The 144,179-nt window shown below is 41.6% G+C and overlaps 1 long non-coding RNA gene across 1 annotated transcript; it reads right to left on the bottom strand.

Moving 5' to 3' along the window:
* Positions 1-33,706: 33,706 nt before the first annotated feature.
* Positions 33,707-100,926, bottom strand: LOC110468399 (uncharacterized). The gene is made up of 4 exons (XR_013340363.1): positions 100,853-100,926; positions 41,633-41,688; positions 34,701-34,761; positions 33,707-34,148 (listed from the first exon to the last, which is right to left on the bottom strand). It is a non-coding gene; the product is annotated as an uncharacterized LOC110468399 (long non-coding RNA).
* Positions 100,927-144,179: the final 43,253 nt, after the last annotated feature.

Genomic DNA, 144,179 nt, shown 5'->3' on the forward strand with positions numbered 1-144,179 from the left:
AAATTGCTGCTGGAGCCATTGAAGCCTTCTCTTCAAACCAGATGCTCTTCTTTTCTGCATGAGTAGCAGAACACATGCCCTGACCGTCTCCATCTATTTTTAAAATATGGATTTCTTCATAGCTTGTTTATAGCTTTATGTGCTGGGGAAAAAAAAAAAAGCAGAATTAACTTAAAAGAGGAAAAAAATGTCTGTGAGTCAACATGCATCCTCTGGAGGCACTGGAGAGATCTGGAGAGTTAAAAAATCTATCTGGTTTGTTGCATGAAACCATAAGGCCAAACTAAAGAGTTAAAAAAAAATCCTAAGAAAGTTTTAGAGTTAAAAGTAAAGAAGAATGTTAACAGAAAATAATCTACCCCAGTAAAACATTTCAAGCCATTATCCTGCAGCTGCAGTTTTCCCAACAACAATCATATCACGTGTTCATCAGCTATGAGGGACCTCAGTCCTTGCCAGGTCACCCAAGGATAACAGCCTGAGTCTTTGGACTCCATTTTAAGAAACCATTTTGCAGGCACCATCCCTTCCACCGCAGACTCATTCCTCCGGCTTGCTTGTGAAGGCGCCCCAAGTTTTGCATCTGTAAGGAAGCAAATGAAAACCAGAGGAAGCCCCCACTGATGGCATGTCACGAATCTGGGAGCTCTGATACAAACAGCAGCTCCCCAATGAAAGAATGACAAAAATATGGTTCTCAGAGCTGGAGAACTTCCTGTTGCTTTTTAGCTCTACCACTGAAGAGGGAGGAAATATGTGACACTGCAATATAATTATTATTTTCCACTGTCAGGGACCCAGGACAACCACATTACTCATGTGGAGCCATGAGCAAGCTGAACAGGTCCTCCCAAACAAGTGGTAATAAAACTTCGCTCCTGACGGTGCCATCTCCAGAGCAGATGACACATCTTTGTTTGCTTTCATTCAGATTTATGTGGGTTTCCTAGGCCTCCCTTTCCTTTCTTTGATGTTGATCACAGACAAAATGATGTCACTCTTGCCCAGAAGCTGGCACCAGGCACAAGTGCAATAGCAAATGAATTTTATCAGTAATTCATGACATGCTGGCAGTGGATGGCTGGCCCTGGGAATCTCTTTGCCCAGGCCTGTAGCCAGGCTGGAGAAAGCAAGAATTTACATCTAGTGCAAATGTGCTTCAGTCCCATGTTGCCACCTGTCTTCCTGATCATTCCTGTACAGCCTGAACCCCTTATGTAAGAGCACAGAGCCCTCTACATACCCACTGCTCCACAACACTGGTGGTCTATAGCCTCATGCCTACCTGCCCTGATAGGATAGACAAAATAGGTTGTTTTAGAATTTGCCAGAATGTGGAAATACTTTGTATTTTCAGATCAATCAAGTGCAACTGTCAGTATAAAACTGCTGACCTCCTGTATTAACGCCCATTATTTCAATATTTATTAAGACAGCTATTATAGTATCTAATATAACCCTTTTAAAAACTCTGAGCTTTGTACAACTGTTGGTATAGAAAAGATCTCAGCATTACTGTATCACAAACAAACTTTAATTTTTTATTACTTCTGCACCCAGCTTTGTATTCCTGGGCATTTGCCCAGAAGTTTGTGCTTTAAAAATAAAAAGAAACAGTACTGGGCACTTCCTTGTCCCACCGGGGTGCTCAGTGCCTCAGTGGGCTGGCCCCAAGGCTGTGTGTGTGAAATGCTCATGTTCTGCAGGCAAAGGGTCCCCCCACCTCCTGCAGTCACTGCAGCAGGTCTCGGTCGGCACCAAACAGCTCAGTTCAGCGTCAGGCCTGAGTCTCAGTTGCTTCAGCTTGCTGGATGGGATCCAAGTGCTTGTCACACTGCCACAGCTCTGCTAGGGAAGTTGCATGTCTTTCCCTGTGCCAGCTTTATCTCAAAGCTTTTTTCTGTATATAGTTCAGTGATTTAAGTGGATGACGTGGAGGCACAGGAGTTGGAGTCCTCGCATGTTGTGTGCGGCACCAGTGGATAAGGAGAGCGTGAAGGAAGTGAGCTATCCACCCACACACAATCAACACAAGGATTTGATCTCACTGGAGATTTTTTCTCTTTTATTTGCCATCATAATTAAACATTTCTGCACTACCTTGATCTTCAAACCCTTCTTGATCTCCAAGTCCCTCTACCTCACTCTCTGTGTGTGTCCGTGTGGCTGGGTCCCTTGAATGTTTATTCTGCTGCAAAGTGCAGTGATTTCTGGGCAGGATGTCCAAAGATAAATCTGGCTTGTGGCAAGAGTTAAAAAGATTACAGTAAAGCCTTGTTTACAAAAGAGAAAGATCAGCTGCTGTTCTTGGAGTTTGTTTAAAAATTCTTTTTTTAACCATCCTTCTTTGTGTTTAGGTTTGTTTCCCTTGTTAAATAAATAACCGGTAAGGTCTCCATTGATCACCTCCGTCCTGTGCGTGTGCCTGAGGAGAGAAGAGGATTTCATGCCTTTCTGGAAAGGCCAGAAAATTTCTAGGAAAACTTTGTTAAGCATCAGGGAGTGGCAGAGTTAAATGCAGCCCAAAACCAACCAACAAGCTGGAACAGGTGAGAGAGGGGTCACTTATGATAAGTCATATATTCATGAACATATTCACACAGAAATCTTTCATCTTTCTGCCTTGCCTTCTTCCACAAGGTGGCCTGAGCAGTGATAGCTACTGACTTGACCTGCCTGTGGATCCATCTGCCTCCTTTTCACAACAGGAACCCCAGGACTGAACAATCAGAAGAGCATCAAGGTCTCTGGTAGATAAAACAGCCTGGCCAAACTTGAAGGTTTTCCCAGCCTTTTCAGCTTTTTTACCATAAAGGGCTGATGAAGAGAAAGCAGGGATGAAGAGGAAGCTAATGCTGACCTCTGTTGACAAACCAATGGAAGAAAAATTCAAAGACAACTTCTGGCTCAATCAGTCCTTCAATCACTTCCCAGTGTGACTTTCCACTCTCCTACATTGTTTGTCCTTCCCTAGGTTCACACTTTGCAGGGGCTAACAGCAATGCCTGGTGTTTCTTCAGCTCACAGAGTGCTCAGCAGTGTTGCCTCCACAGGGACATGAGCACAGCCCTCCCCTTATTGCCCTGGCTCTATGGTGAAGACAGACACATGTTATGGGGCTCAGTACGATTCTTTGGGACCACTTTGAAATACAGCACATAGGACCATATGTCCCTTCCCAATGGTGGAAGCCATTTTCTTATACAAAGAAACTGTTCAGGAAGCTAGACCTATGATTTTACATAGATGAGAACAAAGTTAATCTCAGTACAACTTAGGGAATAAAAGCAGTGCTTTGCTTAGTTTGGATTTCCTTAATATAAATATTATTTTTCCTTATATAAAATAAAAGCAAGGTATGAGGGAGTAGGTGAATAGAATTCATTTTAGGAGCACAGCATGAGTGCATTTGAAGGCGAAGTAGATGTTGTTTTTCAAGAAAGCAGTGATGCATTTCAGAACCTTGAAGGGCTGTTAGGGCCATAATTAACTGCAGAGAGGTGAATGCATTCATCAACATAGATGACCTCTTTACCAATGCTTACCAGGAAATAATAAGCAACATTTAGGTGTAGCTCCTCAGTGAAACAGAAGCTGCCAGGATTGAAATTCCTCTGTGGAACGAGAGCTCCACCTTCAAAGCAGAACTTCATTCTGCAGTGTCTCTTTCCTAAAAAAAGAACATTGCAAAATAGAGACCAACCTACCTGGTCTGGACATGCACTACATTTTTTTCAAGCTAAGGAAAACATATGACAAGACTGGGAAGTCTTCTATAAAATCATCTGGTCACATAACAAGACAAGATCTTTAAGGCTAACAGTTTAAACCATGAGAGTTAATGTGCCTTGGTCAAGACCCTCTTTAATTCTAAGTTAATAATTTGTTTGATCAATTATTCAATCATTCAGGGCCTGCAATAGTTATATACATTTTAAATTTATACATATAATTGTAGCAGCTTCAAGTTGAGGAGTAGAAGAATGTCCAAATATGCTGTTATCCATTCCTCATGTAACCAATTTTTTTATCCTCTTCTAAAATGTCCATGTAACGGCAAAGTGGTCAAAGCAAGACATACCTGCAGTGCTACTTTAAAGTCATGGCACTTCAGACCAAATTTTGCAATAACAGAAAAAAATTTTCTCAGAAAGCCTTATTCCCCCTTTCCATGCCACCAGACCTGAATCCTTGCAAAGGCTTTAAAAGTACTGAAGCAATGTTTGCCTCATGCCAGCCCTTCACCTGGGGTTAACATCAATGCCTAGATTTCCTCAGTCAGTGCCAGAATGAGCAATTAGTCCCCTACTTGTGAACTCCTTTCAAAATACTGCCAACAATTTTTTGCACAACTACTCATGATGTCCATTACAAATATGGCAGCCCAAGTTTTCCAGCTCCTGTCCACCCTTTTACCCTGTGGTTTAGGACAAGCATGGCAGGGAGGCTGATGCTCACAGCACTTTCTAGTTTCTATCTCTAATGGCACCATAATGAGGCTGACAGAAGCGTTAGGATTAGTTTAGTAGAGGAATTAAGCATCTGGACAAAAATTGGATATGATGGATTTTCCCCATTAGGATTTTTGGTCTGAGCCCAAGATAAATGATTATCGGTGTAATTACAGGGTGATTATGCTAAGTTAATTAATGGCATGTAGCTTTATTTACAACATATTCTGTTTCCCCAAAGATTCAGAGAGTGCCTTCCCCTCCCAGCCTTCCCCTCCTTTAGCAGAACAGTTCCACACAGACTTGGCATGCTCCAGAGGATTTAACCAGTTGCTTACTTACAGAAGCTATAAGCAGATGCATGGGCTTGAGGACTCACTTATTTGGGCTCTGACCAGGAAACCACTGGGGTTGTGTCTGCTCACAGCACCTGAGCATGTGGCCCTGGGGTATTTATCATGGTTCAGAGGTGATCAGCATACAGAGCTCAATGCAGGTGCACTGCTGAGGACAAAGACATGTTATGACCTGAGGAACTCTTTCCCTTTCACAAGAGATAACAGGGATAGTCCCAGGCTGACAGGGAAGACCTGAAGGCTGTGTGTCATGATGATACCCCATTCCCCAGTAAATCTGTTATTCGTATAAATATGAAGAGGGAATAAATTAGACACAAATAAGGCAAAGTGCTCAAGAGGGAAGAAAAAGAAAACCAAACAAGTTTCCCAATAATTTGGGAAAACCAAATAAGAAATCAACCACAAAAGCCCTGCTGCAGTCACATTTGAAAACTCCCTGGGAATTCAGGCCAACAATGTAATGAAAATTAAGTCTGGAAGATAGCTGCTTGCTTTTCTCACTACTGCCTCTTCCCAGCAAAGTACATGATACCACCAGGGAATCTCATACAAAATGAGGGTTGAGAAGGCAGCAGGGGTAAAGGCACCTCCTATACAAACACACCTCTGTTCAGAGGAGGAACTAAGAACTCCATGTGTCCTGCATCACTGCAGAGTGAATTCAGGGTGCATTTTGCCACTGTGCTTCACACCTGGGAAGGAAGTCAGAGACTGGGATGTGCAGGTAACCTCTAAATCATGCAGTCTTCAGACTATTGCTTTCAGGACAGGCAATGCAGAGGGATGAGAAAGGGCCTCTCTTGTTAAGCACTCTTCTTCCCTCTTTCTTCAATGGCTCATACCACAGATGTGAGTACCCAGACAATACTTACAGGCTCTGACACATAACAGGAGCTCTCAGTTTGACCTTTTTGAGGCACTGACTTCACCCTCCTGCAGGTCTTAGTGGATGTCTTACTTCTTTTCAGATCCTAATGACTAAAAGCAGTCAAATACATACATAAATATTTACCTCCATTTGCTAAGGAGACAAGACTTACACAATTGAGTGGTGTCCCCTTGAGTCAATTACTAGAGAAACTGAGCAACTGAAACTGGTTAGCAGAGGTCTCAAAACACTCTAAGCTGAAGACAAATAGGTGACCCATTAGAGAAGAGGTACTTAGTCAATGCTAAGATATGTAAGTGCAACACTGTATTCAGCATCAGAAAAGTCACTTTCACAAACACCATTCAAGTTTGCGAAAGAGATTATATCATGAGTCATGACTTCACCATGTGTATTTCCTGGTATCTAGCAAGGGGGTTGGCAGTCTGTGATTTCTTAGCTGTTATGGAAAAACAAGTATCAGATAAAAAGTATTAGAAAATAAACCTTGCCAGAGGTTCATCAAAGGACCCTCTATCTTTAAAGGCCACTGAGATGGTTTCAAGCCATCTGTCATGCTACTCCATCATACTTCCCCAGCAAAAGTGTGAAGCTTTTATTTAGAAAGTCTTTTCATACCTTGTTGCCCTTGGACTTCTTTGCAAATCCTTTCTGTCATCTGTCCCCAAAGAAAGCCAGCTCCCATTTTAAATGGGTGGGGACATTGCCATTTTGAGCTATTTTCCTTCCTCCTTCATTAGTTGCTTTTGAAAGTCTTGGCCTAGGTGATTCGATTTGTGGCAAAGCTTGAAGAGAGTTCCAAGTGTACCAATCAAATGCCTGCCATGTAGAATACTCCTTCTTCTATGTAGGTCAGAAAATCACTTTCCTGGATGCCAGAAAAGATGGGGTATTCCATCAGCCCTTGCATTGCCCAGAAGCCTGGCTTCATTAGGAAAAAATGCTTATTAAAATTATAATCCTGAATCTAGTTCAGACCTGAAGCCACAGGCCTTCATCAGCTGCTCAGTCAGCTTTCCCATGAGTGTGTGATCTGACATCCCTGTTCGGACACTGCTCACTCTCTAGCCTGCAGACATTCACCCATGCCTCATTTCTCCTGTCCTTGGGAAAATTCCAGATTTCCCATGTAGAGTGAAGAGAAAACACAGCCCAAAGGCAAGGGAGAAATGAGTTGTTGGATGCAAAGATCTTGCAGGTCTCCAGCTGCTGGGAACTTGCAGGGGAATTATACTTCTTGTCACCTTGGATTTGGGTCAGAAGAACAACACGCATGTGATTCTTCCAGAAATTACTGGAAATTGTGTCCAGTGGAGTTGAACACAAGGAAGGAGCACAAGTCTCTGAGACAGGAATTGTGACATTGAAGCTGGAAGATTTTGTGTGGGAAGAAAGGAGCAGACAGACTTCACAGACATATCCCAGACAGTGCCAAGCCTATATCTAAAGTGTCCCTAACCCAGGGCAGGAGAAAAGAAGCAGCTCTCTGTGTCCTTTAGATGAACTAACCATTTCTATTGCATGAGTTTGGGTTTGTCTATTCAGTTCAGAGTCCTGGAATTGGGTCTGTAATGCTCCTGTCTCTCAGGGAACATCCAGAAACCATTACAGCCAGGTGACCAAGGGGCACAACACAAAGATAGAGGGCAGGCAGAGCAGGTATGGGCAGGTGAATTGGAACCACCAGGGCTTTGGAGAGCCATGCTTCATGCGATATTGATTTGCACATGGCAGGTTCCCTGAGGGTGGATGATGGGGAGATTGGCAATAAAAAAAAAAAAGCAGTATCTATCAACAGACTGTGAGCTGTACCACTTCTTAGGATAACCAGATATCCAGTACTGAGCATGCCTCTGATGATATCATTGACCCAGCTCTGGAGCAAATAGCAAGGTCCCTCTCAGGTTCTTTTGGAGTCAGAAACTGTAAAAACTGGACTTGTTACTCTGTGGGTGTGAATTAGGTCCCAAGAAGGCCAAACACATCTTAATTATATTTGGCAAGTCTTTCTATAGAGAAACTATGACAGTTTGAATGGTACATAATATTTGGATTTTTATTCTCCTCGGTGTTCATGCAAATCAGGAGAAGTACTACATCACACCTTAAAACCCTCGAAGAACTTGGCTAGATATGTGAATAAGCAAACACAAAAGACAAGTATGCCAATTTTATTTGTGTCTTTTTCAATTTTCAGTCAAGGCCTCTGCAAGTAATTTCTGATGATTTTTCAGGTATCTCCCTTGTTCATGGGCAGAAATGGCACACCTGTCTGGAGGCAGGAAAGGCAGGCTACCTGATTTCAAATGAAGATGTAGCTTAAGGTCTGAACCAATGGACTTCCTAACAGGAGGCTGACCAAGGGCCATGGTTTTTCAAGTTATCTGTCCTGTTTCCAGGCTGTCAATCTCACCAATGAACAGTCCTTTCTCTCCCAGGGCTCAGGAGCATAATTATTACCAAAGCTCAAATTATCATGCGTCAATAGAGCCATGGTGATGAATCACGAATGCTGCTACGAGCAGAGGAATTAGGACTGGAATGGACCTCAGGAGGTCACTATGGCCAGCATTCTTCAGTCTGTGGTCCATGGTCTGGTAGGCATCAGGCAGTAGCCAGGAAACTTTGGAACAACTTAATTTTCCAGTATATACACTCATTTCCACATGTGGGAGCAAGCAAGGAAGTGGAGGTGGGGGCCCGAGGGGGCAGGGATGACGACAGTAACACGGTTTAATGTTTGAAAAGGGCTGGAAGTGCAATCTATTGTAGAAACATTGCACTAGGTGAACTGTAGTTCCTCCCGGATCAGAAAGGTGAAGTCATCCTTGGATGAATTGGTAGAGGAGAAGCAAGGGCTAAAGAACACCAGTTGAGTCCAATCCTCTGTCCTAAGGCAGAATTCAGCTATATTAAAACATTTCTGCCAAATATTTTCTAACTTCTTCTTAAAAATTTCTATTAACACAGATTCCACCCCTTCCCTAGGCAATGTATTCCAGCATTTAACTGTTCTGACTGTGAAAAAGTGTTTCCTGATGTCTAAGCTGAATCTTTCTCAGAGCAATTTAATCCCATTATGCCTTGTCCAATCCATAGGAGACCCAGAAAGCAATTTATTCCTTTTCACAGCCCCAGGCAGCACAAGGTAGAACATGTTAGCATAAACCTCACTCAAAAGCATACAGTATGCAATCTAGAGAAGCTCAGAGTACTTAACTCAAGGAAATTTGTGTTGTTTGGAACATAAAACAATATCCTTCTCCTCCTCAGCAAAAACAAGGTAATTGGTTCATGGTAAAAAGGGGTAAACTGCAAGTCCCAAGACATCCTTGAGCTATTCCCTGAAGTCCTCCTCCAGGGAAAAAAGTCCACTGATTTGCCCCCAAAATGTCTTACATTAAAAAAAAAAAGAGGTACTGAAAGCAAGGTGTCTCTTAAAGGTTCCTACTGTCTCTAGAGCTCTCTTATTCCTCTGCTGTGCCAAGAAATCAGAAGGACCAATAAAATGGTGGGGGAAAAAGAGCTTTGTGGGCAGCTGTTAAAAGAAGGTTGAATGCTTATTTATTTATTTTTCTATGGGGGAGCATTGATGCAAAGAGAGAAAAACAAAGAATTGCTTTTGGAGAAGTCCAAAAGCTCCCTGCTGACAGGTTGGCCCCACCCTCCCCTCTCCAGTGCACAAGGACTCTTTTCAAAGAGAATCACCTGGCCCATAAATTCCAATTTATGGTAATTTAAGGAAATAGTCTACAAACTCCAGTCTCCAACAGTGTTACGAAAAAGCAGGATTAAGCACAGCGATTAAAAAAGAAAAGCATTTCCTTGACACTTGACTTTGCAGGTGGGATTTGCTCCAATCCTCCTAGGTTTGTGGCTTCACTATGCAGAGCCTTCAAGGGGTTAAACTGGCACAGATGGGGTGGGGGTTACAAACACTGTGAAGGCTGGAGGAAGGGCAAAAGGAAATTAAGTGGCTTCTTTCTTTTCACCTTCCTTTTTCTAGTTATCTGTAGCAAGGCCTCAGAGTACCTATATTTAGACTAGGATATATAAAGAAGCACAGATGGACACTTGACACAGGAACATTTCCCATTTTCTATTAAGTTGACTAATTTTTAGCTTCTGCACTGCTTTCTTCAGTGATCTGGGATTTGGCCAAGGACAGAAAAAAAGCTTTTTATGGCCACTTACTGAATAACGATCTTACCCGAGACTTAATTACAAATGTGGTGTTCCAAATTAGATAGGCAATGATGTTTGATTCAGTAGGGAGACACTTCAGAAACCAGGGCCAAATACTTCAACTTTGTGGGGAGAAGAACAGAAAACATGGGCATGTCATATCCCTTTCAGTCCTTCTGGGACCACATGTCTTCTTCTAATAAGCATGTTTTCCTCTTCTCATACAGGGGAAAGCTCCACCAGAGGGCAAGTTGGATTCTTCATCTCTACTCCTCTTTTGGGGAGGCCAGAAGTTTACTCCACAAATGGTCAGAAATTCTCTCCTTTCCAGTTTTAGTTTATTCCTGGACACATTTATCTTTTTGCCTTCTGGTATGAAACATTTTTACTTCAGCTTAAATAGCTCTTCCCCCTCTGGCATCTTACTTTCTCCAACCTCAGCATAGCCACAGAAACTTTCTTGACCCTTGTTTTCCTGAAAAAAAAATAATGTAAGCAAAGTTCCCTTTCTTCTCTTAAGAAAGAGGGTCTCCAATGCTCTTTTTCTTCCCAAACTCGTATTGTACTCCTGCGCTAACATCAGTGTTCTGTGTGTAAAGAAACAGGCTGCAAGTCTGGTCATGAAACAGAAACTGGCTACAGGATCCTACTAAAGACCACAGCACCAAGGCTGAGGTACCATGGATGATCTGGCAGAAAGTCCAGGGGGAAAAGCTCAGAAGGAAATTCAGTCTGTACCCAGTGTTTCATGGTCTCCACCAAAGAATGACTGTCAACACATGCCTTCCTGGGATAACATTTCTTCCAAAGCTCCATGGTGCATGCCAGGAGTCCACACCTCACCAAGCCACGTCAGCATGTCTTCTGTCTTCCCTCACAAGGAAGTCCACGGGAGACCCTCTCTACAGACACACAGAGTGTGGGTCAGAAGTCAGACTGCTTTCACCTCGTGCAGGGATGACAAAAGCTCCCCACACCAGCCAGTGTGATTTTGACATCCACATCTTCCTACCCCTACCACCATCCTGGACACCTGCTCCTATGCTGCCACCCAAAACCTGACAGCGCCTCAAAGCCAGGAGTTTGTTCCTCTGCTGCATTTGTGTCCTCACCACTCCTGACCCAATTGCAATCTAATTCCTACCAGTCCAGCCTGCCTGGTTTTCAGATCATGCAGTCTCTGCATCCCAGACAGAAGGAGCAGGTTCACAGGAAGCACCTGGGGAGCAGCAGAGTGCCAGGGTTAGAGCAACAGGGCAGGATGCAGTTAATGCTCCCTGGTGCTGCTGTGACTACAGTGGTGAAGGAAAGGTGTGGGTTCCTCTGAACGCAGAAGGACCAGTGATGGAAAGGCTGAGCTTGGCCGTAACATTACCCTGACATCAAGTTTCCATTATGTTTTTTTTGCCATTTCCAAGTACAATTGTCTTTTTCCTGGGAGAGAGGAAGTGTTGAAACTGTAATATTTTCATTTCCCACCTAGAATTTCTGTGGGTTTTTCTAAAAATTGAAGGTGAGGATGGTGGGGGGAGGGGGGGAAGAGATATCTGCTTGCTTGCTTCCTTGACTTTCTTTCTCTTTTTTCTTTTCCTTCTCATTCTTTCAAATAAAATTAGCTTTTTTCACTGACACAACTCTCTCCCTGCCCCTTTCACTTCCTATCCAGATTTGACCTGTATTTTCTTAAGCATAAATTAATAATTTAAGATGCCAAATTTAGCATGCTAGACTGAGCCTATTTTCCAGAAGACAAATGTACCGCATTCTATTAAAACCTAGTTCCTGGATTCTCTCCCTCAAGATGTCCAACAGTTATTCCATCAATGCTATTCCTCCAATATACAAAGAGTCAAAATCTCCAATAATTTCAGAAAGCATTATCTTTTTATAGTCAAGACAGTAATCTGAACTCTAAAACAAATGAAATTTATTCCTTAAAACAACCCCAAAAACTCAAGAGATGTCAGCATATTTATTCATAAACAAAACTTCTCTAGCACAACCCTGAACTTCCCAACAAGCAGTTTTGTGAGTGAACTTTATAGTATGACATCAGTGAACAGATGGCAGGCATAGCTGTTGGCAGAGTGATGAGAAAGCTGGCCATTTATAATGGAAAATGTCCTGATAAAATGGAATGTGCTTATTTTATTCCACGGTAATGTTTATAAAATTCCTTTCCTGAGGCTTCTTCGAAGATCTTTTCATCATTATTGCATTATTATTAATAATAAAACATATAAAGGAAAAAATGTGCATAACAAATGACATTTTAAATACCCCAGAGAGAAAAGGAAAGGTTTTCAGCACTGTCAGGGTTGATTGCATTGTGATGATTTGTTATAACCTTTACAGTTACAATCCATGATGGCACGGACATTTCTCCCAACAGGGTTAATTGTAGAATAACACTCAATAATGGGCAGGCCTTCCCCCTTCAAGGGACAACACTGGAGTGTGAAGGCATGCACAGATGCTGCCAAATCTCTACCTTGAGACTCTCTGAATGCTGATGTGCCTCAAGTCATTCAAAGGCAGACTTTCAGCTGGATTTAATTCAGGATAGGTCCAATATGAAAGCAGTGGGGAACAAAGCTGGGCCTTCAAAAAATTGTACTGTTGAGAAATAGTTTTTGCCTTGAAAAGTCAAATCCAGGTAGTGCAATCTATTAAATTCAATCAATTTGAATAGTATTTTCTGGAAATTTCCAATGATGGCACATGACACAAAGCTGGGAAGGAAAAAATTCCTCTCACAGATAACCCCTGGAAATTCTGCACTAGTGCCTGACAGGAGGAGACACAGGATGAATTGAGGGTGGGATTCCTTGACCAACCACAGTGCTGAGTCACAGCACTGAGAAAGGAGACCTCTTCTCACTCCTCCACATTCTACCCTATTTGCCTTAATTTCAGGACCTCAAAACCAAATCGGTTTTGCTAAACTTAAAATGTCTTACAAAGCGATTTCACTTTGATAAGACAGGATGAAGACGTGTGGTTTGACTTAATTACAACACATTTCCTTTGTACACAGCCCCAACAAACCAAGAGAGATATCCGTGACAAGGTTTAAGATAGCATAAAAGCAAATAAGCAGGGGAGCAATTCATAATAATAATTGAAGGATTATCATCAGGTAGTTCTTATCAGTCCTTATCTTCCAGTTTTTTATAAAAGCAGTTGATATCATTATTGTCATTGTACAGACATTGAAGCTGGGGTCAAGAAAGGTCAAATAACTGACGAATGCTTGCCCTGCCAGACAATGATAGAGCTACAAAGCTGCTCCTTCTATACCTGTTACATTCTGATACACTGCATCCACCAGAACAGAAATCTGACAAAATAGACTTTGTCCCAGTACAAAAAGATGGGAGCCAAAAAGCTTGTAATCTTTCAGAGAAAAACCACCTCAGTAGACAGACTCTCTTTCCAATGTATTTAGCAATACAAAACAGAGAGGGCAGCTATGATCCCATGCTATCCACTTACAACCAACAGGCAGTGACCTTCTGGTGTGTTACAGCAACATGGTTAAACAAACAACGTGCTGTTCCAGCCCCCCGTGGGTCAGATTCCTTGGTGGGGACAATCTATTTCCAGCATTTCCATATCCGGATCTGGAAGTCATTATATCCACCTATTCCTACAGTGAGCCACCCTGAGTATATCTGAAGTCTCTATCTCATCCTGAACAACATGCCAGAGACCAGCTGTGCTGGAGGAAACTTGTTTTCTAGTAGATTCTCAGACTCAAATCTTCTTAGGCACGGAACACCCGCTAGTCTGGGTGAACTGGATGCTGAATTCACAAGTTCCAGGGTCATGCATGAAATCCAGCATGTCACAATTTTATGCTGCTTCCTGCTTCCCTCTTTCACAATTCTGAGATGTCCTCAATTTACCTGCAAATATATTAAGAAAGTTCTTATCTTTTGGACAAAACCTCAACTTGGAAAAGCCACAGGAACTATAAACTATACTTCAGCAAATTGCCTTAAGCTCTCCAGCTCACTGTGGTTTGATACTCTGCCTAGTGGACCATTCCTAGTCCTCAAATTAATCCACAAAAAATTTTTTTTAATTTCCTTCCATCTGCAGCATTTTTTGTTCCACCTCCTCTATACAGCTCTGGTTCCCTGAGACAATAATTGCAACAACAACAATCAAATCAAACAGCAACACAGCAACAGCAATGTGCCTAATATCAGGCTCCACTGTGGTCACTTCTCTGCTTAACATGGTAGAGAGACATGGACATGGGCACCAGGTTCCATCTCTCTCCTGCCAAGGATCCAATATCCTGTTCTCAGTTCACACATTTTGGATCTGCCACTGTTTCTGCCAAAGGAAAAAAAAAAAGCTTCATTTTACAGGAGAGGAATGAGAAAAAAATAAGAAAGGGAGAAGATGAGGAAGAAAGATTTTTAAAGAACAGCCAAGATAATTCCTCCTGGATATTTTGATCTTTTAAAATAATTTGTTCTTGAATAAACTATATTCTGGTGGCCCCCTGCAGGAGAGTGCCTAGTGGAACATAATCCTTTCACCTGGGAAGAAAAAAGGTGCAAGATAATATTATTCTTTTACAATTCTAAGAAAAAAATAACTTTTGGATGAGAAAACTCTACTGGGAACAAGAGGAGATTAACCCTCTCTCAGATCTATTGCAGAGCTTCCTCTCAGATATGGACAGACATGCAGAGATACAAACTAATTTCAGAAATGGGTTCAGGTGAAACAAATCCCACCAAGATCCAGAACCAGTGACTGAAAACCATTTCCCAGAAATTGCTTTTTGCTTTTATCCCCACTGCCAGAAATCATGTCACAATTTAGGGCACTGCAATGGCTCCACCTCTGTCCTCTGTTTGCTCAGATCTACTTCCTTTAGGTGTTCATACCTAAAAGCTCCTTTGTGCATCATCCAAAATCAGATACCTGTCCCCTAGAGGCATGGTCCTCTCCTGTCTCCTTTTTGGCTGGGATGGGCATGAAGCTCTAGAGCTCAATAAATAAAGCTTACAACTTCAAGATGAAAACCAGTCAAGACTACTCCTTCCACTTTGTTTGCCAGGGTATTCCTGGTCTGAACCATCCTAACTTGTGTGAGTGTCAGAGACCTGCTCTGGTACACAAGGAAGTAGCACTGAGATGCATCATCCTGAAGGTCCAAGTGAAAGTCATAAAGGCTCTTTGACTCCACAGCTTTCATGGAATAACTCCAGGTTGACACCAGGTTTGGCAAGAGCAAGTAGAGTGACTCTTTTATTTTATTTCCTGAATTTAGTACTGCTTCCAATTCATGTCTGTTCCCTACTAAAACTCCAGACCTTTAAGTACTGTTTTCTGTAGAGCTGTATTATTTACTCCATGCTAGCTGGGACAGTCCTGTATATGTCTGACTTGGTTAGTTTCAGTTTCTTTTGGAAGTAGGTCTCAAATAGTGAAATTCATTCAGGGTCATAGAAAGCTCAAAAAAAAATCATTTTTATAATGTTAGATTTTTAGAATAGATACAGGCCTTATACCTAGTTTTCCAGCTGAAGTGATTCAATTCATGGTTTAGGTCCTACAGCTGGCTTGAATTTGACCTCCATTGCAATGACAACCTAGAAGAAGAATGAAATGAAATAACAATTATGAAACACCCTGATTTTTTTATCTTTGCTGAACAATCCAAGCAAAGTTCTGTTTAACAGATTGCAGTGAGATTCTGCAGCAGCCTCAGTATCCATAGGCACTTGCCCCCTGTTCCCAGGTACTTATGTTTAGAAGATCCCATCTGGTCTTGTAATATGGTATCAGAGTACATTCAATACATATTCTGATCACTCTGAGACTGCTTTATTTATTGGCAAGAAATTTTAAAATGTTCATTAAGGAAAACAAAATCATTTTAAAAGACCATCCTTACTGAAGCAGCAGCTGAAGAGCTTGTAGTCTGAAGAGCATCTCCTGAAGCTCAAAAAGCAGGAGAGCTGTGATTTTGGTCACATTACTATGACAGCTGAGCCAGTAACCAAAAATTCAGAAATTAGTGTGAAATGATGCCACTAGACTATGAAATTCAACTATTGTGCTGTTGACATTTTCTTGCCATTGTGAGCTCAAAAGAATCCAAATGCCTTTAGTCATTTAGACTTTACTTCAGACACAGCCTTATTTTCATTTCAATGTTGTTGATGTATGAAGTTGTAATATTGTCCACGCATGTTTCTTGTCAATAACATTAAGAAAAAAACTATTTATAGATCTCCCCTGTTAAAAAATGCTCCATAAAAACTGAGTCGTTTGTTTACAATGATAATACAAATGGCTCCACTCTCCAGCTCAGTTCTAGCCCTTTAAATTCAGAAGCCTAACTCTGCTAAGTTCAGTTTCCTAGCAATAATATTCTGCTCTATGTTTCTGAGCATACAGCCAGCACTGGCAATGCCTGACATAGCCTTATTTAGGCAGAGCACAGGAACAGCCCAGAGTCACTCATGCCCCCAGGGCTCAGACCAGATTAAAGGTTCTGTTATGGGACTTTGCAAGGAGCCCAAGTAACACAGCAGTGGGAGCACTTGGGGAGGATGGTGCCTTGCAGGACAGATTAACCTTCTGTCTCTTTCACACAGGTATCTCCACACTATTGTGCTATTCCTTGCTAAGCAAATGAGCTGTACACCAGGATTTTATATACACAGTCTTTGACCACTGGTCCAGAGAGTGATTGTTATTTGTGAGCAGTCATGCAGAAGCTTCTCAACAAGATTTAGCACAAGACCTGGTGCTCTGGGTCTATGATTTGTTGGAGCAGAGAGTGGCTCATCCACCAAATCATACAAAAAATAATTTGTTTTGCATCTTGTGGAGGTGTCACAAAACCATAATTGTTTTTCTAATAGTGATTGCCTCCTTCTCTATTGAAAAAGGAATAAAGAAGGCAAAATGCCTTACCACAGATAAAAGCACAATCTATCATATCTCCTTTCCTTCAAAGTTCCTTGTACCACTTCTACATAGTGCTATATTTTCCCTGCCCTGGCTCCAGTGATGACTTCATTAGATTCACAGTCAGGCCTTATATGATTCAGCCAGGTGTTGCCTGTATGCCTACATCAGAGCTACACAGGAAAGGAGAGAAATCCCTACTTCTTCAGAGTGTTTTCATGCCCCTTCCACCAAATTAGCACTGACAGAAAGCGGAAGGGGAAGGCAGTGACATATTTGACCATACTGCTCTCTGAAGTGAACACATCTAAATTCCCATTACAGGATTTTGCCCTGTAATTAAAGCATGGCTCAATCCAGCATTAGAAAGCTAATGTGGCTGAAATTAAGACAGGAACTTTTTCAACCCTCCCTCGGTGCTTATTCTAGCAAAGACAGTCCAGAAGGATTTTATCAGTCCACAGGTTTTCTTAGGTCTTTCTTAGGGAGGTGAAGAACAAAGAAACAAATCCATAACTGGAACTGAATATTCATCTCAGCTGCATGCCACAGAAACTGCTTCTGTACCCCATCATTCCCCTATCACCTTCTGTGTCTTATAATAATATATTCAGGTAATACAGCCTTCATTTCCTTAAGTTCCAAGGGACTATTCTTTGCATATTTTTCTCTCTAATTTCAATATTTCTGATTTCACACCAGACTGTGTAGGTGTGGTAGATCATTTATTTTGGATCCCATTGAGTTTGAGAGCTCCCTGAAATCTCCAAGAAATGTTTTTAGCCTTGCATTCCCCTTTTTAAGATATTAGTATAACCTAGCAGAGATGGGTAATTTGGGACTCCCATAACGCTGTCTTGTCTTTTTCTGTTATCAGTGCTCAAGGTGAAACTTGGACAATCTCCAGCCTTCTCCCCTTTAAATTAATTGGAATAAAATGGGTAGTCTGCTCCATTGTTCTTGCTAATACTTCAAGTGTTCCTCCTTCCCTCAAACAGCTTTGATGTCATCTAGTTCCACTTGAAGGGGAAAGAATGTGTTTGGGAATAATTAACAGGCTAAAAATTACTTTGTCAGAACATTTGTGTTATTGAATTACTTGCAGCTACCAGCTTTAGAGAGCTGAGACAGTGGTTGGGCACAACTAGAGCCCTTTAAAGGCAAAAAAAGTATGCTCTTTTGGTGCAGCACAAAGTTGTCCTGAAGAGGGGCATGCTAATCTCCTGATTCTGCCTCAAAACTCTCATGTTACCTCAGGAGCATTAAATAGTCTACCTACACTTCAGCCCCTCACACAAAATCCCCCTTGTGACTCTGGACTCATTATAGCATAAGCAAATATTAACATTACAACAGAGCTGTCTCTTAACCTGCATTCCTGCCTCATCCAGCATAAGAGTCCTGGATTTTGTCAATGCCTCTGGGCACTGCTTTAATACAAATAATTCTCAAGTCAGAAGTCTTTCTTTCTTCCCTCTTATATAGAGCATTGTTATTTTGAGGAGATGCAATAATAAATCTGCCAGCCTTTATAACAAGGACTGTGAGCAATCAATACAAAAAAAGTCAACTAACATATGGCTCTTTCTTTTGCCACTACAAAGCAGAAATAAAGACACTTCTGTTGCCCCTCTACAGCTGATTTAGAAACTCAGATCACTTAGTCTCTTGTTTCATTGTGAGAACAAGCATATATATAGAGGATTGCTTTAAAAGTACACTTTGGTATGGGATAATTTTACAGAAAAGAAAAAGTTCTGCCCTGAATAAATTGCATTTCATGCCTGGATTTTCAAGCATTTGAGCTATCTCACCCCTGCAACTAAGATAGCTGTTCCATCAGCTGTGCCAGGATCTAGCCCGAGGCTCTTGGAGATTTAACCTTTTCAAGACAGGGAGAAGAACCTAAGATCAAATTTAGAAACCAAATTTACCTTCTTCACTCCTTTAAACTTATGCTGTGGTGGATCAGATGAGCTGTTCTGTGCCTGAGCAATTGCACAGACAGGAACGTGCACATACAACACATTTACTCAATAGGAAACCAGACTTGATAGCAAAAGAGGAGAGCTTAGATAAACACACACAAAAAAAAATCTTTTAGCACAGCCCCATTTTCAAGAGGCCCCATTTTCTCTTCAACCCCAAAAGCTCCCTACCTCCTCCTTCATTCCTTCTAAATCAAAGCTGGACCTGGCAATACCTGGCAATACCTATATTCCAGTGCCTGTGCTTATTGTTCCTTTATATATATATATATATATATATATATACACCTTCAGCTTAGGCCAGTTTGTAGCCTGTGAGAGTTAGTTGGAGAAGGATTAGTAGTACTTTTGAGGAAGGGGCAGTGCTTTATTTCATTCAAGAAGAAAATAAAGAAAAGTAAGAATGTCTTTTCTTTCCACAGAGCTGTATTAATGGTCTGTTGTAGCAAAAGGAAGTGTTTCTGTAAGGAAGCAAAAGAAAATCTGGTCTGTCCTAGATGTCTGAAAGCCTGGTAGGCTAATTTTGTCTGCTGCTGTTTTATTGCTAAGTTAGTCTCTGCTGTATGACTCCTGAGAGGGGCTTGCATTTATTAGTCAGAATGCTCTCTTAGGCTAGTTCTTATTTCTTCACTAATATGTTTTGTTATAAAAGCTTTATTGTATCTGTTCATCTTATGCCTGTTTCCTATCTCTATACCTTCAGTTGAAGGGAAGGGCAGAGTACTCAATGTGAAGGAGCAGCAAAGATGAAAAATCCACAAGTAGTGAGCAAAAGAGATTTTGGCTGCTGTGGGTGGGGAAGGATAGGTTGTCCTTGACAACTAACACAGCCAAGCCTGGTATGTGTGAAAGCTACTTGCTTGTCTTTGACATCCACAAAGGAAATATCTGGTGTTTGAACTGAAAGGCACCCAAAGCCATGCACCATGATTCAGCACCCTTTTTTTCTGCCTCTGAAGAGAACTGTAAGCTCTGAACACAGATCATGCTGCTAAATGAGTTTGCTGTATGTGTCTTATATCCGGTAGTGAACACACTATTAAGCTCAGCTGTGTTGTATTTATTCTGTTGAAAAACAAAGGAATGCTGTGCCTTCCTAAGGAGTTAATCCCCTGCCTGTGACCCTGTGGTCTGCCTCAGAAGCTATAGTTAAAACTCTGCTTTTAACCACATCCTCTGCATGTTATGTGGTGAGTTTGTGCTGTTTTGTGTTTCCCTCTCTCCTGATTGTTAGGAGAATAAAAGGTGAGAAGGAAGCCATTGGGAAGTGTGGCTAAGGAAGGAAAAATATAACATATCAGCCAGACCACCCAGTTGTCATTAACTTGGAAGGTGTCAAAATGTAAACTAGGGTTGCCATCACAGCAGACTAAAAAAATTGGAAATTCAACTCAGCATGTAGGGGGAAAACAATCTTAATGGTTAAAGTGAGTGATGGGATTGGAAAACTTTGAGGGTCAGGCATCATAGCAGGATACATAAACATGAATTTCTAAATAATGTCTGTCAAGTGCTGATGTCCTGATTTGAACCCTTAATGGTAGCTAAGAGGCAGCACAAAGTGTTTGCTGTGAACCCCCCAGCATACAGGCACCCCCAGTGCCCCAATGGCCTGAGTATAGTTGTTCTCTCTTTCTACTTTGGTTTGGAATTCTTCTTTGAACTTTAGTTCTCATTATTTTTGGACTTGTCACTTTGTTTGGAAAGATTTATTTCCACTGCTCCTTCTCTGTTCTTTCCTTGCCTCTTCTCCTCTGGATGCTTTTTTGGCAAAGCCTATTGCTATTTTTTATGACTTTGTGTACTGTTTCAAAACAGTAAAATGTTTTTGAAGCAAGATGATCCTGTGTTGCTATGCTCATGCAGTAGCTCCTCCACCTCTGCTCCTTTTTGAAAGACTTGTGCTATACTTCTGGTTTTCAGTGCTCATTAAGAAAACAAGATACTCCAAATTGTAAAACTAAAAAAAAAAAAAAAAAATCCCCTCTTCCATGCATCATGATGTTACTGAGTTTTTTACTTCCCTGCATGACAGTGAGCCAGATGTCATTTTGTGATCACATGCTTTTACTCACAGATATGAGATATGAGTAAAAAGGAGCCGTCCTGATACTTCTGCCAGGTGAAGTTGAATTCAGCTGAAATTGGTGGTGTAAGAGGGACAGCTGGCCCGTGTGATTTCTGAATTGCCACTTCCTTTGGACACCAGAACTAAGAATAAAATGTTTGTGTATTTTAAATTATGTTGTACCATCCTAGAAACAAATGAACCAATTTCACTTGGAAGTTGGAGGCAAAGATCTAAATCTAATTTTAGTAGCTCAAAATCCATGCCAATTTATAAAAACACATGTAAATAGATTTGATTGGCTGAAATGGTTTTCCTTTAGTACACTGCTATGAGGCTTGTCCTGTGTCTTCAGGGTCCTACAGAAAGCTCTTGAAAACTCTTCATTTTATTCAGTACACTAAATGATAGCAATAGACATTTATATTGAGATTATTTGAAGTGTTTCTGTGTACTTAACCAGTATAGTTTGAATATTAATTTTATATGAAGATGGGCCACAAAGCTGAGTTTGGTGCTTATAATGGCAATAAAAGCAACTATTTTAGTTGTGTTTCTAGGGCTAATACTTGTAGTTCTCAATTCTTTTTTTTTTTTCTGAAATTGATATATTTTTAGAAATAGTCTATTTCTCTTTTCTGCCAGTCAATTTTTTTGTTTGTTTGAAGAAATGCTTTTTGAGGTGCTGAGGTTGCTATACAATACTGGTCTGTCTTAAGGGCTTAATTGTTTGGATGGCTACAGAAAAACCCTTGTAAGTAGATGTAGGTGCAGTCTGGCTGGCTGATGGAGTGACAAGATGCTGGAAATACATATTCACAGCTTTCCAGAGATGTGGAATGGAAGGGCCACTGTGACACTTTGAGGAGAATTGCAACAACATGGTGCAGAAGGAGAGTAGCTTCCTGATTTGGACTTGTAATGAATATCACAATGAATGTCACTGAAGGACAGCTGAATGTCAAATTTCAGACTAAGAGAGATGTTAGGTCATAACATGTAGCTATCTACAGAAAGCATCATACAATTCAGTCTGGGAAGATCTAATGCTGCTTTCAAAGTTAACAATTTCTTACATCTTTTCAGATTGAAAGTTTTAAAGTAACTTTATTCCTCTCATTTAGACTTTCTCCACTGACTTTCCACCTGACATTCTCTTGTGACACTTTATCCTTATACCTTTCTCTGACTCTATGCTGGCTGAAATACCTCTTTTTCCCTCCTGATGAATGACTTAAATCTATTACTAAATAAAAGCTTAATTCCACTTTTATTAGGCTATCTCCTGCACCTGCTTCCTCTTTCTTGAAGAGCACAAGCCAGAACACAGTACACTCAGGTGTGACAAGTATACAGTGTAAGAAAAGAGGATTGTGGACAACTCAGGAGAAAATAATGAATTTGTCCCCTTTTGGTGGAAAGGGACATCCCAAAATGAAAGAAACTCTGTCAACAATTGCAGTGCTGTAGCAATTTGAACGAGGCCCATGTACACCTGCAAAAATAATTTGTGCAGCAGCCGCTGGAGGGGTAATAAAGGGTTTTTTTTTTTTAATCCAGTCATTGGTAGAATGAATGGATATTGTCAAAAGAATCCCTTTCCTGTATTAAAAATAAGCATGTCTTGCTTCAGCTTCTGCAAGACACAAATACCCCAATCATTTTTCCTTCCTTTCTGGAATTCAAAACAGTCTTTCAAGGGCAAAACAAAGAAGTTAAAATTCTAGTGAGACCTGTGGAATGCAGCTCACAGTGAGTATGATATGGAGGGTCCTCAGGCAACCAGGAATTTCCTCTGGAAAGTGAAAAACAACTCTCATCTGAAGAAATAAATTTAAATAAGCTGAAGGTGAAAATGTTGGAGTTTGGAATGGGCTTTCTTAATGGTCTACAGGGACAGAAGCTGTGAAAGAGGAACTGTGTCCATCCCAGCTCTTAAGGAATTCTCCCATTATTTTGCCTTGTGGTGGGGAGTTTGTGGCTTAACCGGTTTCAAACCCAAGGAAATGTCTCTGTTCCCTGCATCAAATTGGACTACTTTCTTTTTTTTTTTTTTTTTTTTTTTTTTGGAGAACATTTGTAGGCCTCAGACTGTAAATGGCGTGGCTGCCTGAAGTGAGAGCAGGTAGAGGCACAGTCTACTATGGCATGTGCTTTCCAGAGGGAATGATGGATGTTTCTTGGGCACAAAGGACCCACAGGCAGAAGGGAATGTGTGTGGTTTTAATGTCTCCACTGTATCAGCTAAAACCTTGAGGCTAAATGCCCTCTTTAAGAACTTTAGAGATCAGGTTCGTGGTGTTGTCCAAGGTTTCTGTTGCAGAAGATGTGTACCTGGTCCTGAAGAAAGCTTGCACTTGTATGTACGTGGTGGTTTGCCTCTGAACATCATACAGATTGTCCTGATAGAATTGGCTTTCACCTGTCTGTGTATCCTACGAGGAAGGAAGAGGATGGCACTGTTTGGGATTCAACATCATCAGTTTCAAGTATTCAAACATTCTCATGTACCTGCAGCATGGAAAGCTGGCATATTAACACTCTTAATTTAATAAGCCCCAGAATAGCAAGATGGTGGGTGATTAGTGCAAATAGGTTGCTGTTTTATCAAAGATGCTTTGGAGAAGGTCTCCTGGGAAGAATATTTTCTTGATCATCAAATGCAAGTTATTCCCTGTTGTACTGTTTTGAGCTCTGTAAATTATGTGAGTGTTTGCCCTTTGCCCGAACAACCTTCAGCTGCCTTTGCCCCCCATGCCCACCCTCTCCTCTACTGTCCAGCACAGCATCTGCCACCCAGTCACTGATCCTGCTTTAGACACCCTGCTTTTGGTTTATTTCTAATCAGTTGCAGGGATGAGGGAATCCTGTGTTTGGCAGTACTTGTTTCAATTCTGTTTGATTTTGCTTAGCTCTCATAAAATTGATCCCGAAGGGCCCAGTCCATTGCATCAGCTTGCTGCTTGCTTTCAGCTTCCATGCCTTTGCTTGCTTGCAGGCAGTCACCCAAGAGCAAAGTCAAACAAACTAGGCTACCAGGAGGCCAGCCAGAGGCTGTTCTTGCAAAAGAAATTTCACCCATCTTACCCAGAAAAGGGTGGGGAATGAGACAAATTCTCTATTAAACTACTGGCTAAAGGACATCCTGAATACTCCTGTCTCCCTTTTGAAACAAATATAAATAATTTATTTTTGTTATGGGGGTGGAGGGACCTGTTATGGACACAAAAATTTTACTGCTCGTAGTTTCAATCTAAACTTCAGCTGCCAGCATTTCAGGGCTATGTAACAGCCAAAACAGAGAGAAAATAAATAAATAAATAAAATAACCACAAATTTAACAGTAAAGCTGCAAATCTGAAACATTCTTAAAGAAAGCCAGATGTAAAGGTGTTATGGTCAAGCTATGTCTTCTCTTTTTTTGGTTTGTTTGGGGATTTTGGGGTGGTTTTTTTTGTTTTTTTGTGGTTTTTTTTTTTTTTTTCTGCTGTTGCTTTTTCTGCTATTGTCTTCACTTGATGAAATAAGGCATACTACCTCATTTGTATTCCTTTAAGTTGTGGAGTCTGCTCCTCTACCAGTCTGGGTAGATATTAACAAGGGAAGAAATGGGAGAAGAGAAGATGCTGTCTACCTGCATAAATGCAGTGCCACAATGTTCTCCAGGAGCTGATGCCACCAAGCCCCGCTCAGCCCTTGGCACACAAAGCAATAGCACAGTGCACGCATAAGAGCAGGGAGGGGACTGGAGCAGGCTCCTTGCATGTTGAAGCTGCTTGAGAATTTAGTTGCCAAACACTGGCAAATTTTCTATTAAGCCTGTGTGATTTTTTTTTTAACTTTACAACTTGACCATATTTATATATATTTTTGTTTTTCACATTGATGGTATAAGTGCCATCTGTGAGACCACAGCCGTTCTTCTGTCAAATTTTACATTCCTATTCTAAGCAAAGGCGTTACAGTTTTTCAATGGAACAGTTGTTTATTTCTTTTTTCACTTGGACAAAAAGATGTCTTCAATTTTCCTTGGGAGTGGAACTGTTTTAGCTGAAACTTCAAATAAAATAATTCTGAAGCAGTATCATGGAAAACTTCAGGTTAAGCCATTTCAGTGTGATAGTTTTAAAAGCAATGATAAAACAGAGACCTTTCTTCAAGAAAAAAAATGTTAAATTCTATCTTTTTTGCCTACATTTACAGAACATGGGGTGATAGGGCTTTTTAGCCCTATCAAACATTCTCTCTGTGGGAAAAACACCAATTTCACCTCAAATCCTGCCACTTATTCATATGGAGGGTGAAGAGCTCTACAGCCCTCAACTTAGTCGGGGGTATTGAGTGCATTGCCTGATGCCAAGTGCAGGAAAGACTAAGGTCTATATTCATCCCTCAGTTCCCAGGTGACACCAAAGGATGGGATCAATCAAGTGCTCTCTACTGACCTCAGCTGTAGCTTGGTGACCTTCATCAAGTCCTGTGAAAGCACTGAGCCTGAGCAATTCCTGTCAGCAGCCCACAGCTCTACACAGTCCTGCCATCTCTGCTTGGAAAATTCCCTTGGCTTTGCTTCCTCAGAAACTTTTATAAGCTCCACAGAGACTGTAATTCCAATGGCTCAAGTCAGCAAACCCAGGCTGTTCATCCATCCCCAAACACATTGCTCATTTTGAGCAAGAAAATGGAATTAAGAACTTCCTTTAATATATGAATATAGTTTTTAAAAAGCAAAAATAAGGAAACAAGCATTGGAGGCAAGCTGAAAATATTTTTTGAGTTTTATTGCCTCTGCTTGAATCAAGCCATTTAGACTAATATTACTCTTTCCAATATATTTATGAGTATGTTCCTGCCATGGCCCATTTATGACATGGGAAGTGTGTGAGGCACATGGGCCTTAGAGCCCATTGCCTGTGGGGTCTCTGCTGTTTGGCCCAAAGAACAGGCTAAAAGCCATATTTTCTCTGTCTTCATTCTTATGGAAGCAGAAATTGGATTTGAGGTCAAACATCTGACTTGTTTTGGATAAAAGTTATTTATCTCTTCTTTCCCATCGGTTTTTGAATTTTTTTCCTTTAGTTTCCTAAACTATTTCCCCTTTTTAGAGAATGGGCCTTATTTGAAGTCACTTGGATTTTTCTATCTTCTTCAACAAGACCTTGGACAAGGCTCTAGATACCAATATGGATTTATTTCCACACTTCTATGTGACTGCTCTTTAGTGATCCCTAGTTGTTGTCGTGAGATTTCATGGTTTACCCTGAACCCTGGTTTTCTCCCCTGAAGTTGTGTCAATGACTCCTCCTTTCCCCTCCCTGACCCCTGCCAGCACTGTCAGTCACTCCTGGCATTCCAGAAGTTGAGTGATTGGGCAGGTTCAAAAGATGCCCTCCACCCCCAGGGGCCATTGGGCCATCCAGGTGTCCTTTGTCCCCTGAGACCTCCTCTGCCATACCTGGTTGCTGGCTCCCTGTCCCTTCCCCTGTCCCCTCCCCAGGTAAAAGAGAGAGGAACCATGCGGTCCGAGAGATCTGATGGAGCAGTGGTTGGATTCAGAGGCCTGCAGGGAAGTTCTGCTTGAACCTGCTGCTACATTCAGGGGCCTGCAGGCCAGAATAAAAACTCTGAGTTGAACCCTCCATCAGAACTGGCTCCTTTCCTTCACCATAGCCTTAAAGGCTCCTCTGACAGTGGAAACCTGAGGAGAGGAGCCCCTGTGAGGGAAGCTCCATCCCACCACCACCTGAGCTCCAGCATGTCTGAGCTTGTCCATGTGTCCAGCTGCAACATCCAGCCAGCCAAAAGTGTCTCTGGGCTGAAACACCACAGTTGCCACCATTTGATCCAGCAGCAGGGGCCAGACAAGCCAGGGCATGTCCAGTTTCCAAAATTGGTAACTCCAATACCTAGTGAAAACGCCTTGTGCATTTCCTGAAGCATTATAGCCCTTCCTACTGTATGTGAACATGTATTTCCTTCAAGAGTCTTCCATTCATGCCAGCAGCATCCTAGATAATATACAAACATTTTTGGGAGTTTGGATTTCCCCAGGAGACAAAGATCGTAGTGGACTGAGGAAAAGGGGCTGTGATGCTGATTTTAATGCCTTGCAGTACTGCCAGAGATATGTCAGTTGTATACAGAAATACAAAGCAGCCTGCATTCTATTAAAGCCTCTAGCAGATCATTAAGAGCTCAAAATATGCAAGAAATTATGTCTTCCAAACCTGCATGTGATCTACTGCTTGAACAAGTTCCTCGAGGATATGCTCATGGCCCAGGTGACCAGGACAGCAGCATTACAGACTGAACTCTTTCCCTCCTAAACAGCAAGCTTTGGACAGAAATTTACCATTTAATACCATCACTACTGGCTGACAGTCTCTGGTATGCAATGTGCCTACAAACCTGGGGCTGAGGAAATTTTTTTTTTGCTTCAAACAATGGCATCCTCTACATATTTGCAAAACTAAATTTTGCATGTCTGGTATTCCGAATGGCTTTCTACATCCAGTGTTTCTACTGGAAGGCATTGATTCTACTTAAACACCAACCTCCATCCAAATTTTATTTAAATTTTACTTGGCATCCAGTCAATATTAAGGTGGATGGACACACTCTTAGGCATGTATTGCTCTGACCATACAAGGATTCCTTTCTTTGGGGGGGGAAAGAGCGCCAGAAAGCCTTGAAATATAGGTATTTTACTGAATATATTTGAAACCCAGTGTTGCTGAACCCATTTTGCATCTTGCTCAAGTTTCATGTGTACACACACTCTAACAACTCACGTATTGTGGCAGCTTTGAGAATGGTTCAGCTGCAGGGCCCTTCACCTTTGCCCATCTGCCCTCCCTTCTTTATTTATGAACCTGCAAAGTCGTCAATGTTATTTTAAAAAATGTTGCTACTTGACTTTGTTTATACTAGTTCTCTCACTATCTCAGAATTGAGCTTAGGGTATAACCCTGCATTTATACAGTTATTCTGCTTTTGCTTCATCTGTGCACATTTTCACTTCTGTAATCTTACCCATTAGTCACGTCCTCCTTGTCTCCTCCCCCTGAACACCAAAATGTCAATATGGTTTCTGGTTTCTCCCTACCTTCAAGGTAAGGACAATTTGGTCTAAATTAGTAGAACTACCAGTCAAAATCAGACTTGGTTTCTAAATTAGTTGTTAAAATTCTCTTCCAGGAGGCTTTGCTCTTTGTGCCAGGTTCTCTCACAATCCTTTTCTACCTACTAAGAGTATCTCTGAAGCCTTGAACCCCAGTCCTCCAGCTTTTAGCCTTTTTCCTGTATTCCTCTCCCTCCTGCTGAGCCAGTGGATACTTGTCTGATGTTATAAATCCATGTAGGGTCTCCACTCATCTGAACATGAAGCCTCCCTTCTTATTCCTCTTTATGTAGTTAAGGAACCATTTCCTACCTGTGCTAGCCTTATTCAGGGTGTAGTTTACATGACTTCTCTGGAGGTTTAAAGAGCCAGAATAATCCTTTGTAATCTGTAAAGATTTACTCCTATAACAGACACATTCCCGAAAGCTACACTGGAACAAATAGCCAGTAGGAATATCTGCAGGTTTTGCAACTGTTCTGTATTGCCAGGCTACCAATGTACAAAGAAAAGAAAATCATTATGCCCTTCAAAGTGAGCCAATTCAGTGGGAGTAAATGTTTGAAGAATATTCTGTCCCTTCTTCCTTGCCTGTCAGCATAACTAAAGCCTGGAGGAAATTTCTAAAGCATGTGGAAATCTAGAAATCAGTTCTATGTGGAAGCATCAGTTACATTTTCACATAAGCCTTTGATTTATTCACTGAGTTTTTTGTGCAGACTGTAGAATTTCCCTGTCTTTTCTGGTTTTGACCCAGGTGTACCAGGTGGCAAAAATTCAACCCTAGGTTGTGGAAATTCATACGTTTGTTTAGAAGGAGCTATCAGCAGAAAGCAATGGCTGGAGCTGCCTTGCCAGCCACTGTGATAGGAAAGCCCTTTCTCTGCACAATGCTATTTGTTTTCCTAGAGTAAGGCACTGAGGTAGGGCATCCTCAGGAGGGCTCATGATCATCTGGTTTTAGGAAAATAGCAATTTCCTTCTTATTTCTCCCAATTAAGACATTTGTTTTTTAAATAACTTCCCTCTTTCTTGGATTTGAGTCCATCTGGTTTTGTTTCCTATGTTCAGAGGATCTTATAGGAGGAAGTGGGTGGTCATCCAGCTAGAAATAACACCATGCTGTCACACCATCTGACTGTTTTCTGAGATCCTCCCAAGCATATTGCCCAAAAGTGACCTCCAGACTACTTATGTGCTAGTGGGGATTAAATGTTCAGACAAAATGTGTGAGCAACAGATGAAGCTGTATTGTAAGAAGTTGTTCTCCAAGGACATTCTTCCACTTGCCTCTTGAACAAGATCTGAAACAACATCTGGACTAGGATTTTTGTCACATGACTTTAAACATGCTGACATTTGACTTCAGTTAACCAGTGACACATTCTGATAGCTCCTACAGGCTAAGGATTTTATTTATATTTTAGATTGTATTTATTGTCCATTAATAAAGTACTGCATAATAACTCAAGCCACATTTATTGAGGCTGTTGCAATTATGTAACAGCTATTATGCTTCTAATACGTAACTGGAACCACTCAATTACATATGAATTAAAGAAGTTTTCTAGTTTACTAAGAAGTCAGCAGTTGTCAGCATGGATTTGTTGTTGGTAACCAGAACAAAACTCATGCTCTGGAAATTATGTTTTTCCTACGTGACATCTGCCCACAATTTTGGTTTCCCTTCTCCTTCTTGACTCGTGCAGATCACCTGAAAAAGGAAAATGAGAGAAGGTAGAGAGTAGAGACTGGGACAGGAGGCTGAAGAGACTGGCCCAAGACAACACAGCAGGAGGTCTGAGGTGGATCAAGGTGTGAACATGGATCTCCTGAAGTCATACTCTCATTTCACATTGCCTGGCAGTGAAGGTGGAAATCCTGCCCCTGCTGCTATTCCACACCCCAGGGGAATCTCTTAACCACCTGGCAAGTGCTCCCCTGTCATAAGTGGGTTTGCTTGTACAAAAAAAGTCAAAAACTTTGAAAGGTCTTCTTTTTTTTTTTTTTCCCACCTTAATGTGGAAAGGTAACATTTATGAAATCTGTTTCATGGGCTGAAAAATTGCTTCTCTCTCTACTCTAGAGCAGATTGATAAAAGACTCATGAGAGCAAATGAATGCTGGGGGGGGTGGTGGTGGTGGTGCTGGTGATCTGCGCAGCTGTGCATAATACTTATTATTTTTACAAGTCACTGGAGGTATTTGGTAGGGTCAATATGGTAAGAAATCTGGACCTGAAAGTGAAACACAGTGTCTGTCAGAGGGGCCAGATTTTAATTGGAAACTAAATTTCATTTTGGAGGAAGAGGAAAATACCACACTTCTAATGAGATCCAGGGCACTCCAAAGAACAGCCTGCAAGGAATATTTAAATTAAAAAGTTCTGTTTAGAAAGACCTTTTGTAAATGACTCCTTGATACTGTATGTAGATAAATGCACTTAAGTTCGTTCCTCACGAATGAGAAACCACATATAAAACATGCTGATGACTTAAAGTAAGATTCTGAGAGTTATTTTAACTTTAACCAAGAAAAGTTGATTATTTTTCAAACTGCTCAGAGAAGCTAAAGTTTTCTTTTCTTAAATATTCAGAAGGGAATTATTTTTATATGAAAGTGGAAAGCAAGGGACAAATTAATTGTACATGAAAAAAACTGAGTTTTCATTAGATGCTTTTAATTAAGAGACTAATTGAGGAGATGCTTTTCTGTTTGGATTTATTTTTTCTTTTTTAAGTTTAGATTTATGCACCTTGAAGTAATTCAGACTCTTCAAAACATAGTACAAATGTTGGTACTTATAAATGAGCTCTTAGAAGTGGTAGTGAGGATTTCATTTAGGTATTTTGCTCAAACCAGGTGAAACTGCGAGCTCAGGTTTTGATCCTTAAATAGTCATTTGGTGGGAACAGAGATTTTGTGCATTGTGCATTGCAACAGCCAGGGGATGAGGGCCTAGGAAAACAGGATGGTGGGTTCCTGCCCCTTCCAGCATGCAAGTACCCTTGGTACAACCTGGGAAAAGGAGAAGGATGCAGTGATCCTAAGAGGACCAAAGCCAGAGTTCACTATCTAAATGACAAAGAGGCAGAGATGAGATTTTGCTTTTCTATTTCACCAAGCATACTTAAATATTTTAAGCAAGTTGAAACTTATTTTGGTTGAAAGATGAGGATGAGTTTCCTTCCTTTTTCTCTATTATTCCTAACCTGTGGCCTTAGCTCAATGGCAGAGCCTTGAAGTCAGAGATCTCAGAAGAGAAATGATGGTATGTGAAAGGATTGCAGGCACCCCTGTGGTGTCCTCATGTGGTAATTAAAACTAAGTCAGGGCTAAAGTGATTAGCAACCAAGTCCAAGAGGAAAATTGGGTGAGGAAGAGTTAAAAATGTCTCTTTCTTTCTCTTGTGTGAAAGTGCAAGGCTGATAAAATAAACAAATCTGTTGAAATCAGGCATTTCAAGCCAGAGACTGGTCATTCCAAGCTCTATAGGGAATAGGGGCAATACCTGTCTGCATAGCACACATCAAATCCCACTTGGCTGTTTTTCAATTGGACTGCCCCTGAGTCCAATTTGAGTGGGTTATCATGGCACAACCCCAAGCCCCCTGAACTAACAGGTCCACAGTAACTTCTTTTGCAGCTGGGTTGACTTTTTCTGCATTCTGGGTGTGGGGGCAGAAGGTTAAATAGCAGAGAGGAGAGGAGAGAAAAATAAAATGAAGGATGAAGGAACTATATATTTGCCTTCCCTCTAGCATGTATCAGTGGATAATGAAATTTTTCAACTGATTAGATGCCCCATTGGTTGGAAAATTTGGAAGCAATCATGCAATTATATCGCAAAACCTCAGAGTCATGTACATTCAGCCAAGTAGAGAAACCAACTATTAGCAAAAATAGAGAGAGAGAGAAGAAAAGAAAAAAAGACTATTTATATTGCAATACTGGTCCTAAAAACTGGAAAAGAAAACACAATGGAAAATTTTCTGCAAACAATTAAAGGAGGGGGAGAAGGCTCAGGATGGGTCTGGTGTTTCAGGATAAATATAGAATTTATAACATAGTAAGAGCTGTTTTTAGTGGGCCTTAATTGAAACTACATTGCTTGCCCCTCTACTGCTGCAAACCGGTGCTGCAGTCCGTGAGAAAAAGAGGGACTGGGTGACTTTCCTAGTAAGGGACTGATACATCTCAGCAGAGAAAACAATGACTGGCAATGCTCATTGCAAGCACTTGGGGCACTTTTCTAAACAGGGGCATGGACTTGTGCTCTGCTCCACGCCACAATGTCTCTGTTTGTGACAGGCACTGTTCAGCCCCCATCCAGGAGCTATCTGACACACAGAGTTTTGCTAAATGAAGACAATTGCCTGAACTAATGCATTTTTCCTTTTCTTTTACTAAGAGGGTTTCTTGCTCCTCTTGTGCACTCCACCTAGACACGGACTTATAAACACAATGTTTTCATTGGTAGGAAGATGGAGTAATCTGGGGGATGAAATCTGACCCCACTGAAGTCTCAATAACATTGTTTTGGTCTTGGGGATTAGAAACTGACTTCAGCATTTGCAGCCTCTGTCAACAGCGTCCTTCCTTTCCAGCTGCCCACCCTCTCTCTGGGGCTGACCTTGAAGAGAAGGCTGAGGAGACATCTACAAGAGTTCTGTGCACCAGTGCTGGAATGATGTGAGTGGCAAGTGGTCAGAGCAGGATCTGCGGCAGCTGAAGAAGGGGCAGGTGTCTCCAGCACATTCTGCAGCAAACTGAGGACCACATCAACTTCTCAGAGTCCAGGGTCCTGCCTTAGCTTATTAGCTAATGAGGGACCCAGTCACTTTTTAGTCTTCCTTCTTCTCTTTGAATGGACTTCAAATCAATTTTAAGTCATTTTCCACTGAGGGACAAAAAGGAAGAGATAGGCCAGGATGGAGTGGTAGAGGAATTTAAAGAAATATTAGCATATTGTTGGCATATATGAATGGGGGGAAATTGTTGAAACCATAAACTGAACCTGAACAAGTTACTTATCTGATTTCTTTACCTTGTCCCCATCCTGAATGTGGCAATTGGTTTCTTCCCACAGAAGAATTTTATCCCACACTCCCTGCTGGGATTGGAAATGCTCCACTAGGTTTGATGTGTTGGTATTATTCTATTAATGGAAAAAAAATGTCCCTTCCCCTTGGCATTACAGATATGTGACATTCATGAAAAACTAGAAGTGTTTTTATTATTTAATACTATTATTTTCCAAGATAAAAAGAAAATACTTGGCATTTCCCTGCTTGTTGGTGCTGTGGTTTGATCTGTTTCCCCAGAAAAGTGGGAGCTGTTCTTTGGATTCTGCAAAGTCTCCTAGGGTGAGGGGAAATTGGTGGCTCTTTGGAGCTTCCTGGAATGTGAAATGCTATTTAGCACTGGCTTTATGTCCTCAGAGGCTTGGGAACTCCAATGTCTCAAAAGCCTAGGGAATGCCGGGGAAGGATGGACAATTAGATGGGTTAAAAGGGGGGATTCATTAGGAGCATATTCAAATCAGAAACTGCAAGAGAACAGTTACATTCTTTGCCTTATTCTTTACATGAATGTTGAGAGCCAGTGGAAAAAACAGACCATCTTAGAGCTGGATCCAAGCCTAACAGAGTCAGGGTTATGTTTTTGTTTTGTTTCCCACCAAATACTCAACACCCCTATTTTCTCTTCTTCTCTTGCAGGGAAAGAAATTGAACTCAACAAAGAGCTCTTCACCCACCAGCCCTTACTGTCCCACTGAGTCTTTTACAAAGTCTAGGTGCCAGCAGGAGCAGGGTTAATTTTACAAGAATTATTTGCCTGGTCTCTGGACGGTTGTACATCAAATCTGTCTCACAACATGGGAAATGAATGCTGATCTCTAATCTGCTCACAATGTAGAAAAAAAGACCCTACCCTAGGCAATCAATCTGTAGCAGAGCAAGGCTTATGCTGGGAACAGTTGTGAGAAATCTCAGGTTCTTCTATGCAGGGTGCAGGGATGGTTGTAGCCATCAAGACTGAACAAGGCTTGAAGCAAGATCAAAATGACAGTGCTTTTTCCATATGTCAGATTGAAGGACCTGACATTGTCCTCTGCAACTCTGTGAGGCTGATTTTAAAATAACCTGTTGAAAAAGAAAGGGAGAATATATTTATTTGAGGCTTTTACCCACATGTATTTCTTTAGTAAAAAGTGGACATCTGTCTTGAATCTGTCCAATTTATGATGAAAGCATCAACAAGAATGCTTCCTGGTTTGAGAAGAACTAATGTTTTTTTTTATACAAAAACCCATCTTTTTTTTCAGAAAGGAGAAGAAAGTTTATATTCTCTCCACTTTTCTCATGTGGATGATCTCCTGTGTTTGGTGTAGGCTGGTCATTGCTTTTGTTGCCACTAAGACATAAAGCATCAACTTGAACCAGATTCTTTCTAGGGACCTCATGAAAATCACTGAATTGTGTTCTCTCTTTATAGCATGAACTGAGAATAAACTTTTGCCTCCACTTTCTAGGTCTAGAAATTTCACCCCTGTGCAGACAACTTCATGACATCTTAAACACATTATAATCTTGTGATTGCCTTTTCATCCAAAAGAATCCTCATGTCTTTTCATCTGGATAGGTTTTTGGAGTTTTTTTTCTTTTCCCATTCTGCTCAGTACAGTGACTACTCACAGTATCCCAACAGCAGCTGTGAGGAGGAATCCTTGCATAATCCTTAAGTCCAGATGAAGGTCTGTAAAATAATTGATTGTGGGTCAGTGCCTCTACTCAACTGTCTCACCATTTTGCCCTTAGTGTCTTCTAAACTCTGATTGTTATCATACCAAAAAATCAGACTAGTAAAATGAGATGCCTGGGAGAGAACAGAGAACTTTATTATCTTACTAATTTCTCAATCATTTAATTCTGTTTGCAGTATTTAAATTGTTGATTGGAACTGGAAGGCAGATAGGCTACTACATCTCCAAAAGTCCTTTAACTCCCCTTGTAGAAAAGGAAAAACCCATAAGTAGATCACCTTCTATCATGAAATTTGTGTCCATTGCTGCATTTCTGAAGGTCTTCTTCTATCCAGAGGGCTGATCTGAAATCAAGGTTATTTCACATAAAACAAAATCTGCAGGTGAGGTCCTATTAAGCAAAATGGGAATCACTTTCCAAGGCTTTTTGAACTCTCTGGAGTCTTTTTGGTGATCAAGGGGCTTACATTTGCCATATGGAAACAGATCTGTTGAGGGGAAAGTAAAACAATGCTTTCAAAAGAGAGCAAAAGGCCTACAACACTGCACACACAAAATGTTCTTTATATATTAAAAATTTAGTCATGAAACTAGTTTGAACTGACAATTTTACATGAGGAGCCAGTGCCACTAATCACTTGCAGCATAAAATTAAAAAAATTGTAGAGGAGTTCAAATTCTGTTCCGTTAGAGTTTGGTGGTTCTTTTGTCCACTTATATTGCTTTTTGTGGGATCACTTCAGCATAATTAAGAACATTTCCTTTGACCTCTGCAATTTATATCAAAAAATTTTTTTCTCATAAAACCAAACTGAGCACAATTCCACTTTTAAGAATTAATCCTTCAAGTACCCATGTACAAATCCTCAGTAAAGGTTTTGGCTTTACTGCTAAAGCCTTTATAACCCACAGAGGAGAGCCTGCACATAAAAACCCATGAAAATTAATGAACATGGACTTGCAGCAGTGAGAAATTTGGAATTCCTGTTCCTTGGGAACTTCCAGCGTGTCAAAACTTATTATTCTAAGATGAAGCAAGTAGTTTCAACATAATAAATCTGCACAAAAAAAAAAAAATTCTTATAATTTCTGTAAAGAATTGCCAACACTTCAATTGTTCTTGAATAGAAACTATAATGAGAACTACCTTTTATTTGCTAGATTTGACACACACGCTCCATTTGCCTGAAATTCTATTAATACTGGACTTCACATTTTGTGAGGGTCTCTATTTTGACTTTGTAGTTAAAAGGCCAGAACTCCCAGGCTTCCCTACACACTAAACCTTTCTGTCCAAATTACATTTCTCATGCAGCACTAGAGTCACATGAGTACCAAACACAGAACATAATTCCAGCCAAGCCAAGTGTGTGTTATTTCTTGCGAGGCAACTCCTCCAAAGGACTATGGGTCCATAGTAGAAAGAACAAAGTTGCCAATTAAAACTTCCACAAGGCAATGCTCAAATAATGAAACTAAGCTGTATGCCATGGTGAACCAAGACTTAAAAAGCTATGAATTATTTTGTATAAATAAAAAGAAAAAAATATTCTTTTATGAACCTGAGTTGTGTTTCATTTGGATTGCAACACTTTATTTTGCATCATTCCTACTGTGATTTTTTAAATTCTTCACTTTGGAAAATCAGTCTGGTGAAAATTGCCATTCCTGTTGGAGCCTTGCACCATCTCTGCTGTTGGTAGATACATCCTCCTCTCCGACAAGGACAAGCACAGTCCAGCGTTTGGTGAATCAACATAGGCAGGAACAAAGAAGCCAGAGGAAGTTAGGTGATATAGCCGAATGTCACCCGTAAAAGTATGTAGGGCTTTAGTCACCTAAATTACTTCTCTTTTTCACCCTTTCCCTGTGAGCCCTATGTCTTTTCTGCTGACAGATAAGTGCTAAATGTTGTGTTACTCCACAGCACATTAGCAGGAGTTCCGCTGATGTGAGGAGATGACTCTCTCATGTAAAGAAAGAGAAGACTGAAACCAAAGACATTTCTGAGAAAGAACTGCTCTTCACAGTGTAGTTGCTCTGTTACAGAGCAAGAGACTGCAGTTGCAGTAGACATATGTTCCTATTTCAGCCAGAATTGAATTTGGGCTTCCTGTTGCAGTTCAGTGATCGTCTTGGGGCCAGGTGCCCAGTGGGTACAAAACAAAGTAGTACCTGCTGCTTAAACAGCTTGAAATGAGCAAGAGTCCCCTCTCCTGTGGTATTCATTGCGCTTGTTCCTCTTACACATTATACCCACAGTGCCTTCAGCATTGCCCTAAACACCACCCATAACGCTCCTTGTCCTAATCCAGGCCACAGAGTCAAGAGCTTGGGAATTGAATAAAAGCCGACTGTGCAAATGCAGTTTGTAAGTCACAGGAAAGGAAAAAAAAAAAAAAAAAAGAGTACATAGACACATTTCAGTTTTCATTGGTACTTCTGGCAACCTTCTTCCCCTACACATCATCATGGAAGAGACAAAACCCAGGCTCCCCACTGAGTACACAAGAAAGGGAGACTTCCCTTGTGCTTCCCTGTGCTGCAAGCTGTAAATTTCTAAAGAGCTCTGCTATAATCTTTTACAGTCTGCAATCCCACCCTTCAGCTTAATGAAATGGAATGGTACAAATGCTCTCTGGACATTTCACTGCTGACAGTTACCCAAGGTTTGTTTCAGCTGTTACAATATGGTTATTTTATTGTCTTTTTTTTTTTCTTGTACAATTTCATGACTAACTATGTGTAAAATGGAAGGAATTTGACTATCCTTTCTTCATCCAGTTGGACACAAACTGGACTGCTTCCTTTAACTCACTTTTCAGCTAGCAGGGCTTGCTTTCTGTTTTCTTTTAAATGTCAGAAAAGGTTAAATAGGCTCTTCAAATCTGCAATAGATTTGGAAGATCTCTAGGGGTAAAACCTTCACAAGAGAAACAGTTTATATTAGTTCAAACAACAAACTCAGGTTCTGAACCTGGAAGGCAGGTAAAACAAACCTTATGCACATCTCACATTAAAAAATCACAGTATTTGTTTTTGCCCAATATAATAATATAATGAAATATTTTGAATGGTTTTAATCTATTTAACTGTCTTGTTGTTTAGGGCTTTTTTACTGTTTTTGCTTTATTTTGTTTGATTTATATTACACTTTTATTTTGCAGTTGGAAATACTCATGCAGATCGAGGATCTGGACATGAGAAAGTGACTCCCACCATTTTCCTGTGTTTGCCTGGTATCCTGCTTGGCCACAGGGATTACAAAGGGGTCAAGGCCCCAGCTATTCTGCCTCATCTCTTCCTCACTTGAAACAGAAAACAAACAAAAACACTGTGTCTAAAAACTTGAAGGAAAGTTGGCGAGGACTTCAGCTTTCACAACTCGCTGAAAAATTCAGCATTCCCCATACCACTGAAACACTACCATCCCAGCTCAGCATTTGCCTGGCAGATACAGTCTTTACCTCAGGTAGAGGGCAAGGAGAGAAGACAGTAAAATGGTGCCTGGATCCATAGAGCTGTCTATCAGACATACCATCTCAATATACTTTAATTTTGAGGTAAGATGGGACAGAAAAACAATATGCAGAGATTTTAGAGAGTGGAATTGTGCATTGGGTGACTAATGCTTTATGCTTTCTACATCCAAACACAATCCACACTGGAGGACAGATACACTTATATCAAATTCCTGCTGATTCAAAAATAGCTTGTCTTTTACTGCCAGATACGTGCAAGGACCTTACAAATTCAGGCTGACCATTGTTTTAAGATTCTTTGGATGCGTCTTTTCTTATTTCTCACTGCCAATATTGTTCATGAGGAAAGAGAGAGAATTTGGCCAGTGAGTAGAAGTTCTTGTGCAGAACGACAAGTCTGGATTTGTTGCACATGCCCTGTGGTACTTGGAGTCAGAGACTTAGAACATGACAAGCATCTCATGAGGAAATGCTTCCTTGATAACTGGACCAACTGCAAGTGTACCCCAAAACAGAAGGGCCTTTGCTTCTGCTTCAGGTTTCCCACTGCAAATGGAAAAGTTCACGTGGGACATGGAAACTAGATAATCTCTTGATGCCATCATTAGTAGCTGAGGTTACTGATAGCTGGTAATCCCTGCCTGCTCTGTCCTCACCTTGCTATGGAGAAGCCAACCCTGTGTCCAGACACCAGACAGGAGCTTGGGCAGGATGCAGTGGAGAGAGCACAGGCATGTCTGAGGAGAGAGATCACGTTACTGTGGTGCTAAGCCCCTCACCTCAGCACTCTTGCCACTGGCAGGATCTCTTCCCAGCACTCTCTTGCTTTGAGAAAAATGTGAAAAGTGGTTTAATTGGCCTCAGGCTTGTTATCACTTATGACAGCAATGATCAGAAACAGAGGCCATTAACAGTCCTGGTATTTAACTTGTACATTCACTTACATACATAGAGGTCCCTGTCTGTATGATTAATGTCATCTCAACATATTCCATTAACAAAAATATGAAGTGCTTTGACTTTTTCCCCCACGTGACTGACAACATAAACACATTGTCGAAAGCACTGAACAGATGGTAAGGCACTTAGGAAAGTTTGCTACCTTTAAAGAAGTCACTGGCCTTCAGCGAGCACTTAAACCACCGTGGGTAGTAACTGAAAGAAGGCTGTCCTTCAACTCCAGAGTGAAATGGAGCAGAACACGGTCACTGCATCCTTCATCCAACAGTAACTCAGCATTCCCATAATGGTTTCTAATGGGAAGCCACCCTCTTATCTGAAGCTGGTGGTCTATCATTAGAGAATGGCACAAGGAGCAGAGGATGGGCAGAATGTGGGACAGCAGCAGGCAGGGAGCAGAACTCCAGTACATGCAGGAAGCAAGCTTGCCACAGTGTCAGCTTTCACCCTTGGACCACTTACAGCTGCCTTCTGCGTCCTTCTTTGCAGGGAAGTATGCTCAATTTACATTTTCTACACAGTAAGCCTTACATTCTCACCTGACAGTATCCTTGGGTCTGGCTGTCCTGGCAATCAGACTACTCTTTCTCATAATTTCCTAGAAATCATTACAAGTTTCATCCTCCCCAGTGTCTATTTTCACTTTTGGGTCTTTCAACAGCTTGAGTAATGAGCACTGATCAACATCAACTTAACTCCCACAATATGAACTAATTATTTCTGCAGAGACGTCTTACCATGAAGAAAAATCTGGAGGGGACTTTGTCTTCCCTGTTCCTACCTGAGGGAGTTTTAGATTTTGTTGTTCTCATCTTCCTGTGACATGGATTGCCTTGAGCAGCTTCTTGTTCTAGCAGCTGGTACAGCTTGCAGCACATCCAGGACTAAAAGCTGGAAGGGAAAAGCCTGAAACACCCCTTTTCCCACTACTGTTTTAGTGTGTAAGCTAAGTTATCCTCATTCCTCAGGCTTTGCAATCACTTTATGAAGCCATGCATCCAGAAGTGACTTCGTTCAATTTCCTCTGAATTATTTCCCACAAATATTCTTGTCATTGTCTAATTCTACTACTACAAAGTCTTTAAATACAAGGATTTTTAAAATTCCGAATAACATTTGCTTGAGAGCTTTCTAATGCTAATAGTGCTATTACTATTATTTGTCTTACTAAGCCTTTTTTTAAAGGTAGATCCTTCATTCCCAGTGGAGATATGGTGACCTTTCATAGAGTAACTGGAATACTCTAGCATTTTTTCATGTACAGGCACTGTCCTAATAGCTTTCTTCCTTGGATCCTACTAGTGATGAACTGCCTGAACCGGTTTCAACTCTTCTGTTTGCCCTTAGATGGCTATTAACTCACTAAATAAATATTGATCAGAAAAACAAATAAAGAGATGTTATATAAAAAGTAGCCTGATTAAAGAAATGTGGAAGAAATATCATGAAAGCAAACCTTGGATGCACTTCAGACAATAGGTCTTGTCAAACAAATTTGATGCCATTCTGTAAGGTAAGCTATTGTTCAAGTCTGATTCTAAGGCACAAGTTAAGTAACGCTAGCAGAAAAATATTAATATTCCCACCCACCTAACCTCTCATTGCCATCCTACACCCTTTTTTAGAACATGGTGGCAAAGATTTATGATTTGGTATTTAACACAACTAAGAGCCAGGCATGGTCATGGAGGCTAGGCTGTGGTTCCTCCAAAATATAGGTATTGATGCAACACGCTTCTCCATCCTAAGAAAGGAGCCATGTTTCCACTGAGGGCACAGAAATGATTCAAAAATTTACCTGGGCTTCTAAGTTAGTATGGCTTCCAAAAACAGCAATCACTATACAGTTACTGCTTTGCAACATTAAGTAAACATTGCTCATTAAAAAGATCATTAGAAATGTTGTATATTTGGATTACTATCATTAGTTTCACTGAAATTGCTAGGGCCCTATATTTTGATTTAAAGCAAATGATCACTGAACATTATATAAAGCAGGAATTAATTAAAAACTGACAGACATCTCAAACTTTCAATAAGAGGAAAAGCCTGAATGACTGTATTTTCAGTGCTGCTGTTCTACGATGAGGGTCATTTTGGATCCGCACTTTCCTCACAAATTTAGTAATGGGTACAAAATCCCTGCTGATAAAAGTTACTCTGTGAAACAAGCATTGCTGGAGCAATGATCTATAATCAAAACATTCAACTGGTAAGTTCAAATGAAATATTTCATTAAAACTTTCTAAGAGAATGGCAGTTCCTCATACCTACAGAAGGACAGATCCTCACCACAGATGTCTTAAGATAGAGTTTAGCAAAAAGGCCATTCATTCTGGTTATGAATACATACTAAATGAGGCTGATGAATTCATAGGATATGTTGAAATAGAAATAATAACCTAACAGATGACATTATTACCTCTGTAGATGACATTTATTGATGCCAGCTGGTTGCATCCTGTTCTGAATCCACACCTAAAAAAGGATACAAAACCACAATATTTAGCATAACAGAACCACATGGTTGTTTTGGGTCTGTAGAAATCCTCTCACCATGGGAGAGTTAAAGAAGTCAATCTGTTTAACAAATCATAAAAGCAACTGGGGAGACAAGAGGTGACTTGATCACTCTATAATTACCTTCCCAAGGAAAAAATAGCAGTTACTAAAGACATCCTTAATGCAGCAGAGAAATGCAGAAAAAGAACCAGTAGCTTGGAGTTGACTTAAAACTTGGCACATTATTTAACTGGGAAGGGATAAGAATCAGCTAATTAGAGTAATCTGCTTGTAGAAACAAAGAACATGCCTTCTTCTCTTGTTCTCATGTTCCCATGACTTTTCTTCTCCAAATAAGACCTGAGCATTTCTCTAGAAAGCACAATTTCACTGAGAATTGTTAATGGATTTTATTAGGTGGTGACCAGGAGAAAAACTGTGCCTAGTATTCATAAACCAGTCAGATCAGATAACTCCAATGGTCTGACCTAGATTCAGATACTTTAGAGCTAAGAACTGCCTGGTACTGACCAGGGCTGTGTGAGATGCTTCACAGTACAGAACCATTTCAAAGAAATTGTATTTGGCTTCTATTGCAGATAATCCTCTTGGGAAAAAATTATTTCAAAGGCATTCATTGAAAGTTTGGTTGCCACTATATTGATTGGACTACTGGTAACAGGCTGAGACAAATCTTGCAAAGTTGTCTAGTACAACTAATACTTACTTATATGTTCTTTTTACTTTTTTCTAGATGAAAAAAAAGTCTGAAATGACACCAAGTCAGGTTCTTCTGTAACAGAATTCATGTGGCCACTGACACACTGGACTGCAGTCATAAATCAAGCCAAACTGAACCGTTAATGACATTAATTTTTATCTGATGCTAGCAATGCAAATCTCTCATAGAAATTACTATTTTTTCTCTGTTTTGATTTCTTTTGGGTTGATGAAAGCCAATAAATCAGCAATTTCAGTGGCAATTATCTAGACAATATTCGTTTGTCTGTCTTCTTTTCTTAGCTTAATGTTTGCATATATATCCTGACAGTAACCTCTGGCAATGGAGGAATATGACATGTTGGATTTATCTCATGTAAGAAAAGCTGTAGACAGTGAATGGCCTTCTTAATTCTCTGATTAAAATGAGCATGTTTTCTTGGCCCATGTCCACAGACACCCCTCTTTTCCAATACACTAATCTTTATGGACAAGCCACATTAGATGGACTTATCTTTACCATTGAAAATTTTCTTTGTATTCTCTAGAGTTTCTTTAACTTTCATACCAAGATACATGCACACGCCTCATCCCTAATATCCTCAAAGTGTTATTCATGACCTACTAATTTCCAAGGCATATGAGAGAAATAAAATGACTGATTTCACTGATGTTGTTCCTTCCTAATCCATTCAGAACATTTTGAATTTGAGAGAGGAGTTGTTTTCTTGAGCAATTTAGTTTTTTCTGGTTGTTTTCCAAAAACTAGGCAATGTTGGATAATCATTCATTTTCCAAGTACACCAGTGCATGGTCAGACTGTGACCTGTCTGTCTGGACTAGTTTGCAGGATGCATTTTGCTATTTTATCCTGCAGATGTGACATTAAGACACATCTTCAGGATAAAATAGCAACATTTTCCATTAGCACTTGTTTACTTGTTATCTTCCACTAGCACTTGTTTATGCACTGTGATACACAGATAAAACTGTATTTTAATCATCCACAGCAGTCAGCTATGGACAAGAAGACTTTGGGATATCTGGAGATAAGAATACTTCTAATACACAAAAATCCCAAGTTGTGATTTCAGAAACTCATAGCTTACAGCCAGTGAACATACTTTGAAACACTGGAGCCTTTTTATGAATGTCAGAGCTTCTGATTCAGAGATGGACAAGATTTGTCCACCCAGATTAAGTCTAATGATCTCTTCCTGTATAATATGCATCCTGCCAATGTCAAAGTTGTTTGAAAATGCAGTATATTTTATACATACTAGAAGGATATTCAATGCATACATCTTCTGCTATTAATACTAGTATCTTCACCCACATGTTAAAATTACATTTTCTTTCAGCCAAATATGTTAGATCTTGACATTCTCTTAAAAGGAACATACCAATTTTTTTGCAAACTTCTTGCAATTATCATTGGCTCTTTTGTTGTTGGTTTGGTACTTTAGAGTGCTAGAGGAGAATGTTCCAAAGTGACACAGTGAAATTCTTTTGCTTTATTTCTCTGGAAAGGTCAATAATACAAGGTAAAATCTGCACAGTTGTTTTGTGAAGAAACTATGAGATTTTGGCTCTGAACAACATTTAACAGGACTAAAAACACCAAAGAAGCCTGTAGCCTCAGGTTTGAAAAATATGAGCAGTCAGTTGTGCTAGAAAATAATTCAGTGCCATGCTTTAAAAGGTAAAATCAAAGAATTCTGTGTGCCATATAAAGCTGAAAGGAAAGCAGAATCCAAAAGGGTTGGGTGACCAGTTTTGAAACACAGTTTGAATAAGATGGATGGATTGGAGCTTGCCGTACTTGATTTGCAGCCAGGAATAATCTTTTCAAAGCTAGAAGTGCTTTTGATCTCTGCCTACTCCTCCTCATCACTTTGAATCTCCAGGGATACAACCCTACCATGCAATACAAGGGAAAGAAAATGTGCTTCAGAAGAGGGAGAGGAAAAAGGACAAGGAAGCCAATGAAATAGTATCTGAGAACAACACCACTGCCTGTAATGACACTGACCTGCTGGTGCCAGTGGAAGAGTTTTGTAATATTTTTCCAGGTTTGCTCTTGTTTTTGATACTAGGCTGTCAAGCTGGTTCTGTGACTCTATACCACCCTCAGCACGCTTCCAGGGGTATTGGGAATGGTTCTTATGAACCTGTGACTTGGGAAGAGTCCTGAAATATTTACAGGCCAAAAGTCCCATCAGGCAAAATTGAGCCAAATTGATGTGACATCCGTGGGAGCAGATACACCGATGAGCAGGGGTCTCTGCATCACTATCTCTATGTAGCTAGGAGCTGGTTGTGTTAGAGGTCAATGCAATATGTTTGCAGTATGCGGCAAACCCAGGAAGCATTTTAGGAAGAAATAAAAGGATATAATCCATCAAATGAGTGCAGCAGAGAGCTCAAAGGGCACATGGTGTTGTTTATAATGGAATGCACACAGCTCAGCCGGAATGAAGTTGCAGCTCTAGTTAGAAAAATGGAAGTGTCTTGTCTTTCAAGGACCATCAGACCTCTTAGTTACACAGTACCACCAAAACCACCTTGGCATTAATTTTGGTTTAGACTGTACTTGCTAAGAAGGATGTTTCCACAGAATTACTGAGGCTGCAGACCTCTCTGGAGGTCTCTTGTAGTATCCTGTAAACAGTAGAAAAACAGAATGTCTTGCTGGGAGCGTAACAATCCAGTTGTTTTGGGATGCCTCTTCTCTACAACACAGATGCTGCAAAGACTGAAACAAAATCACCATCTCCTGTTGGGTGGCATATCTTATGATGCATGGGAGATTTTAATAAGTTTTTCTATGAGTAATATAATCTCCCGAGACTGTGGATACAGGCTTGAGCCATGGAATAAATGTGGCTTTTTGGGCTTGCACTCGTCCTGAGCAACATTCTCCACTCCAAACCGCACCCTGCACTTGCTGGCGGGAGAGTATAAACAGTCAGCTGGAATCTTCCTCTGGTTTCTTCCCACTTGACTTGGAAATCCCGGGTATGGAGGTACCCAATGGCACCACCAGCAGTGACCACCATGCAAACCATTTCTGAAAGCCATCATAGTCATGGCTCCAAGAGAAGCCTGCAAACTGCTGGCTTCCCTGAAGCTGCACCAGGGAGCCAGGTCCTCCAGGGCTGTGGGGCTGGGCAAACCCAGGACAAACACAGACCATGCATCATGTCAGCAGAGATGGATGTCTGCCTGTTGGGTGGTTGAAGGACTGCCCAGGCCCCACTCAGAGTCCACATTCTGATCAGTTCCTTTACAAAATTGCTCTCTTGTTCACCACCCTGCCTCACATGCATACTCACTCATGTACTTCTTCGAGCATACAAGACAAATGTGTATTGCTTGGTGTTCCCCTTGCTTGTCTTTGCATCACCCAGCCCCACAATTCCTGTCAATTCCCCTTCACTTGCTCTTTGCCAGAACATTATTAATTTTCCAGAAACAGTATCCCCTAGTGTTTGCCATCCTGTTGTGCACAGGAAAAACAAAAAATGTAACCTTTTCTGAAAAAAGAAATAAAGAAAGAAAAACAGAAAAATGGAAAGATGGGAGGAAGGGAGGGAGAGAGAAGAAAAGATGAAAAAAAATTTCTTTGCCCTCAAAGGCTTTTCTTTTAAAGGTTTTATGAGTTTGCTGACAATGTTAATTTACTGGCATCTCCTTCAACACCCTACCTACTCCATGGAAACTTTAGCCAACTTTTAAAGCCAAACTGAATTCTAGGGAAAACTCACAAGATGCACAGAGAAGAAATTTTATCTTGTCAAGTGTTACACTGATTAGTGGTGGAGTAAAACAAAATCTCAAACAACCTACCCTCTCACTTCTTGTCAAAACCCACATCCTCCTGTTTTTCTCTCTCACTACCACCCTCACCTTAAAAATAAAAGCAATAAAAGGAAAGTAAAATAGCCCCCTTTCTAACCACGTTGGAGAATGAAAGCTTTGAAAGCAAAACAATTCCATAAAATGATCCAACTGCAATTCAAAATAAACTGGTCTCACAGAATAAATTTGGTTATAATATTTGGAAAAACCACTGCATACGTTCCTCCCCGAGGTCTGGTAAAGGGCAGCCACAAATTGTCTGATCACAAAGAAGGAATTTCCCCCTCACTGGTTTGTGGCAAGAGTACATGAGGCTGAGAACCTTGTCAAAGAAGACAAGATGAGCACAACTTCTGCCAAGTGACTGACCCCTTCTCAGTCTCCACATTAAGTAACAGTAAAAAGGGAGTAAGGAGAGAGGAGGAGACACAGCTCCGTACATCAGCTGTGGGGGGAGCCAGCACAGACACAAGATGCTTAAATCAGCAGTGAACAGCAGGGAATCGTTAAAAGATATTTTCAATATATGACTGATATAAACAGAAAACCTGGACATTAGCATGAAGAAGTTTCTCACCCCCTGCATCTCTGAATAATTAACTCAGCAGAAAAATTCACAATATGAGGCCCCTTTTGTGTGGTCTCAGGTAGAGAAGACACTGGATATCTTCCATTCCACTAACAATTCACTGTGTCAAGGGCAGCTCAGTACCAAATAAGAGACCATCATTTTCTTACTGAAATAGTTGGTGCTGTCAACATTTACTATCTTTCATATTCATTCAGCACATGGAAAAAGGAAAAAAAAAGGAAAAAAAATAAAATAAGTTGACCACCATCCTGCCTCACAGATCTCTGCACAACCCCAGAAGCCTTCTCCTTGAGCTTGTATAGGATCAATCGATAAAACAGAAATGGAACAAAATGAAGTGAAACAAAAGCTGAGGAGAAGCATCATATGCATCGCATTTGGAATCCTCCACTGTTTTGACTGCTAAATGGGAGGTGCTGTGATTAATCTGTGATTATGTGACTCACCATAATTATGTCTTGTTGAAATTGAATTTATTGAAGCATGAATCATTCTACCCAAAGTAGAACCTAATTGCACGATTGCTGTGGCAGCCATTTAGGGTTTAGAGGAGAGGTTGCTATGTTGGGTGAAGACTTCCGCTCAATTCAAGCAAAGAAAAATTCCATCTTGTGACTTGCAAAAGGGTGAAACTTGTCTGTAAAATGAGAGGAGAAGGAACAATCCCATGAAGTTCCATTTGAAATGCTGGAAAATGATCAGCCAACCTGATTGTGAAAAGCTTCCTTAGACTGAGAAGGTACATAAAATATCACTTTGGGTTTGTAAGCCTGTTGTATTTGAATGTTGTATCACTCAAGACCTCCCACTGTTTCACTGTTATTTCTGGGCACATGCTCACCAGGACTAGTATATATTCACAATAAACCTGTAATTTCATCAGTAAGACCAGACTAGAGAGAGATGAGCCTGGCACTCCTGCTTTGGATGACACATGCAGGAGGTTGAAGTATGTGGTGTGTCTGTGGGGTGTCTCCCAACCAGCAGCTCTGTATAACAGAGAAAACTAAGGTCAACTTGGATTTTTTCCCCCATTTTAAGGAAGAGATCCACATTTTCTATTTGGTTGTTTGAATTTTTGGATGGAAAAGACTTTATTTAAATGGGAATTTTTATGGGTAGACTTTTTGTTCCATTTTTTACCAAAAAGCCACATTTAATGAAACAGTCTTTGTATTCAGTTTAGAAGGGAAAAAAAAAAATTTACATTTTCTCCTCTGATGTAAAATCGACCCTTTTTCCTAACAGAGTTAAATATAATTATTGCTAGCATTTATGAAGGAGTATAAACAATGACTCTCCAGAGTAAGGAGTTTTGTACAGTTGTTAAATTTCCTGCTCTATTTTTAAAATTCTTATTGCTGCTGCTTTCTCTAATACAACAGTAGCAAAGGCCCACAACAGCAGTTAAGGTTGAAAGGGGGATGAAAATTGCATTTAAAAACAAAACCAAAGTTAGGAAATACTTTGTAGTGCATAATGCCCAACCAGGCAGAAGAATCAGACAGGGGGAAAGGGTGAAATTTACACTTTTATTTCTCATTTAATGACTAAGTTCTAGGAAAAAGGAAAAAATCCTGCCTCATATCACCCAACCTCAGTGTTCTGTGTACTATTGTTTCCCCCCAATTATATTTAGCCAATGGGAAAGCGGTGCAGGAGTCCCATCTGGTACAACAGAAGATGCCTCTTTGTTGGGATCACATCTGTTTTATGTTCACACTGAATCTTGGAAAGGAGATGTGGAGCCAGGGTATTGGCTTGTCTAGTACAAATTTGTTACTTATTTCTAGCAATGCACCATTGAAAGCAAATATTCAGTGTAAAATAGCTGGGCTTTATGGATGGGGAAAAGGAAATAAATATGACATTTTTTAAGAGATACTAGATGAGTGTGTTTTTGATAGGTGTTGCCTTAGTCATCAGGAAGTTCTGCCCTTCAAGAGGAGGAGCTGCATAAGGTGTCAGCTTTTCTTTCTATATCTGCCTCTCCAGAGAAGGCTTTCACTGACCCTGTCAAAAAGCTTTCCAATTTTCAGTCTGATACTAGAAACACTGGTTCTTGTGTAGGTCACCCATGGTTCCTTTTTTTTTTTTTTTTTTCCCAAAGGCTAGACTTGTTTACCTATATGGCAGTAATTTTATTCTCAGGCTCCTTCAATCTGGTCCATAAGAGATTCCTTCTCATCATGTTTTTTTTGCAGAGACTGCTTTTGCTTGCTGTTTGGTTGGGTTTTTTTTGTTTTTTGTTTTGGTTTGGTTTTTTGGGGGTTTTTTTTGGTTGGTTTGTTGTTTTTTTTTTTTTTTTTTAATGGAGAGATAGAGTCACTTCTTGTTGTTACATTGTTACATTGCCAAATACATATTTTTCAAAAAAGTGAATTGCAGTAGTTGTTCTTTTTGCATGCAAAGGTTACAAGAGGAAAACTTTTGCCTAGAACTGAAGTTGCACTCAAGCCTTAGTCAATAATTCTATACATTTTCTGAGGTCCATTCATTCATGGCACAAAAAACTTTTGAAACTAATCTTGAGTATATTGGTAGGTATAGTGGTAGACTAGTCCTGTTGCCACCTTCATGTGTCAATTTCTGGCTTCACATTGCTGAATGCTTAATATTTAAAGGAAGGCATGCAAAAAACCTTTCTCCAGGGTGACTTCTCTTCTGGGGCTTGGAAACCAGTCCCTGCAGTCCCCATGCATGGAATGGCACACAGCCATTCCAAAAAAAAAAAAAAATGGACAGGTGAGACTTGCACGAGGGGAATCAACAGAAATACGTTCTCAAGGCCAGGAAGAACACACATTCTTTGCCTCAAAGAGACCCTGATCTTCTTTTTGGTTCTCTGCATCTGCCAAGTGGAGTTAGAGCTGCAGAGAGGGATGCATGAACATGTGTATGGACACAAAGCAGTATTGCAGGCCACCGAGTCAGAGAGGCAAAGATGGTAATAAAGCAGAACTTTTAAAGTCATTCTGCTGCTTCATCCCTGAGCAGATTGGTGGATATCTGCCTTTTTCAGAGCGAGAGGAATGGGGAAAAAAAATGATACTTCAAGATCAAAGCTTTAACCATTTTGCCACAGTATTCAGTGATGGCTCTGACACCTTAGCTAAGAATACTAGGGTAAGGGTCTTGCTGTTTTACTAGTACTCTGTTCCTGATCCACACCAAAAGGTCTGAACAGCATCAGAGTCATCTTCTCATAGGGCATGGGGCCACTCTTGATTCGATGGGTAAATGTCATCTGAGCAAGAGCTGTCCACTGTTTCCACCTCCACAAGAGTCAATCTGCTGTTCGGCCAAGCAGGTTCCAGTTATTGGCATAACTTTCATCCTTTCTCTCTCTATGATAAAATTTTATCTCTCCTGTGTCCAGAAATAAACTGCTGGGTTTATAGTTCTCAAGTTTCATGCTAGGCAAATAACACCATTGGTCCCACAGAACAGTTGTCTGTTTGCTGGAATCAGCAAATATTACTTACATATTTCTATCTATCTATCTATCTATCTATCTATCTATCTATCTATCTATCTATCTATCTCTATCTATCTATCATCTATCTATCTATCTATCTATCTATCTATCTATCTATCTATCTCTCTATCTTTCTATCTTTCTATCTTTCTATCTTTCTATTTTTCTATCTATATGTATTTTCTGAGAAATTTATAACCAGACATTTTGATTAGTGTTTTGCTGATTTTATCTGCTTTGCCTTCTTTTCCAGTATATTTTTTAAAGGAAGAAAAACTCCCTTCAGAAGATGTTTACAAACAGAAAAAAGCAACTTTATTTTCTCCTCAAGCCCCTATTGTTACTCATCTGAAAGTTGCTACCTTCCTCCCCACCATCTCTGCAGATGTCTTCACCAAATCAAAACTTGCACTCTAGAGTGCCTTTCCTGGGAAACAGAGTTTAATGTGATCATGCTGTTTATGCGTCAGCCCGTACAACTTCCAGCTAACAGCTTTGTAACCTGACAGGCAGGAAAGAATGCCTAAAAATATTGTGACTATCATATTTCATCAAAATAAACAAGTGGAGAAAGGAGAAAGACTTTCTTACTCAGGGATCACACCTTTTATTGAGCACTAGAGAATCCACATAAGTGAGGGTCTTTGGAATGAGTTTTTGTTTCTTCCTCTACTTATGGAATCACTTTGTCTGTGAGTTGTCACTGCTCCCCCTAATTATAGCCCCCTCCCCTGGGTTGTATCACTTTTTCAACAAGTGTGAAATATTGCCTTGGAACCTATCATCCCACAATTCACCTTGGGTCTGGCCTGGAGGATTGTGCAATTTCTGCAGTCTGCTCCAGTGCAAACAGGAAAGAGAACCTGAGCCCCAGTTTTTACAATGTGCAGCTTGCGTGCAGGAAACGGACCTGCTCGGCAGCATCTCTGGGATGTTTATTGCTCTGCGCTCCCGCCAGAGAGGCCGGGGCCGTTCGCTCTGCTGGCGGAGGGCTCGGAGCCGTCGGCGCTCATCAGGCCTCTGGTGGCTCCTCATCCCGCTGGAGATCAGCTGGAGCAGGCCAGGAGAGGTTCTCAGGCACTGCCTGAGGAACAGGCAAAAGGTTTCTTCTTTTTCCAGAGAGGTGATGTGAACAATTGCAATGCTCCAAAAAGAATGAGCTCCAAGTTAAAAGCCAATTTTTTTCCCTTGTTTTCAATAGCGACCCTGTGTCAAGTGCTAGTGGCACAGTCATCTGCAGTACAGCTGAGACCGTAGGTGAATCCATCTCTGTTCAAGGCATCTCCTTTCTTCACCCACCTAAATTTTCTACTTAGCTCAAGTTACTTTGGTTTTGGCACCTTCTGGGAATGAAGTTTCTCTCTCCAGAATACAGATTCAGACTTGGGGAGCTGGGTTGAAATCTTCAGCCTTTTCATTAAATTCATCCAACTTATATCCACACAGGATGGAGCCTCAACCTCCATGCAGTGGTGTTTCTACAGTCATTAGTACTGCACAAATCAATCCTACAGATCACTAGTGAGTAGCTCATGCCAGCTAAAACAGACAAGCTCTAAAAAAGCCTTTCTCCCACACTTTTTATGTTACCCAAATCCATCAAGGAATGAGTTATTTTTTGAATTAATTTTTATATCCATTGACATGTTTCTGTCACAGTTAACATTACTCAAAGGAGGAAATGCCCTAGTGCCTGTATTTTACTGCAGACAAAGAATTTGCATTCTCTCCTCTAATCTTTCACACCATGAAAACAGATACGTAGATGTAGCATGATATTTTGGGACTCCCTCTTCCAGGTTTCCAAACTCTGTGCCCTGTCACTAGATTGCTGAACTGGGTCACTCCCTTTGCTAAGTCACTTTCTCCCTCTGTAGATCTTGGTTTCTCTACCTTTTATAAACTGCATTTGTGTTCCTGGGTGAGAAGAAGCATCAGAGAACACAATACTAATAGCAGCAGTAAGACCAGGTGTACATTAAAATTCAGGAGATTCTTAACTTTGTCTTGGTTAATCTTGTCTTTGTGGTTTGTGGTTTCCACCTTGGTGTTCTTTTGGCCCCTCTAGCAGTGCTGGGAGATCTACATGTGCTGGGACAGAAAACTGCCCTCTGCATTCCTTGAGCATCTAATCCAGTCCTGGAGAGCAGAGGGAGGCACCACACATGTTTGTGAAAAGCAACTGGTCCTATGTGCAGCTGCAGATGAGCTCCTGCATGGGGGCAAGACCTGAAGTCCAGACATCACTGTCCCAGGGCTTTAGGCCACACAGCAAAACTGCATGTCAGCCAGACATGAGAAGCAATGAGCCCCCAAGAGGGGTTAGGAAGTGAGGACATTTGAAACACACAGACCCTCTCCTCAAATGGGCACCGGAGAAGCTAGAGCAGAACATGCAATCTCTGAAGTGTTGAGCTGTATCAATCCTGAACTCCCAGGAATATGGAGGTATTAGAGCAATTGGTAGAAAATCAGCATGATCTGCTGAAGGGCAATAGAGAGGCAAGATTTAGTATGTGACTGCAAGCTGCTTCATGTCACTGTTTCACTATTACTGAAATCACAGTGTTTACTCAAGGAATGAACTCAAAAAATCTTCTTCACTTCCCCTCTCCTGCCCCCAGTTTATGTAGTGGATGACCAGAAGCAGCTGAAGAGTAGCCCTGCTTTACTAGCACAAGGTATGACATGCTGCAGCAAAAGCTTACCTGTGCTGGGGTAAGATGATTTTCCACTGGTATACAGGAATATCAAAACTTTCTGCAGAAAAATGTCATTTTAGAACAGGGGGAAAATCTCATTGGATTGCCTAAACTCCAGCCCAAATGTGTTTTTCCTTACAAGATTCCAAAGTGTTTTATTTCTAAATCTGTATCATTGTGTGTATCTTTTTGGTACTCTGCAAAGATCAGGTGCTCACTCTCCCTCTTAGGACTGCAGATTTCCTAGAAAACTACATATCCCCCAAGGCAAGCAAAAGTTGGAAGTTTTTTGACACTCGATGCCACTCCTGTTTGGGTAGTTTAATGGGAGATGTAGTCAATCTGACTACTAGCTTATAGAAGACAACACAGGCTTGGACAACAATTCCCAGGAGGCAACATAATGGTTGGTGAAGCTGAAACTAAGTGCTAAAACTACCTCAGAGGAAGGGATCCTCTGCAGGCTGTCTCAGATATGAAGTGCTTCCATTATTTACATTTTAAATGTCAAAACAAGATGTTTTGACATTTGCTACTAATAAAAAACACTTTTGACATTTTCTGCAGATTAGAAATTCTGGAATTTTTTTCCTTTTTTTTCTTTAACCTCATGTTTGGAACCTAAAACAAATTTTCAAATGTCAGCTTTTCCCTTGGGATGGAGATTCGTAATTTCTTCTCAGCTGTAGTTGTGATGCTTGGAATTACCTCTGAGACCTAAGGGACCTACAGTCCAAACAGTGAAACCATCTGCAAGCTTAGGCAGAGGAGAATTTTCTCCCTTTGTTCTATATTTTGAAATAGTAGTTTTTCTTAATTCTATGCCTCCTTTACCTGATATAGTTTAGCAAAGTAGACATTTCTATCTAATAACTTTCTTCTTTACTATAGAGCAATCCCCTTGATATTTAACCCTGCCTAGATCATGTGTGTAAATTTCCTAGGAAAGAGAAAAGTGCTGCAGTTGGGACCTGTGGATGATATTTCTCTTTCTACAGTTCAGACTGAGGTTCTGTACACCCCATGGCCATTTCCTGGACAGCCAACAAAGGTCTAAATTCTTAAGATTGCCAACATCTTGTCTGGAAATCCCACATCCAATCTCAGTAAAAGACTAGGAGTTGACCCTTACTATCTGCCCTGTCAGCAGGAAGTGCATTACACCTGGGAAAAACTGAAAAGCAATGAAAATCTGCTGACTATTGTACAGTAACCAAGACATGAGAAACACACATCTTTTTCTAAAGATTCTGCTAATATAGTCAGGTGTCAAGTCCCTGTTAAACAAGGTTTGGATGTGATACTGGAAGCCCAAAGGAGCTTTTATCTTGACCAAACTTCGTGCTTTTAAATAAGAGGAGGGTAGATGAGGGGAGCAGAGCATGCTGCTGGGGTAATATAAAAAGAAAGTCTATGAATAGAAAGTGGAAAGTGTGTTCCCTTGTGCTAGCCTTGTGCTAGCAACCAAGGCACTGAGTTGATTGCCTTTGGACTTGGCAATGCAAGGAAGGCATGTCTGAGCCTGTGAGCAGACCCTTGAGGGACTGCTCAAGTTCATTCATGTGCCTTTGCAAACAGACCATTCATCCAAGATGTGCCACATAAAGTGCTAGAGCACAAAATTAAAGTGTTAGCATTGAACATGAAATAACACAGGCCACTCACCCACAACAAAAAGCTGCTGATACGGAGGACAGCTCTGTCTGATGATGCTAACCAGTGGCAGCTGCTCTAGGATAAGTGCAAGAAACCTCATGACAAAAGTTATAGGTTATGTAAAGACTTTTGATAGTCAGAATAGCTTTTATCCTACAGTTGTAGGATGCCTTTTGTTTAGAATTAACTGTTGTAATCCCAGATGCTCATGCTCCTACTGAACATGTCAAATCTTTGATTAACTATATTAGTGTTCATGTTCTTGAATCATGTTCTCTAGAATATATATCCTAAATAGATACCCTAAATAAATCTGGCAAGGCATATATATCCTAAAGAAAAAGTGATGAAAGGTAAAGCAGGTCTGATGGCATGCCAAGAAGTGAGCAAGGAATCATCAGAAAGGGTGAGTAAAGAGAGAAGTGTTGGCACCATCTTCCCTTTAGAGAAGAACTCTGACTTCAAAAAGAATATGAAGTGATCTTGATGACTACTTGAAAATTTACTAGTGCTGGCTCCAGAGCACATTCCTCACAGGGTGTTAGCATCAAAGGATGCTTTTTGGACTTCCATAGACTGTCAGAAGCTCCTGTCACAGCTTTGCCTACACAGGGGCATGCAGCATTGTTCAATGCAATTAATTGTGGGGCTGAATATAAAGCTGATGTTTAAACTAAACTGGACCCCAGGTTAGATTATCTCATTTGGTTTTAATGTGGTTTCAGTCTGATTTACCTTAATTCACTCTGGGAGTGAAGATGATGACTTAAATCTTAGGAAAAGAAGTGAATTCAAGATAGAATTTCAATGATCATAGGGACAAATGAACTTGTCCAAGTTATTTTGAGTTAAAGAATCTGCTTGGAAAAAAGCTAATTCAGATTCCTTTTTCTTTCCTTAAATGTTTCTTTGCAAATAAATCTGTGCAGATAATGGTTTTCTCATCCTGTGAAGCTCCCTGAGACTTCAGAATTTTTTCATGTCCCACCACAGGATAAACCCCAACTCTTTTGTAGTGGTTTTGGTTCATTTAGTTGGGATTTTTGGGGCTTTTGCTCTCTCTTCCCTTCCTCTCACTGAACAAACAAACAAAAACTATCTCTCTCTGGAAAAGAATCAGCTGACTAAAATAGCAGAGATTGGCTGGGAAGGAGCCATTGCTCTCATGAAGTCAACACAAGCCTAAGACAATCTTTCAAATTTTTATGCATATGAATGAGTCCCCAATACATCCTCGTAGTTGAGGCCAGGTCATACCTATTCTAAGACATATATTCCATATATTAGCAACTATTCTGGGCTGAAACAATCTACATTTGATCAGAAATTTCACCATCAAGCTTGGAAACCCTTTATTGAATGTTTGAATTTAGTTTATTTTATAATGATGATTTCTTGCAAAATGATATGTGGTGAGAAAGTTGGAACAGAAACATTTTCTATTGAAAACCCTTGCAGCCTACAGTCCTGTCTGTCTTCAAGCTGTTTTTCCTTGGTCTGTGACCTTTGTGTGCTGCTACTGTGTCTCATGGGCTGTGCTTGCATATTTGATTTTTATGTCCTTTCTTGTTGGACAGCCTAAACAATGGCATACTGAGGGGTTTAGAAGATACCATATCCAAGGGGGCTCTACTGTCACACTCTTCAACTGACCCAGACCTAAATGAAGAATGTAGCAAAAGTCTGAGGAAAATCAAGATAAGGAAGTAAGTAATGATGAGTGAGTCTAGACAAAGGTCATCTAAATCCTTAGGCTTTCTTAAGATTATTGGGTTTAAGACTCGAGTCTCATTCCTACATTGCCACTAATTTCTCCAGGACTGATGCCCACAAAAGCATTTGGGAATATATTTCTGATAGCAAAGTTCCTGTCAATGTCTATGTAGCTAAAAGAATTAATGCCTAGGATTTACAAGAGTTTTATGCCATGAATGAAAAGAAGTAATATGGAGTCTAGTAATCAAAGTTATTTTTTTAACTACAGTGATGAAGGAAAATAACTTTAGAGCATTTTCATTCAAAACTGGAATCTGCAAGTAACAGTAGCAAAAAAGAATATATCCAATATAATTAATGACAACTTATGACAAGTTGTTGATATACCTTGGTAAATGAGGTTGTAGAAACTCCATTTCTCTCCTAAATGTGTGTAAGGAAGCAAAGATGCAAACACACGTGTCTAAGAAGTGATTTCTTAATAAGGATGACCAGGGAGAGCAGCCTGCCAAAGCCATTTCACTTGCCAAAGCCAATAGCTTGAAGTCAGATGAGAACAGTCAGCAAGACAGCTCCTTGGGTTTTTGATTTTGGGTTGTTTAGATTTTTATCTAGAGGAATTAGTATTACTTCAGCCTCACTACTTTGAAATTGTGGATCTTTGTCAACAGGATTGAGAAATAACTAATCATTACTCTGAAACTACTTTAGTGAAAGAGTTACAATTGGTCCCAGTAAAAGAAATCTGTCAGAAATTTGATCATTTAATACTTCATTGGTTTTGAAGAAGATAGCAATGTCTTTTATCCAGCAACATCTGAACAATGTTGATCAGAGCTCTGAATTTTTATGGAGAGGAGGAACTTGTGGAACAATGTCATTTTAACAAGGCATCTTAATGCTGTAGTCCTGATCAGGTCCAGCTCCAGATTTCTGATGGAGTAACACCTGTGTGGTGTATCTTTACATATTATCCCTTGGTAGTCCAGATTAAAGTCCCCTCTCTGCCCTAAACTTTAGGAAGATGGCTTTACTAGGATGGCTAAAGCAAAAACACCAACATCCCCAGTGATAAGCTCACTTGGCCAAGAAATTTTCAGGGATACAAATACATTTTACTTTATATCACATTGCACCATGTCCTCATTCAGTAATCCTCTAAATTAGCCTATGACTACATCCAGCTGTCTGGTTTTCTCTGATTTTTCACTGGAAGAGACTTTGGGTCACTGAAAATTCAACCAGAATAGAGCACAAGAGTGCCTGTACTCAGGGGGCAAACCCAAAGGCTCCCAGCACAGGCTGGGAAAGGGGCAGCTTGTTTGGATAGCTGGGACAGTTGCTTATTCAATGTATTTCCCTCTGTCCATGGTCAGTTTGCAGTGTGCTATAAGACCCTTAGTAAACTTGATGAGGAAGCAGGAATAGAAACAAGACTGCAATTCCCAAGTAGGTCAGGGAGGGTAAAATTTCAATCTGCCTACTTTATTGGAAAACACATGAAGGGACAATATGATATTCATGACACAGACTTGGAAATTCAGAGCCGAATTAAAAATATTAACAACATAAAGGACAGAAAGAAAAATGAAACAGGATTATTCTGCTCTTCCCCATAAAACTTGAGCATTCACACTGAAAGTAACTGCAGACAGCCCTGGGACCTGTACAAAAGACTAGCAACTGGCTGTAAGCACCATAACTTAGAGCACATTCCACACTAAAATGAGGAGAACTTAGGAAAAACAGAAAGAGAATAATAGAAAGTGCCTCATCAAGCAAATTCCCAGCACCCAGCTCAGAGAGAGGTGAAAAGTAAAGGAGAGAATGGATTGAGATTTCTGTGGCCAAATGAAGAGAAAACATAAGGGAAGAATAGGAGTGTATAAAAACAGTTGATGCCTTCCATTAAATCTTGAAATGTTTGCTTGTCAGGAGCAGTTCTGTTCAGCACTGCTGATGTCTGTAATCTTCCCCTTTCTCTTGATACTTCCTGCTAGGGATGCTCACTGAATGACCTCTTTTGTTTTCCAATGGCTTATACTTAGGGAGGAAAGCAAACATATCTTCTTAAATTCAGTTATTGTGGTGGGGGGATGAAAAAAAACAATATTTTGAGCTTTAAGGCAAAAGTAACATATTTAGTGTCCTATTCTGGAAGTGATCCAGATGAAAACTGTCGTGGGTGTAAAATATTTGCCCAGATTTACTTACATCTCACCTCAGGTGTTTGCCTGTTCCATATCCAACTGATCTGTGGTGTGCAATCATGAATCTTAACTCTGCAATTTCAGCTTGTGGAAACTGAAATCTATCATCTGAAAATCTGATACTTTCAGATCAGCTGAAGCTTCTTGGAAGCCCATACAGGACACAGCTTTAGGGCATCATATCCAAACTTGTCTGAATTTCTTAAAAGAAGGTCTGGATTCAAGGCTGTGGAAGATTGACTGTGCCTCATAAGGAGCATGTACTTAAAGATCTCAGAGGCAGTGAATATTCACTTCCCCACATGATACTGAGCTTGAAGAATAAAGATTATTCCCAGATTCTGTGGAAATTCTGTTATGAATCTGGGAAAAAATTCTCAGATCCTGCCTAATCACATAACAAATCTTCCAAAATTGTGAACACAGTTTTTGTAACTGTTCAACAAAATCTGCTTATCTCTTTGGTTTTTGCTCTTCTGTGAGTGTGTATTAATCTGAAGAGCCTAAATACAATAACCCCTGCTAGGTGATCCCTCTAATAATTACAGTCCTACAAAGGAGACTATCCATTCCTGCTGAATGTGTTCCCAAAAGTGTTTTCCCAGCATTATTTGTAGGTCATTTTCTTTACAAAGAAAATCACTGCTGCTTGTTTAACAGGAGAAGGAATGACAGCTCCTTCTTGAAATCCTTTATTTACAAAAGAGCAATTAAGGATATGTCCATATAGCCTACTTGTGCCCTCTCCCTTTACAAGTAAAAGTCACATTCTATAAGGAAGTTGCAGTGCAGACTTTTGGACCCTGCAGTCAGACACCATACACACAAATAAGAGTTCTCAGCTATCATCACCTCCAGCTAAAATTGTAACAACTGAATTATTTCCAATTTACTCAAAGGCAATGTTAGTCGGAAAGATGAAAAAGTGTTTATTTTTGTCTTTTGCTTTTTTTATTTAAGTTTTTTCAAAGAATAAATCTTCATTTGCAGGGATGGAAATTCCTTCTAGCACTTGGTTTAGTAGACACAACAAAAAAATGCACATTTTGTCTATTTTTATTTTTTAATAATTAATGTGGTTTGATTGGTCACTTCTCAGAAATGCTTCAGTCTGTTTGATGCTGATGAAATTGTGGTGAAGTTAAAGAAAAGAAGAGGTTCAGCACTTACACAAACTGTCCAGTTTCTAAGGCATCTGGTGTTGGTATGAAAATTAAATATGGCTATCATACACCACACATAATGGAACCCACTTCTACTGTTGTGAATCCAGATGCCATAAACCAGACACATCCTGGAAGCTGATTAAGCACCATTTGGTGAGCCTAAATCCAATGAAGAAAAGCATGATATTGTCAGAGTTGGAGCCAGGCACGACTGCTATGGTCATTTTTCAGTTTCTTTTGAGAAAGGAATGATGTTGGGGGTTTTATTGGGCAAAAAAGGACACATCATTGCATAAACATGTGAAAATGCATCTTTTTGTGTCATCTATAGCTGGAGAGTGAGTCAAGAAGTCATTGAATAGTGAAAACTTGAGAAAGGTGTATCTAGCAGCATCAGGCTGCAAGGTGGTGGGTCTGAAAAACTGGTGTCCAGATGTGAGACATGAGCCCTGTTCCCATGGGGGTGTGATGCAGCTGTGCACCATTAGCCTTGCCTGGGAATGAGTGCCCAAAGCCAGGAACACTTATATTCCAGAAGCAAAGTCTGGTGGTTGAACACCTCCAGATGGATCATTTGAGTAAATTTCTTCCAGTTGAGACTTGACCTGGGCCAGGTTTTAAGCACATTCTTGCGTAAGCACAGTTTGCAAGCACAAATATGTGGGTTTGGGCACTGTGTGCTCTGCACATGGGTCTTTTCAGGGTAAGGTCTTTTAATTGCTGCATTTCCTTTTAGTGGGTCTGCTGCTTCCCAAGAAGCATTTGCATCTATGCTACGATCTCTCAGCTACAGTCCTCTCCTGAAATATTGTGCTTGCTGCAGGGCCAGAGTGTCATCTCAGACAAGAAGCCAACAAGTCCTGAGTGGGTTTTAGACCAAACACCAATGTATACCAAAAAGGTTTCTGATGCCATCACAGCCCACAAGGTGATTTAGTGAGCTGGAAGGCAGAAATAGGTACAATCTGCAGTGTGCCCACAAGGAAGCCATGTGAGTGAAAGGAATAACATTGTCCTGGTTGCTCTCTGGACTCTGATGTGAAAACAGTGCAGATATAGCCAAAACAGTATCGGGGAAAAGCTGAAAGCTGCCCATCAGCCAAGGGGCAATGAAAAGCTCTCTAAGGTACCAAGATGAGTATCTGCAGCCCCAGCAGCACCAAGAGAAGCTGAACCAGACCTCAATCCATCATCTGTCTATCTTAATGAAGGCCCGAGGGAATGAGCATTTAGCATGTCATTTCAGGTTGCTACTCATTATCTCAAAATCTTTTTCTTGAGTTCATCATTTTCCTTAAAAGATACTCTATAAGAACCAAGTAGTGGCAGTATCCTTTTGTCCAGTTAAGATATCTGTAAAATCTTCTGTAGTTAAAGTAGGTAGTAAATTTCTGCGATATTCAAAGGTAATTTTTCATCAGTAATGTCTTTTTACCTCATCTGTATGTCTCATTTTTTCACCCAGCTGTAATCATATCAGACTCATTTATATTCTTCATTCTCGGGTAGATGTGGCACATTTACCGTGAAAAACTTCCTGATTTTCAGACAAGTCTAGGAGTGTCCATCAGATTTCACAAAGGTGCTTTTGGCTTGCCAGGTAAAATCTGTTCTTCCACAGCTTTCTAATTCCCTAGATTGTTTGTTTCAGTGCAGAAGGGACAATAAAATAAAGAACCAAGCCAACAAACAAAAATAAATGTACTCCCCAACAATCTTTCCAGCAATATTCCTGGACACGAAGAACATCCAGCCCTCTGCTCCTCTAGCGCCTCTCTAAAGCATCCATAGGCTCAAACACAGTTGTCAGCTTTACTCTGCTGTGGTGACAGCTCAGGGATTTCATGGGCTTCATATTTCTGGTAGTAGTTTCCTGGAGAGTAGGCCTGAGCTCCTGAGAGAAACGACTGCATTGTGCACTTGCTGTGCTGCAGAGGGGGCTCTGCCTGGGGGTGACCAGGAGCCCATCTGCATTCCGTCTCCCTGCACCACAGCCAGTTGTCTCCCTGGTTTCAGGAGTTGAAAGATCAGTGTATCCATGAAGAACACACTGTGTACCTACAAGGTAATCAACTTCTGCCTCATTTTACAGACAGGTGTTACTGACCCTTCTGCATGGCTCACACACAGAAGCCCACGTGGCTCCTGCTTCCCAAACATCCAACATGAGCCGTATGGGATGTCCAACACTGGCCTCACCCACAGCGAGCCCAGCCAGCCACCTGTGTAAGGGTAAGCCTCTCTTCTCATCATTCTCAAGGCAATGGACCCTTGCCACAAAGGCGCTCAAAATATAACTTGGTGTGTGTTCATCTCTCAAGGGACAGGAAGGTAAACAAGCACACTGGTTTAGCTGACAAGGAGCAGCTCTGTTACATTAATACAGCACCATTCTGCAGAACAGGAGCTTCCACACATGGATCCTTTCAGGACCACATTGGAGTTAGGCCGGTGTTATGTGTCTGCTACAAACGAAACCCATCCCTGTTCCAAAACCAGCCTGCTTTCATGCTGCCATGGTAAAAAAAGGATTGTTTTCTTCCTGCAGCCTGATTCAATTTTAAACCAAATTTTTATAGCTCATATCTGTATAGGCTTCCAGTAAGACTATTCTCATCTGAGCAAAAACTGTTTTGAGGAAGTTTTACCACAAACTCTTAAATACTTTGATATGATAGCATCCATTGCACTGACAAACTCAAGGCTAAAAATAGAGTTTACGGGCTTAAGTTTGGCATACAAGCTGACTGCAGTATTGCAAAGCATTTAAAGTCAGCAAAATAATGTTTAACGTGTCCCAGATCCCAGATCTCCTTGGAGAAGCAAGTTAAAAAAAAAAAAAAAAAAAGGAAAAAAAGCTAAACAACCACAACATCAGGTCAGATGGTAATATGCTGCTGCCAAAACTCATCCATACAAAGTCATTGCAGATGCTTCCTGGTCAGTGACAGTCTAAACAAGCAGTGAAACACTTACAGCTGTAAGCCTGCATGCCTATCCAAAACAGCCTTCTGGAAGGGAAGGTGCATGGTTTCAGAGAACACTGATGTAAGTTAGGATCCTGTGGCAGTATCAGGGCAAACCTGGGGTTAAGAGTAAGAGTTGGATGAGGACATGCACGGGTCTTCCTGCAAGGGATGATGAGAGCAGTTCATTGACTCCTTGCTGGTCCTATTTGCATTGCTGCTTACAGAGTTTGTAGAAGATTCACATCAACCTAGATAGAGGGAAAGGCAGGATTTTATTTCCTGTGATTGAGAGGCCCACTTCTGTTCCTTTTTATTCATTTTTCTCCTAGTGCTTTGCAGCTGAGTTGTAACTAGAGACAGGGTGTGGGACAAGCATACTGGTGGTGCCAGAAGTAGTGAGAATTTCCCCTGGAGCCCAGCAGGTGTGAGGTTCTCATGCCATCCGGATAAATCCTATTGCCAGGGTTGGCTTTTTGAAGGATATTTTTTCCCATTGCTCAGATCTGGCATGGATTATTTTAGAGATATTTTGCTTTTCCCTATGACATAGGGATATAATCTGTTCTTCAGGACTCTCATCATAATAAAGTTCTCTCTGAAAGGGAAGGTGCCAGGAGTACATTTTATGCTCTCACCCTGAGTGTGTGATGGTCCTCACATTCCCTCAGATTCTACAACACAATCTTAAACTTCAAAAGCACACATGTAGATTGTGCTGGGAGAAAAGCACCAATTCTAAAGATGCTTTTTGACTAGATTTCTGCATGGTGGCTTTAAACTATCAAGATGGGGAGTATTTTCCATCCAATCTGCTTTTTTCTATCCACAGTTTGTTGTAGTGGCATCATACTATCACTGGAAAGCCACAGCAAAAATCAGGCTGATGATGTGCAGGAAACTCAGTGACTTTTTTAGAGATTGACTTTGCAGCACTGGCCACTTGCACAAGGCTTCTATTACAACACATGTTGTTTTCGGTTGTTTATGACTTTGCCAAAGCTGAATGTTTGGGTTCAGGTTTTCCATGCTGGATGTATCCCTTCAAGCTGAATTGCTTTTTGTTGCTCCTCTTCCACCCTCCAAACACTATTCTCATCTAAGCTGACCTGACAAACATCTAAAAGAAGAAAAGCCACAGAGTCCCCATTTCTCAGGCCTGGGTCTGAGCAATACTGAGGAGAATGTGTCAATAAGCAGTACTAGACAGAAGGAATTAAACCACTTGGAAAACGATAGGAAGGAAGTTCTTGGAGGAGCCAAGAAGCACAATCAGTTTTCCCTAGCCTAAAAACTGTATCCTAAATCTCAACTTTTTGTTCTCCTTCTCCCTTGCTGTAGGACTTATAGGATTTAAAGGTTAGGATGACATGGGTGTCAGAGGAGTTAGAAACTCTGGATCATTTGGGTTAGGGGATCTTTGTTCTACCAAGATCTTCCCCTGCAGGACTTGTGTTGGAAATGTCTTGTAATGTATTTATATACACTATATTTCTGTATACTAACCCTGTTCTCATGTGCTGCCCCACAGCTATCTGTGGTATCCTCTGTCCCTGCTGAATTTCTCAGAGATGATCCCAGAGCCTGGACAAACAAACAAACAAAAAACCAAGGAAACCAACTCTTTCACAGGGAAGACTGATTTGGCAGTAAATAGGGGACACGAACAGAAAAAGAAGGGTGACATGAGGATAACAGGGCACAGACCAAGACAGCACCTGACTTCTCCATGCAGAGCTCCAAGGTATCTATCAGTACTGCCTCAAGGTGTTTAACATGTCCCAGGAAAACTGATAACACAGGCTTTTTGGTTGCCCTGCTTTCTCTTCTTCTGTGCTCTGGGGATGGCCAGCTGGGGGACCTGGCCTTAGAGCTCTTACTGTGACTTCCCGGGAATGGGGCAGAAAAAACACATCCAGAACTCTTCCCTGCTGGAAGGTCATGGGGAACTTCGTGGGACCTACAAAAACCCTTTTGTGGTAAAACTGAAGCCTCAGACACCTGCACATGTAGATGGAGGGCTTTGAGAATGGCTAACCAACTGCTGGAATGAGGTGCCAAAATTCTGGATGTTTCAGAGAACTCCCCAACATGTGAGGAAAATGTTGCCAGTTGAAAGTGTTTCAGACGGGAATGTTGAATAAAGCTGTCTGCTTTCTTTCCTAAATGCATAAGATGTGATTTGGCTTAGTTTAGAGATCTGTAATGACCCACCACACTTTGAAACCAAAGCAGAAGTTTCTTTAGAGGTTGATTCAGAGAAGAAACCTGATTTCTTGTGCTCTTGTGCTCACAAATCTACCCACTGCATCTGACAGACACAGGCAACTAGATGTCTGTACATGGCTAGCTGTATGCTTGGACATTAATGCTCTGTACAGATTGAGTAGGTCTGTTCTAACACACTTCCCATCAAACTATACTCTTCTTGAGTCTGTAATGTCTTTCTTCTTCCTGCTCTAAAAAGTGATTGTAATTTATATATAGATAAAGGGTAGAGGCAGGAAGCCAGCTCAGTTATTTCAGTCACATTAAATCAACTCTTTTCCTTGGGTCATGTCTTCATTATTAAGGTCAGGAAGCCTCGAGGATTCAAGGTCCATCCACAAGAATACCTGAGTACACTGTACAACACTGCACAGAGTGAGGAGGCTTTGTAGGGAACAAGGGATTCGCCTAAGAAACCAGTGCAGATGATGGTCTTACATGAATTACAGTTTCTAGCTTGTTCCTTTTGCCTGGTACACCAGGTAAGAGGGGGTGTTGGATACATCTCCCTGTGATCTGGTGCTGATGTGGCATCAGAAGCCATAGGGAAAGCTTCAGCCTGGTTCCTAGTCAGAATCACCCAGCACAAACTGAGGGAGACAGTCATGCTCCAGCCACATGATATTTATGACTGGAAAGCTCATCCAATTGAAGTGGAACTGCTTTTATACTTCCACTAGTTTTCAACCAGATCAGTTCCCTGACCAAATTCATCATGGGACCACAGGGATGCCTGTGCTGCTATAAGAGCAGATAAGGGAATGGGAAAAATCTGGGGTAGGTAGATTTACCCCTGAAGATTTATGCTGGCTTTGCTTGCCCTGACTCAGGGTAGTCATCGGAGACAGACACCTCTCTGTGACATGCTCTAGCTCCAGAACAATACAGTTCTTTGAAAACACATCAATGAGCTCTTGGTTCAAAATGAAGATGATCTATAAATCACAGCATTTTTTGGCTTAAAACACAATGCCTTGAAAAAAAAAAAAAAAAAAGAAAAAGGAAAAATAAGAAAGTATATTCACTAATCCAGCCAAGAACTGTAATAAACTGTCAGCATCAGTCTTGTTCACTTCATTTTGGGGTCTTGCTAGTCCTTACAGAAAGGTTCTTCAGCTGTGATGTCCAGGCTGGTGGTCCGTGGAGATTTTCTGTTCCTGTGATTCTGTTTTTTCTATCTGAATCTGATAAACCTCATTAAAAGGAATCAGAACACTATAGGATGAAATGTCATACTTGTCTTCATGAAATATTGTGCTCTGAATTGACCCAGCACAAGCCATGTGGGATCTAATGCAACCATTTAAGTGCATTGCTGAGCCCAGCTAATAAGAGTTTTTGAGAAGTAGATTATATTAGTTGCCACTCAGCACCTTATGATTGCATTTCCATAGCTTTTGGACCAGTTTGGAGTGTGGGCAAAACATGTCCTGCCTGCCTGCTTGCAAATGACTGTGTGGATCCAGGTGCATGTATATCTAATCACATAAATGAATTGAAAATCCTTGCCCATAGTACAGGAAGGATTTAAGAAGCTGCAGAGTCTTTGCCTTCCTGAAGTGCTGGGGCCACTTTGGATATAAATCTGAACATGAGAATATTTCCTAAGGGAAGGCAGGGCCAAGTTGGGGTATTTCAGAGCTACACAAGTAATATAAAACTTCGGGAAAGCCATAAAGATTTACGGACAGGATGTCCTCTGTTCCCAGGTAAAGGAAAACAAGTACTTCCACAAGAAAAGGGGGAGGAAGGAGAAAAGCATAATTCTTGCTGTAAATTTCACTTTAATTAGGGGTGTGATACAGAGGCAGCACATGTGGCAGCTCAGCTTGGTTTTCAGAGTCCCATAGCTTGTTTGTTTGATTTTGGTGGGGCTTTTTCCTAAGATGCTGTTCTCTCCTGAGCCACCCATGCCCTAATCATCTCTGTGACATAATGCTTCTATGTTAATCTGTAGTTGCCATCCCACATATTTGTGCCTGCTTCCTGCACTCTGTGCCAAACCTACCTCGGTTTTTCTGCTACGCGGTTTCAGCCTTCATTCAGCTACACCAGTTCTTGCCAGTACAACTTGTCATCAGCTCTAAGGTCAGTTCCTCACTGACATCCCATTCACACGTCATCAAGTAGCCATGGGCTCCAAGCTAAATCCAACCCTTAAAAAGAAAGGGCTAAGCAGTGCTATAAAAATTAGTTGCCTTTGTTTGTCTTCATCACCTCCCAGGTGATGCTCTATTGAGAGCAGCAGTTCCTAGTCTGAGACTTGTGCCCATCAGGAGCACTACGTGGCAGGCAGAGCTAGTCCAGGAGGCAATCAGCATGGAGTGGAAAGACCACAGTGCAGCTGCTGTTGCAAAAGACATCATTTTTGTTCAGGTTTTTTCTTACATGAGGCTACGTCCACGCAGTGATATTTCATTTACTACTTCTTGATTGCCTTAGGAATGTTTCAGACAGGTGTAGTTGGTTGCCAAAGAAGACACCAAAGCTATTCCTCCTTGCCAAGGTTTGACTCCATCACAGCAGACTTGATTGTTCCTCAAAGGGAGTGGCACATTTTGATTGCTTTCACACTAGCAAGAGGTTGTGGCCACCCCAAGTTAATTCCTGTCTTGCAGGAGTAGGGCAGGGTGCACCAAGCAGAGGCAGTGACACTGAAAAGATAAAGTGTGAGTTTGTGTCACAGGCATCAGACTCTCCAGGATATAGTTCACACGTTGAGAGACTCTAGAGTGATGTTTTCTTCCTCTTTGTTCCTTCAGGAGAATGTCTTGGTCACAACAGAATTTCAAATAACTGCAGAGCACCAAAGGGTTCTGAGTACTTTGAGACAGCAAATGGATTGTATGTCCAGAACACTTTTTCTCATGAGATGGAGGGAGACATTAATTTTACCAAACAGAAAAGAAACCAAGGACTAGCTTGTTGATACTTTGGCTACAGATTATGAGATAAAAATTTGTCCAAGTGCTAGTCTTCCATCACCCCAGAACCCACTGTTCATAAATCTCCCTCACTTGATCAGCAGGGTCCAAACTCAGATAGTATATGCACAATTCTGACGGGGTGCAAATTCCTAATCCCATCACCTCACAGGTCTGGCTAAAACAACTGCTCCAGTGGGAATGATGGCACAGCTGCTCCTTTCTCTTCCTTCTTCCTTGAGCCACCAACAGAGATCTTGGCAGAGTCCCTGAGCTCAAGCCATGAAGAATCCATTTTGCTGCTTATGGATAGTTAACTCCTCTGGCATGGAGAGACAGCTTTTACTCCTTACAACTTAATCAAACCTCAGATGTGGCATCAGCCCTAAAGAGGAAGTATTTCTTAGGGCTACAGGTTAGAGACTTTGGCTGCATCCTGGTGTGGAGGCAGTCCCTACAGGTGACCTCCTCCCTTGCTGGTGTAAACTCACCCAGCTCTGCACTCAGATGCTGCACATGGTTTTGTCATGCAGACCTACCCTGTGCAGCCCTTTCCAGATGGACAAGCAGGTCTGAACTTGTGAGTGACCCAATGGTCACATTAGCTAATGCATTATGCTTTTGCTCACATACCATTGACCAAGTACTTTGATATCACATGGAGGATGGAGAGCAAACAACCTTGTAGTTTCCAGGGTTGCTTGAGAGTGATGCATACCTGGAAAACTGACCTGACAACTACAGCAATTTGTACAAATATAAGGCCCCAGAACCTGAAGAAGATGAAGCCTGGTAAATCAGACTCCTTAGTCCTCCACAGCAGGGGATGGCCTCACTGCTGGTTTACAAGCACTGCTCTCCATCATGCAAGGGGCTGTTGCTCCTGTGTGTAGCTGCCTGTCACTGCTGAGCTCACTGTGGGAGTGTGGCTGTAAACGTGCTGAAAAGCCAGCTTGTACTCAGGAAGCACAGGAATGCCTGCAGAATAAATAACAATGTAAATTAGACAGGATTGGAGTTCACCAGCCCCAGCAGGAGTTATCCCCTTGTCCAAACATTGAGCCAGCAGCTGATGAGCTTCCTTGTGTGCTCAGCAGGGCTTCTGCCAAGCTGAAAAGATTAAGAAAGAAAACTTGCCCCAGCTGAACAAATAGCCCAAAGGTCTGCCTGAGGCTCAATAAATGATTGGGGTGGCATGGTTAGGTGTTAGTTTCTGTAGCCTGAGAGACAGATGCAAGGAGCACCCCATCCAGCAGCAGCTGCCACGCTAGCCTGCAGGACCTGCAACAAGCCTGCATTGTGCCCTCTGGAAAAGATCCTCACTCAACAGAGGAGAGCAAGGTTCAATTCTAACCGTACAAATTCAAATGCCATCCACTCTTAGTCATGCTCTTCTCTTAACCACAAGAACAGATACCTGGGGAAACCAAACGCCTCCTACTTTCTTCATTCCAGCCCTAGCACAGGAAAACATCTAGTCTATAAAAGAGACATCATGTCTTCCAGAAATTTTGACAATCCTCCATGTTTCACCACTATTTCTGAGCCCAAGAGTCAAGTTCTTCTTGGCTTATCTCCCCTAGGATGGTTGATGGCTCAGCAGGGACTGCAAATCTATGTTTTACAGCTAGTGAAGCATGCCTCAAAAACATCTTCTAATTTACAGTCAAGCATTTATGCAAACATAAATCCAGTGTTGATCCATAGGGACCAGAGTAATCATACATTAAGGAAAACAGAGCATTTTGAAACTCCAGTGACAGGTTCAACCCCACCTTCCTTAAATCACCTCCAATGATCTTGATCTCATCTTAGTTCCCAACTGAAATTAAACCTGCTGTCACACTACTTTTCTTGAGTTTCTGCTGCACCTGAACTTATCACCAGAGAGTGACAGCAGGGAAGAGAGGGGCTGGAGAACCCAGTGAATATTACCATCACAAGGGAAATTTTTAATATGTTTCCCATCATAGCTACAAAAGGAATGATCCAGGAACTTTTATGATGCTATCCCTATGGCATCTCAAAGGATGGAAAATAAAACATATTTTTATTAAGCCTCTTGAAAGATATAACCATTCATTTTTATCTGTTGGAACCCTACAGATGGGAGACTTGACAACTACTTCACTTTCTGAATGCAAGAAAGTTTGTGGGGTGGTCAAACTGCATGTTGCTCTAATAACTTAACACCAGGACATCCAAAGGTGACCAAAGGTCAGTTTTGGCATATCCTGGAGGTAAGTTATGACTTTAAGAAAAATTTGAGTGATCATTCTCATTTTCTCTGGTAAAGGAAAAAGGAAAGTGATGGTCTTTGCTTGATGACATTTGATACAAGCAGATGTGACTTTGCTCTACTTTCCTCCGCAATTCTTCTTTCACCAGAAACTACTCACCACTCTATTCTGCTTGTGTTACTCTCTGCCTGCATTCATCAGAGATTAAAATTAGACCTTTCAATGATTCTTCCGAAATCACAGGCTCTGGAGGACTGGTAGGTTTTCCACCAAACACGTAGAAACCACAGAGTTTTGTTCATGGGAATGGTAGGTGACAGGAACCCAATGGAAAATACTGTTGGTTGTCTGGGAAGTATTTTTATACTGTCCTCAAGGGAGCCAGAGAAATACAAGCTCTAAAGGAAAAGATCTTCATGTGAGAGAAAGTACTGACACAGCTATCTTTCCAGGTGATGTTATGGGAACAAGAAACAAACAGAAGTCTAACTTCTATACACCATTTAATGAACCTGGATTCAGCATGTCATCTCTGAGATGCTTCAAAACAGAGGTAGCCATGTCATGAATGTGGGGATCTCTACCCGGACTGTGGAGTGATATTAATTTAAAATTTGGTCTTAGATCTAGATTCCTTAGGAAGCACCTCTCTTTTGCTCCTAAATATATGCATGGAATGTCTACAGTGATTCTGATCCTAGTATAAGCACCCCAGAATTAGAGAAGGATACGTAGATGTGTTTTCACATCCCCAGTCTCAAGGAGTTTCCATCAGAGAATCTGCAACTCACATTAACAGTCTTGTTGATAACACTGTCCCTGTGTAAGAAACAGTGAAAAACATGATCCACGGACAAGAGATTTACAGATGCAGAACGCAGAAGTAGGACAGTGGGTATGGAGCTGAATACATAGCACCCAAGGACAGAGGGTGATTTAAAGGGACTTATAATTATCCAGGCACTTTTCACTGAGGATGGTTTAGATATATCACCTCTGAAACCTTCAGCAAATCACATAAATAAGGAAGTGATGCAAACAAAGGTAAATCAAAAAGTGTTTTAATAATCAGAAACTCTGAAAAGGCCTCTGATGTGACAGAAAGTTGATTACAAAGTTTAAAAATGTTAACTTGGCAGGAAAAAAAAATTGCACTTTTCTCCCACTGTGCAGTTATTTTTCTCTGTCCTGGCATCAGACCAAAAGCTGCATAAATCTTTGGAGGCATCTCACAGTACATGCATGGTTTCTGGACTAGAAATGGTGTAAGTGGATCTTAGACAACAGAAGTGCCCCTTGCTCCACTACAAAGGGAACGAGAGAGAAGTGTCCATGACAGGGAGGCCTTTGGGAAGAAAGGTCACTGTGAGCAGCTCTCCATGTGAAGGTTGTTGAAGCGCTCATGCCTTGCCTGTATCTGTGTTTAGCCTGTATCACTGTTCACAGATAGCTGTATAATTTGTCATTTTAATCCTTCAGCTGTGGAGATACCTCAAATTACCAGGCAGAGAGTTCAGAGCTTCACTGCCCTTGCTATATTCCCAGCACAAAACTGACATTTCCCATGCCTTTTCAAGCCTTCAGTCTCTCTTCTTTTGCACCACAGAAGCCAAGAGCTCTTCAGCATCTTCCTCTACATCCATTCCTCTTTAAAACACAAAGGTAGAAAGTGGGTTGGACACTAAAGTTTTCAGTATTTCCTTAAAAGTTTTCTAGATACTTGGTCAGCCTCTTCTGTTTCCTCTGGATCTCACCAGTAGCTTTGTCCCTTTTATGAAGTGTGAGGACCCTGTACTTCAGCTCTGACTTCATTGATGCTGAATTGGAGATTACTGTTTTGGACACTTTGCAAGGCAATGTCCTCCTTTATACACCTATTTTTCAGTGCAACCCAAAACCCTGTTTCCCATTTTTTCTGGTCCATTTTCCACTCCGTCAATCTCATATTGAACAATGCAGAACTGCTGCTTTGCCATTTATTCCTCCATCTTGAGTACTACCCTCTTGAGTCATTGAATATCCCTTCATAAGCAGAAAATGTTATGCCTATCTTTGTGGAAGGAAATTACATTTATTTCAGTCTGCTCCTGCAACTGGGAAAGACCTCTGCAAATTGCTGAGTCTCTATCTCATCATCAACAGTTAAGATAGAGTTTTAAAGCCATCAGTATTCAAGCTAAACTAATTTTTAACCTTTTGACCATTGTAAAAGGTGCTTGAATGTCATGATATATTCTCCTGCTGTCTTCCTGTAGACTTATAAAATGTGGCACTTTACCATAACTCAATATGTCCTTGACTTCCATGGGCTTCAAATCAGTTCCTTCTCTTTAAGAAAATAATAATTTAAAGGATTGTCTGCATCTGTTACTGAACCACACTGGACACTTTCTCTTCCTTTTCTGAATAGTAAATGAACATTTAGTAAGTGTCCTGATACTTCCAGTATCTTATGTGCAGTCATTATGATCTGTAGATCAAACGTAATGATTCCTTATAAACGTCTTAAGTTCCCCTGGTTGCTTACATGGCTGTAATAAAATCACCAGGCAAAGGTATCTGTCAAGAATTGCCTCTGTTCCTGATCTCATTCCTCATGAATATGCATACAGCTGCCTCTTACCCCCTTCAAATTCAAACCCTAGAGGCCTGAAAGATTATTGTACACACTTGAACATGCCAAATTCCCAGTAGGTTAACCCCCCTCCACACACAACATCAGAATGCTTTACCCTTGCTTTGAAGAAATCACTTCCTTAAAATGCCTCTGGTTTAAAGCAACAGATGAGTTCATCCCCAAGGCCCAGTTTTGGCCCTTGTTCTCTGCTGAGGCTGACATTTTATACACAAGCTGATGTCTTCCAAAAGCTTTAAGGGTTGCAAGAGTTTCTCCCTTCATCCTTCACTCTATACCCACACTTCATGTGCACTGTGCCCCCATCAACAGACATGTGTGACCCATGGATCCAGCTTCTTCTGACTTATTCAGGTACTTCAAGACCAAAAAATTTGTGGCTCATTAACCTGCTGAGCCAAAATGGGGGTATTTGTGTTAAAACCTTTCATGTATTTTCCTCTTGTGAATTTGTCTAAATATTTTTGAACCCAAATAAACTTTCCCCAGCCACATAAAACTGCAGCATGAAGTTCCACATGAATTGCAAAATGTATGGGAAAACATCCTCTCTTCCCTTCTTTTTCCTGCCACTTAGCTTCTTTTGGTACACCTCAGTTCTTGAATATGAAGAGACAGTGGGAAATCATTCCCTATTCATCCTTTCAAAGATATTCATACGAATTTCTAGCACACCTTTCCCTCATTGCCTTTTCTTCCCGGCCATCTCATTAGCTTCACAGAGATGGACAGATTGTTCTTTTTAACTTTTTCAAATATCTACTTTTCACATGAACAATTTCCATGATGGACACATATTTTTCAGAAATGAGCTGAGAACCATCAGCTTTATTGTATATAATTAAATGGCCATTTCAGTCACTACCGAATGTGCTACATTTGAACTCACTCCTTAGACTAGTAAGTGGTTAAACACCTGTAGAATAATGTGACAGAACTGCTAAGTACCAGTTGTTTTCCACTCCCATCAATGTGAAAATGCCAGAACTCCTCAAGTGGCCAAAGTTGAGAGTTACCATGCCTCTCCTCAGCTCTGGCAGCTCCCTACATCTCTTCTCTTTGCCTGTGGCAAACACACAGTGATTCATTTGAGCTTAGTCTGAAGTGTTAAATTACATTATTCTTCATTTGCCCAGGGATAAATTGACTCAGCATTTAGGCTAAGTATTTACTGTAAGGTTTGCATCCAGACAATTACCTCAGCTTAGCTGATGCTTGGTAACTTGTTAAGCCACAGCATCTTAATTACAAGACCTAAGGCTCTCAGAAAACAGATTGGGATTTTTAGATAACTTCTGCTTCTATTTTGAAAAGTTGGAATAAATTCCAGGACAAAACTATTCTAAGACAAAGCTCTGCATTACAATCTCCCATCATGTAGTCAGAAGAGTTTTGTATATACAACAGGAGTTGTAGCCATTTCTTTTCTAATCCAAACTGTCCACCAAATACAGAAATAAAATGAAAAACTACCCTTGGCATAGCTAATTGCAATTAGAGACTTTTGAAAATTCAAGCTCTCATTCTCCACTTCAAACACAATTCAGCAAAGTGTTTAAGCTCTGACTTGAATGGGATGACTTAAGTGATTAGAATTAACCACGTACTGAAGCATTTTGCTAAACCAGGAACCTGAGGAGGAGAACAATGCTTTAAAACTATGACAGTTCTTCAGCTGAAAGAACACAGAAGACCCTTATTCTGGGTACTAGAATTATATTTCTTACACATTTTTTTCTTAAAAAAAAAAGACTTTAACATGGCTCATGTTGCAGCCTTTGGACAGGGATGAGTCTAGTTTTTTGCAAACTGCAAAACAACATCTCAAGGAAAATGTCTTCCCTTAGCAGTGAAGAGGTGGTGCATTAGTCTGCAACACTGACAGCAACCCTTTAGCTCAGATATTTTCCAGTTTGGTTTAACACGTATTCAAAGGTGTGTGCCTAGCAAGGAATGCTAATTTTGTAACTTTGAGTATTAGGATCAATTCTGACAGCAGCATAATCTAAGTAACTTCAGCACTTGCTAAAGACCAACACAGTATAATTTAGAGTAGTTTTTGGCACAGTATAGCTCTTAATACAGCCGCTGTACCAAGATGCATTTCCATATGTTGCTACTGAATTTGTTAATATTGTGTACTTAATGGACAGATATGTCAAATAGGCCTTCAATTAGTTTGAATCAGTCCTTGAAATGGGACGTGATATTTTGGTGGGGTAACGTCAGAAAATGTACTTGCTCCTCCCCAGCCATTCACCATGCGTAACGAGTACATTCATGATTTTCATGACCTTAGAAATTGTTCTCTCACTCATTTGCCATGGTAAATGCCAGTCATTTGCCATGGTAAATGTGACTGCAATACCAAGGAAGGAAACTGTGAAGCCTGCAGTACAAATTCAGTTCTTGTAAATATTCCAGGCATTCAGGTTGGGCATCGGCTATGGTTGAAATATGGGGATCTGGGGGGTTTTCATTTTGCTAGATGATTACTCTGTTTGGAATAATCACTGAAGCACAGCCTTGAAAGAAATGCCTTTACTCTGCTTCTGAAAGAACAACCTTGCCAGTTAAGGTCCACAAGTTTAAGGGTGACATAATTAGTCCTGCCTTTGAGAGAGGAAGAGGTAACAGGAGCATTTTCTTCTCAGCCCACTTTCCCGTCCATTTTGTGCTCTGCAATACAGGTAAATTGGCTTCCACAGTGCATCTGTTCTAATATCTCACTGCTACACTCTCTTTTTGGTCCCATTATCAGCAATTAATTAATTGAGGTCAATAATCCACTCAAAGATCAAAAATAAACTCCAGTAGAGGAACAGACTTTATGTATCCTCTGTCAAGCTTGTAACTGTATTGAGGACCACATATTTGTCAGCATGTTATCCTGACTTGTGCATCAGGCTACTGACAACCGAGGCCATTCCTAGATAAACTGTTCGGCTGTTAAAAAAAAAGATCAATTTATACTTTTCTTCAATTTGTCATTCATCTTACAGTAGATTAAGCGAGGTCTTCATTCAGTGGATCAAAGTCTTCTATAAATAAAGCACTTTAGGCAAATAGAGCTGGAAGAAACTCCTAGGCCATCTCCCTACCCTAAAGTGAGACCACTATGTCTGTACCCTTTCTAAGACCTCCTGCAATCTCCCAAGGACTTGCAAGCTAGAAATCTCATTATGCTTCAGGTAGTTTTACATGTTTTAACTGCTTTGATGCTGCGGTGACTCTTCGTGGAAGAACTTCTACCACAGATGGTGCAGCTGCACTGTGCTGGGCTTCTGTTCTGAGTGTCAAAAGATTCCTGCTTGTCAGTCTTTGCTTGTCCACCTTCTCACAAACACACATCCTCCAGAGCCATTCTCCTAATTGGTACTGACAGACTCCTATGTACAAAATGCTCAAAACCCCTCAACTCATAATCCCCTCTGACAGCAGGTGGGCTCCTGGCTCCTCTGGCGTGTCCAATGGTTTTGCCCCGGATGTTGCACTTCTTATTCAAATACCTTCATTTCTGGAGGAGCTAAAAATGCCTGGCTCGTGCAGCCCTTGCACACGATGTCTGGCAAATGCTGCAGATGAGGATCCTCAGTCTAAAGAAAATGTAGCAATTAACACTACATTAATTAACAGAAGAAAAAGCACGCTATTTTTGGAAGTAGGGCCTGCCCACTCAAAAGCATTCAGAAGACCCATTGTACCCTTCTGTTAACAAAGCCTCATTAGCCTCCCGGAACAACCAGTCCAGAAATGGGGAAAGATGATTTAAACTGGGGCTACATGCTGTACAGATCCAGATTTTGAGAATCCATTTTCTGGACTATGTCCCAAAATTCTGTTGGATTGGAAAAGGAAACCCTGGGATGCCAGTAGAAGCAGAAGCTAAAAAGTAGCAGGGACTGCCCTGCTTTTTATAATTCTGCTGTCATGGGGTAGAAGAACCAGAACTCCAGTATGTGCTTGGCTGCGAGATCTAAGTCTGTTTTTGGAAATCCATACTCGGCTCTTTTTGGACAGATAGTGTCTCTTTGAAGCACTAAAAAAAAAAAATGCTTACAGAATCTGGCTTGTCTAATTTACCAGTGTAATAAGAGGCAAGGCTCTGCCTGATGTCATTTTTCATATCCAGATAAGAGGACCATACCAGGGCAGCTTTTTAGCTGTCTATGGTCAGTGGCATGGTGGCCTTGTAAGGAAGCTTCCTTGAGAAAAGAGCTAAACAAACCACAGGGAAATCAATTATAGCAAAGAGAGAATTAAACTATATGCAAAAATATGCCCCCAGAAATCCTAGGTTCTTCAGTTTGGTTAGAACTGCTTATGAAGCTGATTCAGGTGGGATTTAAAGACCTCTGCGTAGGCTCACCAGAGATGCAAGTCAGGAGCAACACCAGTGTAACGCTCATGTAGCAGTAACACAAAGCCAGATTGCTGCCATGCACAAATCCCAGAGTGGCTGACGTCCTCCCAGCCACAGTCTGGGTATTGCTGACTCTGGGAGCAGCTCTGGGGACTTGGAGAAGGAATAAATTAGTGCTCATCATTGAGAACTGGGGAGGAATTTTCCAATGGAAGTGTTTGTTGTCGGAAAATGTGGGTTCATTGACAGCTGCACACGTGGCAAGGGTGGACTGACTTCAGTGACGCTTTTTTTTTTTAGGACAAGAACTGTTTTCATGTCCAAGCATGGAATTTTTATTCAAAAACAGAGCTGAAAACAGCAGCTCCAGAGTGCCCATTTATCCAGTGATTGCCATGTAAATTCGGAGGTGGAAAGCATGGGTCTAAGTCCCTGTTGCATATGATTTGATTTTTGTGTCCTTGCATCTCTAGCAGGTCCCCTCACAGTGGAGGTCATTGTCTGGGGAGAAGAACATGATCCTTCTTGCTGGGGAGGGCTGTTTCTGTCTTTGTTTTGATTTGTTTGTTTGTTAAGAATACAGCATTATTTCATGCAGTAAGAGAAAAAGAAAAACAAAGTTCTTGAAATCTCAAGTGATGCCAGAACATATTTTCTACCCAGCTACTTGCCATAAATAAAACTGACATTTTATATCTTGGCCATTACAGCTAAATGACTGCCATGATTATTTTTTTTCTTCTTAATAAAATAGAAGTCATGTTAACAAACACTCGCTACTAGAAGATTTGGTCTTGTTTCAGTTGGTGCAAAATGCAAATAGTGAAAATATCAGTTTAGAAAGACACATGAGAGGTTTTTTTCTTCCCTACCAACCTTAATTTTCATTTGGGGGACTCGTCTGCAATCCAGATGGTATCCATGAGGGGGGAATGGAGACAGACATGATTACTTTTTCTCTTTTTCTTCCAAGAACCACATTGAAAATAAATTTGGAAAGGGGACTACTTAGAGAAGACCTGTTACAGGAGATACCAATATTAATTCTGCAAAGGTGATTCTGCAAAGGTAATTAGCACAGTTCTATATCCATACAGTTCTTTAAATTTTTCTAAGTCCTCAACTGGACATTAAGTGACTGACCAGCTCTTAGAATATTTTTTTTTTCAGATGAAACATTTCACTGTGCCCTTTGGCAATGGATTTTTATGCTGCAATTTTATTTAAAAGTTTGCATGAAGAACATCAAGATTAAGAAAAAAAGGTTAAAAAGTTTATGTCTCCACCTATAACTGACTAGTTCTGCACATCTGGACAGTACCTGGGGATGGGATCTTTTCCTTTACTGGCACAGATCTGAGTTTGATCCAAAGCTTCCATTGCATTACACATTTTAACGCATTTCTCTGCATTCTCAGACAGTGATTTTTATGAGTAAATAACATTAACAATGAATAGCTCAAAATGTTAAGCTCTTGAACTCAGAATTGGGTTGGGCAGTGAAGAGTGCAGCTCACTGTCTCAGGATGAAAATAACAGGCTTCTATCTGACAGAACCAAGTTAAATTCCTGCCATGGACTTTTTCAGTCTTTGTGATGCCTCTGGAGCTAAGACTGGGCTTTGCACATATATACAAACACACTCAATGGTATGCTGCTTTTAGTAAGACCCTTTTATTTCCTCTGAGTCCTGGACTCTGTTCATGCAGTGACTCATGAGCAAACAGCTTTGCAGAACTTATCCTTTGATTTGTAATGCTCCCTGCTGTGCCTCTGCAAAGTCTTTTATTTCTTTGCAAACTTTGCACAGAACACTTTCATAACTATAATGCCCCAAAACCTGAAATCAATGAGGACTGTATCCATTACACTAAGGGTGCATTTGTCTTGCTATTTTCAACTTTGAAAATTGGAAGCTTTAAAGCACTTACCATTGAAGGCAAGAACACATACTACTACTTAGAAGCCCAAATCCTGTTAGCTTTCAGTGGAGTTCAGGTACTAATGACAGATTCCTAAATACTGCTTTTAGCAGCAGTCTGATGTGGATGAGTCTCTTTTTTAAATCCTATGTTTCTGCTGCCTCCGGTAGAAGTCCTGGAGCTCAGAGCAAACCAAATGCCTTGAGATGGTGACCCTTGCACCTGAGGTGGGACCCCAAGTCCCAGCCAGCTTCACGACTTCAGAAATTCATTTTCCTGAAAATTCTGAATTCAGATCATAAGCCAGACCTGGCTTAGCTTTTTAGCTTATGTTTCTGGTAAGCAAGGGAGTCTGACAAACCTATTTTGGCCTCTGCACAACCAGGCAGGGTGAAGGGGTACGTCTTAGTAACATTAGGTAAGAGCACTAGAAGAAGCTGCCCACAGAGGCTGTGGAGTCTGCTCTGGTGGTTCAAAACCCACCTGGCCATGATCCTATGTAACCTACTGTAGGTGAACCTGCTTTGGCAAGGGAGTTGGAGTAGATGGTCTCCAGAGGTCCCTTCCAACCTCAGCCATCCTGTGATTCCGCTTGATTATGTGAAGAGGTATCCTGAAGTACTTTCCATAATGTTCATCCATCTTTTCTCCCCAACTCTCATTCCAGTGGCATTTTCATATCTAACTCCCCCAGCTGCCCTAGACAAACCTGGTAACTGCGAAGAGCACTGGCAACAACATGTTTTCTCCCATCCTCCCCAGCAATGTCTGAACAGTTCACAAATGCTGAGAGATGCAGACTTTGCAATACCTCTGTGGCAAGCAGGCTTGTGCTACCTGCTTTTATCGACAGATGGAGAGGTGAATGGTGTGACCATTCAGCAGAGGTTGTCACAAAAATTTCCAGCTAAATGACAAAGAACATATATTGGTTTATATTCCTTTGGAAGCCCCCTTCTTCTTCTTGCCCCAGAGTTGAAGGACTACTAAAATATTAACTGGACAGTGAGAGCTACATGGGTGATTTTGTCTCATTCATCTGTCATTCTCTCTTAAAGGGCAGTTTATCGTGTTGGGGACTTCAAAGGACTGCACCAGATAAGCAGAGGAGAAACACAGATTAGCTGAGGCATCAACAAGCATTGGATGAGGTCAATTAAAAGCCAAATTAAACAAATGGAGCTTTCAACTTCAATCCAGACAGGAAGAAGCAGTCAGTTGCAAGGGTTGGAGATGAAAAGAATTCCAAAGGGCTGATGCAGAACAGGAGCACAGGGGTGGGAATTGTATAACTAGCCAGGGGCAACATGGCAGTGTGGGGCAGAAGTACCTTCCATCTATTGTCTCCAGACAGGACCAAAGCTCAGACTTATCTGGATCAATGATACCTGGAGGAGCTGAAAGGGAAAAGCCCTGCCCAAGTTCAGAACTCTCTTGGTGGCTATAGAAAGGAAGATGGAGCAGAGCCCCAGAATAAGGGTTGGGGTGAGTGAGGGCGAGGACAAGCTGTGCTGCAGCAGGCAGAGCAGTAGACCAGCAGTGAGAAGAGGCAGATTTTGTGCCAAGTGGATTCTGGGTCACGTAATCCGAGCCAAGCTGCTGAGTCACCCTGCAGAGCCTTCCAAAAGTCACTTTGCCCACCTCCTGCTGCCTCAGTCAAACCCATCTGAAAACAGGGGTCAGGACAGTCAGGAACTGTGCTGTGAAAACAATGTGCTGGCTGAATATGCCAGAAGTGATCATGAAAAGATCCGAGCCCACAGCAAGACCCTGTGAAACAAAAGCAGAAGACCCCCAAAATGCTGGGATAAAAAGACTGACTTGGTCTCATAGAGGAATTTTTTCAACACTTTGCATTATTCTTTGCCCATCCAATTTAGTCACTTGGAATACTTACTGTTCTCCAAGGCTCTATTTAAAGTCTGGACAACTAAAGCAAAAGCCATACTTGTAAGGAGTGGTTGATTAGAGTTTAAGCAGATCATACCCTTCCCCTAGGCTGCCTCAATGCTACGTTTTCCTAACACCTCTTGGGTTTACTCCCCTGTCCATTAAAATATGGTACCTTTATTCAAATAACTGTTCCAAACCACTTTCCACAGTCACTGTTTTCTCTGTTTTAGTCTTTCAGTTCCCAAGTTTACCTAATACTCGTATCCTTGCCTTCTAAAAGGATATCATCTTAATGATCTCAGAATTACTGTTTTCTGGCTTATGCTTCCATGGATCATCTGACTCCATCAACAATCTTCAACCAGTGCAGTATAATCTCAAAGACATTGTGGTTCCCTAATTAACAATGGCAGATTATAGAAGCTAGAGGCCAGCTAATGCTGTCTTGACAAGTGAAAAGCTACAGTGTGTTCCCAGCAATTCTCCATTGTGCTCACCAGAAGGTCCTGAGTTTTAAAATAGATATGTGATCGCTTACTAAGGTCTAGCAAGAAGAGAGGCAAGATGAAGGGGCTATAGGACACAAAGATGGCAAGCAGTCATACAACAGAGAGAGGGCTGTTGCATGGTAAGGAATGACAAGGGAAATACTGGGCACAAGTCCACAAGGAAACAGTTTTCATGACTTTTTGTGTCCAGGGACATTACTCTGGCCTGGATCAGAACATGGTTTACATGAACAGCCTCTTCCTTGCAAAGCAATCTAGTTCCCATGACACACAGCATTTCTTTTTTTCTCTCAACTTACTGGCATTGCAAAGACAAGATCTCAAAGGCCCCTCCAACAACTTCCCTTCAGTATCTCAGTTTATCTTCCTTCTCAAGAATCCCAGGACAAGCCTGATGTCAAATTCTTCCCTTGAGGCTGATTTCCATCACTCTCAGGGTTATGTTCAAACACTCATATAGCCTAGTAATTAATACACACTATCATGAGCTGACATGCACCTCTGTTGGTGTATCAGTATCCTCCATGCTTCCAGAAGATGGATGGATTTAAATATCATCTTTGAAGACAGCTGAAAAAAGTTAACTAGGGATTGACTAACACAGGAAAGCTATTTTTACCAGTCAACTGGTATCTGTTTACCTTGCTACGGGAAGCTTATGCAATGCTAGTAAATTCTTAACTAAGGAGGTAGATTGGACACCAAAATTATTTCACTCTGAGAGTGTCTATAGGACTTCAAGAAGAAATACATTTGACAAAAAGAGATTTACTTGCCTTCTGGTGGTGGAGCTGCAAGGGATTTATTATTTCCTTCAAGGTTTCCTCTGGAGCTATGTGGGCTACCATTAAAAAAATGGAAATTCATTATGAAATACCTGCTTCCAGGAACAACTTACTGAAATAAACTTTCAAATCTTACGATCTTCACCAGTATTTCATATGACCTAGAAGCACCAGCATTTTGGGGCATGCATTTTTAAAAGATTGGTGGTTTAGCATACACGTATGCAAAATAAACTTTTCTGGGAGGCATTGGCACAGCCAAAAGGATCTGAATAGTCCTGGGCTGATCATCCCAGAAAGTGAGTAACTTTGCACAGATGGAAAACACCAGGCAAAGCAAGCTGCCATTAATCTTCTGTCTTTCCTCCCTGGAGAATGAGGACAGAAGAGGAGGCACAATTATAATTTTGTTTTTACCTTTGCAACTCCACTAAGACTGTCCCTGGATCCAAGTAAGGACAGAGTTTGGCCCATTGACTACTGAGCAGGAGTAGGGGCTGATGCAACTAGACCCATGTGCAGAGGCAGCTGGCCAATAATACAAACTGTCTTGGGAGCCAGGGCACGATGCTGTGAAATGCTTGATCCAGCACAGCAAGATGTTTTCCTTATTTGCAAGCCCTAATATGAGAACAAGGCACACCAAGTATATATAGCTCTGGGGATCTGGATGGAGACTTTTGTGTCCTCAAAAAAATTACAAATAAATAATTTGCTGGACAAAGGGGGACAGCACTGCCCAACTGGGAAGGAATTGCTTTTTTTGGAAGGATCAAGGGAGGGTAAATGGCACTAAGCCACTTCTAAAAATTGATTAGGAGGGCAAAGCATGTGCAGGTTTCCAAGCAATGAGTAAGCACCATGACATCAAGGAAAGGTTTTGTCAGTGGGATGAAGAATTCCCACCAGTGATGTGTCTTGGGGATGCAGAGCCAGACAAATGCAAGAAGCTCCCTGGGGAGAGACTATTGAAACATATCACATACCATAGATGATGCAGTTCAGACTTCTCTAGAGAGATAGGGCAGATTATTTCATAGGATCACAGATAATAGCAGAACTAAAGTCTATTGCCATGTCCCAGTTCAAACAGTCAGCAGCCCCAGAAAGGAGTAAGATGTTATAATTTACCCTCATAGGATGAAACAAACCCAGATCCTAAGTTAGGTCTTTGTCTACTCTTTAATAATCAATATTGGCCTGCACTAGGTATTAATAAGTCTAAAATCTCTTTCAAAATCATGATAATTCATTCCAGTTACTGTGAAGACTTGTATTCAACAGAAAATTCAGACACTTTCTGTTTTCCCTTTAACCTGGCTAAACGTTCTTGTAGCTACGTCCTATTGCAAAGTTCTTGAGTTTGCCTATATGCTGTGTTAAACACACACACACACACACACACACACACACACACACACGTATTTACTCTGTCCTGGTCTGAGTTCATGCTGCTACTTAATGTCACCAAAAGGAGTCTGTTCCAGACTCTTACGCCCTTTGATGTGCGCAGACGTGGAGGCAGTATCAGTCCCATACCCTTCCATGGCAGCAGCTTCCCTGCTGGAACAGACTCACCTCCCAGTTTCTGGCCTCTGCAGGGATCAGTTCAGTTTTCCAAGGAAAGCAGCCCTGCCTGCAGCACCTCGCTCCTTGTGCTCCCGTGTGGGCGTGTGGACGCAGCTGGAGTCACGCCGCCAGTCAACGCCACCAGGCAGGAGGCACAGGGCCCTTGTAGCGATAATCTTATCTGCTGGAGCTATGGGTGCTGTTCTTACAAGTGAAGTACCTAATCCTCTTTTCTCTCTCCTAAGCTAAGCACTGGGGCTCCAGGTAGCCTCAAGCAAGCTCAATCCCTGTATTAATTATTGGTTGCATTTTCTTAGAGCTGTTCTTATTTTCTTTTCTTTTTTTTTTTTAACAGATTCAGTCGCTCCTAAGTGAAATTCCATCCGTCACCCTTCCCTCATAACGGGTTCACATCTGTTTCTGTAGTCTTTCAGTATCATAACAAGCTCTGATTTTGCAATAGTAGGCAGATTTGAGGGTCTGAGGGCATTTTTGCCGGGGGGGGGGAGGGGGGAGGGCTTGGCAGATTAAATTGAACAAACAGAATAAACCTTCATAATGACATCAGGCTAGAAGTCAAACTCACAGGGAGCAAAGCTTAGCTCCTCACCTCCAATCTTGCATCTCACCTGCATTTACAAGTGCATGCTGGGGCTTTTGACAGCTAAATGAACAAGAAATACCAGGTGTGCATCCAGCCCAGAAAACACTTTCCTGATTCCCCTTTGCTGTCCTACTCCCAGCAGCTTCAAAAATGAGAGATGTTAAGTGCTGGGGGAGGGTTCACAAACCTGTTAAAGGAATACCACACTACCTTCCATGGTAGCACAGCACAGGTGCAAGTGAGAAAGCCACAGGCAAGTGTATTTATTATTTTCCAAATGTAAATCATATCTTTGCAATAAGCCCATGCCCAAACCTATAGCAGCTCCACCAAATCAATGTCTTTTGCTGTGCTTGCCTCTCTGCCTGCACTGTCAGCATACAGGAATCCTCAGCTTTACACCTTCTCCTGTGTGCTTTTTATCACTTTCCAACCAACCTCAGAGAGGACACACCACTGTGCTAACTATAGTAGGGCCATTTGTTCCAGATTTGGAATGGATTCTTGCTCAGTTTTCCCTCACCTGCAGATCAGGCAATCGGGGCCACCTTGGCTGTTGCCAGCTGGAGCTGGATTTCCAAGGGTAACCTTCACATGAAGACTTTGATCAAATCATCTTCTATCCTCTGCTTCAACAGTAAAGTTGGAAATCTCTGAGGCTCTTGAAAATGCCTTCAATTTGGAGAGGCATCTCCACTTCTTCTATACTTCATGCCTGACACTGACCAGAGCAGAGGAAGTCCTGCTGAGAAGGAGCAGGCCTTATTTCCTCCTATCATTTACCCTGAAGAAAGACTTCACTGAATTTGTGCTGCCTCCTGCTTCAACTGTTGAAATGACCCCACCTTCATCTCCCTCCACTGGCTACCCTCACTCTGTGTCATGGCTCTGCACATCCTGGCCACTCACACATCTGCAGGGAGACAAAGGTTAAGTATGACATGAATCTGTCTATCCTCCATCTCCAGAAAACTCCTTAGTGCTATAGTGGAGAGGGACAAGGAGTGGAAATGTCAAATGTTTGCAGCTTTTTACAGCACAAAATCCAGAATATGTTCTTAGTCATCCCCTAAGACAGGCAGTTAAGGAGCACAACCATAACTGATGTCAGAAAATCTGCTTGAGACAGGACTTCAGGAAAGTCCCAAATACAGATAAGAGCAACACAGGTATGCACATCCATAAACAAAACACAGCTCAAGTAATCTCCCTTACCAGAGTTTCATGTCCTTGAGTTTGCCAATTCCATGGCTCAAAATCTCTTCTGTTCTAGTTAACATTTCTCAGTTCCACTAGGATTGTGCATCTTGAGATGTCAGACCTCAGTATGAGCCCATGTGTGCCTGTGCTTCAGGTTTTAGAAAGCAGTGCTGACACATGTTCTCAGAATATCCTGGCATTGTCCTGAAGCAATGCTAAAGAAAAAAATCATCATCCTCCTCATTTTTGCAGCAGAGATGTTGAGCCCCATGCTGTCTATTCTTAATCTGTAGCACCATCTTTTGAGGGCATGCTGTACTCCCAAGCAAATACACTGAGCTCTCCCCAGAGGATCCCCATGGGCCCTTGCTGGCCACAGTCAAAGCTGGCTGAAAAAAAATTGTGACAGAAGCTGTTTTCCATTGGAAAGAGACATTTCAAGGCAAAATGTTTCTTGGGAACATGTGACACTGAGTAAATTTGTGACTGAAAAATGTCAGGCTGCTACAGCAGCAAGAAAATCTTACTTTGTTCCAAGTTTTTCAATTTTTTCACTCACAGCTTGTTTTTGTCCAGCTTACATTTATGTTTAGGCATAAGGTACCATGTGTATTGATACTTTCTATTCCATATTTACATTATTACGTTTAATATTTTAGAATAATGTTTTGGCATTGATAAAATGTGCCATTTTTGGTATTTTCAAATGGAAATTTTAATTGGGGGGGGGATAGAGAAATGTTGGGAATAGAGCATTCTACCTCCCTGTTGTTGATGGCATCATCATCCATAAAAAAACATTTTCACTGTCTGGACCTGTTGCAGTTAATAGCAAGGAATTGCTTTTTGTCACACTTAAGCTCTGAAGGAAGGGAGTGAATGTCTGTGTGCAGTGTGTGTGTCCCTTTACTTCATCCTGGATTTCAATCAAGGCTGAGGGAAGACACAGCAATATGTGCAATGATGTGTTAGTACCTGTGGTGATGACAGAGCTGTGCACTTAGTGACTGTTCCACCCATGCAGTGCTCTGGGGTGAAATATTCTCACCCAACACATAATGGGGAAACTGAAGCATGGGCAGGGGACATGATCCTTCTACAGCTACTCTTCAATATCTTCACTTTTTCCTTTCAGAACTTGATGAAAGGCCATGAAATAAAAGAGGTCTGTTCCAGGGGAGTAATTTCTCATTCCCATTTAGGTAGGCACTGGGTACTGGCTCAGCAATGCTGCTTGGAGCCACCTGCAAATTGCTACTCAGGCATGTGGAACGGGTGCTCACCTGCTGAGCTGCAGGAGATGGGCAGGGCCACTGAAACCAGAGCCTGGCATGGTGAAAGCTCATGGATGCCGTGGTGAAGATAATAATGGCAGCATCTTCCAAAGGCTAGCCATGTCTAGGGAGAAATATAAGCAAGGAAAAAAGTTTCCACTTTCCCTTTATTTTTATTTCAACCCCTTTTATCTGTCTTGTTTTATAGCTTTACATTGGAAGACAGCCCATTTCCTGGTACGTACAGCAGCTTGACTAAGCATAGCTTGGCAACAGTGCCTGTTGCTTTAGGGAAGAACAGAGCATATTCTCATTGTGCATGTTTTCCCTTGGAAACATTTCATCCTGTCTATATAATTCTATATATGGCTTCCAGCCATGCCACTACAAGCTGCAAAAACACCAGCTCTTATACACTAACAATGTCAGGCATATTTAATGGCTGTATCAAGGGCCATCAAGAAATTACCTGTGATTCTGTAGATTTTCTTCCTTGGGCAGATTTGGGAGTATTTTTGCCCAACACAGAGAGGAGAGCTATTTTGCCTTTTTTGAAGAAACCCTCAAAATCCTTATTTCTCCCATGCTCATTACATGCCTTCTTGGATGCATTTCACAATGGTAAGAAAAATAATTTTAAGTAAATTTCAGTATCAGTAATTTTTGTAGTTTTCCCTGTTCTATAGAGTTTATTTCATCCATTTCAAACAGATCATGTGGAATGCCTGGGTCCCACTCCCACAATGGAGCTACATGCTTCTCAGGTTGAACAGGGTATGCCCACACTGAAGGACCAAATTCAGTCCCATTCTTCTGCTAACAAGCTAAATAGAAGTAAAAGGAGAGGAATATCCCTCAGAAAGAGGAATTAGATTCTCTGGAATCCTATCTCAGTAAAATGAAAAAAAAATTACATGTTCAATTCAGGCCTTGTTTCAGGTCTGCCCTAAATTCATGTCTGTTTAGCTGTTAATAACAATGTCAATGTCAAAACAGGAAACAGAAAGCTTGCAAACTTTCTTAGTGCTGAAGTCATAGCAGCTCTCTCATCCACGTAAGCATTGTTCAGAACAGCTGCACTATTCTAAGAAGTACTATTTCTCTAGTACTATTTTGGCCCACATCATCTGAAGTCACTTACAGAGCTGAGACCTGTTATTTTTGTTCTTTACTGCACCACACCGAGTGCCCTCAGCTCCCAGCATTAGTAAGGGGAACTCCACACTGCTCCAGAGGTGATCTTTGGGGGAGCTGTCAGCATAGGGAACAATGACTGTGGTAGGAGGAAGTTTGCTCCCAAAATGGGCAGGTTCAGCTCCACCCTTCACATTGCAACCCTTGCTTGACTCATGCCAACCTCAGGCATAACTTCAAGTGTCTGAGACCTCCTCCCTCTTGGCCTCTTTTCTGCTGAGTGCTTCAGTTCTGAGGTTAGTCTAATTTTCTGATGTTTCTCAGTTCCTTGACTGATCTGTCTCCTCAAACATCTTGTGCAGCAAAAGCAAGAGAAAGGGACCCCTTAAACATTTCCTTGATGTGCTCACTGCTGTCAAACAGCTTGTGCACCAAAAGCAAGAGGAAGGGACCCCTTAAACATTTCCTTGATGTGCTCACTGCTGTCTCACTGGCAGCTCTGTTGATGCCATGCTATCCTTTAGAATGTATCATTTGGCTGGAGAACACCCTGGCAAAAAGGAACAATTAAAAATAACAATAGCAGCAATGGTAGCAATAGATGGGGCTAGCAACCTTTCTCTGGGTGAATATGAGATCTGCTGCTCCTCTCAGCTGTTTGGGAGGTCATTACTCTGTTACATATCCGGTGATGTTTGTACGTGCCAGATTCCTCTGGTTCTCCTCATGGTTTTGCTTTAGAGTGACAGCAGTGTGCTCAAGTGCTCACCAGAGGTTCTGCAGACTCTAAGTTGGAGCAGCCAAAAAATGTAACATCCAAATGTTTGAACCTTGTTCATTTTACAGAGCTGTATTCATTTCACAGAGCTGTATGCATCTATATTGCATGATTTCTCATCATTCAGTTTCATGGTGTCTGCAGCCACCAGGAGTCTCTACTTGAAATCCTCTTCACTCCTGGGCATCACTGGTTGTTATCTCAGGGGTGACTCATTATCTGCCTAGATTGGTTACCAGAGGGTGTGAAATCTTTCTGTAATGGAGTCATGGACTACGAAGCCAAGAAGGAGCATTTTGATGAACCTCAAATAACCTCTGAGCTGTTCATGTATTGAGCTGCAAGTGTTAGCTGGTGACTGTAAGGGTTTTGCATACAGAAATGGATACTTGTATTTTCAGTGCAAGTTTGCACTTGTCTGCCTTCCCTCACTAACAGTTTCCATGTTTTCAGAAAAAGATGGATTCTAACCATCCTTCTGTGGCACAATTATGGAGTAGAAATCATTTTCCCAAAAGGCCACCAAGGACAGTGGACAAAAAACATTAAAACTGGCATGTACTTTGAATGGCTCTGATTCTCGAGAGGGACAGGTTAAGCTGGTGTTTGCATGGCACAAACTAGTGAAGGACAAGGCTACTTTCATCAGCCCCCAGATGTGACATCCCCATGCCACCAGGCACCACAGGAAAGCTGCCTTTTCATAAGCTGCCTTGCTAGCACAAAGTCAATTCCAAAGTTGTAAGTCCAGATTTTCAGTAAAGAAGACACTTAAATTCATCCAGGGACATCTGAGACAGGAAGTCATGTGCAAGTCCAGCCTCAAGGGCAAGGTGTTTTTCCTCTGTCCAAGATGAGCTACCTGAACACCTGAGGTCACCACATCAAGCCAGCTTCCCTGAATAGCACAGTCTCTCCATGGTTTGCTGCTCCCTGTGAAACCCGGCCCTGTGAGAGAATAAATGCCTGTTAGAAGACTGAAGGTGCCCTGAACTAAAAGTGTAGTCAATTCCCACACATCTGGATGCCATACTGCGTGGCTGAAAATGTTTCTTTTGACCATGATTCATTCTTCATTTTTTCACTCTGCAAGCTTCTGTGAGTGACTCAAATCTGACACCCATGAAAAGCTTTTATTTCTTTATAATTCTGGTCAGACCACTAATTAATTGCTGTGTTTGTTCTTTAATACCTGACCAATTAGCATAAGTAAATAACATGGGTAGAACAAGATGGCATGCAGGGCTAATAAAACTGCTGCAGTGGTTTTAATCACCAGCTTAAAACCCTGTGAAGTCTTCAATACAAAACGAGAAGAAAATAGGCAGAGTGGCCAAATTATAAACTACCTCCATAGGCTTCACTTCCAATTTGTGGACTACTTGTAAAAGGTCTACAAATAATAATATATTTATTAAACCCCTATATTTTCAGACAACATGAAATCAGGAGGGCTGATGAGTCAACAAAAGTTGAAGACCAGCCTCTGAGCAAGACCTATAGCTAGGTCCAGATCCTCAGTGTACTGGGATCAATGTATTTCCAGGCAGATTCCTACGTCTGCTGTTCATTTATTTTACTGGCTCACTATATAAAATTACAGGGTGGAAAGAGCAGGAATGTCTAGGGAAACCTTAGATGTCACTGTAACAGCCCTGCTACGTTTCTAAAGCTGTGTATATGCATTAACACAATATTGCTTTCAAATGGAACCATATCCTGCCTCCTAGCTTGGCTTCTTACCCCAGACTCTGGATCAGTAAGGCAGGTACATGATTTCTGAAACAGGATCTCATATGCCCAAACTGCTTGGCCAAGAAATAAGGCCTGTTCAGAGGTCTCTATGTAGAAGTGCCCCCAGTGATGGGAAAATATAGTAAAAGCCCAGAAGCTACCTGGAGACATTAGAAAAAAGTGTGGGGCTTTCAATGTGTTTATTGAGAAAATGGAGGGGTACAGGTTTGGGTTGAACAAAAGCCTGGCCAAACATGAGGATGATGTTTCTCACAGCAAGAGCTAGGAAGCCACATAGCTCTCCTGAGGAAGCACCATCACTGACTCATTTCAAACTAGTCTGAACAAATTAAAAGAGAAAAGAGAAGCAGGCAAGCCCGGCAACAAGATTTGAGCTACAACATTGCTTGATCCAAAAAACTGTTGGCCTTTCTCATTTTGAGTTTTCTTTGATTCTGCAGAAGCTTTTAATAATTTTATGGATTTTTGCGTAAAACAACTGCAGTGTCACATAAGGTCTCCATTAGCAGCTCCCCCTCTGAAGACATGTCAGCAGTTCTGGTAGGACTGTACTTGAAGGGGTTGGGGCTGCAGGCATTTCATATGCCATGGATATCCTCCATCACCACTCTTGGTGGAAGATGGGTTTAAAGATGAGCTTAGTGGATTTTCTCTTCTTTTAATGAGAGTTGCTTTTCTCTATCAAAAAGCAGGCATAGGTGTTACAGACTGATTCTTCCATAATTCTTTTCAGCTCAGGCTTTGCAGCTGCTACAATGCCCAGTTTAGGTGTTGAGATTCAGTTCTCTTGGCCATAATTTTAAAGGCCTCAAAAGTCTCAAAACCTTTAATGGCTGTGCAGCTTACTTTGTGAACAAAATCCACCATTTAGCATGGAAATTCCCAGGTGTGAATCTGAGGTACTTTCCCTACACTGGGGATTTCTGGAATTTGCAGGGTGCACTGGGGATGGTCTTGTGCTCTTCCCTCAGCATGTTCTAGCTAGTTAGTTAGTTACCTGCCTACACGGGTACTTGTCTGAATATGCATGGAGACCTGGCAACTACAGGAGCTGGCTACCCAAGCAATGCACAGAAGGATTTAGGTGTTTGCAGGGAGAATCTTACAGGCACATGGTCTCCTTGCTTATGTGTATAGACCTCATGATGGGAAAGTTTAACACCAGCTTTGACCCCACAGTTACAGCATACACAAAAGGCTGCTGGAAGCAGCGGGGCAGTTACAAGGAACATTTGGTATGAATTTTCCCTTGTTTTGCAGTTAATGAATCATTCCTGAGCCTGCCCTTCTAATATTCTCATTTCAGTTTAGACTATTGAGAAAAAAGCTCTTTAGGAGACAGACCTGTCTCTTTTTATGTATTTAATTTGGTTGGACAGAGACAGAGGGAAGATGGACTGTGTATTAACTGACTACATTCTTATCCTGTACAAGTTTAAGCTTGGTCTCCTTGCAGCTTATCTCTAAATTCATAGGCTACTGTGAAGCTATAATGTTACAGGGGTCCCAGAAATTTTTTTCCTTTGCTGTGACTCAAGCATGGCACCTGCAAGGAGTTGCAAGTATGGCTCTTGCAACAGGGTACAGTGTACAAGGGTCTTCTGTTTACCCTTTCCTGGAAATTGTTTTCTTCAGCTCTGACCCTCAAGTACAATGAACCTGATTCAAATAAACTCTCATGGTAAAATTTCTGTATTCTCCTTACTGTCAGTTAAAAAAGAAAAAGAAAGAAAGAAAGAAAGCAAGAAAGCAAGAAAGAAAGAAAGAAAGAAAGAAAGAAAGAAAGAAAGAAAGAAAGAAATGAAAACAACAACCACCATGTACACATACACACCAAAAGGAAAAAAAAAAAAAAAAAAAAAAAAAAAAAAAAAAAAACACAACAAACACAAGACCCACTAGAATTCCAAGCTAAGGCATCTGAAAGATAAATTAAGCATTTTACACTCTTCGGTAGTGGGGTAAGGTGCCTGGGTTTTTCCTAGATCTCTGCTGCTATCTCCCTCTTGGATTGTTGTGATGGGGATCCAGATATGGAAGTGATCTCTGTGGTCATTCTAGTAACTGCTGTGTTCTGTAGGGTTAACTCCTCTTGGGTTTAAATGACCCAAAATGCAGAGCATCAACTTGACAAGTAGAAGTGCCTTTCTGTTAATTGCATTTTTTTCAGCAAGGAAAAATAAATTCACTGGTTTTTTGCCCAAAAATTGTTTTTTGTCCAAGAACTTAGCTGATGTATATAACTGTGTTTGAAAGCCAATTGAGGGCACAATCCCACAAACCAGGAATGGGTTAACTTTAGAGAGTTATTGAGCTATTGAGCTAGGCATGACCATTTATGCTGGCCTTCTTCTAGGAAATTCCCTGCAAGAGAAAATTAGAGGCAGAGGACAGCGTGTAGCCATAATCAAACCTTATTTATTTTGGCACTTTCTCTATCTATCCCATCTCTACCAATCTGACTTGCTCTGCTGTTTTCCTTGGCTGGACCACTATAGTAGTTATTCCTTAGATATATGTAATATTTCAACATATACAGCTAGTGTATTTGCTGCTTTATCCATCCTTTGTGTATCAAACTTCAGGGAGTGTTTTTGAATGTGATGAATTTCCAGGTTTGGCTGGAATTCTGTCCCAGGGCTGGGTGGATACCCAGAGAAGTGGTTCTTCTAGTTTTTTTCATCAGAGAGAAGGGCAGTGTCTTTTCTTTCACATCTTAGACATTATCAATGCACACATCATCATCACAGTAAGACCGAATTGTCTCCAGCTGAGGTAGCAAAGAACCTCTTTAATTCGTGAAAAAAATGACCCCTAGGCAGAAATCTCACCAAACCAGCTGAGAATAGAATCCACGGCATGACGGTGGTTTCCTCCCATTAATAAGTAAATTTTATATTTGAGTATCTTTATTTTTTTTCCAGAAGTGATTGCCAAACCCCATAAATAAACATAGCATTCTGCACACTAAGGAACTGGATTGACGTTCAATGATATTTCATACCATGTACACTTTAATTAAGACATGATGACCTGGATTCAGTGGGCTGACACGAGGGAGAATTAACTCTCCATTTTAACAGTTCTGCTGCCAAGGACAAATTCTCTGTTACATCGGTGTGACTCAGTTCAAACAACAAACAGTCTTGCAACTTAAAATCCCTGCAGGCCCTGGTCAAGTCTCCCCAGTTCTTGGATAACTTCCTTTTTTCTCCTTGATGTTTTTCCTTAAAGTGAGATATTCTGTTGCTTTGTCCTGATTTTCCAAGTAACGGGTGGGTCCTTATACTCCTGACAATAAAGTTGCCTTCCAAATATTTATCACATCAAATAATGTACTTTTCCATGTTATTAATCCTGGAGAATCTCCATCTTTCCATTTGGTGAATTATGCTGTCAAATATGGACAGATATTTCCAGATTTAATGTCAGATCTAATCTCATATTTCTGAGATTTTACTTTTGTAACATTATTGAAAATTGTATAAGGAAAAGAAAGAGGGTTATATCCTGCTTTGTTCATTTTTTGTTGCTAACATTCATGTGGTTCTGCTCAGGTCAGTGGGTGTAACTCAGAGCAGAACTGGACACACTTGAATGAAACTGAGTGGTTTAAACTAGAGATGGATAAACCTCCAGAGGAGTCATGCATACAGTCTCCTGAGAGACAGAAATGAAGTTCTTTTGGATTCTGTCTTGGCTGATGGACTATCCATTGAGTTCCATCATACAGACTCACTTAGGTTCATATTGTCATTGTGCTTCAGATGTCTTCAGCACATTATGGAATTTACTGAGTTAAACTAAAAATAAACCTAGTCAGAGCTGATCCAGTTTCTCCACTGCAACTCCATGCTATGGAGACCTGAGCTTGCCTCCACAAATTTCCCAGTTTATCCTGGAATTTGCCCTTGCCTTCCTCTGAGAGGACCAGTAAAGGACTCTACAGTCCTCTACGGAAAACAAGATAAAGTAGGATGAAGTTCAGGGAAAGCAGGGATGAACTTTCACAGTTGTCCCAGGTCCTGATACTGTAATAATCAAGGAACCCAGAATATTTTCCCCAGATCTCCCAGCTCTATCATAAAAGTCTTTCTTTGGTTTAAAAAGCATAAACACATGGAGAGAAGATGAAAACTAAATCAGAAAGACAACGGGTTCATTGCTATGTGTCCTTTTCCCAGTATTAGGCAGAAGATCCCAAGGAAACATAAGCCATTTGTCACTTGGCTTGCAACACGTCTGCCTACTTTGGTGAGAGCAAACATGAGCTGGTTTGCTGCAGAAGTTACTGGGGACAATCTGTTGTCTGTAATGGGAGCTTGGCTTCACTGACCTGGAGAGCTTAAAGGTTTCAAAGCTCTTGAATCCACCTGTGTGGCAATGCCACCACTAATAGTATAAGGATGGCATCCACACTTTGCAGCTGGCTCCATGTTTCCTAAGTACTGTTAGTAGTAATGGACAATTCTGTGTGCAAACAACTTTGAAACCAGGCCTGTTCATAACCTGGAATGGGCTAAGGGGTGGGGCTTCCCTCTCTGCTGGGATGTGTGAGGGAAGAACTCCCACACAGCATTACAACAGGTGAATTCCTTGCTCCCAGCCTCTTCTCATATGCCCAGATCAGAAGCTTTGAAGATACTTTTATTTTGTCCTTATGTTTTAAAGACGAAAACTTTGCAGGGCCTTTTTTTCTTGGCAGGTTTCTTAAAAAAGGCATATTCCTGAATCTCCTGTAACCCTTACCTTATCTCTCCAGGCACAGAGAGTTCTTGTACACATACAGCTTCTCTCTGCCAGAGAATATTTTCTATGGTTCCGAATATCACAGGAGCTGGCTGCTTCCGAAGGCAAAGGCTGGCCTGAAGTCCTTCCCAAAGGATAAAATTTGTGCACAATATGATAGCTCCTTCAAGGAGCACCAGTAGCCCTGCACAGCCAGTCTTCTGCTTCACCCAGGTCCCAGGGGGTCGTGACAGCTGATACCACAGAGTCTGTGGAGCTCCGGAAGCTGTGGAGGGAATAAATTCTGTGGAATGCACTTGTCTCTCTTCTCCATCAATAGCTTCAGACCACACACCGGTGCTCCATGCAGGACAGCTGTAAACACTGCCTACGATAGAGTTCTGGCAAAGGCCAGTTGTCCTCCAGTGAATCCAGATGGGTCTCAGAGGAGAACAGCTGTGTGTGAACAGGAAGGGAGAGCTTCCTCCTGCCTCTTCCAAAACCTACCACTCAACCGCTAAATAAATCAACATCAGCAGTGACTCTTCACAAGGGAGAGTGAGCCAAGCCCAGGCTGGGAGTTTACCTCAGTACATAGCAAAGGGAGAGGAGCTGTCTGCAGCAAACCAAGGCTTCCCCAATGCAAATCTTTAGGGCGTCACCAACCCATTTCTGCTGTGTTTTAATAAAGCTTCCTTCCTAGGGCTGTTTGTGCTGCCTGAAGCAAAGACAAGGTGCGTATCACCATATGGAAACAAGGCATTCAGAGTGTAGAACAGGTGAAACAAAAATTACTTTCAGCTATACAACAGCAAAAATATCAAGCAGAGGCTTGGAATATTTTGGTTTGGGTAACGCAGGAGGTCTGACCTCTCCTGTCACTGTCAAGAGTGGTGAAGAAAAATCTCTCCTGCCTTTGCATAGAACATGAGGCAAGTGTATAGTGGTATAGATTGCAGGTTTTTGTTGGGGTTTTTTTTCAGCTTTTTGGTTTGGTTTGATTTGGTTTGCTTTGTTTTTTTGCAGGACATGTTAAACAAGTAAGAAGCTATGCTATTTTGAATCTACTATTCCCCAAAAAGAAATTTACGATTTGTCATCAGACAACATCTGAAGTGACAAACCCTGGTTTCTCTGGTATCTTCATAGATCACTATACTGATCTTTCATTATTTTAAAAACAGAACTTGAGGTCCTTTTAACATGAATGTCTTGTGATCAGGCCCTCAAGCCTCATATTTGAGAATCCCCACCTCCTTCTTTGGGTGTGCAATTATAGGTGCTTAGTTCTCACCATCATGATGATGAATATAGTTAAATTACATTAGGTTTAATGGAATTTGATGGGTTCACCTTCTGTTGTGTATGGCATGACATGGTTAGAATGACAGAGTTCTCTGGATTGGAAGGGACCTGACACAGCTTCTGTTCCAGCTCCTATAAACTGGGGCACTCATACAATGTACCAAGGCAGAATTGTGGAGTGCACAAAGCAAAGATTAAACTAAACCAAAGTATAAATCATATTCACTCAGCTGCCTGGAGGCATCCACAGGAAAGGCTGGATGGGACAGCGTGGCCCTCCTAACACTGTATGCAATGGTCACTCTTGTTTGTCTGAAAAAGAGATCAGAACACATTCTTTCCAATAAGATATTTTCCTACTGAAAAGCTTCATTTAAAAGAAATGCATTTTCCTAGAAATATGTTGGTTTGGACAGATGTTTGCTTAGAAAGAAGAGTGTGAAACGTGAAACTTTAAAGCCAAGTATTTTCAAAGTAAGTCATTTCAGCATATTTGGGTTGGGGGGGGGGGGATTACAGCTTGAAAGAACACTTTCCCCCTCTCTGTCTAGGCTGATTATTAGACATGATGAAGAGCTGAAAATAAAACAAACAAAAATAACCAAAGAAATTTCTTACTTCCTGAAAGAGAACTAGTTTGCTTTGTCCAGAAAAAACAATTTGTATAGAAGCTTTAAAATGGGTTGTTGTTTGTCCCCCAATCAGAATGCCTCTTGGTGTGGGTTCACAAGGTTTAATCCTTGCTTGGAACTTGAGATGCAGAAGCTCAAGAACCGAGGTTCCCTAGCCTGTGTACCTCTCAGTCTTCATTCAAGTACTGAGACTGCAATTTCCAGACACAAAAGGGGTTAGGTTATGATGATGCTTTTTAATCCTCCTTAAATTCTATCATGAGCCAAGATGGTCCACAGGAATATGCTACAGCTGGTATCACACCTGGTTTTGTTTTCTGGTCAGAAAGTCAGGTTCTCTCATAGCTGGGTGAACTTGGACAAGATCAAAGTATGGCTGGAGCACAGGCTCTGGCTTCTAAGGAGTCCATGTCATACAGCTCTCTGGTACCGTTACTCTAGCAGCTGAATTTCACCCCTGCAGAACAGATTCAGGATTTCAGCAACATACAGACTTAAAATATTCCTAGAATGTTTTTGATTTTGAAACTTCACCAAACATCATCATGTCCGTCTCCCTGTAGGACAACTAAGCAAAGCAAATTTCAGCCTTTCCTCATTTGTTTAGACAAAAAGGGCAATAAATAGGGAGGAAGAGGCTTGAACTTTTTTGGTTACAGGATAGCATATTTTTCCAGTCAGTCTGAACCTGCTCTTCCTCATGCATCCGAATAAAACTCACATTGAGGCATGGATTATGTTTGGAAAACTTCAACTGACTATGTAAAAGCTCTGAAACAGAAAAAAAAATAATGAGAATTAATAAAAGAGAGGTTTAAAGAGAAAACTCCTCTGCAGCCTTCATTATAAAGCACTGCCAGATGCCTACTCTAAAAGAATTCATACAAGGTATTGCTCATTGGCCCCTTTGAGTCTACGAACGTAAATTAGGGTTACTCACATGAGTAAAGCATTGTGGGACCAGACTCTGCTTTTGCCCAAGTGTGAGCATCTGTAAAAAAACCTTCTGGGATAAAAGACACAGAAGAACTATAAGACCCTTATGGTTGTCAAATACAATTTCCTTTACTTGCATTTTTCTCTTACATTTGGGCTCCGACCTCCATCTGTTTATGGAAATATTTAGATCCCTCTGGTGTATTTTTAGCAGATCATTTTGCTTTTGCTGCTGCAATATCATTACATCATCATTCTTGGGTTGCTCAGCTTTAATTCCTTTGCATTTTTTCCTTTTTTTTTTTTTTTTTTTTATCTTAAGCTTCAATTATTCCAGCAGACACATGCACACAAAGTAAATGCTATGCTGTGTTTACATTCACACAAACATACTGGCAAGTTGCACACAAAGACACACACAGACAGTATGGCTTGTTGTGAGTTAGCGCTGTGGCTTTTTCAATGCTATTTCCATTTGTGGATCATCCTAGTAGAGACATTACGGAATGGTTGCCCTGGGAGCTGAGATTTTAGGCTCTTAGAGGTACTTCCCACAAACAGCTGAAGTCTGAAGGTACACCAGACTATCACCACCCAGTGAAATTTTTGCTGTCACATTGTTCAGTCAGCCCTAAATACACATGGTCCTGACACATTTTCTTTATCAGTGTTCAGCCCTGCATGCGCACGTGTACAAGAATCATCTCCTCCCTTGACTGAATGCTCTCCTTCACGTGGATATGGACCTTCCTTTGTCAGGGAGCTCACAGCCCTCCTTCCCCGCCATGCCTGTTATTCTGCCTGCAAACACGGCACAGCTTCAGATCCTTCCAAACTCAGGAGCCTTTTGGGCTTAGTTGCTTACAAAGGCAGGAGAGCGACAGCCTGATGGCAGACATTAAGGAGAACACCTGCAGTCTGGAAACTCAACAACTCATTAAATAATCCTCTTTGTCCCTCTCCATCAGATAACACTCACTGGGTTTCACAACATCATTACCTCCAGTCTGAGATGACCAGGCAGCCCCCAAACCTGGAAGAAGCTTTAGGTGGACTCTGATCAAGTCTAGGTGAGATCCATAGGGATACAATTAGAGCTGATTTCTGCATGGATGTTTTAGAGACACCAAGAATTATGTCTTCTGGGTGAAAAGCTACCCTTTTTTGTGATAACCTTAGGGAAGTAAATATATGACTTGTCCCTTGGATTCAATTTCATAACCCCGTATTAGGTAACAAGGTGGAAAATAGAATGTTACATCATTGGGAGGCTATGTCATTCTTTGGCCTAGCTGTGTTAGTTTTAGGAGAGACAGTGATTTGTGACTCATACATAAATAGACCTGCATTCAGGAGAAGTCAGGCTCTTTTTGCACACCTGAGGAGCCTCTGACTAGGCACTAATGAGCAAACTCATGAAAAGTCAAGCCATGTTCAGCATCTGCTCTTCCTAAATGCCTCAAAATTGTGTTGCCATTTGCAAAATTACAAACCACAGTGGTCTATTTATCTTTCTTAGCCTGGACAGAGAGCGTGTGATGCTTGCTCTGGACAAATCAAACAGTTGTGCCTCTCCAAATGCTTTCATCATCGTCATTATTTATTATTATTTATCATCCCTGCCATGTGTTATGTTTTTTCTGTGCACAAAGAACAGGCAGATGTTTTCCATCTGTATGACTCCTTAATTTTAGATCTCGGGAAAAAAAAAAAAAGGAGAAAGAAAAAATAAATAAAGAAAAAAGAAACCATCAAGAATGAAGAAATGCACAGCATGCCTGGGAGTGGCATTGACCCTCATGTAGAGGTATGTGTATGTATGAGGTCTCTGCAACTAGAGCCAATGGATTTTCCTTTCCTCAGGCTCTTGGCTGACTTGAAGGAAAGGCTCCTGGGACTGCAATGGATGTCTTCACCAAAGCACAGGTCATAGGGCAAGCTTTACATCATGGGAACAAAGGACCTGTTTAGGAGGTTACTCTGACCCAAAATGTTGGGCTGAACTTGCCCAGACCCAGAGCAGGGTTCAGGTCTGCCTCCCTCCACATAAACCCCTGTTTCATCCCTTTGGCATCTTGCCTCCCTTCAATTTCTCCTCTGCCCATGAGCTCCTGAGTCTCCAATGCCTTCTCAGTTTCTTTCCCTACCAAGGCTCAGCTCTTTCTTATTACCTGATGTCTCAGATGAGCAAAGCTTTTGACTTTCTTCTCCCCACCATGCAAGATCCTTGTATCGAGTCCAGTGGCCCAGGACAATCCCAAGGCAGGAGGAGGAGGAGTTTCCCACCAGTCTCACTCAGCTTTGCAACAGCTGTAGTCAACACTGGCTTTACTGGGAAACTGAAGCTTTGACACTTCAATTAAATGTACATTTTCTTGAAAAGTGTCTTCTTTCCACAGGAATTTTGACTTTTTGATGAAGACCAAGAAAGTTTTGGCATAAACATTTTGGGGTTTTGAGTATTTTTTAAATTTAAAATTTGCCACAACTAGATTCCAGAAAGAATGGGCTTATTCTGGTTTCCTTTACAGTTTTCTCAGAATCCCACTCTTCCCAGAATCACTCTTCTTTAAAAACTTCAGTGTTGATGTGAGCACATAGCTGTGCCATACCACCTACCAGCAAGGGAGCAGGCAGGATACCAAACTGGGCTGATAGAAAGGTGAAAGGATTTGTTCAATACATCAGTTTCCAGAGCAGTCTAGTTGCCCTAGAAAGAAATAAGACAAAAATAATAAAACAATGATGGGAACAGGAGCTATATTAATACTAATGCTTCATAAATACACATGGCCTTTTAGATCCATATTACTAACAGACCATATCAAAGACCTTGCAAGAACAGCTCAGTGCCTCTAGGGCATTTGGAACACAGACCCAGATTTTGCCAATAGAAACTTATGTGATTCGTGAGGTGACACTTTAAATTCAGGCATCTGGTGGGTTGTGGGGAACGGGGTACTGTGACTCTGGTATTAATAGCATGTTCCCTCCATTTACTAGTTCAAACAAGTTGCTGTGTTGTTGTTAACTTCAGAAAGCAAGCAGGCTTGTGAAAAATTGAGCTGTTTTCTTTCTGCTTGACATATTGTCGAAGAACTGAACAGACAAAGTAACAAGTTCAGGCACTCTGAAGTGTTTTGGTTAGTGATTATTGCTATGAAGTCCCTGTTTCTTCACCCCCACCACCCTTCTTGCCAAAATGAGAATTTGATGACAAGGTAACTTGACTCTGCCTCACCCTTAGAAAGATAGAAAGAGTCAAAAATAGCTGTAGGCTTTGGGCTACACAGAAAGCTTGCAAAGAAAAATTCACTTGAATGAGTAAAATGAAAATTTGTTGCATGGAGGCTCTCATATACACGGTTGACCTGAGAATCATGAGAAAAATTTGGCTGAGGGTAGGTGCAGTGGGGTGTCAGTGAGAGCTGAATGCTTCCTGCTCTGGGTATCTTTTTTAGCAATTAGAACTCCACCACATTGAGGTGGAATCTCTTTATAATTTTTCTCTCCAGTAAGAATTTGATATTTCCAGCCTCAAGAAGTGAGGAGAGAAAGTCTTCTCTTGCAATGCCTGCCTCATCTCTTGCCCTGCCTTCTGGCCAGAGCCTGCTGGTCCCATGGTTCCATACCCAGGGCAGCAGGGATAGCACCAGCCATTCCAGTAATGTTGCCTCTGTGCAGATCCCACATACAACTGACTCACTGCAGCTCATCCTAGCACCTTTTCACTGAACTGGGTTTGGTCTCAATTCTGCTCTCTCTGCCTCACCTTCCCCAAAGAGTAGAGACACATCTTCCAGGTTCATCTGATGGAGAAAACCTGTTTGTCACCTGTTGCACCATAGCAACAGGTCAAAGAACTTCTGATGGACACCCTGAAGACCTTGGTCTCTGGATGTTTCCATTAACCATGTCCAGGTGCCTGAAGGCAAAGGTGTTAGAAAAATAGAAGGGTTTGTACACTGAACTTGATTTGCATACTTGAGCTTGATTTCTTTGCTTTAAGATGCAGTGAGACCATCATTTTACAACAGAAGACAATGGAAATAAACACAGAATTTGGAAATAAATATACAAATTCCCAGTGTCTACCACTCTGGTCATCTGAGAGAAACAGCCTTACCACTCATCCATTTCATTATCCTCACATGCAGCTCGCTTTTAAAGCTTCTTCCTGCACAGCACCAAGCTGAACTTTCTTGATGAGGTAGATGGTGAGCTGTGACCTCTGCAGATCCATCAGGTCTGAAGCATTTCAAAACCAAATTCACATGCCCTACCATGCTGTGAACCTTCAAGCCTGCCCTGAGAGATGCCTCAGTCCAAGAGCTAGAGCTTTCTAAAGGTTCCAGGTGAGGTTAGGGATATGTTAGAGGGAGGCCAATGGCAGAGGAAGAGAGCAAAAACCCTGGTCATGAATTGAGCATGTTGAAAGTCAGATCTCCACCTTGTAGCACTGGCCTGGGCAGATGTACGGGGTCAACTGGCACACCAGTTCTGGGATAAGCAAGGAGCTGATCCTGGAAAGTGGAAAGTTAGTATTTCAACAGGTGGGATACTGTCCCACTAAGAAAAAAATTCTTTGCATTCATTATCTGTGAAGGACTATTCAGCATATAATCTGTCTGCACTCACTTCTCTGATTATTCCAACCAATTTAGAGAACTTTTCTTCTCTTCCCACCCTCCCCTCCTTTCTACAACCCTGTCTCTTTCTTGATTTTTAGTTATTTTGGGGATGTTGCTTCTTACTACTTGTGACTGGTCTGTGTGGAAAGGGTCAAGGGAACTTCTTTACAGCCACAGAAGAGGAAAATAATCACCTTGATATTTTTCTTTCTCCCTTCAAATTGGGACTATAAGTCCCCACTCCCAGCCCTTCAACATGATGGCTTAACAGTGTCCATGAGGGAGAAATTTGTTTATCAGCCTTATAGAATTTCCCACTTCAGTTTACCTTAGAAAATGTGGGAGGCTAAGAAGTTACAATTCCATCCATAAAATTTTTCCAAGTAATTTCGTGATGCTGTTAAACTTTTCCCCACAAATGTATAAAGCCAGAGCTGTCAATCTAGATACAGCAAGTCTCTGCATGTACTCACTGCACAGAGACCATATCTTTACAAGAAAATGTCTGCATAAGCAGCTTTGCATTTAGTTACTCCTGGGTAATTTCTTTCCCTCCTAAGATACATTTTCTCCTCTTTCTACTGCAATACATATCCATTTCTGCATGTGTTTATATAGATAAAATTTTATATCTATCTATCTATCTATCTATCTATCTATCTATCTATCTATCTATCATAATATATTGCACTGCTTGAGTCACCTAAGGATAACAAGTATTGCAGGTCATTTCTTAATTCTAAGGATGGAGTCCAGGTTTTGATGTTAAAGGTCACAGGTTCATTCCTTTGAGATGATGATGATGATAATATGGAGTGGCATGTGAAAAAAAATACTCATTTCCTAATGTAGCAAGTACAATGAAGTTATAGAACTTAAATGACTTTTCAAGTACCTTATGCTGTTAGGGATTTTTTTGTGTTTTGTTGTTTTGGTTTGGTTTTAAATTGAGAAAAATTTTCAATAACATAGATTTATTGACCTTTTTTTTTTCATTTTGATAAATATAACTGACATGAACATGATTGATTTGGGAGAGAGTAATGAGCTGGATTTGTCCTCCCCCGTGTTCCCTGACAACGAATCAAAGTATCCCTTAATGGCACAGTTATGGGTTGAGTTTCAGATGGACTGAAATCCAATCCTGATCTTGCTACTATTTCTGGTGTGAACATGGGTATGCCCTTTCATTTCTCTGTGCATCTTCTTCTCCTGCTGACCCGGGTCTCATCCAGTCTTAGCTGGTCTCCTGTTTTTACAGCAGCTATCAAGAGCAGAGTCCTAATACCACCACTCAGCAGATAAAGATATAGAGGTTCCCAACAGATGTTGGTGTCTCAGCTGGGATGAATGACAGTAGGGGCTGTTTGAGGAAGTCTGTTTTCTTTGCTCAAACCATTTTTGCCTTTAAGGGAAAATTCAAGGTGTGTCAAAACTCTAAATGTGGAGTTGCTCAGATAGACATATCCAAGGCAACTAGACGTTCCTGAGTCATTATCTGATCAGAAATCTATGTTAGGCCAGCAGTTTACTTGGGAGTAAACTAAATAAATCAGAAATACAAAGGACAGAAATTAATTCTCATGGAAATCTCAGAATCTCTTTTACTTTGCAAAAATAAAATTTTTTTTTTTATTTTAGATGATATAAATGTGGATTCCTGAAGGCATTAGAGACATAGGAATAAGAGATTTGGTTTTGAAAACAGAAAATATTTCACATGGAAGTTTCCCAAACAATTTAAGCAGAGAATAAAAGAATGATGCTCAGTGCTAATGAAACACCATGTAAGAGCATTTGTCTGAATAACTGTTTTATTATTATCCACTGCTACACAGTTAAAGAAGACAAGCCCTTCTTTTCTGGCATATTATCTTCTTCCCATTCAATGCAGAGATCGACCCTCAATCAAGGTTTGCTGAAGGACATGGGTATGTAGGAGATTGAAGTGGCAAAGTAGAAGGAGAAAAAAAGAATCTTTCTGGAGGAAACAACAAAGAAATACCACGCTTCCTAGACCATAGGCAGGGTATGCATTACTTTCCACATCTCAAACTGGGGAGGGGGGGGGGGGGGGTGGTTTTTTGGTTAGTTCAGGGGTTTTTACCAGATTTGAGAAAAAGAATAAGACTAGGAGCAAAATCACAATTTTTCAAAAAGGGGTAAAAGATAGAAGTTCTTGACAGAAAAAGAAGTTAGTTTGGCAGACTGATGTACCTGAAGACAGGCAGCCTAGGCCAAAGAATGAGAAAGAAAGAAAGGAGTAAAGCCATGCAAGAGCCAGCACATAATCAGAATGCAGCCAGGGATTAGCTCCCAGTGATGTGACTGCCCTCTCTCTGATGATCAGCCCTGGGTGATGTCATCTCTTTTCCCATCACACATTCTAACAAACAACACTGTGCAAAGAGAGGTTGTCCCTTTTTTCTTTCTATCATCATTATTATTATTATTTTAATTTCAAAGTTAATTTTGTAATAACAGCAATTAGACTCTCCTGCCAGCCTACCCCTGGGGGAGTGACTCTAGCACTAGTGCAGCAAAAATTTGCTCCTAAAGAACATCATAGCAGGCATACAATAATCACACAGAAACACACAGCCTGTCGTGTCTTATTGCTTAATTATCCATCTTACCTTCTTTCAACCCTCTTCTTATTGTACTTTGTGTGATGTCTGTTTGTTTTACATCATTTTCCCCAACTGCCTTTCCCCCCTGCCTTAAGATTATGAGATTTGAAAACATTTTTCCCTTTCATTCTGTTGTCCTGAGGTTCCTCCTTCTTCGTTACTGCTGATCATTCCCATGAGGGATTACAAGCTCAAGAATCTCTGGGAGGTTTTCCCCACTTTTGAGTTCTTGGGGACCAATTCAACCACCTATAACATCATTACCTTGGTGTTTCAACAAATGTGAATGTGGCCTTTTGGTTTTAGGCCTGTTGACTGTGACCTGATTCCCAAGAAGACCCTCCTGAAACAAAGGGAGATGAATTCAAAGAAACTAACACACAGCAGCTGGAAGTACTGTATGAGACTGTTGCTAGGAGTTCCTCACATGAATATTCTGGGGCTGGCTTGACAGGGCATGTGCAAAACTGTACAAAAAACTGCTTAATGTGTATTTTGGTGTGCCTTGAGATCCCTTGAATTAAAAACTGCTCTGGTTTAAGTTAGTTGCTGAGCTTTTCCAGATCTTGAAATCACAGCCAAGCATCTGAGTGATATAAGAGTGAGGCAGCTCCTGTGCCTTCCGTCCGACCACACTGAAACCGAAAAAGAAATATGTTCGATTTGCATTGTTTTCCTCTCCCATTTTCAAGAGATGTTCTTTACTGAGCGAAATCTGGGCCTCCATACCACATCTATGCAATACTCTCAAGATAGTTTGAGAGTAGTTTAGAAACCCAAGTCTGACACTGAAGAGAGGGAAGAACTGAGTATCTCACTGGAAAGCAGCAGTGTTTGCATCTCCCCTGAAAACAGGAACTGGTCTATGAAGTTACTGGAGTAAAACAATCAAAACTGATCCATTTTTTATCCATGTTCCAAACTCCTTTTGGTGCCTTGACTCTCTAATTTCTTATGCTTGTCTTCAGAACCAAACTAGGATCAGGAATGGCTGGGTGCAGCTCCTGAGCAGTTCAGCTGAGACACTCATGCCCAGGAGACTGGAAGGGACTGGTCCAAGGCTAGAATAGCAAAGATGTCAAAGGGAGATGGAGAAAGTCACATTGCTCAGAGAGTCCAGTGGAAGCCTCCTAGACAGGCTTCACCATAGGTGAGGAGATTTAGATTGTATTTGACTTTTCCCTTTTTGCTTTCTTGGGTTTTTTTGGGATTTTTTAAAAGATTGGTAAAACAAAGAAAATTAAGGGGAGGAGATTTTATTTTCCACTTAAATGAAATTTAAGAAGATTTTTACAAAATGAGAGTGAAAATAAATAGGCATTTTTATATTGATGTTTTAAATTCAGGGTTAGCCATCTTTAAACACATGTAAAAATACAGAAAGGTAAATTAACTAATTTATTTTTAAATGAAGACCTACTTCCAAGGCAAATAATGGAAAACATTTATTTTCCAACCTAATGGAATGAAATGATTGGACGGGAAGGGGCTTTGGTGTTATTATTGGGTGCTTTTTCCCTGTCTAAATGAACTGCTCAGGGGAAAAGGCATGAATTCTTAAAACATTTTGGTACCACTAAATCAGGAGGGAATTTTTTTCTTTTTCCTCCTGGTATAAAAAGCCTTAGATGAAAAATATCACCTAGTTCAGTTTTGGCACCATGGCTGCCTAGTATTCACTGGGGTTTGTACCTCAGTCACTACCCAGCATGTTTGTCCACACTGCGAGCTGGGAGGGGAAGCCCATAACTCTGCTCGGCGTGTCGCTGCCCGGCGCCCCTGAAGAGCATGTTTGCTGTCGTGGGAGCAGAACCACGGGGCTGCAGAGACGGCCACCCGCACACGGCCCCTCGCGGCACAGCCAGCGCGTGGCCAGGCACACGGAGCTGGGTGGCCAGCCCTGGGTGGGACACGGCATTCCTGCTGCTCACATCTGCACCCAAGGCAGCGCTTCATGAGCAGTGCAGACACAAGCCCAGCCAAGGAACATCACTGGTAATTCCTCCCTCCAACCTACCAGCTTTAGTTTTTTTCATTAAGATATGCAAGATACGTCAAGGCGCAGCTTAGGAAGGGCTTTTAAGAGATCTTTACTGTTCAAGGCAGGCTGTGGTTTCATTATTTTTATTATTTTGGTAGAATGAGTAACAGGAATAATAGTAGCTGAGGGTTGTTTCTCTTCATTGACTCTGTGTTAGGCTTGGAAGCCATTCGACCAGGACAGTCAAAACACAGACAGGAAATAATCTATGATAATGTCCAACTGGGGTATCAATTACGGTTTTGGAGTTTCATGTTAAAGGGATATTGTCAGATCAAATTTAAACCAAAAGTTGTGGGTTGAGTTTTTCAAATACATAGATATACGTATAGATATGTATATATATGAGAGGGAGAAAAGGAGACTGTTGGAAACGTTTCCAATTCTCTTTTCTTTTTAAGTTTAAAAAAAAATTTCTAAAGCAAACAGTCTCCTCCCTGCCACGTGTGAGCCTTGACTGCTGTCCTCAGCCGAGCCAGGCCTCATGAGTTTGCTGGGGCTTTTTTAACATCCTCTCCTAAAAGACTCTGGTAGGTGAAGAGACTCACTCCCCAGAGACTAGAGAAACCACTGGGCTCATCTACCATGGTGGCCTCATGGCAGTCTCTGGAGCGGGCACATGGCTGCACAGAGGCTTGACAAATGCATTTCTGACCAAGGAATGGTGCATCCAAGCACAGACATTGATGGAGCCTTTCCCCAGTTCTGGAGGGCTGAAAGACATCTTCTACAATGAAAACCATGGCAGGTTTTCAACCTGGGGATTTTAACCCCACCTTGCTCAGCATTGTCAGCCTTTCTGTTGTCCAGGGTGGGAGAAACAGATGGCACTGAAGCTGTTCAAAAACAGCTTCTTTCTGGACATCTGCTGTTAAGTCTCTAAATATGAGATAGTAATTGCTGGTTGGTCTTACCAAAAGAATCTGGGTGGTCCCCAGAAAACCATGAAAGATTCCTTCATATTATGATCGCATATTTAAAAGGAATATCATACATTATCATTTTCCTTCTCCCTCTTCCTTTTGTCATCAAGAACTGTCAGAAATAAATAGAAGGAGATGTATTCACAAATTATTTTATTAAACCAAACCCTGGCAAATATGTGAGAATAAAATCCTGTGTCCAGTTCTGGAGCTGGCACTTTAAAAAGAAAACTTGGAGGAAGCTCAAAGAAGAGCTGCCAGAAAGATTTATAGCCTGGCAAACGTGCTTACCAGTGAGAGAGGAAAGGAGAGCCATTTGTGACATGGCATATGGAATAACAGGTTAATAAGTGATCAGGGAACCCATGGAGTGAAAAACTCTGATATAAAATGAATCTTTGATGTAGCAGCCAGAGGCATGAGAGAATCTATGAGCTGCAACTTGGAAATCAGAAAAACCCACAGAGGAAATATGCTGTGCGTTTTTGTGCAGAAGAGTAATGCAGTGCAGGGAGAGCTGCATCCCAAGGGACGGGGTGGATTTGCCATCATTTGGAGCCGTGGGATGACATCCCTGGTCCTGGCCCAAGTGAACATAAAATATTACATCCCATGTTAAGCACAGGGCCAGATAAACTGGTGAGAGAGATGTCTTCCAGATCATCAGGCTGAAAAGTCTTCTGGGACGTAACCATCATTGCCCTGGTGTCCTGACTATGTGACCTCTGCAGTGCTGGAACAAAGCTGTTTCCTGCATGTATGGAAGGAAAGGCATTTTCACATATGTGAACAGAAGAAAGGGACTGAGTCCCGAGGTGATGCCTCCATCCATGACAGGTCACAGCTGGATCTTGCCTGCAGGCCTGAAGAAGAGTCACATGCATTTGTCAGAGAGAGAGGCCAAATGGGAAGCTCTGAGGAGAAAAACTACACATAAAGCCTTCCTGGTAGCTGCTAAATATGGCTAGCACAAGCTCCTTGGCTCACAAAGAAGGGACCTTCTTCTTGAGGCATTGTTCAAGTGAGGTCCTGTGCTGGCATGGTAGAAGTCTTTGGCCTCACACACACACAGTGACTTGCATGGATTTGGGACCCTGCTGAAGGCAATGTGAATAATTTTTCAGCTCTAGGGCATTGATGTACAGAACGTGGTTAGCAGGCTCAAGCTAAAGGATAGAACAAAGGGGGTGTTAAGCATACAGTCACACATATTAAACAGAGATTTCAAGTAGGAAAAAGCAACATCAAAATGAGATTTTTCTGTTCTTTCAGTTCTCTGAGAGACTTTTCACTAGTATTTTCATTAGATCTCATTCTTATAAAGATTGTGCTACAAAAGAACAGTAGCTAGCAGAGTCTTACCTCTCACACATGTCCATCAAGTTTTGGAAAGGGTTTACCATCTTTAGGAAGCCCTTAGTTTCAGCATGGTAGCAAAACTCACTCAGCCTTTAAGAATGTGTGAAATTCCAAGGGCATTCCAGAAAAGCTGACTCATGTGCAGCCAGGTTTTGACCCCAGGATTTGACTATGCCTGAGGATAAGTGAAATAATTCTTTGTATTGGGGAAATACAAAGGAAAGCAAACTTCCAGATTCAAAAAATGTCTGGTGGAGTTTATTCTGAAACCTATGTATTCCTCCCCATTCCCTTATCACAGGTACTGTTAAAATCTGTGTGACTTCTGCAGGCAAGTCACCCAGCAGTGGCAAACTGGGAGGATTTATGTAGATGATGACTGAAACCTAGAACTGTGTTCCAGGATCTCAAGGTAGGTAACTGGACCAAGACATAGAAACTGGACCCAGCTAGAGTGCAAGGGCAGATGTCATCCATCCTGCATTCTCCTCAGTCTTAAGGACACAACTTCCCAAAGCCACCCACTGCAGCTTTCAAATCCCTGACCTCAAGGCAAAAGACTCCTGCTCCACTGCCTGGCTCTGGAGCTTTCCTGTTCCCAGTGAGGAAGCTTTTGTCTAAGCTCTCCTCCTTTCTCTTATGCTCCCTCTCTCCTCAAGCTCTCTTAGGCAGTTCATGTTCCATGTGACTAGAAACTGGAATGATTAAAAAGGGAGCCTCTGATTATAATAAAACAAAAACGGCAGAGTTTGTTTTGTTTTCCCTGAAAGAAGATCCGGTGGTTGGCTATTCTTTAGAGAGCTGCAATTTGGACAATTTGTCAGTGTGTTCAGGGCAGAGGAAAGCATGTGACAATGGATTCAGGGACCATGACCATAGCCTGGGACAGTGAGGGATACACAGTTGACTGGTCCCCACAGCCTATTTCTGCTTTTCTCCAGAGCCAATAAACAATGTCCAGTGATGATTAAGCAAGTATCAAAGACAGTTTAAAGTATTTTACCAATTCTTTTTCCTTATTCTTGATCCAGGTAAAGCTTTATATCAGAGCCCTATGCAGTAGTGCTCATGGTGCTTCACACAGCCTTAAGGAGCATCCCCAGAAAACACCTGCTGAACTGGGACATCCCAGACTGACCAACAGAAGGTCATGTTTTAACCCTTTCCCCAGAGGCAGAGTGCCTTTAGGATAGAGCCTTTACTGCCTCTCCTCCAGTTTAACAAATAAAAATCAGGCTACTAGCCTAGGTTGAGCAACTTCTGGAAGCAACTTATCCTACCTGGAGTTCTCTACAGAAAACTAAACTCTGCTTTACACTGACTTGCTAAAAGAAAAATGGGATCTAATTTTAGCTGGCTGAGGTGCAAATAATCCCACATTATTCTGATGTATGCAAATACATACATAGATGTGTGTCTTATTTGAAGAATACATCTTCTCTCAGTATCAGGAGAGATGGGCTAAAATTGTCTGAAATGTAAGTTTGATGATAAATATAATTACAGTACATTTAGGAGATTTTCTGCAAAGCAGAGTTGTGGCCTAAATTTCCAAAATAAGACACCTAACCTGGGGCCCTTATTATTTCCATATCTAGACATCAGTTTCAAAATGCTGAGAACACCTGGATCTCACAGCAGTCACATAAAAAGAAAGTGAATAGGGCCGCCTATAACAAAGAAGAAGTGAATTAATGTAATACTTCTTAAGCATGGGGACAAATATCAGACAATGTGTCTCCTTTACTTATGATAAGGGAAGGCTCAGACAGAAGAACAGAAGAGTGACAAATTCCATTTTAATAAAAAGAATGTTTTGTTTTCATGGGACATTGGGATTCATTGCCACAGGATGACTGGAATGCCAAGAGCTGAAAATTTAAGCCATTGCCTAGTTGGGAATTTGTCAAGTAGAGAGGGAGGAAAGGGCTGAACAGACCATCCAAAAACTCTCTGTTTTGGACTGCATGACTTCCCTTCTGGTGCCAATTGTGACTGGAGACAATCTCATGTTCAAATTAATCAGGAGCACCATGTCACACTGATTTCAGCAGGAGGGACATAAAAATGACCTGGCAGACAGACACAGGGATAAAAGCTCTGAAAGAGGGTCTCCGATGCCCCTGCTTTAACCACCCCATTCTTACCACTTTTTTACTACCACCAGACCCTAAAGCTGAGATCCTGTTCCCAAAGTATGAAGGTGAGTAAAAAATGGCATTATCTCCCATAGGAAAGCGTAGGGGTGGGACACAAACCTGGCATCAATAGAAAACTTAGCATGGATTTTCAAGGAGCTCCAGAAATGGCAGACATGCTGTCATTGAAAGTAACAAGAGGAGGGCAGAGCAAAAATATATAGGCTTTATGGGGGATTTGGAAGATTAGAAGAATAAATAAGTAACACAATGGCTGGATATTGACTCAGAGAATACTTGAACTACATTTGACTGGCAAACAGTCCCAGTCTCTATTTGCCAACTGCTTGGAATTGTTTGAGCAATGACCTTGAAAAACATACAGCAGATTCAGACTGGGAAGCCAGAAGGCCGCCCCACACTGGTCTGATCCAATCCTCTGCACAACAGAGTCCCTCTAATGTCATCTAGCCCCAACTCTGATAACTTTTTAAGCCAGCAAAAGTGGCTCAGCCACTTTAAGATATTAAACTGGTATAAAGAATTAAGTCCTTCTAAATCTTGAAAGCAGTTTAGCAGATCATGCTGCTTTTAAGACCCTAATTTCTTAAACCACCTTAACTCTGATGGAAGACTGAGAGCTTAGTACAACAGAGATGTGCCAACTTAAGAGTTTAAACTCTTAAGACACTTTTCACATTATAAGCCAAATTCATGATCAAGCAGTGCCCACATTCTTGGTTGGTGTCAGTTCAGATGTTTAGCATCCAACAGCTTCACCCCACACCAGGCTGAGAGACTCAGGGCTGAGTGTTTTAACTCATCACCTGCTTTGCCAAATCACTTATCTTCCAAGAGCTTTTGTTCATATGAGTCAGTTTTAATCTATAAAGTTTATCTTTCTCTGCAGAGGGATTTTTTGCAGTACAAGAGTACATTGGCTAAGGTTCTTTAAGTTCAACTTATGTTGAAATTTTGTAATGATAAATACTAGCATAATAGCATATCCAGACCAGTTGAAAAATCCTAGAAAAGGGTCCTTATTCTAATGAATTTTAAGGAAAGGTTTCTGGTGGGCCTTTGTGACTGGAGCAGCACATATACAATTAGGTTTAAAAAGTGGCGTAGTTCAAAAATTTTTATTCCTCAATAAACACCAATCCATCAAATTCACCTTTCAGCAGAAAGTTTTATGACTGATCACAAATGACATTTTTCCTGGATGTACAGGTTCATATTTATAGCCTTGAAGGTGATATTTGTTGGGCATGTGTGGAGACACTCAAAAGAACATAGAATCCATTTTTTTACATAGAATTGGGCTGATTTGGGATGAGAGAAACCTCCTGTGGAATAGGACAAAACAGGAACAGGACTAAAACAGTAGCTAACTGCTAAAGTAAAAAAACTGCAATTAGCCAAACATTTAATATACAGTGCACAAAAAGTCTTGTGTTGCATTTCTGATGTCTCTGTGTTGTCTAGAGTGAATGATTTAAAGAATAGGGAGAGGGACTCTCTGAAAGGGTGGTTCAGAGTAGAAGTGTATTCAGACTATATTAAATTGGGGCATGCAAAAGCACGCCCAGGCAAATCTGGACTATGTGGTTTGGAGACAGATTTCTGTGTGCATCAGTCCTCACTGCAACTCCACTGCCACCATTTCCACAGGAAGGAAACCATGCATGTGGGTCAGGAGGGAGCAACAGTGTTCTCAGCGTGGACACGAAGGAACAAGGACCCCTGTGTGTGTACTCCTCACACAGAGTGACCAGAGTATCTCATCTCACACACAAACACTCTGGGACTGACAGCAAGAGCACCCTCTGGAAATGCTTCACTGTTAAATGGTCTTTCGGCTGAACAGCAAATGGAGGCTGATTTTCTACAGGCTGGCACTGAGTCCCTCAGATGATACTTGTTGTAGTCATTTACAGAGTGGCTCAGCCCAAGACCATGTTTTCAGTTTGTTCCTGCTGCACTGGGGTCAGTGGTGTAGAGCTGATAATCTGCCCATTATCCATTCCTTTCCGTCCATCACATATTTTGCAGAGCTATTTAAGAAGAAAGTTAAAGCAAACCACATTTATAAGCAACTTTGTTTTCTTGAGGTAACAGGTTTGCTCAGTACAAACACTATTTCTTATCTAATAGCCCTAGAAAGGCACGTAGCATGAAGCTGATACTGTCTTCATGCTTGGCTTACTTTTGCATTTCAGCCCTGAGATATACAGGCAACCTGCCATCAGCTGTAAAACCACAAACCCCAATCTGTGATGGGGACTGATAAGAGAAAATATATGAAAACAGACTCCTTAGAGCTTGACTCCTTTCCAGCAGACTCCGGACCAAAATCTGGCATTTGAAAGTGATTGTTCATGCATAAGAAGCAGCTTTTTTTTTTTTTTTAAATGTTTCCTTTTTAAGGCTGCAGAAAGGTTAGAAGAAAAGAAAAGTGAGTTGGGGGGAAATCAACATAACGTTGTTAGGCTCCCATCAAGATATTAGGAAGTGCAATATCCAGTAGAACACTGGTTTTGACCTTCGAAGCCCCTGTGATCCCATGAGCCTTCTCCCCACTTCAAAATGAGAGGAAACATCATGTCAGCAGGTTGATGTGATTCTCAGGGACAGAAAAGAGAACACAAAACTGTCAGCTTCCACTCTTACAGACTGTTTATCAATCCATTTTTGCCTTGCTTGCTCAGTCTAAGCAGCCACTTGCTGCCCCAAACTTTGGAGTCTACAAGTTTTTTCAGACCTCCTTCTATCAAATAATACTTTGCTTGTTGATTATAGGAATCAAGTGGCCTCCCTAGATGATTGCTTGAGATGCTGTTTGTGTTCTAACCAAGAGAAAATACCTGGAATACCTGTAGTGGACATGTGTGTAGTGATGTGGTGGACATGTGTGATGGTGTGCATGCTCCCAGGCCCAGGGCACAACACTACCTGCCAGCTTCCTCGGTACTGTTTGCCAAACTCTGCTCTTTCTCACCGTATTTCTGCCTGAGGTAATATAGGTATAGCTCCTCTGGGTCTGTCTGAATCTGAAAGTAGAAAAAACAGGTACTGTTGCCACTGATGTGTGAAATCTGCTGCCCAGAAGGAAGTCTTTGTAGCTATTATTTAGCTTGCCTCCATCTCAAAACACCAGATCACCCTGCAACTTGAGCTAAGAGGGTATTTCAACCACCTGTTTGCAGAACAGAGCCCGAGAAACACTCCCAAGCTGTTGTGCTGCTACCTCCAAGCAAAACCACCCCCACACTCTCCTCTGCCCAATAAACATTTTAAGTCCTTGCATTTTTTTCTGAGAGCAAGGCCCAGCTATGGGTGGGAAGTAATCTTCCACCTCGTTCAATTTATGGCATTAACTTATCTCCATACTTTGTTTCTCCAAAGTTCTTGGGAGAAGCACCCAGATGCAAAGCAATTTAAATGGATGAGGAGTCAACAAGTACATTAAATGGCTTATCTGATCCTCTGGGGTGTCCATCTGGAGACAAGAGCCTTTCCCCATCTGCATAACAACAATTAGATCACCCTCTCGACCTCATCCTCCATAAACTATCTAATCCTCCATCCTTCCATCCAGACAAGGGCAGCAATTTTTTCTGGAGGAAAACGAGCTTGCCAAGGGAGGGCTGTACCTTATCAGGAACACACCAGCCCCCATGTTTGGTCAAAGGACTACCACCCAAACAAAACCTCCAACGAGAGCTCTTGCTTCCTCTCAGCAAGTAAAGGAATAAATGAGATTTGTTCTGAGAAGGCTCTGAATGCAGAAAAAGAATTCTGAAGATTTTGATGATTCTCTGGCATCTTCAACTACCTGGCACCATTCTAGAACTTCTTTTCTGCATGCCCTGGAATCTTGAATTCTTCGGTGCATTTCTTGAGCCCAGTGCAAAGGACTGACACAAACTCACATCATGTATTGCTTACAAGTGTTAAGGACATATTCTTGACCTCCACTGCACTGAGGAGAAGCAGTTATTGGCATCCTGGCCCATGCGGCTCTAATTTTGTGGGTTCTCTGTTGAGTTCCTCCACTTGCAACAACTCTGAAGAAAGTAAAATATAAGCAAGAGGACTCAGAATTAAGGTGCAGAAACCAGAGTCAAGGAGAGCACCAATATAAAGAGCCTAAGAGGGCTTTTTTGTGAGAATGGCAGAAGCTCTCCAGTGCCAGCTATGGACTACTCTCCAACAGGCCAAGGGCAATGAAGAAGCCCAAGAAAGAGTCACAAGAAGAGAGCAAACATGTTCTGATACCTTCCTAGAACATTACCTCAGGCCCCTGATATTTCAGGCATGTGGACTTCCAGAACCACATTTTTGGTCTTCCTCTGATTAACTACTGATGGATTCAAGGATCAGTTGATGAAATTACTGAAGAAAAATCTTTAGCCACATGGTTTTATATTTTCTTTTTGATTCATATGATGCCTTCAATTGTTCTACCTTTTGAATGATTCCTCTTTTATTTATGGTCCTTGACCCAAATATGTTGCAGAAGCTCTTTTTAATTCATTTATATGGAATTGTAATCTTTATTTGAATGTGGAAGTTGCTAATAAAGACATGATCTGGACTGATTTCCTTCTGAAAAGTTAATGGTTGCTCAAACATACCTAATCACTTACCTTCATCTACCCCATATTTTTCTTATTATAATGATATTCTGTCTTTGATTGTAAAAGACTTTATTTTTGTATCCTGGGGTAGCTAAATGAATTTGAAATGAATATGGATTTCCTGCTGATCTCATTTAGTTTTCATCTTCACCCTGGAACTGAAAACATCAATGCCAGGGTGTGTTAGAGGTACACTTCTGGAAAGGCAATTATCCTATAAATGCTCAGCTGTAACTTATATAATAATTATTTCTTCAACTGAAGTGCCTTTTGAAGTACTTTCCAAAAACTTACAATAGGCCTTACCCATAAACATTTTGGTGAGGCAGGGAGACCAAATTCTGCACTCCATCTGAAAGCATTCTGCAAAAACCATGTCTGAAGTGAGCTGGCATTGAGTACAGCTGGATCTCTCACATTAGGTGTTTGGAAATCTGTCCTCAAAGACATATGCCCTGCAATGTTTACTTTTCAAATATTACTTGGAAATTATATGATGGATGACTGATACTTTTTTTTTTTCATCTCCTCTTGGCTGAGGGTTTCCCTGGAACTTGAGACATGTCTCTGTTGAAAAAATCACTCAACATTATGAAGAACAAAAGCAAGCAGAAAGTTGTTCAGTATGCCATGTAGTTTCACCTGAACCCCAGTGGTTTCAAGGTATACAAGACATACCAACCACCTTGTTCAGCTTAAAAGCAGATTGCTTGCAAAACTTACATTAATTCTTCTGATGCCAGTCATTTGCATGAACAGGTTGAATAACTTCTCTCTGATACAGTTCTTAGCTAATGGGAGAAAGGTGTGGGCTAAAAATCAGCAGACCAGGAGAAGAGTAACATTTGGTGATTTGGGTAATCTTGGGAGCCTCCCTTCATATTCCCAGACCCCTTCCTCTCTTTCCTTATGTGAAGCTTAAATCAGGGAATTGTTGTGCTCTTACAAAGCCAATGGCATTGGGGAGCCCTCAGCCATCACTGGGATCCTTTGTAGGCACTGACTTAGTTTATAAATGGTGTTAGGCTGCAGCATTTGGGTGAGTGACGTGGGAGAAGAGCAGCTATTGGGGGAGGCTGGTTTGCAGCATGAAGCTGAACAGCTGCAGCAAAGTAGAGCCTGGTGTTTTGGGAAAAGGCCTTTTAAAAGCCAGCATGTGCTTAGGATTCAGAAAACAGTCACTGAGGGGCAAATTCACCCTTGGCAAAACCCCAGCCTGGGGTCACATTGGAGGTAAGCGTGCTTCCCTACTATCAGAGGGATTTGCAAGCAGAAAGAATTTTAACAAGGTCTTCAGACGTGACTAAAGACCCTGTTTGTTTTAGATCAAGCTCACTCCACCCCAGATCCCCGAGTATATCTCTTGTTCATAAAATATCACAAGCTCAGATACGTGTTTGTTTTCAGGGGAGACTCCTCCCCCACATTCAGCCTGGTTCACCTGTTAAAAGCTCATGAGAAATTGTATCCACGGCATTCCTGTTCCTGTAACACAGGCGTGTGGTGAAAGCCAGCAAGCTGTTCCTCCTCAGAGTGTGTGAATTTGCTGTCTTACAATCCTCCCTTCTTCTGAAGCACAATGACTCTTTTCCAGGGCCGGAACTTACACATCTTAGCAGACCAAAAGAAAAAAAATTGCTTTCAGAGGGTCTTTAAGAAACAAAATAATAACAATGATGATGACCATAATCACGATGATGATGACGGTGATGGTAATGTAATAATAATAATAATAATAATAGCTTTTTGAGTCTGTGCTGTACCCCCCGCAGCTCCTTCTGTTAGAGGGAATCTTATTTCATGGGCTCAAATGAGGAGTCACAACCAATTCAATTACTCGAGAGTAATATCCTTCATAAAGAAGAGCCCCTGCCGCTGTTCCTTTGGAGGGTTCCCCTTTCCTGCTCTAAGCAGCTGTGTTGGTATTTAGACATAGGATACCAGCTCAGACTCTACTTCCAGCACAACCTCTACTTATATCCTGCAGGCTTTATAAGTCCCCAGATGGTCCATAATGCTTGTGTAGCAGTTAGCCAGCCAAACAGTGCTTGCTGCTTATCTGGTGTATAACTCTCTGGAATGCGTGTGTGGGGAGAATGAGAAAAAATGCCAGATCATCTTCCCACAGAACATTTCCTTTCTTGTCCTCAGCCTCCCCTCTCTAAGCCCAGACAGAAACAAAACACCAACGAGGGAATCGGCCACATTTGCGTTGCAATGGACTTGATCCTCGCGTCTTTTCAGAAGCAGCCTGGTCCTTTGTGGCTGTGAACCTTTGATGCCAGGGCATTTATGCTGATCTCTGAGCGTGTGACAACCCGTTTAGCTCCAGCTTAAATGACAGCACCAGATGGAAGTCAGTAACAAAGCATGGCCAAAGCTAGCAATTTTCAAAATAATGGAAATTCAGACGATTCTGCGGGAAAGAAAAGGAGGACAAGAGAGAAAAACTTATGGGGAAGGGTCCACCACACTGTTAACTTTCAGAAATGTTTGTGAGAGTCTTTTACTAGATTACCCTGAAGTCTCAGTTCTAGCTTGGCTCCTCCTTCACCATATGAAGAGCCACACTGACAGCCCCGACCATCCCTGGTTCAATTCTCAACTCTGGCCAGCAGACATGTCTACAGTGAAGGAAATGTTCTAGGCAATTAATAAATATGGGTTACTTTCAGTAAGTATGAAAATTTCTGAAGGTGTCTCCAGGGCCACTTTACTCTGCTTTCCCAGTAGAGACCTGTGTTTGCTTGTTACATTGTTCTATTCTTGATTTAACATCACTGTTGGCAAAATTTGGATGGTCCTCATCCTAACACTGTGGGCAAACGAGGCACTAATTTCTCTTGCCAGTGTTGATCTGTTCTGATATTCAGCTACCCTGGAGCAGAGTAGAGAGGCCAGGGGAACACACGGAGACACAGATGGAGGTTTTCATTTCAGATTCACAGCTTCAGAGATTCCACACTTTAATGCAGAAAGGGAAACTTCTGTTTAGTGTGAAAAACAAATTAGTAAATGTTGCTGTTGTTGCTCAGTTTTTTGTTTTCATGAATAACTGCTGAATTCAAAAAGTGTTGGTCTTTAATGTCACTTGTGGCTGGGCAAGTGGAGTGAGCAGCTCACATTGGTGGTGGACTCCTCAGGAGAGAGAAGAGGTCGTCATAGATCCAGAATTCTTAATGTTTTGTTACATCCCAACTCCCCCCAACAAAAAAAAAAAAAAAAAAAAAACAAAAACAAAACAAAAAAACCACGTGTCAACACTTTTTCCCTGGGTTCCAGAAGCACCATGACATTCCCAAGTAGGAACTCTGGGCTCTAAAGAGTATGACAGCAATTGATAAAAAATACAAATGTATTAAATAGAGGACAATAGTGACAAAAGAGCAGTTTCATATTCTCTTGGTGTGATAGTGACAATATATGCTGTGACACTTCAGTGTATCCAATCAGTATCCATCTCCAGCCTCATTATCAGATATTGGATAAATAAATGGAAATATATTCAGCCATATATTTTTTAATGGGAGTTCCTCAGTTTCTTTCCGACTTTATCTTCTGTGATTAAGTACTTACACAAAAGGACTGCAAATAAAGGTAGGGTGGAAGACAAGATGAGTGACAGAAAGTCATGGAAAAATTTTGGTTCCTTTTTCCCAGAATTTTGTGTTTGCTGTGTTTGCAAAACACAGATGACTGACCTAGCCAATGAGTGCTGTCTCCCAGCAATACAACACCCACCTGACAATACAAGTCTTGCACCACTATGCAGGAATCCTCTTGCCATGTACTGCTGACATGCTTTGGGGGTGGCTAATTACTTCTCCCTTTCCCCTGAAATAACTGCACAGGCTCTAAGCCTCTATCAGGAAAATAGAAGGGGCTGGGAGGCAAAAAAAAACGTGACATTAAAATTCAGATGCCAAGTTCAGTAGCATGAATGAAAATTATCTTAACCTCTGAGGTCAGGAGGTCACCAGCTGGAAGCAGAAAATCGCCACCAGTAAATTGCTGTGGGTTGGAGTGATGAATGCTAGTTAGTACCAGTGAATTTCAGAAGAATCTCAGCTGTAGGGATACAGGGCATCTTGGAACAAGGCTGAACAATTCCTGATTGTGTTTTCTTTCTTCTTTATTCTGTCTTGTGCTCTTTCTGCTTCCACAGATTTCTCAGTTGAGGCAGCAAAAGATTAAACCCTTGTGGGAAAGCCTTGTGGCATGTAATAGGGGTGAAAGCAGTGAGATTCTATAGGGATTGAGTGGTGTTTAGGAAAATTGCTTTCAGCTCCTATGGATGTCAAGAGAGAGAGAAAGTGCTTCAGTACTGCCACTTAGGAAAAGCTACAGCCCAGTCCAGCAGCAGGCACCCTGTTCCATGTACATTCTGCTTGCCAGAGACCAAGTTAGGAAGGTGCCAAGTCCATCTTTCTCTTGCAGGTGGTAACATGGGCACATTTTGTCTGGGTTCCCCACTGTCTTACCATCATTCCTCCTTCCATTGCTATGAATATCAGCTTAGAGTCTTGTGGGGTGTAGCCACGGCTTAGCCAAACTCTAGAAAAATGGCTTCTTGCTCTGTTCATAAGACATAAAGCAGTGAAGTAAAACAAACTAATAAATATCTATAGGATGAATAGATGTGTCCACTCTGGATAATCCAAAATTCTAGGGTGGGGAAGATTTCAGGTTAAAAGATTGAACCACACCACAAAATGCTCCAGTAATGATACAATTCTCTACAACACTTTATGGGACACTTGAATATAAGCCCCTACTATTAAATTTGGTCTGAGGTTTCCATAAGGGAAAGAGGCCAGCTTGCATTTCAGATGTCATTTCTGTAGGGGAAGCTGGACAAAAAGCAGAAAGTTGGCAGCAAAAAGTACCAGGCTTCTTTCTCCTTCCATCCAACCCTCTCCAACCTCTTTGGCTAATCCCCAAACCATGGCAGGAGCTGAACACTGCTTTTCATTGAGTGACATACCTGGCTCTAGAAGAACACGCCCTTGTGGAATTGGCACCCGGGCAACATTTCCATTCCCTCTGCACAACATTTTTCTTTAATGCCTTCCAAACTAAAACAAAACCAGGAGGATTTGCTACCATGTTCTGCTCATTATATTGGTTTTATGAGGGTGTGGAGTTTTCTTGCACCATGGCAGGATGGATTTGTCCCTGAAACCTAAAATCCAGCAAGAAAATATAATATATGGGAAGCTTTTGACTTTTTATTCATCAGGCTTTTTATGGTTTTGGTTTGTTTCTTGAATAATTACCATTTCACCCCAAATCAATCCACAATCATTTCATGTGCTTTTTCAGGAACGTGTTCAGCTTTAGAGCTAGAAAAGTATTGAGGAAATCAGACATCCTGGACTCACCATGTGGAAAATACAAAGGATCATAGCAAACAAGACTGCAAAAGTGTCCAAAAGTCACTGGAAAAAGTCACTCCAGTGTAGGATGGTTATACCTGTGCCATTCCAGATTTTATGGTTTATAATTTCAGAAGTTCTAATGGACACATCTGCCCATGTGATGGACACATCGCCCCAAGTTGCTAAAGCTGTGTGCTTCAGTTTTAACCCAATGCCTCTCACCCCATCTGCATTGACAGGCAAAGCAGGTTGTTCCTTTTATTCCTTTTTTTTTTCTTTGCAGCCTTGTGTGTGCACAAAGACATCTATCATAGAACCCTTCATTTTCTCTTCTCTAGACTAAACAACCCTACTTCTTTCAATCTTTCTTTCTAAGTCTGATCTTCAGTCATTCCTGTTACTTTCCAGCTGGTTTACATCTTTCCTGAAAAGCAGTAACCAAAACTACACATAGTATTGGGTCCCTACTAATGGCAATAAGAGTGGAAGAATTACTTCATACTTACAGGCAGTTGTCCCACTTATCCATCACAATATGGCGCTTGTCTCTTTCCCAACACCACGATTATGCTGGAACGTGCCTAATATCCAACCTGCTCTAGGCAATGCTCCTCCATCCTCTGGCAACTCAGGCCATCATTCTGCTTAAGGGCAGCATCCTGCATGTTTCTTTCTTGAAATCATCTTAGTTTCCTTCTACAACCAGTCCTTTCTCAATCCCCTCTGAAGGCAACAGACGGAATACTCTGTCCTTACACTGCAATGGGTAATGAGGATGTGATCCATCTGCTCTGTAAGCGTTCTCTGTAAAAGATTAATTTTACATTCCATACTGATATTGTAGCATTTGCTAACTGGATGTTAGAGGAGCACTTAGAGACGCAGGTAAGAAAGCCATGTTCTTGAGCAGGAGACACCACTCTGCTGTTACATGGTATTTCATTTTGTTATCCTTTTCAAGAACTTCTGAAGCCTGACTGAACCATAGGGAGATTAAGAGTTCATAGGGACATAAATAAATTACTTTCAGATCTTATGGATGACAAAAGGGACTGAAATAGTTCCTTGAGTTATTCGAAGGAAAATCTAGTAAACCCATGGAATGTGCATCTCAAAGGACATCTACTGAGACCTTGAATTTTGAAATTAAACTCACAGTTCCACATAGGGATTCTGTTGACTTTGCCACTTCCCATGCTGTGCAAAGGGCTTTGAGATCCCTGGATAGGAAGTCGATGTGGGAAACCAGTAAGTTCTCATTCCTTCAGCTGGCTGAAGGCCTGGACTTCAGTGTAAAGGTTTTTATGGTACATATGTTTTTAAGGGGTGGGGCAAGTTATTCCAAGCTCCCATGTGAGTAGAAGACAGGAATAAAAGCAAAGCGAGGCAGATGCTTTGTTTCCCTGAGCTGGCATTCCTGACAAACAGCTGTGTTTGCACAAAGCTTCCACAGATACATGGATGGGGAACAATATAGCTGGAAAAATGTCGTATCAGTACTGCCACCTTCCAGCTCCTCCATGGGTTAAAGAGTCCACCACGCTCCATTGATGCTCCTCTTTCCCTCTCTTCCTAAAAGTCTTGTAATGTGTTTCACAGAATGTACCTTCCTCTTAGTGTAATATTAATCTTGGGGAGAAGGGAGGAGGGGTTGGGGGAAGGGACACAGTGTTTTGAGGTTCATATTCCCCTTGCAGTTAATCTCTTTAACAAACCCCTTTAACAAACGAAAGGTCTGACAGGAGGCAGAGTCTTTAAAATGTATTAAAATGCATCCAGGAGAGATTAGTAATGAAGCCACTCACCAGACAATGTCGCTTTTCTTCCCCATGTGGACTGCTAGGAAATATCCCAGATTACGGAACAAAAGGTTTAACAGTTGAAAATGCTGATCCTTGAAAGATGCACCATGTTCTCCGCTCCTCGACTCCTTGCTCTACACAAGTACATCTGCAACCAAGAGATCCAAGCATAATCTCATCAGGGGGAGGGTCAGAGGGATTGGGTTTAAGTACCATGGAGCTTGCAAACCCTCACACACACTGAGGATAGGTCAGCAGGCAGTGATAGAGGGCACAGCAGTGCATGACAGTATATACCGCCCTGGTGTGGTGAGACACCCACACATACCTGCTCCCACTGGGGACCAGAGTTCCAACCAGGTCCAAGGGTTAAATCTGGACAGGATGGCACAGGAGGGGGCCAGGACGTGGTCAGCAGTGAATGCTGCACACAAAATTCCCTGCTGCCGATGGGAATTTTGGGGGCATAGAATTATGCAAGCAGGGGAGGAACAAGAGCAGTCACCAGTGCCTTGGTGACAAGTGGGAAATAGGCAGCAGTAATGAGAAAGGCAGATGTAGGGGGAGAACTAATTGAAATTTTGAAAGCAGGTTTTCCTAACTCATACAATGGTCATTCAGTATTTCAAATGAGGCTGTATAGATCCTCTTTGCTTCAAGAAATCTGTTGTTTAGTCATACAGCTGCAACTATGCTTTTTTCTGGTCCATCATGGAGAGAGACCCCAGAGACAAAGCTAAATACCATATGTGACACTGCTAACAGAGACAGGGGTATCTGGGTAATCTTTTCCTCCATCCACTGTTGGAGGCAGAGCTGTGTGACCAGGTGTAGGAGTGGAGCCTGTGCTTCCAGGTGTAAATCAGGCAACCTGTGATCCACATGGGTATATTACCAGCAGCAACAAGAGAGACAAGTCAAAACCTAGTGAGCTAAAGCTGATCTGCAGGGCTCAAACCCTCACAGAAACTGCTGAGAGGTCAGCAAATCAACAGGAGGTTGAAAACAGCTCCTCTAAGTGAAAGGTAAAAGAATAGGTAAGTAAAACCTGGATGATAGGAGAAAGAAACCAGATTTCAAAATGGCCTAAGCTTTTAAAAATATTATTCTCACTGTTAGGAGGTCCTTCTATCACTCCTGTATCTCAGTTTTTTTCAAATCTCTTCTGCTTTTCTTTCCCGTGGGAAAAGGATGCAGAAATTCATTTGTCCTTTCTACCCACCACACAAAACCACTTTCTACTTCATGAAGTGGCAAAAAAATAATTTTGAAACACAACAACAAAAATATGTTTCGTCCTAAAAAGTTTAATTCAGTTGATAGATCCTCGGTTTCCCAACTAGCCCACATATTTTTCTGGAAAATGGCAGCTTCTGTATCTCAGGTCAAGGCTATTGATAAAAAAATATTCCCTTCTGCATCTGGAAACTCAACAAAACTTCCAAGGAAATAAAAAGCTCTAATAAGCTACTCCGCTTACATGAATGAAACTCTGAGTTTTGTCATCTGAGACTATATCCCAAAGCTTGCTGATGACAGAAAAACAATGAGGTAGTGAATTGATGAGGGACCCATTTCACTTGTGGTCTGCCGAGTTATTATATCAAAACATGTCCGGCAGAGTTTAATAGTGTCAGCATTTAATGTTCAGCATAATGTCATTCCTACAGGCCAAGACAGGCACTTCCCATAGGTAATTAATCTTTTACAAGCAATTTAGCCATCGTAAGCAAAAGTGGATAAAATGTATTAATGGGGCAAAAGGCTAGGGGCAAACCATGCATGGAGAAACATTTCTCTACATTAGTCCCAAAAAATTACAAGTGAGTTACAGCTGATAGATTTAGGACAGTTCCTGTTGAGTAATTGTATTCCATGAGGGTTTTCAATACAATGTGATATTCATTTTCACTTTATACAGTAGAGACAATAATGGCTACAGGTGCACAGGCTGTCTTGCTGGGAGAAATAAAACTGTGATTGTTTAACATCTGACTTTTCTCACACAGTTACAGCCTTCAGATTTGAGCTATATTGCTATATTTTGCACATATCTCAGACTTGGATTGTTCTTTTTTTTTTTTTTTTTTTAATACTCAGAAAGCCTAGCTCTAAAAAATGCAGGCTCTAAAGACCCATTGTCAAATGAAACACATTTCCCTCATTTGATTTGTTTTTTCCTCTCTTGCAATATCAGCTTTCACTACAGAAATGCAGACAGCCCCATGTTTGGGTAGAGAAATGAAACCGCCAGCACACGCAGGAGGCACAGCTGCCAGCCCGGGTTCCCAAAACCCAACTCCCAAAACAGGAACTTTCGTGTGCAGTTCTGAAAACCTGGACATCCCTGTAAATGCCTCTCCATTCTGCAGGACTTTATACCATTGCTTTTTTGCTCTGGCATCTCATCACAGCTCTTCTGTGTCCTTCTGGGACTTTCCTGGTCTCTCAGACAAGAATAACAACAACAAACCCAACGAGCCAAGCAAAGAGAGAGCCTGAACTTTCTCCTGGAGAAGACAGTGTGGCTATTCCTGGATTTTGCCTGCCAGCTGCCTCTTGTCTCAGAAATGAACTCTCCTTTCTTTTGCTCCCCAGAGACACACCATGTTTGCTTATGACGTGCAGCTAACCACATCCACCTGCCAGGCTGACTCCACTTCCTTACGAAGGATGCAGCATCTGAGCTGAAGGTGGGATGGGAGGGAAGTCCAGCAGTGTTTAGCAAAAACTTACTGTAGGGTTTTCTCCCCACCAGAAAAGTTGTATGTTCATTCTAATCAGGAAGTAATTCAGGGCTTTCTTATGTGAAAAAGGTAGATCATTTCATTATGTTTCTATCCAATATTTCATTTCAGGGAGAAAGCTGATTGCCCCTAAAATTGTTGTGGTTTCCTGCCATGAAACATTGAATTATTTCTTCCTTCATACTTTAGAAAATTAAAACACATATTTAAACACTAACCTTTTTTTTTTCTATTTTGCTGGGGGAAAAAATGTGTGGTAAAAATCAGGTTAAGAAGAGCTTAATTTTTAAAAAACAAATAGTTATACTTACAGAAAAATGTTGAGGGTTTGGGGTTTTTTTGCTTTTTAAAGAAAAATCCCTCCCTCAAGTCCTTTGATTTAGGGAAATACTGAGTTTCAACAAATTTATCTTTTTTAAGTGTCTCCAGGTTAACTGCCTTTGGACTTTGCTCCTTTGCACCTCTCTAGGAAGAAAATAAATCCTGTCAGTTTTGCTTCTAGGCTTGTAGGGGCCAGCAATAAAACTTTCCAAACCATCTTGGCGGCCTGGGAACATAAGCCCTCCATCCATCCACTGAGCTGAGCACCCAGAATGTGCTTTTGACCATTTCCCTCATATTCTTGTAACTCCTGCAACATGCTGCTCACAGCAGTCCTGCAAGAACTGACACTAGTGATGACTTCGCATACTTTTCTCTTCATCACTGTGCCTTAAGGTGCAAATTCCCATCACATTTTTCCCTGTGGATGAAACAAAGTGTCTTTGTGGTGTGTGAGAAGAGGTATCCTCACACTCCCTCCCGCACTGCAGTGAAGTCCTGGTCTCCTGTTTCAAGTTTCTCAGAGCTCTTACGAATGTACCGTTGTTGGTGGGTGTGCTTCTCTCACAGATGGGAGGCAAACCAAGACTCAGAAAGTCCTGAGAAATGGCAAGGACACACAGCCATGCACAAACAGAAAGAGCTGGGTAGCACAAACTTTGCTTCTTTAGGAAGCAAGGCTTAAAACAACCAGTAAAACACATGAACCCAGTGTAAATAATGAACAGCATCCACTCGTGCTAGCATTTCTGAACCTGCTTTTAGAGCATGATGCTTGGACCCAGCATTAGCTGAGGGTGTTTTTTGTTCATCTGAAACAATTGTGAACCTTAATCAACATCTGAACCCACGTACCCTGAGCACAAGGTGCCACCTTCCCCACATTTGGGAACTGAAGTCTTCCATTGAGCACTGCCAGGATGAAATACAGACCACAGGTGTTGAACCAGAAAAAGATTCAACAAGTCTGCAGAGCTGAAATACAACTTCCAAAACCTGTATCCTTTGACATTTCAGTCAGCTGTTCCACATGTCTTTGGGGGAAAAGGACTACTACTTCTTCCCTTCTTCTTCCTCCTCCTTTTGAATTTTGTATTTTTAGACAGTTATTTATCCTGTTTTATCTTTAGTTATTTAGACTCTGTACTTTAACATCTGTATATATTTTGGAAGTCATCTCCAAAGTTTAGTTTTTTCCTTGCTTATTGAAATCTGGGAACCTTACCTAGATCCACTGTTCTGCAGGCAGAGAAAGTACTAGGCTCCTCCAGACCCCATGCATTTCTTTGTTTTAACTCATCTTTATATTTTAATTCATCTTTTATAGAAAACAATTCTAGTGGACATTGAAAGATACAGCTGGGTGTGTGTGGCATGCATACAGGGCAGGAAAGGCTCCTGAGCAGGTCAGGTGTGTCCACTCACACAATCTAAAAGCACAAGCCATACAGAGCAGAGCAAGCTCTGGAGCCCAAGCAAGTCATTAGCAGTCTTTCAACTTACTTTGAAGCAGGTCTCTGAGACCTAGCCTGGTTTATACGGTGGAATGTGGAAAAACAACACTGCAGCTAATAAAAAGAAGGGGAACAAAGCAATGTTCCTGTGCGCCTGCCAGTCCCTGCTTCCTTTGCCCCTTCTGTGCCTGCAACTGGCCAGACTGCACCCCTTCCCTACTTGACTCCTGTAATTTTCTGACCAATTTAAGCATGACCTGTAACTTCCCCTTTTACATCACTCATGAATTTGAATGCCTCCTAATTTTAGTTGCACCTTATAAATCCAATGGAAGTGATTGTGTGATCGTAAAACCTTGGACTGGCTCCCAGAGGAGCTACTCCAGTTGTGAGCAATATGCCTGACACCAAAAATTAGTCCCGTTGGAATTAACCCACAGGTGCACACCCTGCACACTGTGTACATGAGGACACACTCACATGCGTGCCCACATGAGCTAAAGCTGCAGCACAAGCTGAAGCTGCAGGTATGAACCACGACTGCGTACATGCAGCTTCCATATCACACAGAGTTTTTAACCTCTGTCCACTTCACAGCCAGTTCTCTCTAGACAACTTCACATTTTCCAAAATAAAGAGCATTTAAAAATAGTTCTCCTGAAGACTCCCCTGAATCAAAAAGACCAGGCCTGAGAGCTGATACAGATCAGAGGAGCAGAGGGAAAAGATGCTGTCTTTCAGCCTCACAGCCCACAACACACATGGAAGCACCAGCAGTCGGTGCAGGTAGCTGGAGGCTGACGTTTATTTTGGCACCTGCCAAGGTGACTTTGTTGTTGGGATCTGGGCTTGGCCAGCAAGCTGTGCTGGTAGGACAGCATCCAGACCAATGCAATAAGCCATGTCTTGGGGGAAGCCAAAAGAAAAGACAAAAAAGACCACACACAATTCAGGGTTGGAGGCTGGAATTTACAGGAGAATGTGTAGGGGGTTTCTTCCCTTTTTATTTTTTTTTTTAACTACTTTCCTTATTTTTATCCTTCTTGTGAAAATACTTAGGGACCTGGGAAAAGATTTGAATCGTTATGAAAATGTAATTCTATCTCATGATACAGCTGTAGTGAGCCGGGGCAATTACATCTGGGGGAGTCAGCAAATCAGGCTCTCTGATTAGGAAGCAGTGAGGCCTTTGGACAAATTTAATAAAAATAGACTTGTTATATTTGGAACATTTATCTGAGAACATGTTGTCTCTTTAATGCTGTCTTATATCTGCTTGTCAGGCAGTGGGACACTTCCTGAGAGAAGGGCAGGCTTTCAAGAGGACTCAAAGATGTGGCTGGGAGGGATCTGTGGCTGCTGGGGGCAGAAGGAGCTGTTAAGATGATTTCAGGCTATCACAAAACTTTGTCCAACCTGAGGGGAAAGGTTAACTTCTACACAGTATGAGTTGCCCATACGAATCTCTCTCCCTCCAATGACACAGAAGAAAAAAATCCTCTTACTTTTCTCATCTGTCAGCTAAAAGCAAAGCAAAACACAGCCCATAATATTTACAGGTTAGGTTTTAGACAACTGCCTGGTATGTCTCCTCCCTGGTGAATCACTGGTATTGATTTAATGAGCTATAATGCAGCATACAAATAGCAAAAGTCAGTCCAGATAAAACCATCAAACCACTGGGAAATCCTCAGGTCTTTGTAGTGCTGTTGTCAGCCTGTAACAATGATGGACAGGTACTCTCTGTCAGTCCAGTTCAGGGGCAAATAAGAAAAGATTTGCACAGCACTTAGCAGTTCTAAGTGACTTTCTATGGAAAGGAGAAACAGCCAAGGAGACAGTGAGGCAATGAACTTTTCAATTATTACAGAAAGTTATCATTTCCCTTATTTCTTTATTCAAGAGACATCTGAAATATTTTGACAGTTATGGGCCCCCAGTATGAGAGAAATTTAGAGCAGGTGAAAAGTCAGGAGAGTCCCTGAGCTGACCAAAGGGCTGAGCACAATGTACAGGGAAGGCCAGAGACAGGAGCCTGGGCCTGGGGCCTCTATCTGCTCCAGAGCATAAGAGACTGGCTGGTGAGTATCGTTTAACAGGAGGAAGCTATCTCCCCAAACCCCAAGGTTCCCACTGCACAGATTGTGTTGGGTTCCAGTGGAGAACTTCCAAAAGGAGGTTTTTCTGATCTGATTCTGGTTTTGTTGTCTCCCATGGCAGGCCCTCATGGAGTCTGCATCTCCTGTGTCTAAATCTACTGTTTAGGTAGGAGCCATCCCTCTTGACTTGCCAACCACTCTGATCTCACAAACTACAGCAGGCTTCCTTTCAGCAGTTCATCACAGAAGCTCTCCTTTGAAAACTTCTTTAATTAGGATAAAACTGATGGACAACTGCAACATTTTCTTTAGAAAATAAAACTAAGATAAATGAGGAAAAACAAACAGTGTTTTTCATCTCATGATAGATAATCTATTCACTGTAAGGAGCTGCTTTACAATCACTATATTTTAGAGACTAGGTGTCCAAAATGGAAAGACTGAGAAACATTATGAATTCCTCATACAGTCATATCTGATAACTGAGGTGTCATATGAATCTTTCAGAATTTTACTCCTCAGGGCTCCACCACCTTCAGGCACAAACCACAGGACTTCTGGAGTCTGGGACTTTCTCTAACCTTCAATAGCAATTGCCTGCTGGATTCTTCATACCATATATGAACAGATAATAACAACTTTCCCTGCCCTCTCTTTCCTGACTATTTTTACCTGAGTAGTCTGAAACAGTCATTACCTGAAGGTATAAAAAAAATTGCTGGTGAAACTGACTGTATGTATTTCCATCTGTTGTTTCTTAACTGTAGACATTCTGTCTGTTTAGGGTTAATTGTACCTTGGCTTTTCTTCCCACAGAGGACCCAAAGGAGCTTGACCTTTGGCACCTACACAGCTTTTTTAGTGTTGTCTTATGCACATGGATTATGCAGTATGTGTGGAAAGGAAGTAGTTGACTGAACCTGGCTTTGGAAGTCATGAACTCCAGAGCATGTACTGGGATCTGAGTAGAGTCTAGGAATTTAGCATTTCCATCTCATTTTGCAACATGAGTATCACCACTCTGATACAAAACACCTAGAGACTTAATCTACCCTTGGGTGAAATTAATTCTCTCATAACTCTGGTTGAGCCCGAATAATTGTATGCACTATAGACACTTGACACGGTGGGGTAGATTTAATAAACCTGAGCTACACAGACCATTCCTGTGGTTTAGCTTTGGAACCTCTCTATTGAAAACTTAGGAAATTAAGAGTTAAAAAGGAAATCCACATGTGTTTATAGCCAAATGGTCTGTAATGAACGTGTGAAATTAATTACCAAGGAAAGTCTTTGGTAAATTATGGTTTAAGCATCAAGACCAGTCAAAAAAACAGAATTAAATTGAAAATGAAAGGTATAAAGTTCACATGGTGATGGGCTCATCAGAACAAGCATCCTTCTTCTTTTGAGTGACTCATGGTTTCCACCTCTGTTACCATGTGTATCCTCTCAGAAAGAGATCAGACCACCTATGTGATGCTCAGCTTCCTCTCCATGTGCATAGATGTGCCCATACACTTATAATCAGAAAGTTGTGTGGTCTAGGATTTCAATGGGGAAATAAAAGTTGGATTCAAGATCCTGAGTTTTAACCCCAGTGGTTCCCAAAGGCTCACTGCACCAAACCTGAGAAAGTCACTTGCTTCTAGCTGCAATTAAGGAATACAAGACCTTTGGGGAGCCATGTTCTTTATTGAGTAGATCTTTCTTGTTTCCTCGCTTCTTTCTGAGGAGGGCAATAAATACAAAATGTCCCTGTTTAGATGGTCCGTCCTTATGCTTCCATTCATTCACTAGTTTGCTTGCTCGGTCAACTGGCCCAGGCTGCAAGTAGCCCCATTAAGAAGAGCTTGTTCCTGAAGGCCTGAAAATAACCTCAAAACAAATTTTAGAAGGTTTTAAGAGATGTCCAGTAAAAAACTTCTCCCCAAAGATGCAGCCACTGCTTCTTGTGAGCCAATCCCTAATCTTACAACTACCACAGACGTGTATCTTTGCCCTGCTTGCCTGACTCTCTGGAGTCAGTCAGGGCTGCTCCACCAAAGTCCTGAGCTTCCTGTTGTTGCTGATGGCTAAAACCTTGTTCAGGTTCCAAAAGAAGCACGGTAAGAGACATTTATTGTACTTTTGTGCTAAGGCAGTCTTGTTCCCCTTCAGTGCTTTCTTCAGGCTAATTTTGAATAGCTGAGTAATAAGGAATTTTCATCCCTATAGATTACAAGGCTGCAGACTGATGGCATCTTCTTGCCTTGGCTAAGCAATGTACTCTTTTTATTCCAAAGTGTCCTTACTCCTGCTTTACATAATTTTCTTTAAACTGATGGCCTCCAGAAATATACAGGTGGCTTCCTTGGCTGACATATATTGGTGGCTCCCAGGCATGCTGAGGTTCATAGTATGTGAAAGTCATACTGGAGGCAGAGATGGTGCCAGGTTTTTATTTGTGTTGGAAAGGACAATTGTTTCTCAGGGCACTCTTCTGCATCACGCAAAATATTAATTTCTTCAAAACTTCCAGCAATGGAAGGAAGAATGATTTTTCCAACTGAAAACACGAAAACTTTCCTTTAAATGCCAGATTGTGTGATACAAAGCACTGATGGCCCTCTGGCCACAGCTGCTTCTGTTTAGTCATAGTGTGAGTAAAGAGACACTCGAATAACACATTTGCACTGGAACAGCCTTTGCCGTAGCTTGCATTACTGCAGCTGGACTCACATCAAAACCCAATGCACCGTGTGGAAAGCTATTACCCACTGCAAAATGGTGGAATGAAAAGCACTCTTCAATATCCCCTTTCTTAATGGTGCTGAACCAGATCCGGGAACTCAACAAAATAGTTGAGACTCTCTCTCTCTCCCCCCCCCCCCCCCCACTCCTCCTCCTCTTTCTTTCCCTCTTTTTCTCTGTTGTTCAAGCTGAACTGCAAAGATCCACCAGGCACACTAAGCTGAGAGCTTTTATCATCCCTTCCAGGTTCTCAACTGGCCTGGCAAGACTTGTGTAACTGCTTGTAAAACTGTGAGGATCCTGGTTAGGGGCCACATTGCACTAATTTACAGGACATAAACAGATATTGTGAGGCCAGCCATGATATATGAGGAGGATTCAGCTAAGCTTCTTGCACAGACTTCGGGGCCCAGCTGGTGGCCAGACGTAACTTGGACACATTGTTTTGAATTTGGGAAGGGATGAGCCAGGAAACTGTGGGAGAAAAGGACTCCAGAACCCATGGCAGAAAAAAATCACTATTTGCAGCCTATTACAAGAGATGAGTGAATAAAATGTTAGAGGTCCCATTTTGTAAAACAGGTGCTTGTTTTAATTTAGCAAAACACATGCATGAGAAAACAAACCACTGGAGACCAAAATGACAGCCTTGTGATGGAAAGGAGAGAGTTTGCTGAAACAACTTTGCATTTTCAAGTGTGTCCAGTGGTGTGCCTTATTTGGGAGATGCAGTCTGTTGAGTTCAAGTGAAATTAGATCATTGATTTTCTGCTGTAGAAAGCACAGCAAGATTTCCCAGCAGTCAGGAGGGTGGTTTGTTTGGGTTGGTGGTTTATTTTTATTAGAATTCATTTTTTTTCTTGCTGTTAAAATGTATGTCAGAATACAATGCCATTTGTAGTACAAGTAATTTATAGCCTCTTTTTTATTTAATTGTTCCTGTTATTTTGTTTCTCACCTATCTATGGAAAAGAACCCCATGTTTGGTATAAAACATCTCCATTCAGTAGTTTGGGGTCTTCTTTTGCAACCTTTAATACTTTTCTGTCACCTACTAACAGGCTAGAAAGTAAGTGCCCTATCAAAAGCCTACATCTCATTCTAGATGATATATGACACCTCAAAGAAAGGGTAGTTTCTTCCTCAGAAAGGTTGCTACTTACCCCCACAATAAAAAATGCACTATGGATCAGTACTAACAAAGCAGAGAGGACACAGGATTATTACCCTACATGGAAATATATACAGGTCACCCAAATTCAGACACTGCTCCTTGCTATCTTTCACTGCTGTCTTCTCAGCATGCACCATGAAAACACTCAGATTTCCCAGCCCGTGGTAATTGCTGGTCTGCCAGGAGTGTATTGTCTTGATGTAACCTTACCTGAAAGGGCAATGCTTGTAGCGCCCCAAATGGTGCAGCACACAAACCCCACAGGTGCCACAGACCAATGTGCCACCTACTAACAGTGATAACCTGGGGTGGCAATTTGCAAAACATAACACATTTTTCCTCACCAGTTCAGCTGTGATAACCAACTGGTGAACATGAAGAGGATCTGTTTTCTCTGGGCCACTGTGGAGGCAGTGGCTGGTAGACATCAGGGGTATCTCCCCACTGAGACGTGTCTATGTCATTTGTCAGGCAGGGCCACCACCAATAAAGAGACAAGGGAGATGCTAAAGGCATTTTAAATGAGTGGGACACAAAGAATACATCTCTGCCCTCAGGACACTGATATTCAGCAATTCTGGGGACAGGACATGGAGTAAAGCAGAGAAGCTGTGTCTCAAAAGCTGCCACTGAGAAGCCCTGCTGCAGCAAGCACACAAGGACTCGAGGGGGGTTAGAAGGGCAGTGTGCTGGGAAAGCAGAAGGTGCTAGCAAGAAAAGCAGCGAACAAGCGCGCTAATTGCAAGAGCAGCAAGGAAAATATGACAGGGAAAGGAGTCGAGGCAAAGCCAGAGGGGCCCCAGCAGCCTGCTGCTTGGTCGGGTGCAAATGGTTTCAGCAGAGGCAGCTTGCAGCTGTAGGGAGCAGGTGCAAGGGCAGACGGATGCTGCCCTGAACCTGGGGAGAAGGCTGTAGGCAGGAAGGAAACCAGTTTTCCCAAGCTCCAAACAACAGCACACGAAAGAGGGAAAAGGAAGGAGAGCGGTGTTCAGACAGAGGAGAAACAGTTCTGTCACTCTCCACTTCAGGAGCATGATGGGCAGATGAAAGATGAATTTCCTTCAGCCAGTCCTGTCAGATGTTTCTGAGCTGTGGGACTTATCAGCTGTCAGACCAGAAAAGAATAAGCTAAACAAAAAGCTTTCACAACCCTCATTCCCAAATCTGTGTGTCATAGTGTGCCACAAAAAAATGATTTCTGCCTTTTTCTTTTTCTTTGTTTTTTTTTCTTTTTGCCCCCTCTTCTCTGCTACTACTAAATAATTTTCCCTTTCTCTCACTGGACAGCTGGAGAGAATCCAGATGGCTGCTGTTCCTGTGGCTGCACAATGAATGCAATCAAGGGAGGCTTTTAGATGGCTTTCCAAGTAGCCAAATACAATGGTGGCAAGGGGCAATCTGTGTGGGGGAGCAGAGAGCTTTCTCTGGACAGAAATGGCAGGAGTAATGACAGTATGGGAACTCAGGGCTTCCTGTCTCTTCATTCTTCCATTATCTACCTCAAAACCTTCCGCTTCTCTTCCCTTGTGCCACCTCCTTTCACAGGCCAGCCTGTTCAGATTGGTGCCACCACACAAAGCCCGGATAACTCTCACAGCAGTCTCCTTGGTGGATTCAGCTGGTGGCTTGTTCTAATTAATTACTTTTGAGCTGGAGTTTGGAGGTAATTGCCAGTCCAGATACTCTTGACTAGCTCAGATGAATACTCAGTACTGGACTGGAAGAGGAGGTAAGAGTAGTTCTGCTGTGCCAAACTAATACCCCACTGATGCCCCCAAATTAACAAGTAGATCCACAGAACTCCTTGAGGACACTTGCAATTGAATTATCTGATGATCCATTCTCTTCTAGAAGCCTAGGCAGTTTGCTGGGGAACAGGACTCACATGGTGGTCCTTCCTTGCAAGGTTCACATCTCAACAGATAAATCTCATACCTTTGAACCACAGAGGTGCTCATCCTTTTAACCATTCCTGACTTTTCAGATAGCGTTTAAAAATGTGTCTATGTTATTTCCTAGATTATTTCTCTTTGGGTGTCCAAAATGGTCAGAGGAACAGGGCTGAAAAAGCAGAAACAGGTTAACAGCTTGAACCAATAGTCAGAGTGACTTGAGGAGAAAAAAACGTATCTCATGTTCTTTATCCACCAAGGACAAAGAGATGCTTTTAGAAGATGCTTCCTTCCACTTCATCATAGCTTCATGGGTTACTAAGAATCAGCTAAACTACTGAATCAGTCTACATCAGTAGTTTCAGCCATAACACAAGGGAATATTACAGGGCACCATATGTAAAAGAAGGATCTCAGATAAGCTGTGTTACTGTGTTTGGTTTGGGACAACAGAAAACACCCAGGTGGTTCCTTTAGCTCTGCTGATAAATTGCCATGCTCTTTATCATTTGATTATGACCACCACACTCACCCTATGGACTTGGTTGACATTTTTTCCTCCTTGTTTTCCTCTGCACTTTGGCTGTGTCTTTGCATCCTGTCCCTGGTTTGTTTTGTCAATTCTTTAAACAGCTGCTGGGTTCTGCTCCAGAGGTGGCTGCATTCCAGCAATGGGGAATGTGACTCCTGACATATGGGAGAGCTGGTGCCGTGTGTCAGGAGCTGTGAAGCTGAGAGATGTGACACATCCAGGTCAGCTTGTCAGCGCTGTGCAGCCCCAGAAGAGGTCCCAGTATGGACATCCATTTTATTATCTTCACGTGCTTCACCTTGGTTTCTAGCAACAGTTTCTTGTGCTCATTTCCCGGCCTTTAACTTGAGTCACACCCTCTGAAAGTCTCAGCAGTTCCTGTACACTGAATAGGCTTCACACATGAAATCCCATGCTGGAAATGACCCTCAGTCATCAATTCCAAGCAGCACCAGAGAACAGAGCTGCTGAGTGTGATCCTAGTGTCAAGTATCCAAGCAGCTGGGATGCTCTTTGTTTTCCCCATGCTGTGTTAGGAAGGGTCATGCTGCATTTGCCATGCTGGGTTGGGTCCCCATTTTCAAAATTTTTTCTGTACTTCTCAGGAATCTCCCTCTGGCTCCCTCGGTTATTGGCAGGCACTTCAGCACATCCCTCTCACTTCTCCCTTGCACTCAGATAGTGCCAGTGCTCTCCACAAAGAAGGGTACCTTGACCCCTTCACTGCTGGCCCTTGTGTTCAGCAGGTTCCAGTGTGTCTGAAATTTGTTCTGTTTTTTTCCCAGGGCAGAAACAGGATATTGTCTGTGCAAGAAGGCATCTGTGGGTTTGCTGTATTCCTTTTTTTTCTCTGCTGTTTCACAGGCCATCTTTCAAGTTCTCATGGATCATCAGTGCTCTGTGAGCTGTCAGCTGGGAGAGTAAGAAGTAGAGAATATAATCTATGACTCCATTTCCCACAACCCAATTCTGTTTGTGCCAGTACTGATGATGAGCATCAGTATCATGAACTCCAAAACTCCACACCCTGCTCCCAAGCTATGGACAGTGATGCTGCTGGCATGGAGGAACATCCCACTATGGTGAGGAGGCTGAGAACATGGCAGCAGAGCCGAAGCCACTATATCTAGCAGTGGCTTTTCTTCTCCATACTTACAACATGAGTTTGTAGAGCTGCACCTTTCCAGCTGAGAAGCATCTGCCACAGTCTTTTTCCTTTAAGCAATATACTGCCTCTGCTTTGCCTTCTCTCCAAAAGATCTCTTTTCAACAGTTGCTTTCATGGACCTTATACTTAGCTCTTTTTCCAATTCCTTCAGGTCAGCCTCACTGATAAAGCTCATCAGTAAAGCCTCAGAGAGCCTCATCTGCTTCTCCCTAGGAGGTGCATGGCCATCTCTATGGATTAATGCAATCAGGAGGCTTAGGGCACATTTTTGTAGCCAACTCTCATGAAAGTTGTTGGTGGCCTCATCTCAGCTGAGAGGAGAGGAGAAAGAGCGTCTCTACAGCAGGATCAAAGCATGGTCTAAGCTCTGCGCACCTGAACATATTCTAAGTTGCTGAAAGTTCAACAAGGAGCATTTTTCTAGCCGAGAAGGACTGTGATCCCCAAGCACTGGCGTTGCAACCCACAGAAATCATGTGGGGTGATAATTCAGTCATGTAGAATCAAAGTATAAAATAGTTTTCTTTTTTTCCTTCCTTCCTTCCTTCCTTCCTTCCTTCCTTCCTTCCTTCCTTCCTTCCTTCCTTCCTTCCTTCCTTCCTTCCTTTCCTTCCTTCCTTTCTTCCTTTCCTTCATTTCCTCTCTTTCCTTCCTTTCCTCCCTTCCTTCCCCAACTATACTATTTTCCAAATGACCTACACAAAAGAAATTTTTGGGAGGCAATTTGAATAGGTTCTATAATGCCTCAGCTTCCCTGGGTGAGAAAAAGCCCTTTCCTGTTTCATAAAGGGATTGAGAAGTCTTGTCTCCAAGCAAACAGTGACATACTCAGACAATTCGGCTGAGAATCAGAGAGAAATGTTCTGTGTCCAGACACAGCCGTGTCGAAGTGCCTTGGCACAGCATTATCTTTGGAGCTTAGGACTTTGCCACCCATCATGCAGGGGAAAGAACAGAGGGAAAAGAAATAAGCAAGGAACAGAATTTGTAGAGGTATTATGTGAGAGAATAATGAGAAGGAAGAGGCTGTGCTGGTTCAATGGATGAGAGGCTCATGCAGAAATGTTCCAAGGAGTGCCTCTGGCTAGGCATGGGTTTCCTCTCCCTGCTGTAAAAGTGCACTGGGTTTTAGTGGTACTAGCAGGTGGTAGATATGTAAGTGCAGAGTGCCCGTATGTGACTCCTGGTACTGTGCCTGCCTGCTGTACCCTGTCTTATGCTACCCCATTCTAGGTAAAGGAATGAAGTGAAAGTTAGACAACATTTTTCATGGCTAGCAGGTAGGCAGGCAGGCAGGCAGGAAGGAAGGAAGGAAGGAAGGAATGGAAGTTTCTGCCATCAGGGTTTTGGGGAACTTGAATCATGTCTGGGACTTCTGGAAGGGCTGATGGTTGCATTCAAGGTCCATATACTTTGCCCTGATGTCTCAAACACTCTGGAGTTGGGAGATAATTAACATCTGAACATTTGTGTATTTCAGTACACCAGGTAATACTTAACTTCAAGCTGGCCACAAAGCCAAACAAAAGCACCCCTGCCACAAAAAGAAATGGGGAAAAAATAAAATCAGCCAGAACAAGTTGGAGCTCTTGTGGACTAAAAGGCAGAGCACATGATTTTGCATATGTCAAAAAACAGAGTAGTGGCGCCTGTGTCTTATCTTAAAATTCTCTTTATACTAGTAGAGTGTATGTGGATGAAACAACTCCATATCACAAACCAGCAACAGAGTTGTTTGTGATACAAACATGATTAGTATTACATTATATATACAGCAGTATTCATGCAGCAATAACAAGAGGCTAAAACTACCAAAGGAAAGGCGTAAATTGAAACAATCGGCACAACTACAAGCTGCTGATTTGTGTTCCCTGTAGCAAAGCTGGCTTGCTCCTAAATATGCACAAACCCTTACCAGTGGTAAAGTTGGTGCTGTAGAATGATGCACCTGTAGTGGTGTCAGGGCTAAACAGGTTTTCTCTCACCCACGAAGGAATATGCTACTTCACACCAAAGGATCAGGAGATTTACTGTGTACTGCCATTGCAGAGTCCATAAGAAAACAATAAACTATAGCACAATGCTGCTCTTGTCCTGGAGCCAAATGGCAGTTATTTCTTTTCTTGCCAATGAAATCAATTCTACATCTACAGGACTGCTATCTTGGGCCAGAATGCTCAAGTATGATATTAGATAGACAGAGACATTGGGGGGCTTTTTTCTTGTACTAAGCCAACACACGGATATATTGCAGTTTATGCATTATTTTTCCTGGCTTGTCTTTACATTGGCTTATCAAATTGTGAACTTCACCACCTGCCAGGATGGAGATGTTTTCACAGACAGATCATCTAATTTATATTTCCTAGATTCATGGATTTTAGATCCACTGCAATAAACTATTCCAGTTTCATTAGCAGTACAGACCATAATCAAGAATACCATCAAAAGTAGGACAAGCGCACGTGTCCAGAACTGCAAAAGGGCATTACAGAGGTCTAAACAAGGAAGATTAATGAGAGATGATTGTAGCTTGGCCCTCATAATGTAAAGCTGAAGGGAGACAGACTCATAACAAAGAAAACTAAGCCCTTCACACAATTCATCATTGAACAGTTCAAGTCTGACACCAGACACAGAGAAAACTAAAAGCTTGCAAGGACTTAATAACAGAATGGATTGATTCATGGAAAAACAATGCATCAAGGATGCCCAGTCACAGATACAGCACCTCCAAGCCACCAGATGCCCACAGAGTTACCTGTGATGGCTCTTCCCACCCAGGCGCCCGCTGTTGGCTTCTGTCAGAGGGCTTGGGAGAGCTGGATATGGCTTGGGTGGATATGGCTCAGCCTCTTGTGCAGAAGCCACTGACAGGCACACTGCATTTTCAGGACCATCATGAGCCTGAGACTAGGCTTTTAATCTGTGCCTACAGGCAGTGGATCTGCCAGCATATTCCAAGGTTGTACTGAATCTGGGGCAGGGGCATCATGTATTCCCACAGCAGTGGCTGAACAGATGTGAAGTGGGCTGATCTGGGATCATTCTCCCAACCATTCCCAAAACCACGCATCAGAGCAATGTGGACACAGCCCCAGGGACTTATGTTCCTCTATTTGAAGTACAAACCCTTCATATCAGTTGCCTTTTAGCCTTGGAAAAATACTTAAGGTGCTTAAGTATGAAACCAAGCGAGTCTTCCCCTTCGTCCCTGCCAGGAAGCACTGCAGAGGGGTGAAATTTGTTTTTCCGATTAGACTTCACGCAGCACGACCTTTGCCATCTCCAGCCGGGTCAGGCTGATTAATGGGCTGTCGACCCAGCACAATGAGGACCAGAAGGGTGTGAGGTTGCTAGGACATTCTCCTAACAGCTTCTGCAGAAGAACCACTCTTGAATTGCTCTGCACCATTAAGCAAAGAACCTGGGGGTCTTTAATTTATCAGGTGGGAAGTGAGGATAATTACTTTTCAAGCAGCCAATATAGCCGATGTGCACTCACAGCGGAAGCAAAGCAGGGAAGTTGGGGGATTCAGACACTGTTTACATTCCGGTGAAACTGGATCTTGGAGCTATACACCAAAATTGGGAAGGGAGTGTCGAACTGGGATGGAGAGGAGGACAGGCTGTTATATAGAGTGACTGACAGATTAATCTAATAGTCTGGACTCTGAGGCTCCACAGGTGTTCAGACCAGTGATCAGACCAGCCAAATTTGCAGACAATAAATCCAAAACCTGCATGGGGCCATTGTGACTAATTTTGCTAGGGGCAATGTCAGGTGTGTGACAGGATACAGGGACCCCCTCCCACACAAAGACTGAAAGGATCTAGTGAATATTGAGGACATTTTAAAAAATTAATTTCTTGCTCCTTTCCAAGCTCCCTCTGGTTTTGATATCATACTTTATTGTCAGGATCTTCAGTCATTACATAAACATAAAGGGAATCAAAGCCCAATGGGGGACAACACTTTCCCTTCTGAGCAGAGGGCTGGAATTTTTTCCTGTCACAACAGGACTGCAGTTACTGTTTATTTAACTTTCAGGGGAGGGATAGAAAGCATAAATGTTTTATGGTGGTCTCACCCAAGAAAAGCTTGTCTCATATCTCAGGCTGGGATCCAGGACCTCCCTCTGCTCTTTTCCCAAAGTGGAGCAATGGTTTGACCAGGGACTGGTGTGTGGAACTGAGGTGGGTCAGCTGTACCAAACCTGGGTGATAATTTGGGATGAGCATGGACAGAGAGAGATGATGGATTGCTCCCAGGAACTGTCTGAGGGTCAGAGTCAGTGAGGCTTGCTGTCATGCTCAAGAAGATAACAGCTGGGAAAGAAACAGCTGAAAAAGAGAAAATCTAAATGTGCCTTTAATTCTCTAGGAAAACAGCTCAGAAGCTCACACTTTTAGCAAGCAGGCAGATCTTTGTAGAAAGCACAGGAGGGATGAAGCAAACACAAATCTTTTATCAGAGAGGAAGAGTCACTGAATTCTTGCCATGAATGATGCGATAAGCATAGCACACATCCTTTCCTCACATCCAATGCAACCAGAAGACACAGAAACTCAAAACTCTTGTTTTGAATCTGTGTGACATCCCACCTTTGGATAAGGGAAGCTGTCACTGAGCAGCATTTTCTCCCCTGCTCTGCACCATCCCACAGGAGACATGTAAATATCATACCTCTTTCAGCCTTTAGGTGAAACCAACTCATCAATGATATCTTCATAATATTTAACAGATGCTTGCACCTCCCCTGGGTTCAATAAATACATTTTGGGCTCATCTCCTATCCCTTTTAAAGGCACTAGTTAAAGAACAGAAGGGGGGAAAAATAACCCCAGGTGCAGAGCAGTGCCCTGTGGAATGAGGCTTAGGTCTCAGAGCCTTCCTCACACTGAACCCCCACGAATGAAATATGTCTCACTTGGGGCAAGAGGTAAAGAAATCATGATCTATCAGCTGCTAAAATGCATCAGCACCAAGCAAGGAAAGGGAGAATCAGGCCCTGGGGGGGACAGGCAGGGATCACTCAGCAGCACAGGCAGCAGTGCTACGGCAAAGGCGTTTATGGAGACCATCAATCTCCAGTTTCTAGGGCTGGGCAGCCCATCAGCTGGGATTCAGCAAGAGTTTCCTCCCCTGCACCACACAGAGCTGGTGCCAAGACCTGAATTATTATACTGAGTAGTATAGGGGAAAGGGGCTTTGTCTTCTGTAATATCCATTGTTGGCTCACCACCGAAAACAGTGTAACAGGGTGGACGGAGCACCAAACTGGGTTGTCCAAGCCTTTCAGCAGCAGGATGGCTGCATGTGGCTGCAAGATATTTGTATCTAAAAACATTACATTTCTCTTTCCAGCTCCCTGAGATGACAGACAGGATGGTCCTTTCTCTGGAGTTCCAGCAATGATCCACAGGGATCAATGCCTTGAATGCCAAGGGAGCCCCTAATTCTTGTATTTCCCTGGTGTAGTGAAAGAAGCTCTTGATTCATGACAAAGACTGGTCTGCAGGTGATCCTTTCACCCACTGTCCTGTTTCCCCCATTTTCCACGACTGCCCTGTGCCCTAAGTGTTGTATTGTATTCTATGTGCAATCTTTAGGCAGAAGATGAGGTTTTGCTGTGTCTCTTCCAATGCCTGGCAGCTAAAGCTGTTCCCCATGCAGAGCACAGAGGCACTGGCTCCTCAGCACTACAAATAGTAAAATACCACAAGCGCTGTGTAGTTTCAGTAAAGAAATGCAACCACACATGAGCAGGGGGAATTCAGCTTTCTGGTGGAAATAAAAGGGTAAAGCAATGCTCTTAAGACTAATGAAATTTTCCTGGCTGTCATCAGGACTGGCTGGGAAAAAAAGGGCTTTTCCTGTTGATTTTGCTATTTCCTCTAGCCAGTAATTATTTCCTTCATTTTCTTTAAGCTCTCACACCTTGTCCTAGTAATCTCAGTGGCTGCAAGCATCCCATTCTCTGTATTTATTGGATTAATTTTGACAAGGTCTGTTAAGAGACAGGAAATGTCCCTGTACTTTTATATGGACAAATTGTCAGTTCCTTTGGGGATTCATATGGGCAAAAAGTCAATTCCTGGTACAATGGCACTAGACAGGCATCCTTAATTTCCTCAGTTTTTCCTCTTATTTAACAGTAAGCCGCCATATTTTCAGGTTATTAGAAAGATATGTCATTTGTTAGCCTGTGAATTTAACTTAACCACAAATTTACCTGCATCTGACAGAATAGCATCTGGACTTAGGACGTGGAACTTCCAGG

The sequence above is a fragment of the Lonchura striata genome, chromosome 8, assembly GCF_046129695.1.
Source record: "Lonchura striata isolate bLonStr1 chromosome 8, bLonStr1.mat, whole genome shotgun sequence".
NCBI lineage: Eukaryota > Metazoa > Chordata > Aves > Passeriformes > Estrildidae > Lonchura > Lonchura striata.